The sequence below is a fragment of the Dipodomys spectabilis genome, unplaced genomic scaffold (genome assembly GCF_019054845.1).
Source record: "Dipodomys spectabilis isolate Male_0828 unplaced genomic scaffold, ASM1905484v1 ptg000783l, whole genome shotgun sequence".
Lineage (NCBI taxonomy): Eukaryota > Metazoa > Chordata > Mammalia > Rodentia > Heteromyidae > Dipodomys > Dipodomys spectabilis.
Window position 1 is genome coordinate 23,918,742 of NW_024871460.1, and position 101,416 is coordinate 24,020,157.

The following is a 101,416-nucleotide window of genomic DNA, read 5'->3' on the forward strand; positions in this document are numbered from 1 at the left end:
CATCCTAACAGTAAAATTAAAATAGCTTTTTAAATCTTACTAGTAATTTAATAGTTCACCGTTTAACATTTGTAGGGCCAGAAAAACCTGCTTATAAGACTCACGGGCACAGAGTAAGTATATCCACTTTGAGACTGTGTGATCTATGTTATTAGTTTGTGAAGGGAGGCTAGGGACTCAGATGGCAGGCTTTAAAAACATCTTCATACTAACTCCTTTCTATTTCTTCCTTCCTTCCTTTCTTTTTGTTGGGCGTGGGGCTTGAACTCTGGGCCTGGGCACTCAGATCAAGGCGAGTGAGTGCTCTACCACTTGAGCCACGGTGCCACTTCTGTGTTTTCTGGTGGTTAACTGAAGAGTCTGATGGACATTCCTGCCCGGTCTGCCTTTGAACCACGATCCTCAGATCTCAGCCTCCTGAATAACTAGGATCAAAGGAGTGAGCCACCAGCATTCAGCTCTATTTCTTTCTTTGCTCTTTTTGTTGTTATTTTTGGAGATGGTAGAGACTGAACCAAGGGATTTGGGCATGCTAGGCATATGCTCACGGAACTGTACTCCCAGCTCTCCATTAATTTCAAATAGGTAGATGGATAGGATAGATTGTAAAGAATGATATAATAGTATTTTCAAATGATTTCAGACAGAATACGAAAATACATAAACTGGGCACTGGTGGCTCACACCTATAATCATAGCTATTCTGGAGGCTGAGATCTAAGGATCAAGGTTCAAAGCCAGCCCAGGCAGCAAATTCTGTGACACTTGTGTCTTCAATTAAGCACCAGAAAAACAGAAATGGAGCTGTGGTTCAAGTGATAGAACACTAGCCTTGAGCTAAAAAGTTTACACACAATGCCCAGGCCCTCCCTGAGTTCTAGCCCTAGGACTAACACACACACACACACACACACACACACACACACACACACACACACACACACACACACACACGAGTTCTAGCCCTAGGACCAACACACACACACGAGTTCTAGCCCTAGGACCAACACACACACACGTTAACTGCCAGTCTAGTGTACGTAACACCTAAGTCTTAAAACTTGGGCTGTGAATGTAGATCAATGGTAGAACACCTGTCCAGCACTGAAACAAAAATCTTAGTGCTCTTTATGTTATGTGTTAAGATAGCTTAGATCAACCCTACTAGTTATTTAATATAGAGAACAAACAGTAATCTTGCATCTGTAGCCATGTTTTAAGATTACATGTTCCTTAAGGGTTTTTTTTTGTACAATTGTGCAAATTGTACAAGTGCCATTCCAAAATGTGCTTTGTTGTGATATAAGTAAAAACATAAGAGTTGTCTTCTAAAATAAGCAGAGAAGCAGAGAATTTTCCTTACATAGTATTTCTATGAAATGCAGATTTAAAACATGTTTCCTAGAACATTTTACTTTTGGAATTCATCTGTGAAGATGCTATTGGTGCAATGCTTTGTGATCAGTAAAATTTGAAATGAAAATATTTTCCTTTTAAGATGATGAGAACGAAAATAGGTATTTGCAAAACAGTTGGCAAAATACTGATGTCCAATTGATGTTAGTTCCCTCCCAGAAAAGCTTTCTTAAATTCACTCTTAAGTTTAAAGCATATTATATATTAGCATACAGTCTACTTAGCTATATGTGGACTATATGACATGTTTCTACTAAAAGTTGGCTTCTCAGCTGGGTGTGGTGGTGCATACCTGTAATGCCAGCACTCAGGCTAGAAAGAGGGTCACCAGTTTGAGGCCAGTATGAGCTACATAGCATGACATATTCTCTCTCTCCCTTTCTCTCTCTCTCCCCCTCTCTTTCCCTCTTCCCCCCAATCTCTCTGACACACACACACACACACACACACACACACACACACACACACACAGACTGGTTTTTCCTCTGCACTGATACCATTGTCACAAAATATAGATTTGTCGGTCAGTCATGAGATACTAAGCTCCCATCCAACAATAAACAAATGAGCATTGCAAATGAATTGCTAAGTAACATCTAAGTTTCATAATATACTTTGTTCTTTAACACTTTGTTCTTTTCTGTTTCAGAGTAGAAACCCAAAGTGAAATGGGGCAGCACCTTCACTGCTATGTTACAGCTCTTGCTGCTCATGCAACTTTTCTAGAACAACCCAAGAGCTTTCGCCCTTCCCAGTGGATAAAAGAACATAGTGAAAGACAGTCTCTAAACAGAAATAGCCTTCGTCGCCAAAATCTTACCAGGGATTGCTACTCTCGGCAAGTCAAGCACAATGGCTGGGTGGTTCATCAGCCCTGCCCACGTCAGTACAATTACTAAGGATTTCAAGTTTTGCTAGTTGGTTTCATTTCGTTTGTGCATATATTTGTGACTGTATGTGTATGTACAATGAAAATGCTGTCTTTTAACAGCCAGTTGATGACCAATCACATAGTTTGTCAGTGTGTTATACACTATCTTAAAAATCAGATTTCTACACTGTGTATCACATAATGCCTTGCTCCTAACATTTACTTCTTTGTAGATTTTTTGCAGAATATTTTTGGAAACATATCAGTACAGTTGCAGTGTTTGGGGATGTCTTTAACTCTATTAAGGTGTACATGAGTTAATCAGAATATTCAAGACATATCTTCCCCAAGTACAAGACTAGGCATCTTTCAGTTTCACTTTATTTTGTATTACTTAATCAATCTTTTGAGTAAGCAAAAATTTATTCTCAGGGTCAGCCATACACTTTATTGACCAGTACTTGATAATCTTTTCTGTATATAACGAGTACATTTTTACACACTAACATGAGCATTAACAGGTGATAGTTGCCATTGGATATAATGGAATTATGGCTGGACTTGCCTTTGAAATAAAACTTGATATATTTTTGTATGTATAATTTTTTTCCAGATTAGTCTTAACAGTTCATTGTGTAATTCAGGTACATTTTATAGTGAATAGTGCATTCAGTAAATCTGAGGTGACTCTGTGATGTGGTACTACAGGTGTATGGTTAAAAGCACTTGTCTCATGCCAAGGGAAGAAATTAGACCTGTGAAATTACATTGGGAAAAAAATCTATGTAAGTAACATAGAAAAAAAATCTATGTAAGTAACATGTAAGTAAAATCTATGTAAGTCCAGCATTTTCTGGATTCTTTCCTGCCAGCTCCACTTACTACCCATTTCATATCACCTGTAAATTCAGAAGTATTTATCCAGGCACTTTGGAGTGTCTTTATATTTGTCCACCCAGAAGAAAAGAGATAAAAACAGTGAAAAATACTCTGTCTTGCCAAGGGGATAAGTAAGGGTGGGAGGGGGGATTTCTGGTTATATCTATTCATTGTACCTAAGTGAAGTAACAGATTGGTTTTCTTGAGTTTTCATTTTGTTTTAATTTCAGGCAAAATCTTTTAACCACTTTGGCCCCTGTTTCCTCCAGAACAGGGGTGTAATTACATTCACCTCCCTCCCATTTGTGAGGATTGTATACTGATTGGAAATGGCTAACCAGAACTGAACCTTGCATCATCTTCCAAAGGCCTTTCTACTGAATCTAGTTGGGGAGGAGGGGGTGGGGCAGCTTTTGTGCCCCAATTGTTCTTCAGTGTTGGTGCTAATGAGGCCAGGGTGCAGGGTTCAACTCTCATGTAGGCCAGTTAATTAGACACAGAGGGAAATCTATGCTCTTACCTCTCTAGCCACTCACTTCATTTTTTGGCAGTTGTGATGGGTTTGCTGAGCCATCCCTACTCAGTATCCTTGGAAACTAACCACATTTACAGTTCAGAGTACATTCTACTGACAGAACAGTAGCCATGCCTGCATAATCATACACTTTATGTCCTCATGTCCTCTATATTCCAAACTCAATGAGCACATGTCTATGAAAAAATGTTTTCAAGAAAAAAGTTAGCAGGTAGTTGTGTGAAGTATTATATTTTTCAGTACCTGCAGCAGCTTGATACAGGGAGCCCTGGCAGATTTTCAGGAATGAGCTGTGCTCTTTTCTGACTAGACTAGGGCATTTATAGAGTTGGAAGAGGTCAAGTGTGTAGTTAGATGGTGGTTGTTCTTCCACTGGCTATAATGAAGTGCCAGGATGTCCCTTTAGAACAAGTATCTAGATCCCTTTTCTTTCCTTATCCTCTGCTTCCATATAGACTTTCCCTTTTATTTATTTGTTTTCCTATTAGGGGCCAACTCTAAGGTTTTGTCAAAGTTATTGTTATTTGTGTTTACCAGAGTTGGGAGATAAGGTAGTTTTCATGAAGGTGTGTATGTTTTATACCATGCCTGTTCTAGGGCCATATGTTGGTAACTTGACAATAGACCAGTGAAATGTGGTTTAGATTAAGCCTCTGAGTACAGGGGGCCTCTTTCTTACATCACTTGCAAGTTGCTGGTAACCTTATAAGTTAGAGGTTCAGCCATGAGAATAGATTTGTATATAAAAGTATATAAAATGTTTTTTCTTTATGGGTTTTTTTAACTACTATTTTTCAGGCTTCTTGGTAGCTTAAACACATTTACATCTCTATCAGTTATTGACTTTTTGTTTGCATTACCTAGGCCTAGTTTTTTTTTATGCTTTGTTTCTAGAAAACAAAAAAATTCAATCATAGGGATTTTTTTTTTTCAGGAATGAGATTACCATACCACCTGTGTTGACACACTGTGGTGTCTGTGTCATTACTAAAGTTTCTGTTTAAAACTGGCACATATAAGAATTGAAGAAAATGGTTACATAATTCAGTTGAAGTTTTTGATCATTAGATATTTGTTAGGAATCTACTGTAAGACAATAATAACTAAAAAAATGCTGACCTGTTTCCTATTTCCTGGAAGATGGCCAAAATGCATTTTGTGAGTTGACTATTTTTATTATTTTAAGTATCAGTGGTTTACAATGTGCTTTGCAGTGCATATTACATAAAAATTCAACCAGTAAGAAATAAGCTCCCTTTGAAATTTAGTAGCACTCTTTTTTCCTAAAATGACATGGACTGTTACTTGGAAAAAGTCTAGAAAATATAGTGTGCATAAGCAGCACTTCATAAATGAGCTCCTAAGCTTTTGCAGTTCACCACATTGCTCAGAGTTTTAGATTTTTGTTAAACATTTTATAATGTATGACCCATGCTTATTACTTTTTCTTCCTCAGCTCATTGATCTTGTTCTGCACTGTAATCTGAAATTTAGCCATCCATTATTTATCATTTGTAGCAATGCATTTGTATGGCTGGAGGAGGGGGTTACAAAAGACCCAGAATAATTTGATTTTTGACTTTCTATGCAGGGAACTTTTTCTAAAACATAAATTTCCTGTGTATTTTTCCAGTTCCCATACAAACTGTTCCTGTTTACACACCCTTTCTGTTTTCAATTCTTTATTGCTAGCCAGAAGATAGTTTACTTAAAACTTGGGAGGGCCGTTCAGCAACGCCTATTGATTTTGCTTTTGAACTCTGTACAGTACACTGGTTTGTAATCTTTGTGTTAAAATATGAATTTCTTTACTATTTTTCTTCCTTCTTAAGTAAAAATATTGCCTTTATATACTCTTAAGAAAAAAAGGGCAAGGAAGGGTATGTATCTTCATTATCCTCTTTTTCTTTGAGTTGGAAACAATACAGAAAAATGAAGGACTCCAACTAGAAGACAAGACATTTAAATTTAATACATTAGTAGGAAAAGGTTCCAACCATTAGTTTTGCTTTTGAATTAGTTAAAAGACTGCTCCTTTTACTGGGAGATACTAGTATATGTTCATAATACTCCCCTGAAGTGAGCTTTTCTCTTCTAAGATCTATAAACATGTCTCACTCTTAAAGTTGGACTTATAGATGGTTTCACTGACATCAGCCATGCAGTGTATTATAAATAACATCCCTACCTACTTATTTTAATGCTTACGTTTATATAAATGCTTTACTTAGAGAAGTCTATATAATAAAATGGTTTTGGCCTTGCCATGTACCGATTTCACTTGAAATTTGCCACCAGTTTACTGGTTTAGGTGGAGGAAGGCACCAGAAAGCGTACAGATAAGAGTATCTTCTTTTTGCAACAGTATGCTTTATGTGGGAGAAGTTACTATTCTGAAGAAGGCAGCTTAAGTGGATAATGTTCTGTGTATCATTGAGAATTTTCTTTGTGACATTTAAAAATGTTTATAGTTGTCGCCCAGTTTTGCTTGTGTTTGCCTGAAGTTTTAGTATTTGTTTTGTAGGTGGACTTGTGTAAAAACCAAACCAGTATTTGGGATGGTTAGATGTTTGTATTTTCAGGCCTCAGTGTGTCAGTGGTTTTGTTTCCTTTCTGGTTGTGTTTTCTTCCAGAGGTTTTAACTTTAATCAATAATTGTGTTAAGAAGTGGCTTTATTTTTTTCCTTAAGTAAAATTGTGAACACATTTCCTTTTCAAGGGCAAGGTATATGTTATGGTAACAGAAGAGTATTGTAGATGTACTATGTGCCTTCTTAATGTGTTTCTGGACACAATTTTTTCATCAACTTGAAAACTCAAAAGGGACATTTGGTTAGGTTATATACTGTACATCAATCTATGCATAAATGGCAGCTTGTTTTCTTGAGCCACTGTCTATAATTTTTTTCTGTTTTTAGAAAAAATTTTATACTTATTGGTTTAGGTAAGTTTTATACAGAGTGAACAATACAGCACTTTGCCAAAAATAAGTGTAGCATTGCTTAAACATTGTGTATCAACACCAGTTCTTTGTTATGGGGTCAGTGGTACATTTGCACTGCCTGGAGTTACAAGTTTTTAATCCTGTCAGTAAATAAAATGTCCCTTAACTTCACATGTGTCCGATTCTTTTGTCTTTATAATCATTATTCTTGAAAATGGGTACAATTTATTTTAAAATACTTGCTGTTGGCTGGAATGTGACTTAGTGGTAGAGTGCTTACCTAGCATGCATGAAGCCCTGGGTTTGATTCCTCAGTACCATAAACAGAAAAAGCCAAAAGCAGTGGTGTGGCTCAAGTGGTAGAGTGCTAGTCTTCAGCAAAAGAAGCTCAAGGACAGTGCTCAGGCCCTCAATTCAAGCCCCAGGACTGGCAGGCAGGCACACACACACACTCGCTCACTCACTGTTTAGTTTTGCTAATGTGAAAGATATACTTAATAATGTACTTTAAATACTTCATTTTAAAAAGCCTGTAAAACAAGGCATGGCAGTCTACCTGTGGTCCCCAGTATTTGGGAACCTGAGTAAGGAAGATCTCCAGTTCAAGATCAGTCTGGTCTGGAGATACCTATCTCAACAGTAAATAAATAAAAAATTTTGTGTGAAATTAGTAAGGGTCTGGGGTTTGCCTTTCTTTCTCATATAAAATGAGTAACCATTTGAAAAAAAGGAACTTAAGGGCATTTCCCTGATCAGTATCATTACCCCATCCAATCTTTTTTTTGGTGGGGGGGACGGTATACTGGAGTTTAAATTTAGGACCTCACACTTGCTAGGCAGGTGCTCTGTTACTTTAGCCAAGCTATTTTAAATGAATACAGAATTTAACAGTTTCTAAGTCTTTTTAAAGGTAGCTTGGTGAGTTCTCAATGAATTTCCTGCCAGATAAATAAAGAAACAATCTTTTTTTTGTGTGGGTTATGGGGTTTGAACTCAGGACCTGGGCACTGTCCCTGAGCTTCTTTTGCTCAAGACTAACACTCTACCACTTGAGCCACAGCGCCACTTCCAGCTTTTTCTGTGTATGTGGTACTGAGGAATCAAACCTAGGGCTTCATGCATGCTAGGCAAGTACTCTACCACTAAGCCACATTCCTAGCTCTAAAGACACAATCTTATAACAATACTTTAGGACAATAAGGCCTTCCTCAATGCCAAAAATGGCTGCTATTGTGGAGATATGGTTTGAACTGACCAATGTAGGATATTTGAACAGGAAACCTAGAGAGTAACTCTGTGGCCTATCAAACAGGTTTTTTGTTTTTTTGGCCAGTCCTGGGGCTTGAACTCAGGGCCTGGGCACTGTCCTTGAGTTGTTGTCTACTATATGAGCCACAGCCCCATTTACAGCTTTTTACTGCTTAATGAAGGTAAGAATCTCACAACTTTCCTGCCTGGACTGGCATGGAACCTCAATCCTCAAATCTCAGCCTTCTGCATAACTAGAATTACAGGTGAGAGTTGCCAATACCCAGTACAGGGCAGATTTTTGCTATCTCTTGAGTCTGTAACCAGAAATAAAAAACACTGAGTCAGGTATAAGGAGGAGTCTTTCTTTCTTTCTTTTTTTGGGGGGGGTCCAGTCGTGGGGCCTGAACTCTGGGCCTGGGTGCTGTCCCTCAGCTCTTCAGCTCAAGGCTAGCACTCTACCACTTGAGTCCCAGCGCCACTTCCGGCTTTTTTTTTTTACTTATGTGGTGCTGAGGAATCGAACCCAGGGACTCGAGCATGTAAGGCAAGAGCTCTACCACTGAGCACCTTCCCAGCCCAAGAAGGAGTCTTTCTAATCTGCCTGCTCTGCTCACTTCCAACTTCAACTGATCTGAAGATAGGACTTGTTTCCACATTTGAACTGCCTAAGAACTGTTGGATAACACACCTGATGAGATTAAGACCTTAGGTATAGTAGATCTACAAGCCCAAGTGCCACTAGTTTTGACAGTCCCTGAGAGCAACTCTGAACAATTCCCCTTGTCTACTCTCTTAAGACACTTCACCCAGTATTATCAAACTTTGTTCATTGGGGGAGGGAGGGGGAGGCACCCAAGAGAAGAGGGAATGGGAGAGAATGATGTAAAGGATGCCTCTGATCAAGAATCACTGGAGACAAATGGACATAATTAAGTGGCAAACCTCCTCACATTTATATTTTTATATAGCTACAGATATATAACATATCATATAACCATTTGAAGCACACATTAATACTGAGAGATGGATATCTATTCAAATCATACGGGAGGGTCTTACTTAAAATGCCAACTCTAATTCAGTGGGCCTGGAGATCTGCAGAACTAATAAACTCCCATGCTGCTATAGACCACACTTTCATGCAGCAAACCCTAGTATGGTTGTTCTCAAACTTGAATGTGTATCATAGCTACCTAGAAGGCTTGGACCATCACTTGGCAGTTCCTAGTTCTGTATGTCCAGGATGACACTGAGAATGTTTACTTTTAACTAGTTCCCAAGTGATGCTGCTACTACTAGTCAAGGGAACATACTGAGATCATCGTCCTTAACTCACTCTGGCCTCACCTCTGCTTTGTATTTCACAAAGACAACTGAGGCTCACAGGTAAGAAGCCTACATTGTGGGTACCTGTGGCACTGGCTCTTTCCTTCATGCAGCAATCATCAAATTATTATCAAAGGACATAATTTACATTTGAAATTAAGAATAATATCAAGTGAAGAAGAGATACACTGTTTTGTGGCCATTCTGTCATAGTAGCATCCCAGCTTCTAGGGATTTATCCTCATGATTTATGTTAGTTTCAGGTGGTCATAAACTAGTCCTAGTTTCATTGTAAGCACGTGATTCAGACTTGACCAATCAGATTATGTGTTCCTCTTAGCCACAAGGCTAAGATAGGACTGTGTTCCAATCAAAGCTAATAACATGCATTGAGGTTCTCTAGAGCTGCTGGAAGAAAGGCTGAGACTCATTTCCACTTGATGTCAATAAGGAACACATGAACACAGTACTACAGCACTATTCCACAAACAGGGAGGTTGTCAGAAATAGAGCCAATGCACAAGAAAGAAAGGAGGGAAAAGAAATAAGACTTGCTCTAGTGACAAAATTTAATACCTTGAACAAGCTCTACCTAGGACTAATGGAGAATTTTTTCTTTTTCTTTTTTTTTTTTTTTTGCCTAAGCTTATTTGGGTTGGAGTTTCTATGACTTAAGATGAGGCTGTTCACATATCCCTTTGGTTTTCCATAGAGTAATGAAAGTTTTTCTTCTAGCCTTGCTAACAAGGATCAAGGGGGGGGGGGGGGGGAGAGACATACAGATCTTTCCTGCATGCCTTCTATTTTAATTTAGAAACTTTGTTGCAACTGGTTTTAGTTCTTATATAGACATCCTAATTTTTCACTGCAAAGTTTTAGCTGCTGTTGCCATCTTAGCTGGTTTACAATTCTAACGTATATAATGTATTAATTCAAATAATCTGAAACACCTGGAATCCCGAAACTCTAGATGGACACTGAGAATAACAGGGCTCACCTGAATGTGACAGGACAGTGCTGAAGCAGAATGCTGCCTGTGGGAAACAGGACAATACTGCTAGGTGCCACCAGGGGGTTCCAGTGAGGCCTGAGAAGAGGAAATTCCACTCCGTGAGGCTTACAGGAACCCAATGCTCCTATTGTGTTTCTTTTTTTTTTTGGTCCATCATGGGGCCTAAATTCTGGGCCTGGGCACTGTCCTTCAGCTCTTCAACTCAAGGCTAGCACTCTACCACTTGAGCCACAGAGCCACTTCAGCTTTTTCTGTTTATGTGGTGCTGAGGAATCAAACCCAGGGCCTCATGCATGCTAGGCAAGTACTCTACCACTGAGCCACCTTCCCAGCCCCACACTGTGTTTCCTTAACTGGAAAAACTTCAAAATGGTTTTAAATATAATACTCATCATGATAATAGTGACAGTAAGAGGAAAGTAAAAATACAGCTTAGGGAAAAAATCAATAGTATTGTGAAAATGTGTACACAGTTGATGGCTTGCCTCAAGATGTGCATATTTACCAGTGAACACATGTTTATTGTTTTATAATTAGAGGGCCTGCTTAGATGGAAACCCAAGCTAATGAACCATATGACATGGGGAAAAGTGCATTAAAAGGGTACCTGTTCTTGCTGGCATCAAGCATTGGGTCCCTGCTGGGGACAGGAGCTAATGCTCCTCTACTCTAGGAGCAGAGGAACTAGGGGTAATCCCTGCTTATGGTTTGTGGATATACCAACATAGCTGGCTTCCACTCTGTATATTTAAAGGTTTACAAAATGTCTTCCTTAGACCACTAGGACTTGGAATGTAGCTTAGTGGTAGAATGCTTGCCTGGCATGCATGAAGCCCTGGGCTTGATTCCTCAGTACCACATAAACAGGAAAAGCCAGAAGTAGGACTGGCTAAATAAATAAATAATAACCTGTTGGGGCCATGGTACCATTGATTAGAATTCTCATTTTTATCTCTGAAAGGATTCAAGAGAAAACAAGAATTACCTCCAGACATAGACAGAGTTGTTATTGGTTTTGTTTTTGTCTCTCCTGAAAGACAGTTGAATCAGTCAAAGCCAAATACACACTAGCATTAACACGTTTTGCATGTGTTAATGTGTACCAAAACTGCATGTGTACCAAAAAAAGGCAAGCAACATTCATAAAAGATCCAGTTAAGCATGTGCTATATGATTTCCTTCCTTTAGTAAACACTGGAGATCGATATTCCTTTTACAGATGAGGATTAAGCATTTGCCAAGCTTCTCACAAGTATTTTGTAATAGAAAGTAGACTATAAATCATTTGTCTATGTTGGTCTTTCAAGATTTTCACTTTATTCTTAAAAATCACAATATGTGCTGTGTAACAAGTCAAACACAGATGTGCTAGTGCTTCCTCCCCATCAAAACTCTACCCTGTTACTCCTTACAGCAGAGATGGTATCCTGCCACTTCTTTTTCAAATAATCATACAGAAGTAAAGCCTTCTTCTTTTCTTCCCAAAGTCATTCCATTAATATTACTTTGAAGCTTTATTATCTATGACTGAATTACAGGCAGCTTTTCAAATCTATTAGATAATCCTCTTTTTGTAACTGAAATATTCTTTGTTGCAGATGATCCATAATTTATTTATCATTTTGTTGAAATTCAACTTGTCTTTTTTTTTTTGCCAGTCCTGGGGCTTGAACTCAGGGCCTGGACTCTGTCCCTACGCCTCTCTGTGCTCTGGGCTAGCACTCTACCAGTTGAGCCACAGTGCTACCTCTGGCTTTTCCTGAGTTTAGTGGAGATAAGAGTCTCATAGACTTCCCTGCCTGGGCTAGCTTTGAACAGCAATACTTAGATCTCAGCTCCTGAATAGCTAGTATTACAGGCATGAGCCACCAGCATCTTGCTTTTTTTTTTTTTTTTTGGTATTACAAATAAAACAGTTGTAAACTCTTACACACATATCCTTCTAATCTGGATTTCCATAAAGTGATTACCATATAAGTGAACAAATAATGCTGAATGTAACTTTTATTTTCCATAGACAGCAGGCTACATTTCCAGAGGTATAGAATTCATTCATAGATGTGATATATGAGGATTCATTTTTTCTAACCCTCTTTCCTCCTGGCACAAAATAATCATCTCTTGTTAGTGGATTAGAGTGATGTGGTATTGTATTTCTAATCTTTTTTATTTTTGGGGGGGGGGGGGGTCTGGTCGTGGAGCCTGAACTCTGAGCCTGGGCGCTGTCCCTCAGCTCTTCAGCTCAAGGCTAACGCTCTACCACTTGAGCCACAGCACCACTTCCGGCTTTTTTCTTTTTGCTTATGTGGTGCTGAGGAATCGAACCCAAAGCCTCATGCATGCAAGGCAAGTGCTCTACCACTGAGCCACCTTCCCAGCCCTGTATTTCTAATCTTTAAGTTTATGCTCCTTCTAATTCCCACGTTTTCAATTAAATAGTGACATGAATAGCCAACACAACAGTAACAGTATCTCTCTTCTCTACAGGCCTGGTAAAGTCAGTGATACAGAAGGCAAGATTTGCCTGAAATTCCATGAAATGCAAACTCTCAGCTAGTAGTATGAAGTCTACAGCAGGAAACATTAAAGAAAGAAAAACTAAACCTGGTGGGTTTCCAACAGTTCAAGAGCAGGACCAAATTAAAAGAGAGAATATAAATGGAAAGCTAATTTTATTTGTTACTATTTTATTAACATTGCATTATTAAGACCTACTCTTACAGGGGAGGAAGAAAGGAATCCTGACTGGTTCCTCCTCCTCCACCATACACACAGACACACACACAGACACAGACACAGATACACAGACACAGACACAGACACACACACACACACACATGTAAACACACCCTGGCTAATAATTCTGCATGTTGAGTGAAACAAGGAAGTAAGAGTCACATATTGCGAGATTTTATATTAGATGTGTCATGATCCATGAACCTCAGTAAATCATGGGGAACAGCAGAAATATATGAGAAACCTAAGTGATGGCAGATCCCAGCAGTCCCCAGTGGAATTCCTACCCCTAGACTAAGCCTAGATAGGCATTGCTGAGAGCAGGACTAAGAAGAAAGGAGAACATTGAGAAAGGAAGAAACCAATCAAATGAGTGCCTAGAGGCTCATAGGATAGCTAAGAGTAGCTCTATTTCCAACAAAGAGGAGCCCATGGCAGGATGAAACAGGATGCCTGGAGGTCAGTGGCTAGTGAAGGAAGTGGAAAGGCCTAGGCCAAATGTGGAGCCCAGGTAAGAATCCTAGTCTGGGGGCTGGGAAGGTGGCTCAGTGGTAGAGCGCTTGCCTTGCATGCATGAGGCCCTGTGTTCGATTCCTCAGCACCACATAAGCAAAAAGAAAAAAGCCAGAAGTGGCGCTGTGGCTCAAGTGGTAGAGCGCTAGCCTTGAGCTGAAGAGCTGAGGGATAGTGCCCAGGCCCAGAGTTCAGGCCCCACGACCGGACCCCAAAAAAAAAAAGAATCCTAGTCTGAGATCTGCCTACAGAGATGCCATAGGAAAGTTCCTCCACAACAGAGAGGCCCTTAAACTGAGGATGGGGGACAATTATCTCCCCGCTCTCATCATAGGATTCTCTTACTGCCAGTTTAGAAAAATTCAATTCATCCAAAAATAAATGATGAGGATCAACAACAGAAGGGCAGCAGAAGTGTGGAGGGGAGGTGAGCTTGGAAAACATTTCATCATGGCTGTTCCAAGAGAGCAGCTGCCAGAGCCTGGAAGCCCCTGGGCTCCAGGAAGAGGTGCACTGTGGGCGTGAAGCCCACAGTGACTTCAGTGACTGGAGGGGAAGGAGACAGTGCGAAGATGAGCAGGGAGCACTGGGAGAAGGCCCTTGCCCGGCGCAGGCGTGGGTGAGGGCATGGGTGCAGACTCTCTGGCAACCATGAAAGACGATGGCGGCACTGAGGAGGAGAAACCTGGGCAGCCGGAGTGGGAGGAGACTGAAGAGGAGTTGTCCCAGGATGAGGCAGAGGGCTCTCAGCCTCCAGATATGGATCACATCACCCTATGCCGCACTGTCAGTAAGGTGCGACTGCAGGAGGTGGAGCGCATTTTCCAACGCACTCAATATCCTGAAATGTTAGCTAGGGAGGATCTGTCAATGCCCCCAAGTGCCACTGACACTGAGTGCCAGAAACCTGAAAACCAGTGATCTTCCTGGGCAGCCATCCTAAAACCTGCTTCAGGACTTCAACACTCTCTTCATATGTAGGCTTATTTGTTTTTTGTCTTTTTCATATTTGAGGAATATGTTTTGAGTGATGGTCTTTTTGCTGTGAGAAATAGTAAACCCCCAGCCTGCAGAAGTTTCTGTTACCAACAAGAACATGACTTAATAATGAAAAAATAAAAATAAAAACCAAATAGCCTCCATTTTCTTCTATAAAATGAAAAAATAAAAATAAAAAAACAAAAATAAATGATGAAATATAGTAACTCAATATTCAGCCAAAAGTGGCATAATAAAAATGTCTATAAAAGGCCAGAAAGGAAAAAAAAAACAGAAGACTGGAGTAGAAAATCATCCCTTAGAAAGAAAATTTAGCACAAAGACAATTTTAAGCCAGTAATTAACCATAAATCTTAGAAAAAATACTAACAAGGCAACAGCAGCTGTGCAGGAAGGTAACAAGGCAGAAATAAAAGAGCTGGCAGGAAGGGATGGTCACACAGTAGAAGATGACAGCAAGAAGCCACAATCAGGGGACTGGAGATTTAGAAAAGTTTTTAATACAAAATATTTACAGAATGAAATCAAATTACAAAAGAGTCATGGGAGAAGAGATACCATTGTAGAGGCTGCTTTGAAGGAACAGAAATTATGAACAGTGAAAAAGGCAATACAGAAATTTTAAAAAATCTTTGAGAGGAAGTGATAGCCAAAGGGGGCAAATGAAGTTACACCAGTACAATGTTAGAGTCTGTGAGGAAAAAATAAAACAATGGAACAAAAAATTCATGGCTCAATTTCCAGAAAGGTTTGAAAGTGGGACTGGAAGGAGCACTTAGTCCAGAAGACAGCCCTAGATTCAGGAAGTTACAGGGAAGGAAGACATGGAGATGAGATACTAAGGACTGCTGAGCTGGGAGCAGGTCAGAGGTACCTTAGTCTCAGGACCTGTCTCTGCTAACCCCAAAGGAGCTGCTTCTGAAATGTGGCACCATGACAGAGATAGGACAGGGCTTTGCTATAGCACCTCCTGATCCAGCCCAGCCTCAGCCACCTATAGAAACAGGGAGGAAGAATGAAGGGAGTAAATTAATAACTCAAGTGGAGGTGCTTGGGAGCTAACAAAACAGCAATCAGAAAATACAAAAAGGCACAGAGGTTTAATAGCCATCATGGAAGATGTATCTACCACTCAGCCTTATGGAATACTAACATTTTACCATAATTGCCTCAGATGATTTTGAGTAAAATATAACTTTACAGGTAAAGTCAAAGCCTATTATGAATCCCTGATTACCTGCTTGGGAGATTCCACTGCATTGGTATCAATGCCTATTTTTGCAAACATGCTTTTATGCTGTTACTCCATAAATGTCATTCCATAATTATTCAAATCTTATATAAATAGTATGAATGTTTCGATCTATAGTTTGCCTTTGTTTTCTGCCAATTATGTTTTTGAAATTTGCCTTGCTTGATATACATGCATCTAGTTCATCTTAACTATGGCATAGTATCTGGTGGTGTGAGTATACCACAATGTTTTTACTTATTCTTTTGTTGACAGACCTAATTTAGGAAGTTTTTAACAGAACTAAAATATCTATCTACTCTTATGACCTTGAAATCTCACTCACATATACATTCTGTATTCCTACAGAATTCTCATGGCACTTTTATTCATAATACTTAAGAACTATTAAAAAGAAACTGTGACACATCTATACACTGGAATACTATCCAGCAATAAAAAGAACAAAGTACTGATACATGCAACAGCATGGGTCAAACTCAAACACACTGTGCATATGTGACCCATGAAATATATGACACATATACATATATATATATATATACATACATACATATATATACATACATATGTGTATGGATCACATATATAGGTCATACACATGTTTGCCATGAACATTTCTAGTATGGGTAATACCAATCTATGGTGGGAAAAAAATCAGAGGAGCAGTTGCCTCTAAGATAGAAGTGAGGATTAACTGGGAAAGGAAATTTCCTATGGTGATGGGAATGTTCTGTAACTGAGAGGAAATTGAATTACCCAAGTCTATCAAGATTGATACTATACTATCTGTCAAGAGTGTATACTGCCATGCACCAGTGGCTCATGCCTATAATCCTAGCAACTCAGTAAGCTGAGATCTAAGGATTATAGTTCAAAGCCAGCGTAGGTAGGAAAGCATGTGAGACTCTCATCTCCAATAAATTACCAAAATAGCAGGATGTGGAGCTGTGGCTCAAATGGTGTGGTGCTATCCTTGAGCAAAAAAGCTCAAAGGCGGCACATAGGCCCCAAGTTCAAGCCCCAGGGGACACCCCCCCACACACACACACACAGATATACTGCCAGGAATGGTGAACTCATGACTATAATCCCAGCTACCTGGGAAGCAGAGATCTGGGCCATAAGTTAGCAAGACCCCCATATCATTCAATAAGCCAGGCATGGTGGTTCACTGTGATTATAGCTACAAAGGCAGTTATAAATAGGATGATCCTGGTCAAAAAAGGGAGACCAGACTTGAAAATTAACCAAAGCAAACAAATTGAGCCATGGCTTAAGTGATAGGGCACCTAGTTCAAACTCAAGTACCACAAACACATACAAAAAAGAATATATAGTTAAAATTTCTAAATCTTTTCCAGATTAGGATTCTGCTCAGTTGTAGAACACTTGCCTAGTGTACCCAAGCAAGCCAAAGCACTGGGAGAAAAATCACACTTTCACTAGAAGTAAATTTTGCCTCAAAAGAAAAACTAGCTGGGCACCAATAGCTCACACTATAATTCTAGCTACTCAGGAGGCTGAGATCTGAGGAATGTTGGAAGCAGAGTGCTAGCCTTGGGCAAAAGAGCTCAGGGACGGTGCCTAGGCCCCAAGTTCAAGCCTCATAGCAGAGTAGGGGGGAGGAGAGAGAGAGAGAGAGAGAGAGACAGAGACAGAGGCCATATTGAGAGAAGATGCTTCAAGAGGTTACTCAACACAGGAGGACTGCATGAGCAAACTTCTGGAAGACAGAAATTTCTGAGTTCAGTCTTCTGTGTTATTCAGGATCTTCAAAATTACTTCTCAGGGTATAAAAGATCCAAAAGAACTAGTGCTTTCTGAGCACTACTGTGTGACAGGCACAAGAAAGAGAAAGTCTCTATGTACATGATCAAATTTCTCCTTCAAAACAACCATTGGGAAAACCAATGCTCAGAGGAATCCAGTAATCTGAATTAGACTAGAACTAGTCCAATGGAAGTCATTACATTTAGTAGACCACACACTTGTCCACTTGTCAGGTACTTCTGATTCCACATTCACTTGGTTCTTTTCCACACAGAGCTGTTTTGAGATTGCTCTAATCTCTCTTTTAATACAGTGGGCTCCGCTCACATTAATAATCAAGGTTATGGTAAAACATATTTCGAGTAACAGGTGCCTTATTTACAATTAGTTTATGGTCTTTTACCACACAATACTCAAAGATTAATCCCACAAACGTAAATGAGACTCTAGTTTTTAGTGTGTGCATATATATGAATGACCTGGGGCTTGAACTCAAGATCTGAACATTTTTCCCCACCCCTAAAGCTAGAACTCTACCACTTGAGCCACAGCTCCATTTCAGGTAATTTTTTTTTTCTGTCGGTCGTGGGGCTTGAACTCTGGGCTTGGGTGCTGTCCCTGAGCTCTTCATTCAGCTCAAGGCTAGCACTCTATCACTTGAGCCACAGCACCACTTCCAGTTTTCTGTAAGTTAATTAGAGATGAAGAGTCTCATGGAAGTTCCTGCCTGGGCTGTTTTTGAACTGTGATCCTCAGATTTCAGCCTCCTGAGTAGCTAGGATTACAGCCACCTTCGCCCAGCTCCGCAGCTCCCTTTCTGAAGTTAATTGTGGATAATAGTTTCACAGACTTTCCTGCCCCAGCTGGCTTTGAACAAAAGTCATCAGATCTCAGCCTCCTGAGTAGTTAAGGGTTACAGGCCTGAACAACCAGTGCCCTTTAGTTTAGTTTTCAGTATATTTTAAAGATCAAGACAACACAACACACCTACCCCTTAGTGCACCCCATCTTCCCCATCAAAGATAGATCTCTAATCTTTACAAGGTGACAGTGTTCTGAGTGGCTGCAAAAGAGGCAGACTCCTACCTTACACGGAGCCATAACGAGGATAAATGTATGAAGACCCTGGGGGTAACAAGATATGTTTTCTTCAGATTACATGTCATCCTAAGCAAAGCTCTTACGAATAAATTAGGAAACAAATTCTTTGGCTGGTGTCATTAGACTGTCATAAGGATGGAAACAGCAAGTGTGAAAATGGACTTTGCTCGAAAATCAGAAAAGCACTGGTTCTTTCTAGGTTCTGGGTCCTTCAGGAGCGACACAGCACAAATGGCCTGGGAGTGAAGCCGGGTGGGTCTGGCGGGCCATCCGGGATGCAACTCGCCCTGGCCGGCGCAAGCGGCTCGAGTCCTGGCCCTTCCTTACGGGCTCTCCGGGGTCGGCTCAGAGTCGCAGCTCGGCCCGCCCCCGGCCCAGGCCATCCCAGGAAGCCAGGTCCGGGCTCCTCCGCCCCCGCCCCCCGCCACGGGGGCGGGAGCTTTGTTCTGGGAGCTAACTCCCGCCACAAAACCAGTCTGCGGAGTATCCCCCGCAAGCCCCACTTGAGTTGTGCGATGGCGCCCGTGGGCGCTGACGTTCGAGGAGTCAGCTAGGAGATCCCTAAACTTAAAACACGCGGTGCGGGCTGGCCGCTCGCCGTGCACGCTCGGAGGCGGGCGGCTCCCTCCCGCGCAGGCGGGTCGGGCGGGCTCCGCAGGGCGCGCCGGCGGCTCGCGCGGGCTCCGCAGGGCGCGCAGGCGGCGGGGCGGAGCCCCGCGAGCTCGGAATCCGCACGTGGCAGCGACAGCTTCCCCCGAGCAGCCGGGCCCTCCGAGGGCCCCGCTGCACCCGTGGGGATGGCGAATGCTGAGGAGTTTCACCCTCAGGACCCGTGCGTTGGCGGCTGCAGAGGGTCAAGGGAAGGGTGCGGCGAGGCGCGAAGGTTTCCCGCGCGGGGCCTGCGGGGTGGAGGCTATGGGGCAGGAGGAGGGAGGCGGGCCGGAGGAGTGACCCGTCCGCCGAGAGGATGACGCGGCCAGCGAAGCAGCGCAGGACAGAAGGACTAGGATGGGATTTACCTGGAATGGCGGGCTGAGGAAGGCGTCCCGAGTGAGGTCCCCCGCGGGACGACGGAACCGGCTCCGACCAGTCTCCGGCGCCAGCGGTTCCGAGCGGCCGTGCGCCCGGAACGCACGAGGTCCGCTGAGAGCCCAGGCTGTGTTTACATTCCGCGCCTACTCCACGTTGTGCAGCCGTCCTCGCCTGCCATTGGTCGGCTTGTCAGCCGAAACCTCGCTCCGCCCCCAGGGGGCGGGGCCGTGTGGTCCCCGCGTCTCTGGGGAAAGACTAGGGTTCCCCAAGGCCTTGGCGGGACAGCAGAGCGCACCCCGGGGTGGCCACTTCCAGGCCACTCTTTGTCCGTCTGAGTCACCTCCCGAGAGCCTGGCGCCGGGCTAAACCTCAATCTTGACACCCTCTCAGAGACTGGTGGGTTAGTGGGAGGAGACAGGAGCGAACTGGCGGGAGATGCGGGAGCCGAGCGGCGGGGAGCCGGCCCCTGAGGTGGAGCCTCCCCGCGACCGCGCGAGCGCGCAGGCGGGCCGGCGGGCGGAGCGGAGCGCAGAGGCGGCCTGGGCGCGCGGGCTCTGCAGCGCCGCGAGGCGCGCCGGCGCACACTGAGGGCAGGGCGCGGCGCGCGGGCGGGTAGGACGGGCGCGCGGGCGGGGGAGGGGAGCGCGCTGTCGGAGGTGTCAGTCTGTGGCGCATGCGTGCGGGGCGGTCCTGGCCCGGCCTATATATTGGGTTGGCGCCGGCGCCAGCTGAGCTGTACTGTACTGTAGCGGGTCTGGTGGTGAGTGGGAGCTGGGTTTTGGGGCGGGGGGCGATGCGAGAGCAAAGGGAGCCCCACTGGGCCATTCCATCCACCCCATGGGCGGGAGTCTTGGGAGACAGAGGGGGAAAAAAGGAGGGGGGAATGTGGAGAACTAGGTGATCGGGAGTAATGGGTCCCCGAGTTCCTTCCCGGGCAGGGAACCGGGAGGCGACGTGGGGGGAAGATGGGGGGGGTCTCCCCAAGTGAGAAGCCACGGAAAAGCTCCTCATCCGGGGGCTTCTCCTACTCGCACTTGGGGAGCTCTTTCGTGGGGGAAAGGATGGAGTCTCTCTCCCTTTACCGGGAGAAAAGTCCTCAGCAGCCCAGCGCCCTTTCTTGGACTCTTCTCCTTCCCTGGCCCCCAGCCCCGTCTGGAGTTGGGGGTCCCGCGCCCTGCAGCGGATGGCGGGCGGCGGCGCCCGGGGTGGCCGGGAAGGAGGGAAAGGAGCCTGGAGGACGTGACACCCGCCTGTTCCTCCGCCCCCTGCCTCCCCGCCACCGCCGCTCTCCAAATTGGCGCGGAACCGGCTTCTCCTCAGCCTTTCGCCTCCGCCACCCCCCGCTCAGCCGCTCGTTCGCGACCCGGGGTGGGAACGTGGGCGCGCTGCCCTCGTCCCCTCTGAGTCGACCGGGGAGGAAAGGTGGAAGACCAGAAAAACTCGTTTAGGGGAAACCTGCTTCTCTCGGTGGGTTCAGGGTACTCTGTACATTTCTGGAGAGCCTCGCTTCCCAGGTGTCCATTTATTTGAGGAAATGCTGGCATATGAGCAAATGAATTAATTACCATGAGATAACAGAGTGCAGAAGACATCTCAGGCCACCTTCTGAGGGGCTTTGGCTGTAACCTCTCTGAATCAGCTCTCATCTGCACTCGGAGAATATGGCTAACAAAATACTTAACTAGTCTTTTTCTTCTTTCCCATTCAGAGGCTTCAAACACCTAAAAGAAAAGAATGTCAAGACGCAGGTAACATTATTTGTCTTGTCTTGAAAAGATGTTTCAAAATTAAGTGCTGCTTTTGAAACCTGTGACTAACTAAACTTCCTTCTTAAAAATTCACCACAGTAGCCGTTTACAAGCTAAGCAGCAAGCCCAGCCCAGACAATCTGACTCCCCCCAAGAAGCCCAGATCTTCCAGGTCAAGAAGAGAAAAACAGCACAGGTGATTTAAAAAGAAATAGGGGGGAAGGAGAGGAGGGGGTTCCTTATTGGGACCTTAGTTTACCAAGTGGTCTTTTCTATTTTCCAGGATGTCAAAAAGAGAAAAGAGGAGCAGGTCACCAAGAAACATCAGTATGAGATTAGGGTAATGCAGATCAGGGCTGGGTGGGTTTGGGGAGAAACAATGAAGGAGAAAGTGAATAAGAGTTAGAATTGTGTCTAATGATCTGCAGTACATAGGTTACCCTGACATTCATACTTTTATTGCCCCAGAGGTCAGAAGGAAAGAGGGTTTCTTTTTTTTTTTTAAAGTGCATGAATCCTACTACAGCTGTAGGGTAAGTTTGCTACAGCAGCTAGTTCCTTTTGATAAATCCCTGCCTCTTAGAGCAGTCTGGTGTACCAGGGCCCGCCTAATCTGTCCAATATACTGCTCTTTGTTCCCTTTCAGACTATAGTAGTGGGTCCTAATAGCTGCTTTGGCATAAATAGGATGTGTGATCACTGACAGTTTGGCATCAAGCCCTTTGCTACCTTTTCTTCCTATGTGTTGTTCAGAAACCAAAATTATTAAAGTAAGGGTCCTGTAAGCATTGATTCCATTTTTAAAATTTGCCCTCAAACATTGGAAAAGCCTAACTTAAGAACGTCTTTCAAAAATGACCTTGTTAATATTTCTTAATATTTGCAATTTCTTTTTCCTTTAAAGTGATTAGTATTTTATATTACAAGTGCATTTTTGTTATTCTCCTTTAATTTTTGATATCGCATATTACCAAAATTGTATTTTGTTGTCTAAACATGTATGAAGATCAGTAATGAACTATATGAGCCTAGTGCCAATGGCTCATGCCTGTAATCCTAGCTACTCAGAAGGCTGAGATCTGAGGATTGCTGTTCAAAGCCAGCCTAAGCAGTAAAGTCTATGGAGACTCTTATTTCTAGCTAACCACAAAAACTTTCAAATGGAGCTGTGGTTCAAGTGGAAGATCACCAGACTTGAGCAAAAAAAGCTAAGGGACAACATTCAGGCTCTTGAGTTCAAGCCCGAGTAACAGCACACACAAACACAAAAGCTGTATGGCTCTTAAAATGAAATGTGAATGTAAAATTAGCTAGATTGTAAGCTTCTAAGAGGTTGTTTGGAAATACTAGCTTTCATTTATGAAAAACCTAGACAAAAGGTAAAGTTTCTTATTGTACCAATATATGTCTTTTTTTTTTTCAATCTCAGAATTGTTGGCCACCTGTATTATCTGGCGGAATCAGTCCTTGTATTATCATTGAAACACCTCATAAAGAAATAGAAACAAGTGACTTCTCCAGATTCACAAACTACAGATTTAAAAATCTTTTTATTAATCCTTCACCTTTGCCAGAATTAAGGTAAGAATAATTTCAGCAATTAATTGGTTTAATGATGAAAATGTTGGACAAGACAAAATAGTGCCATGTGTTATCTTTTACCTTAGTAATAAAAATAGAGAAACTTGCAAAAACTTGCTTCCTTTATCAAATCATTTTGAGAGTAGAGCTATTTGCAAGTAATATGGTTACCTGAAACCTTGATTCTATAATATTTTCATTTGTTTACTGAGTACTATAGCTTTAGTAAAACTCACTTCTTCAATAGCATTTAAATAATTTTTCTACAAAGACAACATGACAGTATTTTCTACTGATCTGTCAGCTCTATTCCTTACCAAGTTTACTACAACATATTTTTTTTTCTAGTCCATGGATATGATGGCCAGTGTTACAAGACAGGTAGTGTAGTAAATAGAGTTATATAAGAAAAATAGTGGAATCATCTATTTAAGTGCTTAAGCTCTACTCCCCTAAATTCTTTTTTTCTTTTTGCCAGTCCTGGGGTTTGAACTAGGGGTCTGGGCACTGTCCCTGAGCCTCTCTCTGGTCAACACTAGTGCTTTTATCACTTGAGACACAGCACCATTTCTGGCTTTTTCTGAATAGCTTATTGAAGAGTCTCATGGATTTTCTTGCCCGAGCTGGCTTTGATCCACAATCCTCAGATCTCAGCATCCTGAGTAGCTAGGATTACAGACATGAGCCACTGGCACCTAGCTCTCCCTTAATTCTTTTTTGTTGGTGGTGGTCTTGGGGCTTGAACTCTGGGCCTGGGTGCTGTCCCTCAGCTCTTCGGCTCAAGGCAAGCACTCTACCACTGGAGCCACAGTACCACTTCTTGTTTTCTGGTGGTTTATTGGAGATAAGAGTCTCACGGACCTTCCTGTCTGGGCTGGCTTTGAACCATGATCCTCAGATCTCAGCCTCCTGAGTAGCTAGGATTACAGGCGTGAGCCACCAGCACCCGGCTCCCCTAAATTCTTTTCCACTTTACTTATATTGATTCTGCTGTTGATGATCTGTTCATACTTATCTTCATTGAGATCATATGCTTTAAATATTAAAGTTTAATGTTGTCGATGACAAAACTTTTGTACAAATTATAAAAGAGAAGCCAGGAGCCAGTGGCTCTGATTGTAATCCTAGCTTCTCAGGCTGAGATCCAGAGGATGCAGGTTCAAAGCCAGCCTGGGCAGAAAAGGTTTGGAGATTCCATCTGTAAAATAACAAGAAGTAGCACTGTGGCTCAAAATGGTAGAGCGCTAGCCTTGAGCGGAACCAGGCCTGGACTTCAAGCTCCACAACTGATGAAAAAAAAATCAGTAACAAAAAAAAAACAAAAAAACCTGGGGCTTGGGAATGTGGCTTAGTGGTAGAGTGCTTACCTAGCATGCATGAAGCCCTGGGCTTGATTCCTCAGTACCACATAAACAGAAAAGGCCAGAAGTGGCTCTGTGGCTCAAGTGGTAGAGTGTAGTATAGCCTTGAGCAAAAGCAGCTAAAGAATAGTGCCCAGGTCCTGAGTTCAAGTCCCAGGACTGGCAAAAAACAAAGCAAAAGCTGGGCTAGAGTTGTGATTCAAGTGCTAGAACACCAGCCAAGCAAACAAACCAAGCATTTGTCAGACCCTGGTATTAACAACAACAACAAAAGGGAGATGTCAAAGCATTCTCAATTTACCAATATAAATGGTCATAGTCCCAAGATGTCCAAATCCATAAGGATTTGAAGATTCACAAGCCTCAGGCTTCTGTTTTCTCAAGGGAAAAAAAATGGCTTTTAAAAATTAAGATAGAGGGGCTGGGAAGGTGGCTCAGTGGTAGAGCACTTGCCTTGCATGCATGAGGCCCTGGGTTCAATTCCTCAGCACCACATAAGCAAAAAGAAAAAAACCGGAAGTGGCGCTGTGGCTCAAGTGATAGAGTGCTAACCTTGAGCTGAAGAGCTGAGGGACAGCGCCCAGGCCCAGAGTTCAGGCCCCACGACCAGACCTCCCCTCCCCCCCAAAAAAAAAATTAAGATAGAGCTCGCACCTGTAATCCTAGTTACTCAGGAGGCTGACAGCTTGAGGATCATTGTTCAAAACCAGTCCACACAAGAAAGTCTGTGAGACTCTTATCTCCATTAAGCATCAAAAAACCTGGAACTAGGGCTGTGGCTCAAAAGGCAGAATGCAAACCTTGAGCAATATACCTCAAGGACAGTGCCCAGGACCTGAGTTAAAGCCTCATGACTGTCAAAAAAATTTTTTTAAGAAATCTTTTTCTGATGGTAAGATATACTGTTTCCAAGTTTTAATTGAAAGTTGAATTTTAATATCTGAAGAGTTAAGCCAGGTGCTGGTGACTCACATTGCTACTGAGGCTGAGATATAAGAATGGTGGTACAAAGCCAGCCAGCATAGGAAAGTCTGTGAGACACTTATCTCCAATTAACCACCAGAAAACTGGAAGTAGAGCTGTGGCTCAAAGTGGTAGAGTGCTGTCCTTGAACAAAAGAGCTCAGGGATAGCACCTAGGACCTGAGTTCAAGCTGCAGCCGTACAACTGACAAAAAAAATATATACATATCTGAGAAAGTTATACTGTGTAAACAGCTAATGTACTGAGTAGACTACAGAAGTTAAATGACATTTTTCCCCTTTTTCTATAGCTGGGGATGTTCAAAGGAGGTTTGGCTAAACATGTTACAAAAGGAGAGCCGGTATGTTCATGACAAACATTTTGAAGTTTTACATTCTGACTTGGAACCACAGATGAGGTCAATTCTTCTAGACTGGCTTTTAGAGGTATGTTCCAGCAATAAAAATTTATTTTATATTATGGATAAACACTTAGATATTTTCAGCTTTTATGCTTCCCATGTACCCTCCGGGTATTTTGTCCATTACCAGCAAGTAACTGTCAGTACTTACTGACAGTACTCCAAAAAGTGGAATATGGTGATGATCTTAAGAGTAAAATCAAAAGTTAGAGGTGTAAGTAGCTCAATGGAAGTCTGTGTACACCTAACAAGCAAGAGTCCCTGGATTCAATTCCTATCACCAAAACAAAACAGTAAAATCCTTAGGACACAGTCTATATATATATACATATATATATATATATATATATTTTTTTTTTTTTTTTTTCCAAACTCAGTTCCTTTATGTGTGGCTATTGCTGTGTACTGGTCTTTGTTTTAGGTGATGAGGTTATTCAAAAAGAAAGGCATGTAAAGATGAATAGGTTTTGAATACTGCTGTACAAAGAAACTATGATTTGGGGCTTTCATATTTCCTCCTCTATTTTACCAAAATCAAATTATGAATCTAATTTCTATACTCTAAACCATAAGTTTGGATACTCACAGGTCTTAAGCCATCTAGGTTCTGTGTAGGTTCCTTGTATAATATATATTCATTCGTATTCCTTTTGGAAATACATTATACTAACTTAAGGGAATAACAGTAATCCTGAAATCCCTATAGATCTGTGTTAGCATTTTCCCTCAGGCACTGTTTCCTTTCTACGAGAAAGTTGTTGAAGACTACATAATATCCTAAAAATTATATAATTATATATTAGTAGTCATGAAGATGCTTTAGTTTTGCCATTTTTCATTCTTGGTCCTGGAGATTAAACACAAGAACAATATAATATAATGCTGACCTGCACGCCTAGTGATTGTCCTATCCAGTGTTTTCTGCTTTTCTCTAAATATGACTGTCTATGCAAAACCATACAAAATATAATAAATTTAAGTGTTAAAATCATACTTTGTCTTAATATTTTTTCAGCCTGGAAATGCAAAGATAAATGAATATTTGAAAATACTAGTTTATTACCTTAACAGCTTGAGAAAAATGCGAATATCAGTAGATGCAAAAGATGTCTTTCTGGAATTCAACATTCATTCATTTTAAAATATGTAGTGAGCTTGGAATAGATTTAATGTAGTTTGCTGGACACCAGTGGCTCATGCCTGTATTCCTAGTTACTTGGAAGGTTGAGATCTGAGGACTGCAGTTCGAAGCCAGCCCAGGGAGAAAAGTCCCCATGAGACTCATCTCCAATAAACTACTCAAAAAAAAAAAAAAGCCAGAAGTGCTGCTGTGGCCTAAGTGGTCTCTTGTGCACAAAGAAGTCCAAGGACAGCACCCAGGCCCTGAGTTCAAGCCCCAGGACTGGCAACAAGAAAATTTTTTTAAAGGATTTAACATAGTTTATTAGAAACTCATATTTCTGTCCTGTTTCCTCATCTTCAAAAAAGTGGATAATAGCACCAGTTTTGTGGAAAATTATTCTGAGAAGAGTTGTTTCCCTTCTTGGCTCTGGAGATCTTTCAGTGTAGAAAAAACATACATTACATACACTATTATTATTAATAGTGAAACATTAGGAGAATTCCCTGTAAAGTCAGAAATGAGAGACAAGATAAGATTTGTTGTCAATGTATTTTATAGTCTTAGCCAATGCAGTAAAATATGAAAAGTAACTGAAGTAAAAAGGTGAAAAAATTATAAAACAACAAGATGGCAATAGATCTATCGTTATAGTTTTTTTCCGCTGTCTCATACTCTGGCATACTAAAAGGCAAAGTTCGGCTTAAATGTTTTCTAATGTCTGGTATGTGAAAGGATTTTCAAATCTGGAGAAATTCTGAGGATAACATTTAAATACTTGGATTCTTCTTTAGGTATGTGAAGTATACACAGTTCATAGGGAAACATTTTATCTTGCACAAGATTTTTTTGATAGATTTATGTTGACACAAAAGGATATTAATAAGAATACACTTCAACTCATTGGAATTACCTCATTATTCATTGCTTCCAAACTTGAGGTAAGTTTTTAAATTTCATTTATAGACACATTCATCTGAAACTGGGTTTTTATAAATCAACATAGTAATCCTAGTGGAATTTATCATTTTGTAACTTCTTAGAAAAGGTAAATGATTCTGTCCCTTAGTACACTTTGAGAAAACTTAATGGTTTAGAGCCTGGTGCTGGTGGGTCATGCCTTTAATCCTTGCTACTCAGGAGATTCAGAGCTTGAAGCAAGCCTGGGCAGGGAAGTCCATAAGACTCTTATCTCCAGTTAACCACCAAAAGCCAGAGTGAAGCTGTGGCTCCAGTGGGATAATGCTAGCATTGAGCAAAAAAGCCCAGGGACAGCACCCCTGCCCTGAGTTCAAGCCCCAAAACTAGCACCAAAAAAAAAAAGAAAGAAAGAAAAGAAAATCTTTGGTTTATTTAAGTCTAGAATTGATATCTAGGTAAAATGTTCATTCTATGGTATATTCTGCCAAACAAAAGGTATCAATTGCTGGGCAGTAGTAGCTCATGTCTGTAACCCTACCTACTTAGGAGGCTGCAAAATCTCCAATTAACCTCCAGAAAATGAAGTAGCACTGTGGTAGAGTTATAGTAGAGCACTAGCCTTGAGCAAAAAGAGCTCAGGAATTAGCGCCTAGGCCCAGAGTTCAAACCCCATGACTGGCCAAAAAAAAAAAAAAAGCTAACAGTACTGTCTATTCACATAATTATAGCTCTTGGGTTCAAAAGAACAGTTTCTAAAAAAACAATCAAATGTAATAAGTGCTCTGTTGGGTTAGAATAATGGTCTGTCCAACTTAATGTCTATCTAATGGTGTCATCTGCCTAATGGCAACTCTTCTCTGGCCTAAGACTTTCCTTCCTGATAACCATCTTCTACTTTGCTTTAACAATACATTATGAATAGCAATAGTACTTTTTGCAGCTGGCATCATTTTGAGGGTGGGAGAAGGATTGTATTAATAGTCTGAAGTGTTTTTTTTCCTTCCAAATATGTTTTGAGATTTATCTTTAGCCTGTTATAATATGTGACAGTTCTCTCTTCTAATCCTTTGACCATTCTGGTTACTTTATGAACTTCCCAGACATAAGTCTCATCAGCCAAAATATACAAAGAATTTTTGTTGTTGTTGTGGTAGTTAGAATTTAAAGCTATGGTCTTGCCCATGCTTGGCAACACTCTACTCCTGAGACTCTTACTAGGCAATATTAAACCAAGTTTGTTTTCTAACTGAAAGAAATGGTTAAGATACTATATGTTTGTTAACAACTAAGATTCAAAATCAGTAATAGGAAAATGAGGCTCAGTAATACATACAGTTGCCAGTTTAGATACAAGGCATGAAAAATAACTTTTCTGCTACAGAAGTATTTTACTGGACTTTCTTATCTTGTGAAGCTATCTTTAAGACTCTGATACCTTTCTATGGTTTGTATCACAACTGTGCTTAATTTAAAAATTCCAATTTAAAGGAAATCTACGCTCCAAAACTCCAAGAGTTTGCTTATGTCACTGATGGTGCTTGCAGTGAAGATGATATCTTAAGGATGGAACTCACTATTTTGAAGGTAGTAATTGAGTACTTATTTCTACTTGCAACTTAGTAGTTACGTACTTAATAACAGTAGTTAGGATTGAACCTCAAATACTATATACATTACAGTCAAATCTAAGATTTTAATATATTAGCACCCAAAAGGAGATCAAAAGGATCGTGGTTTAAAAGGTAGCCCTGACACAATTAGCAAGACTCCTATCTCAACCAAGTTAGGTGTGGTGGTATGTACCATAGTCCCAGATATGAGGGAGACTATGTAAAGATGGTGGTCTGAGGTTGACTTGGGGGGAAAACCCAAGATTCTGAAAATAACCAAAGCAAAAAAGAACTGGCAATAGGCTCAAATGGCAGACTGCCTACTTAGCAAATGGAAGGCCTTAAGTTCAAACCCAGTACTACCAAGAAAAAGTTATGTTAGCTATGGCTGGGAGGGAAATTTATTTAACCCTCTAACCCCTATTCTATAATGTGATATATGTGTACGTTCATTAACAGGCATTTTAAATTTTTATTAACAGGCTTTAAAGTGGGAACTTTGTCCTGTAACAGTCATCTCCTGGTTAAATCTCTTTCTACAAATTGATGCTGTTAAAGATGCTCCTAAAGTTCTTCTACCTCAGTATTCTCAGGAAACATTCATTCAAATAGCCCAGGTATTGATACTGTTCTTGAATATATGCTGATGTTAATTCAAGATGTCTAGTGTATAGTTTCAAACTATACTACATAACAAAATGGTATGCTCACTACATGAAAACTTTTTTTGTGCCAGTACCAGGGCCTTAAATCAAAGCCTGGGCTCTACTTGAGCCACTGCTACACTTCTGGCTTTTTCATAGTTAATTGGAGATCAGTCTCTCAAACTTACTGTCTATGTTGGCATCTGTGATCCTCAGATCTGCCTCTTGAGTAGCAAGGATTACAGGTCTAAGCCATGGGCAGCCAGCATTGCTTTGGTTATTTTTAATGCATGGTCTCACTTTTTGTCCAGGTCAGTGTGGAGCACAAACCTATTTACACTTTTTTTGCCTAGGCTGGCCTGAAACCATGATTCCCCCAAACTCTTTGTCTCTTGTTTAGCTGGGGTCACAGGTATATAACATTTAGTGGTTGAGATGGGGTCTTGTAAGCTTCTTTCCTGGGCTGGCCTTGAACCACAATCTTCCTGATTTCTACTTCCAAAGAAGCCAGGATCACATATGTGAGCCACTGGCATTAAGCCAGAATTCTGTTTTACCTTGTGTCTCATTATTTGTATGCAAATATTAAAAAAAATTGGGGGGCAAGGGTGACACTTCTAGCTTTTTGGTGGTTAACTGGAGATGAGTTTCAGAGGCTTTCCTGCCCAGGGTGGCTCTGAACACAATTCTCAGATCTCAGCCTTCTGATAGGTGTGAGCCAGCAGCACCTGGCATGCCTTCTTGTTCCAGAATACAAGATTTCACTTACAACTTTCTTCTCCATTCTGAACCAGTCCCCACTGATCGAGTCCCAACTTCTAATTGGACTATAATCTATGGAATTTAAATATTAAGTTTTGTATCACTAGGAAGGTATCAACCCAAACTTTACAAATCTTAACCCTTTTGTACCATTTTACTGCTACTTGCTCAGTTGTTTAATACTACTTAACCAGTCTCACTTATGCAAAGACTGTTTCATTCTGGTTTGTGCTCCACTCTAGTCTAAAGTGTATTTCTTGAAATCTAGACTTCTTAGATTTAAAATCTTTTAGTTGTTTGAATAATCAGCCCATAAAGTAGTGTTCATCCTAAAGGCCCTTTATGACTTCATCTAGCCATCTCTAGCTGCCTCTGGATAAAGAATGAAGGAAAGCTAGGGCTTGTAGTGCTTATCCTCCTGAATTACTTATATTTTGCTTTTCCTTTCATTAGCTTTTAGATCTGTGTATTCTATCCATTGACTCATTAGAGTTCCAGTACAGTATATTGGCTGCTGCTGCCTTATGCCATTTTACCTCCATTGAAGTGGTTAAGAAAGCCTCAGGTAAGGCTTATCTGTTCACAACTTCTAATATGATTATACACTAAAGCTTGCCAAATATGAATTTAACAATTTTAGAGATTAGTGATCACCTTCCTTTCTGTTAGATATACTTTATAATCCTTAATGTATCATCATAAACAAATTAGGCCAAGTGGTATGTAAAATGCACCTGGAATGAAGCCACACAATTATAGTTCTGCTTTACAAGTTAAGATTCAATCATTTCCATTTTATTTGTTGAATATCAGTTAGTAAAGTTCTTTTGCCCTTTAAGATGGTCATGCATTACTTGAGAGTAAATCTGTTGTGATTGACTAAATGTATTGATTTTTATGTTTCTTAAAATTGGGGAGCAGAAGCCAAGTACATTAGGCATTATGTAAGAGAAGTTTCTGATGTATAACCTTTCTATTTCCCTAACTTAAAATCTAGGTTTGGAATGGGACAGCATCTCAGAATGTGTAGACTGGATGGTGCCTTTTGTCAGTGTGGTAAAAAGTACAAGTCCAGTGAAACTGAAGACTTTTAAGAAGATACCTATGGAAGACAGACATAATATCCAAACGCATACAAACTATTTGGCTCTGCTGGTATGTTTTTGTAGGGTTTTCTTGGTTTTGGCCTCGCTATCAAGTCCTGAGACAGTGAATGTACTATACAATAGTATACTATGATGAGAAAGGGAAAGGATGGGCACACTGATTTCAAAATGTGAATAAAATTGCTTTCATGTTAAATCAAGACTCAGGAGATCCAATGTCATAGAGGTTAAAATACACAACATACAATGTTCTAGGCGGTTCAAACTATTGAACCTTTAGAATATGGCTGTTATCCATAGTTGCAAAAACAGAGACCATTGCATTGGGCCTGACTAGTCAACTACCAAGTCTGGCTTGACTATTTTACTTCGTCCTTACATTATCTTAGCTACTAATTGCTGCATTATTTTTATACATATGTAGGAGGAAGCAAATTATGTAAACACCTTCAGAAAAGGAGGACAGTTGTCACCAGTGTGCAATGGAGGCATTATGACACCACCGAAGAGCACCGAAAAACCACCAGGAAAACACTAAAGTTGTTAAAGCAAACAAGTTGGAACTGACCAAGTACTGGGCAGAATTTCATACATCTGAACTAAAGAATTATAGGAAACTAGTGCTGTGATTGCCAATTTAAAAGTTATACCGCTGTTACTTTGATTTTAAAACGGGCACGAAAGAAATTTACTTTCTGAATTAGCTGTTAAAACAGCAGGACTTGTTTACAAAAGACTTCATTCACAAGGTTACTGAATTGAAGCCTGCCACAATTTATGCCATGTCAATTGTGGGTTTTTGTTTGGGAATCCAGTGTTACTACATTTATCTTGATAAACTAGGAATTTTATCATTGGAGTTTTGGACTAGACATCTGCTACCTTACAAGGGTAGGTAAGTAATACAATACTTTGAACCTCGCTTTTAAGATTCTCAGAATTCCTATCTTCTTGACTAGTGCAATCTGCTTACTGAAAATAAAATTTAAACTTGTTTACAAAGATTTATTTTGTAATAAGGTGACTAATTTATCAGAAGTGCTGTAACAAGCTATGATAAAACTTGAATTTACACAAATGGTGAGATTTAATCTGTTTGTAAGCTACTTTATTTACCTTGCAGTAACATTTTTTAATCAGTATGGCTTTGGATGAACCTGATGTTTAAACTGCTCTAAATAGGGGAAGAACCAAAGAAAATTTAAAAATGCTTTGGCTCCTACTGGGGCTTTGGCAGATAGGTTGCTTTATAATAATATTCTTTTGAGCATCATAATTTGGGTAAAAAACAAGTAATTTTTCAAACTATATGAGAATGTCACTTTATCACTCTTAAGACATCCCTAAGAATTTTTATTTGGCTATGGTTTTGTTTGCAAAACTGTTAAGATCCATTTTAAATTCCTGCATTATGAGACAAAACTAGTATCAAAAGTGATAAAAGTTTAACACTCAACCTAAAGTTATTTTTCTTAAGGCAGTAAAATATCCCACAGAAATTTATTTATTTAAACTTGCTGTATATACATTAGTTACTTATTCAGACATGTTCTAGATTAACCATTTTTAAAGGAATTTTAGCCACATAAACTAGAATTAGGAAAAATAGTATACTAGATTGCTAGTGTTATTAGACATGTGACTTGACTCTTTTGAAGAAATTGTAAATTTAAGCTATTGTTATGGTATGAAATCTTCTGTATAGTTTTTGTTTTTAAACTAGTATGTTTCAGTATTTTGTCTGAAAAAAAACCACCACTGTGTACATATGTATTATATAAACTTAATCTTTTAATACTGCTTCCACTGTTTAAAAAATAAAAGTTAAAAATTTTTAATGAAATGCTTAAAAGTAAAGTTTTGCCATTGCTTGGAGGAACTTCTTTTTCCTTCTCTGTGCTGCCAGCTGTAATACCTCTTCTGGGTTGCTTGCATTCAATTCTGTCTGGCCGATGGCTTTAATCTTATCAAAAGAGAAAAGTGATATTACTAGCGGTCTGGTCAAAATGTAAATCTTGTTAGTATGCATAATGTAAAGCTGCTTCAAGTTAAATGATAAAATGAATTTAACTGTGAACCTCAACAACATTAACTTCAACTGCTTTTAAGGAAAAGATTGAACCACAGTTTACCATACATCACCAATTAGATTTTATTACATTAAGTAAATTCATCTACATTTAAATGCCTAAAAATATAAATAAGAAAGCTCTCTGGTAATCTGTCAAGTTTTATCATTAAAGGTACAAAATAGTGTGAAAATCACAATTCTTATCACAGGATTTCACATTCTTAATGTGCAAAAGGAATGAGCTGCTCAGCACATGAACATGAGAACTGCTTGAGCTAGCATGGCTCAACTCTTCATGATTTAGAAATACTTAAGTTTTCTACTATGGAGTATTTAATGAGAACACAGTTTATGACCTTAAAATCTACTTTTAAAAAGCTACTGAACACAATATAGAGAGATTACTAAGCAGTAGCCAGAAAAACAAAGGAGATGGCTAACATTAGAGACTGGTTTAGTAGTTGTATATATGTAAGTGTAGGTCTTTTTCCTGCAAGATTCAGTGACAGACTTCCAGTAGAGGTAGAGGACAAAAAGAAACATACTGAAAAAGTAAGAATCAAAGAACAGTTTTGACAAGCATAGCTGGAGTTCCTAAACCTGGTTTATTATCAGACTACTTGAAATTCTTTAAAGCTGAATTACAGAGCTCTTTGAATCAGTAATGATGCGCATGCACAGACTGGCATTTGCTGTTCTCTAGGAGAGGAATAAAGAGAACATGGAAGAAAAATGGTCACAAACGCTGGTTACTCACACCAATAATCCTAGATATTTGGGAGGCTGACAACAAGAGGATAGAAGTTTCAGGCTAGCACACAGAAAAATATTTCAAAAGCCCCCTTTTCAACTTAACTGGGCATAGTGGTGCACATCTGTTATCCCAAACCAAATAAAAAAGTTGGGATTGGGAACACTGGTTTCAAGGTCTACAGGCAGAAAAAGCCCATTCTATTCCATTTCCACCAAAAAAAGCTGGACATTGTGGTATGTGTTTCTTGTTATCCCAGCAATTATAGGAAGCTAAGTTAAAAGTAGGCAGACAGCAATTCAAAAGCAAACATAGGTGTAAAAGGCAAGGCCCTTACCTAAAAATAACCACTAAGAAAAGGGCAGAGGCCTGGCTTAGTGGTAAAACAAGCCTAACAAGCATGAAGCCCTAAATTTAAACCTCAATACAAAAAAAAAACAAAACTTGTCACAAACCTGAATATCTCAATGATCAGTAGAAGCACAGGAGCCAGGAAGGTCAAACAGATTATTGGAAGAATGAGCTATAATGTAAGACACCTCATATTTTAGCTAACATAGCTGGGTATGGATGGCTGGTGCAGAGTAAAGATGACAATCAATGTGGCTGGCAAGAGGCAAATTTATGACTGATGCCAAATAGGGAAATAAGCCAGGAAATTAGATGAGAAAGTTAGGAAGTATAAGCTTCAAAGGAGAAAGAACATTTAAAACATTTAACAGGTAAAAATGCCTTGAAAGAGCAAGAGTTCAAAACTTTTCATTAATGTGGGGGGGGGGGGGGGTTGTAGGGCAAAAACAGGAAGAGGCAATAATGCTTGATAAGAAATATACTCATTACCTTGCTCATGTGACTGTAACCTCTCTGTATTTTCACAATAAAAAACACTAAAAATTTTTTTTTTCATTACTGCCTTCCACTTTCAGGTTAACTAGACATGGGAGAATGAGTGGTCTCCAATTAAAAGGGTTAACGTATGTATCAGTACTAGGGCTTGAACCAGGGCCTTAAGCTATCACTTGAACCATACTTAACATTCCTGGCTTTTTGCTGGTTAACTGGAGATGAGTCTCATGATCTTTTTCTGTCTGAGTGGGTTTCAAACTATAATCCTCAGATCTTAAGTCTCCCAAGTAACCACGATTATATGCACAAGCCACCAGTGCCCAGCTAAACCTTGTTTTATTTTTTAAGTGTTATTAATCTATTTAAATAATAGACATATAATATAGTCTAAATACAAAGCTTTAGAAGACAGTAGTAGTATATATTTCACTTAATATGAGTAAAAGCGAAGACAATATCTGATGATACTAACTTAAAACTGTTAGGCAACTCTGTACACTTTTTACAATAAAAAATGTATTTAAAAAAATCTGTTAGGCAAGGCAGGGAGCCAGTGACTCACACTTGTAATCCTAGCTACTCAGGAGGCTGAGAGCTGAGGATCACAGTTGAAAGACAGCCTGGGCAGGAAAGTCTGTACTTTTTTGTTTTGGTGGGGCCGGAACTCGGCCTGGGCACTGTCCCTCAGCTCTTCAGCTCAGGCTAGCACTCTACCACTTGAGCCACAGCGCCACTTCCGGCTTTTTTCTTTTTGCTTATGTGGTGCTGAGGAATCCAACCCAGGGCTTCATGCATGCAAGGCAAGCACTCTATCATTAAGCCACCTTCCCAGCCCTGTGAGATTCTTATTGCTAATAAACCACCAGAAAACCAGAAGTGGTGCTATGGCTCCCGTAGTAGAGCAATAGCCTTGAGCTGAAGAGCTCAGGGACAGTGCTCAGGGTTCAAGTCCCACAACCAACCAACCAACAAACAAAAAGGCAAAAGAAATAATGACAACATTTTAAATGTCTGGCATATACAGGCAAATAATACTGGATACCTATAATACACCAAGCGCCATTCCAGATAACTAAGCAAACCAAGTCTTTATTAAGGGAAAATGAAAGGAAGTAAGTATATATGAAATGTTGGTAAGTGTTACAGAGAAAAAGATTAAAATGGAAAATGAAGGAAGAATGGGGAGACACATTATCTAATAGAATGGTAAGAGAAGGCTAATCACTAACAGGACAACTGAGAATGTATCTGCAGGAATGTTCTTGAAAGAAAATTTTAAAGGTGCTTAGAGACTGAATGTTCCCAAAATGCTTTGAGGACAGCAGGGATATATTAGCGTGAAGTTAACTAGTTTGACTGAGGAGAATGACAAATTGGGCAAACGAGAGGTAGTCATATGTGGCTGACTTTGTATATGATGAGAATCTATTTGAAAATTCAGAGCAGAGAAATATTTATGAACACTTTAAAATCAAGCTGATATGGGATGGTTTATATTACAAAAATAAAAAGCTAGGGCTGGGAAGGTGGATCAGTGGTAGAATGCTTGCCTTGCATGCATGAAGCCCTGGGCTCGATTCCTCAGCACCACATAAGCAGAAAAAGCCAGAAGTGGCACTGTGTTTCAAGTGGTAGAGTGCTAGCCTTGAGCTGAAGAATGCAGGGACAGCACCCAGGCCAAGAGTTCAGGCCTCACAACTGACCAAAATAAATAAATAAAAATGAAAAACTAAAAGTATATTGATAACCACCAGGCACTAGTAGCTCCTACCTAAAATCCTAGCTACTCCAGAGTCAGAGATCTGAAGATCACTGTTTGAAGCCAAGCTAGTCAGAAAGGTCTGCAAGACTTCTCTTCAATTAACCAGCGAAAGGCCAGAAAGTAGAGATGTGGCTGAAGTGATAATGCAAAAAAGCCTTCAGCAAAAAAAGGCAAGAAAGAACAAAGGCCCTGAGGCTCAAACCCTGCTACTAGCACATAGTAGTGCATATGTGTGTGTGTGTGTGCACGCGCGCACGTGCACACACACACAAGGTGGGGGAGGAATTCTGGCAGCAACTAAGTACACAAAATCCTTTTTCCACTGACACAAATTTTAGAACTATTTTTTTTTTGGGGGGCGGGGGGGGGGGGGGGGAAGGGTCCGGTTGTGGGGCCTGAACTCTAGGCCTGGGTGCTGTCCCACAGCTCTTCAGCTCAAGGCTAGCACTCTACCACTTGAGCCACAGCACCACTTCCAGCTTTTTTTTCCTGCTTATGTGGTGCTGAGGAATCGAACTCAGGGCCTCATGCATGCAAGGCAAGTACTCTACCACTGAGCCACCTCCCCAGCCCCTACTGACACAAATTTTAGCAATCATTTAATATTCAGGAAACTACATCACTGAAGAAAAGGATAAGGTAACTTACAGCAATTTGTCTTTTGTCTGTTTCTCCTCTTTTATGATGAAGATCTAATGAATCAGTTAAGAATAATAAATCTAATAGCATTAAATATCATAATAGAATTCCACTGTTTGTTTTGACAAATGCGCCATTATAACAGCGCATGTGTGGATGGAAGGATACAAGTCAAGTATTCTAAGATGGTGACATCCCAAATGTAGTCATAGTAGGAATCCATAGCATCATGACTGAAAAATAGAAATCAGTTAGCTTCTTCTAAAGCAGAAACTTCTCAACCTCATTTTATTTTTTAAAAAGCTCTTACCTGTTTTGTTCCTGCAAAGATTTAAAGGCTGTTTTGTAGTCGATTTCTCTGAGGAACTGACATAGAATTGCCACCTACATAAACAAAAATTTGAAATTTGTTTCACGAAATAGTACTTTTGGTTTCAGAGAGTATTCTCATATGAAGAATATATTCTTTATTATTCCTTCCTGACAATCACATTGAAAGGATCAGGTTCAACCTATTTTAAGTCTGACCAATATTTTCTTCAGCAATAATATAAATCACAATGTTTTTTAGGGTTTTGTTCACCTGAATGGGAAGCTAGGGAAAAAAAAAACAGCTCAAAATTGAACTGACGGATACAAAACTGGCAAGTGTCATGATACTCTAAGACATACACATGAATGTCACAACTGTCAAGTATAGAAGCACATTTGGGCAAAACTGAGTCTGCCAGTCTGGCTAAATACAAAGCATCTACTTCAATCAGTCATGTTAGATAATGTTCACCTCTTTTAAAAAAAATGGAGGAGGGCTGGGAAGGTGGCTCAGTGGTAGAGCACTTGCCTTGCATGCATGAGGTCCTGGGTTCAATTCCTCAGCACCACATAAGCAAAAAGAAAAAAGCCAGAAGTGGCGCTGTGGCTCAAGTGGTAGAGTGCTAGCCTTAAGCTGAAGAGCTAAGGGACAGTGCCCAGGCCCAGAGTTCAGGCCCCACGACCAGACCCCCCTCACCCCAAAAAAATGGAGGAGCTGGGCTCTGATGCTCATGCCTATAATCCTAGCTACTCAGGAGGCTGAGATCTGAGGAAAGTCTGTAAGACTCTCTCTCCAATTAACGACCAGAAAACCAGAAGTGGAGCTGTGGCTCAAAGTGGTAGAACACTAGCCTTGAGTGAGAAAGCTCAGGGACAATGCCATGGTCCTGAGTTTAAGAGGGGGTTGGAGACATGACTCAGGTATAGTGCCTCCCTAGCATTCAAGGAGGATCTGAATTCAATCCGCAGCACAACAAAAAGATTTCACATTACAAACACATTAAAAATTCATTTTAAAATACACAAATCAGTGTTTAATTATAAAATTATACAACCACTAATATCTAGTTCTAAAATGTTTAGTATTCAGCTGACCCATACCCATTAGCAGTAGCTCTCCATTCCCTCTTCTCTCAAGGCTCTGATAACCATTAATCCACTTTCTATCTCGATATATTTGCCTGTTTGAAATTTCATATGAATAGAATCAAATATATGTGGACTTTTGTGTCTGTCTTAATTTGGCATAGTCTCTAAAGGTTTATCTATCTGTAATCCTTTTTTATGTTTGAATTGCATTTCACTGGATAAACCATACTTTAGCCATTCACCACTTGAGAGACAATGGAGTTTTGTTTTTGGTTTTTTTTTTGGGGGGGGGAGGGGAGTTGTAGGGCTTGAACTCAGGGCCTGGGGGCTGTTCCTGAGCTTTGTTCAAGGCTCTACCCTTTGAGCCAGAGCACCACTTCTGGTTTTCTGGTGGTTAATTGGAGAGTCTCATGGACCTTCCTGCCCCAGCAGGCCTTGAACCATGATCCTCAGATCTCAGCCTTCAGAGTAGCTAGGATTACAGGCATGAGCCGTCGGCACCCAGCCATAGTCCAATACTTTTTATATAAACTCTAACATAATACATGAAAATAAGTCAGTACTGTAGTATTACAAACTAACCTGTGTGTGGCAATTCAGCAAAGAACAGCACTTTATCATTCTTTTTATTACCTACAAAAACAAAATTATGGTTATTTACAAAAATAAATTAACACGGACTGTAAATGTACCACTCTGGTATAGGATATTAACAGTAGGCAGCTCCTGGGGTGAAGCAGAACAGAGAGCGTATAGGAACTCTATATTCTGTTTGATTGTGCTCTGAAACTAAGCGGGTGGGAATGTAAACTAACACAACCATTCTGGAAAGCAGTCTGGAGGTTCCTCAAAAAACTAAACATATGACCCAACCATATCACTCCTAAGCATCTACCCTGAGGAACAGGAACCAGAATACAACAAGGACACCTGCACTTCCATGTTCATTACTGCACTGTTCAAAATAGCCACGGTATGGAAACAACCCAGATGCCCAGCTACAGGTGAATGGATCCAAAAAATGTAGTACCTATATTCAATGGAACTTTGCCCAGCCATTAATTAGATAAAATAATGGCATTTGGGGGCTGGGAAGGTGGCTCAGTGGTAGAGTGCTAGCCTTAAGCTGAAGAGCTAAAGGACAGAGCCCAGGCCAAGAGTTCAGGCCCCACAACTGACCAAAAAATAAAAATAAAAAAGGCATTCACAGGGAATAGATGGAGCTAGAACAAATCATATTGAGTGAGATAAGCCAAGATGAGAAACACAAACAGCACAAGGTCTCCCTAACATGTAGATGCTGGATTCAAAACACCAAGATAAGATAAAGAAGATACCCATATACAGCGAAACCAAAAGAGGTCAGTCTTGAAAGAATAACACCCTATTGTAATACCCAGGTACCTCTTCATATGTGCTAAAATAATACACAGACTGAAAAGAATCCCAAAGACAGGAAACAAAGGACCTCTTCTTAATGTGTTATATCATTTTTAGATGACTCTATATTCTTTATCTCATATACGATAATATACACATCTGAGGGAAGCTGGGAAGAGGGCGTGGAATCAGAGGAAAGCAGGTGAAAAAATACAGCAGAGGGGCCTGTCATCTGCACTGGAAACTGATGAATTGAACTAATCAACTTGAGGCTGGTGATGGAAGGGAGCAACTAAGAGAAAAAGAGGAACAGCTGACACTAAGCAAAAGAAAGAAATGTACATATCACCCAATCTAGTAGAAATAGTTCTATTGTTAAAGTCTGTAGGGTTCATAAACTTTATAGATTAAGATAATGATGATTATTGTGAAGGTGAAAAGAAGTTTGTAACTTTAGCTAAGTATAACTATGCCACAGTACTGTGAAACTTATGTAATCACTTAATCTCAATAGAGAAATATTTGAGGGGGAAAAAAAGCCGGGCATTGGTGGCTCACTCCTGAAATCCTAGCAACTCATCAGGAGGCTGAGATCTGCAGATCCCAGGTAGGGAAGTCAGTCAGACTCTTATCTCCAACTAAAATTAGAAAACTGGAAGTAGAGCTATAACTCAAAGTAGTAGAGCCTTGAACACAAAAGCTCTGGGACAGTGCCCAGGCCCTGAGTTCAAGTACCCATGACCCCCCTAAAAAAAAAAAAAAAAAAGTAAGCCAGGTCACATCTGTAATCCTAGCTACTCAGAAGGCTGAGATCTGATGACCCTGTGGTTCAAAGCCAGTCAAGGCATTGAAGTCTGTCAGATTCTTATGTACAATTACCAAAAAGCCTCAAATGGAGCTGTGGCTCAAGAGTGCTAACTAGCATTGAGCAAATTTTAAAAGCTCAAGGAAAACACTCAGGCTCTGAGTGCAAGCTCCAGAACATACACCAAAACAAAACAAACTGAACTTAGCCAGCACCACTGAACTCAGGCCTGTAAATCAGGCTGAGATCTGGAAGATCATGGTTCGAGATCAACTAGGATTAAAAAAAAAAAAATCATGGGGGAGGGGGAGATGGGAGGGCAGGGAGGGGAAACAAAGGAGGAGGCAACAATGCTTGATAAGAAATGTACTCATGGGCTGGGAAGTTGGCTCAGTGGTAGAGCGCTTGCCTTGCATACATGAGGTCCTGGGTTCAATTCCTCAGCACCACATAAGCAAAAAGAAAAAAGCCGGAAGTAGCGCTGTGGCTCAAGTGGTAGAGCACTAGCCTTGAGCTGAAGAGCTGAGGGCCAGCGTCCAGGCCCCCCCCCCCCCCCAAAAAAAGAAATGTACTCATTTCCTTGCTCATGTAATTGTAACCCCTCTGCACGGTATTTTCACAATAAAAAAAAACTCACTAATAAACAAAAAAATCACTGCAGTCCATCTCTTAAAAGCAGGACTAGATGTGCTGCTCAAATGGGAAAGTGCTAACTTAGGCAAGCAGAAGGACCTGAGTTCAAACTGTGCCAGTACATTAGATTCTTATCTGCAATTAACCACCAAAAATCGGAAATGGATGTGTAGCTCAAGTGGTAGAGCACCAGCTTTGACTGAAAAGGCCAAGTGAGAGCTTGAGGCCCTGAGTTCAAGCCCCTGTACTGACACAAACAAGGGAGGAAAATGCTAACATTTATTCAAAGTTTATTTACTGTAAGTATTGAAAATATTCATTTAAGTTACACTAGTGGCCTCAGAGAAAATAGAATGCATATTAAGAGAAAACGAAGCTAAGTGCTAGTGGCTCATGCCTGTAATTCTAGCTATGTAAGAGGCTGAGATTTGAGGATCGCAGTTCAAAGCCAGCCTGGGCAGAAAAGTCTGTGTGAAATTCTTATCTCCAATTAACCACTGAAAAACCAGAAGTAGAACTGTGGCTCACAGGAGTAAAACACCAGTTCTGAGCAAAAGAGCTCAAGGACTTGAGTTCAAGTCCCACAACCAGAAAAAAAACTGAGAAAATGAACAAAAACTGATATCAAAGGTGGAAATGGAGAATAGATCAACAGGCACAAATTTGTTAGTAGGGAAAATGTGTCCAGAGACTTAGTATTCAACATAACATAGTTAATAATACTGTAATAATACTAGGTAGCTCAGTGGTAGAGCAGTTGCCTAGTATGGGTAAGTCTAGGTTTGATACACAGAATCATAAAATGGTAATACTACACTATATACTAAAAATTTGCTATTAGAATTTAGGTGTTTATCCCACACACATAAAAAGGTAACTATGGAAGGTAATGAAACTAGTTTGTAGTAATCATTTGTCTATGCATATCAAAATACACACAATAAGGAAAAAAATTAGGAATTCAGGAGATAGAAACAATGGAGAAAAAAAGTTGAGTTGATATCCGTTGCCAGCAAGATTATCGGTTGCCAGCAGGATCAAGAGCGTTAAATTCGATGTTCAAGATTTTGGCTTGGATAATTCAAATGGATTAAAATATTTACTATTTTGGAGATTTTTAGGAAAGCCAGGTCAATTTGTTATGAGGGGAGTATAGAAAAGACACAAGTCAGTTATGGACAGGTTGGGTTTGAGGTGGTTTGGGAAAATCAAAGTGAATTTGTGAATCATTTGTGAATATGGGTATTAAAAATATGGATAGCAACTTGATCTAGACCAATGATCACATGTCAACTAACGGCTAAGTTCAGTCAAAAAGCTGCTAAGGAAGAAAAGCACGTAAAAAGTAAGCAAGAAGAAAGTAAATCTAGGGGGAAGAGTTAGGGAGGTAGAGTAGGAAAGGATAGAGGGGAAAAACAAAGGAGGGAGTGACAATGCTCGATAGGAAATGCACTCATTACCTTACTCATGTAACTGTAACCCCTCTATACAGTATCTTTACAAAAAAAAAAAAAGCAAGCAAATCTACAAAGACTCACCTGATCTGTATAAACATCAGGGGGTACAGCCTTATTAAAGAAATCGGAACACACAGCTCCTGCCTGGAGATAATAGTGAAGTGCTGCTGAATACTGGTTTGTTGCTAAAGCAGGAAAAGAAAAGAATTCCTTGTCATAAATAAGAAGTGGAAGAAATAGCATCTTTTGTAAGAATTAGGTATAACTACAGAAATTAGCAAAAGCTCATGTAAACCATAGATAAAGAATAAAACTTTATATAGATTCAGGATATTACTAAGAAAAAAAAGTCTTTAAAAAAAGTTTGGTCTCATAAAACTTGTAGCCAAAAATTTAAGTTGTATTTCTCACTAAATTTAGTTGTAAAGTACAAATCTATGAGCTCAAACTCCAGTACCACCAGAAAAAAAGAAAATGATAATAGAACAAAAAAATAGTACAGAATTTTACTGTATGGAAATATTTATTTCCCGTGTCTAAATTTTGAATCTGTATATCAGAGTCTGCATATAAAGTTCAAAATCTGTCAGATATTAAGGTCTTGATGATAACATCTTTTGTGGATGGGGAAAAAAACTAAAAATTAAAAAATAATTGCTTCAACAAAATTTGGAGAGAAAAACGATAAAAGTAGTAGTACAGAAAAGACAGGCTCTATTTAAGCTAAATAACAGATACATGGACATTCACTATACTCTTCTTACAACCCTTAAATGTTGTACTCTTAAAAAAAAAAAATCAGGGGCTGGAAGGTAGCTTAGTGGTAGAGTGCCTTGCATGCATGAGGCCCTGGGTTCCAATCCTCAGCATCACACATACCCAGAAAAAGGTTGGAAGTGGCACTATGGCTCAAGTGGTAGAGCGCTAGCCTTGAGCTAAAGAGCTGAGGGACAGTGCCCAAGCCTAGAGTTAAGTCCCATGAACAACCCTCCCCATTCCCCCCCAAAAATCAACTCATGCTGGGTGCCAGTGGCTTATACCTGTAATCCCAGCTACTCAGGGGCTGAGATCTGAGGATCATGGTTCAAAGCCAGCCTAAGCAGAAAAGTCCATAAGACTCTTATCTCCAATTAACCGCTCAAAAACTGGAAGTGAAGCTCTAGTTCAAGTGGTAGAGTGCTAGGCTTAAGCACAAAAAAAAGCTCAGGAACAGTGCCCAGGCCTGTATTCTGGCTCAAGGACCAGCAAGTACATACGCCAACTCCTAAAACACTGATCCTGAAATGACACAGTAAGAAACTGTCTGTCCAGTAAAAAGATATTGTAGAACTGTCATATAAGTATGAAAATTCTGCTACATGTAATTGATATGTATTTTAGGGGTCATGGGCAGAAGGATGGTGAGGGAATGGAATTCCATTTCCAAGGATACAAATTATAGCCAAGAACATCCAGAGAAATGTTGAAATTTTACAAATAAAACTTCTTACAAATAAGCAACTTCTTGGATAATCCTTAAGGATGTTTAAGTAACTTCTTGGATTAAAAAAAAAAATCCAGGGTCTGGGAAGGTGGCTCAGTGGTAGAGCGCTTGCGTGGCATGCATGAGACCCTGGGTTCAATTCCTCAGCACCACATAAGCAAAAACAAAAAAAGCTGGAAGTGGCGCTGTGGCTCAAGTGGTAGAGGGCTAGCCTTGAGCTGAAGAGCTGAGGGACAAAGTTCAGGCCCCACGGACCCAAAAAAAAAAAAATCCAGCCAGGCACCAGGGGCCCACGCCTGTAATCTCGCTACTCAGGAGTCTGAGATCTGAGGGTTGTGGTTTGAAGCCAGCTGGCACAGCAAAGTCCATTAGACTCTTATCTCTAATAAACTACACAGAAAAAGCGGGAAGTGCCGGCCGGGCTCCGGTGGCTCATGCCTATAATCCTAGCTACTAGGGAGGCTGAGATCTGAGGATCACAGTTCAAAGCCAGCCCGGGGCAGGAAAGTCTGTGAGACTCTTATCCTTAATAAACCACTAGAAAACCAGAAGTGGCCCTGTGGTTCAAGGGGCAGAGTGCTCCCCTTGAGCTGAAGAGCACAGGGACAGTGCCCAAGCCCAGAGTTCAAGCCCCACGACGGACCAAAAAAAAAAAAGCTGGGGGCTGGGAAGGTGGTTCAGTGGTAGAGTGCTTGCCTTGCATGCCTGAGGCCCTGGGTTCGATTCCTCAGCACCACAAAAGAAAAAAAAAAGCTGGAAGTGGCGCAGTGGCTCAAGTGCCCAGGCCCAGAGTTCAGGCCCCACGACCGGACCCCCCCCCCCCAAAAAAAAAAAAAGCTGGAAGTAGCACTGTGGCTCAAGTGGTCAAATGCTAGCCTTAGTGCAAAGAGGCTCAGGGACAGTACCCAGGTCCTGAGTTCAAGACCCAGGACCAATAGAAAAAAAGAAAAAAGAACTAATCAATACTTACAAAAAAATAGTCAATATAAAAAATAAGTTGTCAATATAAAATTAAAAGCATCTAAAGCAAAGGATCTATACTTAAAAATGCCTAACTATGTTGGGTACCAGTGACACACCTATAACACTACCTATTCAAAAAGAAAAATTGGAAGATCATGGTTCAAGACAAGCCTAGACAGAAAGTTCAGAAGATCTCTTTCTCAACTGATAGCTGGACATAGTAGCATAAACCTGTCATCGTAGCTACAAGAGAAGCTAAGATTGGGCAGATCAAGGTTCCAGATAAAGCCTGGGGCAGAAAAATCCCTGCAACTATCTCAAGAGAATAAAGCAAAAATGGTTGTTCTACAATCCCAGCCAAGCTTTAAAAAAGGCTTAAAAAAAGGTAGATTACAATGCAGTTAATATGCCAGGGAGGAAGAGAGACCTATTAAAACATAATCAGTGCTTACAGGGGATGAAGAAATAGCTCTGTGGCACAGTATCTGCCTACTACCAAGTGAAAGGCCCATTATTGCTCACACACACACAAAAGAAACAATTCAGTTTTATTCACTCTTTACCAAGAAAAAAAATCAGTAATTCTTAAAAACAAGTGAGTAATATATTGACTTTTCTTTTTAAGAGCTTTTAACAAAATATGACGATCAATATCTCACTTACCAAAATAAATGTCTGCTTGAATAATTAACCAGGAATGGTTGTTTGGATTTATACTAAGTGCATATCGAACTAGCTCCTTCACCGTGATTGCTACAGCTTCAAAGTCTACAGACTGGAGGCTAAAGGGAAGATATTCAATATTAATTTTTACTTTAAAAGCTAACTTCACATCTATAGGTGTATATATATATATATAAAAAAACTCCGGGGGCTGGGAAGGTGGCTCAGTGGTAGAGCACATGCCTTGCATGCATGAGGCCCTGGGTTCGATTCCTCAGCACCACATAAGCAAAAAGAAAAAAGCCGGAAGTGGTGCTATGGCTCAAGTGGTAGAGTGCTAGCCTTGAGCTGAAGAGCTGAGGGACAGCGCCCAGGCCCAGAGTTCAGGCCCCATGACCGGACCCAAAAAAAAAAAAAAAAACTCCATATGTCAGTGGGCATAAATATAATAAAAGTCTTTACTATTAGCATAACTTACAATCAATAAAAGAGAGACCCACCATTTCCTCAAATACTTTTTAAGTAATGTTACCTAAAACCCATCAAACACTAACAATATTACTGTGTGACCTTAAAATCTACCTAAAGTTTCTTCCAAAGATAAATAACCCTTGGATTAGATGTTCAGTACCCCAAACATAGTCAGGGGTTAGATGTGGCGAATATATTACTTAGTGTTTATCACAGCAACAGAGTCAAGAAAAGGGCAAGGAGCAGAGCCAGCTGCTCTGAGCCTGAGCAACATAGAACTCTGAAGGCAGGGAACCAGAATATAGAACTATAGGATAAAAACTGTAGAACTGGGTCTGGGAAGGTGGCTCAGTGGTAGAGCGCTTGCCTTGCATGCATGAGGCCCTGGGTTCCATTCCTCAGCACCACATAGGCAGAAAAAGCTGAAGTGGTACTGTGGCTTGAGTGGTAAAGCACTAGCCTCGAGCTGAAGAGCTGAGGGACAGTGCCCAGACCCAGAGTTGACTGGCAAAATAAATAAATAAATAAATAAAAGGGGATGTTTTACCTGTAATTCTTTTTTGTTGTTTTCAGAGTTTTGCTGTGTACCCTAGACAGGCCTTAAACTTGCCCAGCTGAACCTGAAGCTGCAATCTTCCTGATCACAGCCCCCCAAGAGCCAGGATTACGTGCCTGCACCACCTACCACGCCTGGCTTATTTTTAGGAAGACAATTAAAATAACAGAGAAACAGAGTTGTTAAGCTTCAGGAGCACATGTACTAAAATTGGAATGATACAGAAGATTAGCATGACCCCTGTGCAAGGATGATATGCAAATTCGTGAAGCGTTTCATATTTTTTATACAACTTCGGGGAAAACTGGGGGAGATGGGGGGAGGAGTGGGAGAAAAAGGGAAGGGATAACAAGTTTTCAAGAAATGTACTTTTTTTTTTTTTGGGTCAGTCATGGGGCTTGAACTTTGGGCCTGGGCATTGTCCCTCTGCAATTTAGGTCAAGGCGAGAGCTCTACCATATGAGCCACAGGGCCACTTCTGGTTTTCTGGTGGTTTATTGGAGATAAGAGTCTCACAGACTTAACTTGACTAAGCTGGCTTTGAACCACGATCCTCAGATCTCAGCCTCATGAGTACCTAGCTAGGATTACAGGCATGAGCCACTAGAGCCCAGCTTGTACTTATTACATTACTTATGTAACTGTAACCTCCTCTGTACATCACTTTGAGGATAAAAAAATGAAATTTAAAAAAAAAAAAGCCATACAATTACTTACTTGGGAATGGAAGATGGCCAAATAGAAATGTGTTCAGCTGTGATATCATTCACAATGTCTTCCTTTAAAAAAGAAAAAGAAAAAAGGCTATTTTTCAACTGTGAGATTTACAAAGAAAGTTTTTTCAAACATTTCATAAATGAGATTATAAAATACTGACCCGGACATTGTGAAGTTTCACAAAGAGTGACAAAATAATAGTCAAAACCAATGGTTCCTATGAGAAAGAAAACAGACTGCTTTAGTGTGTATGGGCATTACATGACTCAAATAATAGCATGCTGCCAAAGAAGCACAAAGACCAGAGTTCAAACCTCATACGACTTCACCAAATAGATACACACATATATATGTATATATATATAATTTATTATTTACTTACATATTTTTTTATCCTGACAATGTCAAAGACACCATGTATTTTCTTAAAAGAAAAAAACCCACAGAGCGCCAGTGGCTCACACCTATAATCCTAGCTACTCAGGAGGCTGAGATGTGAGGATCACGGCTCAAAGCCAGCCTAGAAAAGGAAAGTCTGTGAGACTCTTATCTCTAATTAACCACTAGAAAATGGGAAGTGGCCCTGTGTCTCAAGCAGTAGAGCACTTACCTTGAGCTGAAGAGCTCAGAACAGTTCCCAGGCCCAGAGTTCAAGCCCCACAACCGACAACAAAAAACAAACAAAAACACCCTTCTGAAACCTTAGTATCTTTTTTGGTTTAAATTAAGTCAGGTAACAATGGCTTACACCTATAATTCTAGTTACTTAAGGCATGAGATCTGAAGATCAAGGTTCAAAGCCAGCACAAACAGGAAAGTCCATGAGACAATTATTCCAATTAACTGACCATAAAACACAAAAGCAGAGCTGTGGCTCAAGGGTAGATTGCTATCCTTGACCAAAAGAAAATTAAAAGCTCAGAGATAGCATCTAGGCCCTGAGATCAAATGCCAGAACTGGCACAAAATAATTATAAATACATTTTAATTTTAAACTTTAATTATAAATACGGCGTATATACATGCACATCGCAGGAAAGCTGGGAGGAGGGCACAGAATCAGAGGAAAGCAGGTGAAAGAATACAGCAGTGGGGCCTATCAGCTGCACTGGACATTGATGAAAGTGAACTAAGCAACTAAGTCAAGGGTGGTGATGGGAGGGAGGGATGAGAGAGAAAGAGGAACAACTGACACTGAACGAAAGGAAAGAAATGTACATATCACCTGATTTAGTACAAATAATACTATTGTTAAAGTTTGTAGAATTCATAAACTTTGTAGATTAAGAGAATATTATTGTGAAGATGAAAAGGAGTTTGTGATTTTAGCTAAGTATAATGATGCCACAGTACTGTGAAATTTATGTAATCACTTAATCTCAATAAAGAAATATTTGGAGAAAAAAAACTTAAAAAAAAAACCCCACAGCACACAATTTGCACTAAAATGACCATTTAGCTGTATACCTTATGGTACTACCTCCAGGCTCAACTCAGCGTAGCACCTTTTTTTGAAGAAAAAGGCAGTGCTAGGCATCAAAGGTAGGGCAGCATGGCTAGTAAATACTCCACTAGCTACCGCCCCACCCCACCCCCAGCCCCAGCCATCCTCATAAGATTTTTATCACTTTAAACTAGTATTTCTAGCTACCTCCAAAAGAGGTCATCTTTTCTTCCTTAAGATTTAAAGGATGAAACCTAGGCTATGACCATTGTATTAAAATGACATTAATCCTATCATTCAGAAAATAGAGATAGATTTTACACATTCAGTATTCTGGAGACATCTTTACAATTTCAAAAATACCTGTTATGCTACCAGACCCTAGTGGCTCACGTCTGTAATCCTAGATACTCAAGAGGCTAAGATCAGAGGATCATGGTTCAAAGCCAGCCCAGGTAGGAAGGTCTGTAAGACCCTTATCTCCAATTAACCACTAGAAAAAGTGGAGTTGTGGCTCAATGTGGTAGAGCATTAGCCCTGAGTGAAAGAGCTCAGAGACAGTGCCCAGACCTTGAGTTCAAGCCCCATGAGCAACAAAAAAAGTATTGTTCTATTGATTAAAACATGATGATAAATGTAAAATAAAAATTTGCATTTATATTTTTTCATTTTCTGTAAGGTAAATTATATGTATGCCTATCAAAGGGTGATATGTGTGTGGGCAAGCAGTACTAAAATTTCAACTCAGGGACTAGGCAGGAGCTTTACCAGGTGAGTCATGTCTCCAGTTGTTATTGCTTTGTTAATGGGGTCACATCTTTATGCCTGGGACAGATGGACCATAATTCTCCTATTTATACTTCCTGCATAGCTAGGGTGACAAGCACTTACCACCATGTCTAGCATTTATCAGTTGAGATCAATCTCAAAAACTTCACCTAGGCTAGTCTTGATCCTTCCAATTCTGTCTCTGAAATAGCTAGAATTACAGGTGTGGGTCACTTTGCCTCAAATAACAAGTCACTTAAGAATCTAACTAGCCCTTGAAATACTCAATATTTTAAAGTCATTCTACAAAATGCAGAATAGTATTTAGACCAATAAGACTTACCCGTAATTTTTTGATAAAAGAAAGCAGTTCACTCCTACAAAAATAAAATTTTATATATATTCAAAATCACATATTGAAAAGAGAATAATAAAAATTATAGAGGAAGATTTACTAACTCTAGTTTGCACATATGAATTAGTTATTATGACTGTTATAATAAACCAGGGAAACATTTCCTCCGTTTTAATCATATGAGAATTCCTCATACTATCCAACCATTCTGATTTCATGTTGATTATTGATAGAAGAAATTTCCGAAAGTGTCCATGAAGGATCACTGTAGAAGTCTTAGAATTATATATCTTTCATGATATACAGAATAACTGTAGATGTTCTTAAAACAGTTACAAGTGCATTATGAAAGCTCAAAAACTGTGATTGATAAAAATAAATCAATACATACCGATACATTATGCCTAACGTAGATTCTCTCTGCTTTATTAAACTAACTCTGCCATCATTTCCTCTTTTGTGCTGATTAGACACACTACAGATTTGAACAACAACTTCCCAAAGATCTTTAGCTGTCCGTCTACTTTCTTTAGGGCCTGGAAGTTCTTTGCATGTGGCTGCCAAAAGGTGTCCAAGCTACAATACAAAAATCAAAAAACACACAAAAAGTAATTTATTAATTTATATGATACTCCTATTCTTACAGCACACTGGAGACAGGTAACTTGCTAAACAAAAGAAGCTGTTTGTTATGTATTCAATACAAGCTCCACCCCAGCGTGGAGCTTGAACTCTGGGCCTGGGCGCTGTCCCTCAGCTCTTCAGCTCAAGGCTAGCGCTCTACCACTGGAGCCACAGCACCACTTTCAGCTTTTTCTGTTTATGTGGTGCTGAGGAATTGAACCCAAGGCCTCATGCATGCAAAGCCAGCACTCTACCACTGAGCCATCTTCCCAGACCCAAGCCCTGAAGAATTTTAAGGGTCATTGCCTACTGACAGATCTGAATCTGCTCGAGGAAAAGTGTACTTCAGTTCTGTCAAATAAACATTATTGCTTGTGAATACTTATAATTAAAAAAAAAATAATAAGAATGTAGCTAGGTGTGGTACTGCATGCCTGTAATTACAGCACTTGGGAAGTTGAGACCAGATCATGATAAATTGGAGACCATCCTGGACTACCCAGGAAGACCCTGTCTAAGAACACCAAATAACATGTACAAAAGTATATACATACACATGCACACACACATGCATACATGCGTGCACGCACAAGCACGCGAGTGCGCGCACGCGCGCGCACACACACACACACACACACACAAAAGTAAAAATGTCAAGTTGAAAACTGGTAGATCTGTTCAAAGCAAGCCTGGGAAGAAAAGTCCACAATCTCTATCTCCAAACTAATCAGCAAAAAGCAGGGTTGGCAAAGCATCAGCTGTAAGCAAGCAAGCCATGAGATCCTGAGTTCAAACCCTAGCAGCACTAACCACCTCCCCCAACCAAAGCGGGGGAAAAATATTGAAGTTATACCTCCAACAGTAGAGCTCCTACTTGGCAAGTACAAAATAACTTTTTTAAAAAGTTATTTGGTATAAACAGTATAATCTCACTTTTAAAAAATAATGTGTAAGCTAGGTACCAGTGGCTCACATCTGTAATCCTAGCTACTCAGGAGGCTGAGATCTGAGGATTACGGTTTAAAGCTAGCCTGGGCAGCAAAGTCTGGGAGAGTCATCTCCAATGAACCATCAGAAAACCATAAATGGAGCTGTGGCTCAAGGGGTAGAGCACTTGCTTTGAGCTGAAAAGCTCAGGGACAGTGCCCAGGCCCAGAGTTCAAGCCCCACAACTGACCGAAAAGTGTAAGCTGGGTACCATTGGCTTACACCTATAATTCTAACTACTCAGGAGGCTTTAATCTGCCCAGGCAGGAAAGGCTATGAGATCCTTATCCCTAATAAACCACTCCCCCCAAAAAAACATAAAGTCAAAATAAAGTCAAAAGTTGTGGCTTAAGTAACAGAGTGTTCATCTTGATTTAAAAAAAAAAAAGCTGAGCACCAGTGGCTCACGCCTGTAAGCCTAGCTACTCAGGTGGTTGAGATCTGAGGATCATGGTTCAAATCCAGCCCAGGCAAGAAAATCCGTGAGACTCATCTCCAATTAACCACCAGAAAACTGGAAGTGGCGCTGTGGCTCAAGTGGTAGAGCACTAGCCTTGAGCTGAAGAGCTGAGGGACAGTGCCCAGGCCCAGAGTTCAAGCCCCAGAATGGCAGCAATTAAAAAAAAAAAAAAAAAAAAAGAAGTGGCACTGCGGCTCAAGTGGTAGAGCGCTCACCTTGAGCTCTTGAAGAGTGCAGGGACAGCGACCAAGCCCAGAGTTCAAGCCCCACGACCGACCAAAAAAAAAAAAATCATCAACAACAACAACAAAAGTAGCAAAAGACATAGAACACAATGTAAACTGGGATGAATCAAACAATGTGTAGATACATACACACAGCCTTCAGTCATGTTTGAAATAAAGAGAGCTAGGAAACTGAAGTTGACAGAACAAGGAAACAAGATTCACAGCAACTTTCTGCTGCAAGGAATCAAACTGAGGGCCTCTACCACTAACCTGAACGCTCAGCAATTTTTTCTTTAAGGAAAATAAATCGGAGCAAGTGAAGATAAAGGTAACAAGTAAAGATGGAGCTATTAAGCATTAAAAAAATGGAGAAATACAGATACATTTTATAAATATGAAATAAGCATACATATATATACACATACATACAGACATATTCTAGAAAGTGATGTACTCACTTAGAAAGAAAAGAAACCTTCTAAGAAATCACACAGACAAGCAAACATGGGGGAAAACATCCCAGCTAAAGGAACATGAAAAAGAGCACATGTGAACCCTAAAGAGTAAGGGAATATCATCGGAGCTCTGTGATGCTGCAGCAGAGCTGGCATGACCCAGTGCGGGGAGAGACCGTTAAACATACCTTGGACGTCAAACTAAAAACATGGATTGTCAATCTATTCTACCAATACTATCATACTCATCACTCTCACTCCTCACTTTCCTTCAGTTTTGAACTTTGAATTCAGCACCTCAACTCACTCTGCCTGCTTGCTCATGGCTGGCATACTACTTGAGCTACACCTCCAGCCCAACCTTTCACTGGTCATTTTAGTGATTGAGTTTCAAGAATTAATTTGCCTAGGCTGGCTTTAAAATCATGACCTTTCTGCCTCAGCACAGGCATGTACCACTATGCCTGGTCCAGTTATATGCATGTTTTCTTATTTATTGAAATACAGGTATATAGTCACAAAAAGGAAAGGGAAAGCATGTGTTCAGAATACTCTTGAAGGGGCTGGGAAGGTGGCTCAGTGGTAGAGCGCTTGCCTTGCATGCCTGAGGCCCTGGGTTCGATTCCTCAGCACCACATAAGCAAAAAAAAAAGAAAAAAGCTGGAAGTGGTGCTGTGGTTCAAGTGGTAGAATGCTAGCCTTGAGCTGAAGAGCTGAGGGACAGCGCCCAGGCCCAGAGTTCAGAGTTCAGGCCCCACGACCAGACACCAAAACAAAACAGAATACTCTTGAAATAATATAAAACTATTTAGTCTGCCCTTTGGATCAGAATGTAAAGTTTGGTAGCATAATAGAAAGTTCACAACACTTACAGGTATTTGGATTATGAAAGTGCAGTTAAGAGCCAGGCACCCATAGCTCATGCTATAATGCTAGCTACGTTTTTCTTCTGGACTTTCCCAAAATAATGTTTAAATAAGTTCCATTCCATATTAAATTCAAAGTTTGCTCCAAACTACATTATTTACTCTTTCTTCCTTTTTAGTTCTGCTGCTCCATCATCATCGTTTGTTATTGTTGATGTTGTTGTAGTACCCAGGCCCTCAGAGCAAGTTCTCTACCACTGGAGCTACTACTTTCAAAGTACAAACTTTGGAGTCAATTACAGAAGGCGGCACACAAAGCTCAAGCCATTATGTGATTGGATGTCTCAGGGACTATCCTTCAACAGGGTCACCACACATCCCTCCTCTTTTTAGGACAGATCAGGGACTGCAACAAGCAGTGAGATAACCTAGTCCAAAGTTGGGCAACCTAGAACAGTTTCCACTGTGTTCTTACACATCACAAGGCCTCCAGTGTATAGTACACAAACATGTTCCTATCTGTCCTGGTACAAAGCTCTGCAAAATTAACTGCTAGGAGAAACAAATAGAGGAGCTCCTCTACTGTGTCAATACTGAATGGCACACTACAATTCTGAGTGTAAATGACAACAACCTTAGAACAAAATAAGTTCACTACTGCCTAAGAAGAGATTTGTTGGGCATAAATACTCTAGATGTTAGTACTTTATATTCCAAAAAGTTTGCTAGAGAAAATACCTGTGTTTACTCCTGTAATATCTGGATGCTATGGCGCATACCTGTCATGCCAGGTATGCGATCAGAAGGATCAGGATTCCAGGCCAGCCCAGGCAAAAAGTCTGCAAGGCCTTACCTTAACAAATAAAAAGCTTGGCAGTGTAGCAAATGCTGATCATCTCAGCTACAGCAGAAAATATAAACAGGACAACTGAGGTCAAGGCTACCATGGGTAAAAAAGCAAGATCCTCAAAGATAAGCAGTATACAAAGGCTGGAGGAGTGACTACCAAACATAAATCCCTGAGTTCAAACCCCTGTACAGAGAGAGACACACAGACAGACAGGAAAGGGAGATTAAAAGTTGAATATTGTATAACAAATTTTATGAACTGTAAATAAAAAAAAAATCAATAATTCTTTATAAAGGGTTAAGAGCAAATGAGCTGAGTTTTTAAAAGGACACACATGATATATGGAAAAAGAAACTAACACACACACACACACACACACACACACACACACACACACACACACACACACACACACACACACACACACACACACACACACACACACACACACACACACACACACACACACACACACAGTTTTTTGTGTGTGTTTTTGGTTGGTTGTGGGGCTTAAACTCTAGGCCTGGACGCTGTCCCTGAGCTCTTCAGCTCAAGGCTAGCACTCTACCATGTGAGCCACAGTGCCACTTCCGGCCTTTTCTGTTTATGTGGATTGAGGAATCAAGCCCAGGGCCTCATGCATGCAAGGCAAGCACTCTACTGCTGAGCCACTTTCCTAGTCCCAACAATACAATTTTAATTACAAGCGTTCCCAAGATTTTTAAAAAATCAACAACTGCCAGGCACTTGTTGCTCATACCTATAAATCCTAGCTCAGGAGGTTGAGAGCTCAGGATCACAGCTCAAAGCCAGCCCAGGTAGGAAAGTCTGTAAGACTCTTTACCTCCAATTAACCAGCAAAAAGCCTGAAGTCAAACTGTGGCTCAGAACAAAAAAAGAAGAAAAAAATAAAAATACAACAATCATAGATCTTTACTTTTGATGTTTTCTCTTTCCTTTCTTTCCTGCTTTGTGTGTGTGTGTGCCAGTACTGGGGCTTGAACTCAGGGTCTTGCGCTCTAGCCACATTGCTTTTTCACTCAAGACTTGAGCCACATCTTCACTTCCAGCTTTTTGCTGGTTAACTGAAGATTAAGTCTCATAGACTTATCTATCTGGGCTGGCTTTGAACCTCAACCCTATGATCTCAGTCTCCTAAGAATGAGGATTACAGGTATGAGCTACCAGCATCTGGCAGTTTTGATGTTTTGTGTACTCAGAAGTATTCTAGGTTGCAGAAAACAGGTGATAGAAACTATAGAAACTATATAGATTTACCAACTCACCAAATGAATTTTCACGAAGTGACATAATTACATATTACTTCATTAACAAACATGTTATCAATTCCAACATACCAAGCTTAGAGAGGTAAATACATTCTAAAAGAAGAGTAAAGTCTTCCAATGAAAAATGAACTGGTTTTCATCAGTTCGAGAGTTTGATTTTAGCATTCAACATTAGTTAACCTCTTGCTACCTGATGAGTATACCGATATGTTAATACTTCATGATTTATATGACATTGGAAAACAGTACTAATAAACCTAAGTTAAATGCCTCTATCATCAAAAACTTGTTTTTATTAAATGCTGGAGATCAGTTAGGAAACTGCTCTAACATTAATATCCTCAGCTAAAAACTACGCTGACAAGCACTTGCTGGATCTTATCTTACTTCATAGCAGACCAACAATTACAAAGTAATATAATAATAGTACAATAATACCACTCTAATAATCACTTTATTCAGATTACCTTTACATATGGGTTACTCTGAAGCAAAAATGCAGGAACTTGCAGTGTGAGATACTCATTTTCTCTCCAGTTTAACATAAAAGCAACACACTCCTCAGCTACAACTTGACGAAGAGGAATATCTAAATTAAAAGGAAACAGCTGGAATTACCATCATAACATTAAGAATAAAATGAACATCTACTCAGGTTTCATTTTAGTAAAAAAAGAAATCTACAGCTAAAAATCAGAATATGACTATTTTATTTATTTCCCTAAAAATTTTAACATTTCCTAATGATAGATAGCTATAACCTCCACTATTTTCTTTTTTCTTTTTCTTTTTTTTTTGGTTGTTGGCTTGAACTACTAGGCCTGGGCGCTGTCCCTCAGCTCTTCAGCTTAAGGCAAGTGCTCTACCACTTGAGCCACAGGACCACTTCCAGTTTTCTGAGTGGTTTATTGGCGATCAGAGTCTCACGGCCTTTTCTGCCCTGGCTGGCTTTGAACCGTGATCCTCAGATCTCAGCCTCCTGGGTAGCCTAGGATTACAGGCCACCAACACCCAGCAGCCTCCACTATTTTCATTAAAATTATTAATGTTCTAATGTGGAAGTCTAAGGGTTCAGAAATGTCTTTATATTTGAAATGAGCTAACAATAATCAAACAAAATGGTATGTTATAAACTTGCAGCACATTCACAACAACAACAAAAAAGGTAACTACATAAAATTGCAAAAAAAAAATCTGTTAATATTTTATCCTTTCTAATAGTGTTCTAGTTCAAACATATCACTTGTAAGTCTTTTACTCATTTAAAAAATTTACTATAAATAAAATATAAAAAATAAAAATAAAACAATTTACTATAAGAGAATTAAATTTTAAAGTTTTTCCTGCTCGTCTAAAATATTATTTCCTTTGAAATAAATAGACCTTCTATACTGTGAATTCTTACAGGTCAAAATATATAGGAAAAAGAAACCAGAGAATGCATTGTGGTAAGACTACCCAGAGCTTGACCTATACCATTTTCCTACAATACTTGTAACTCAGTCTTTCAGTATTTATTGGACAATATTTTTAAAAAGGATTAGTGACAGTAAAACAAAATAAAGTACATATTTGTACTTGTGCATGTTACTGTGTTCTACACAATACATCAAAGGAATACTCTGACTCCAAGGTGCTGCTTACTTCCCCACAGGAGACTAGGCTCTCCCCAGTAGGGATGCTTAAAGTAGAATCTAGGAGTAGGGTTCAGATATAGCCTGAGAGGCAGTAATTTCAAGATAATTTCACCTGAAACATTAGCAATGGCTATTAATTCCAAGTAAGGCCCAATTCAAATTGTAGTACAGCCAAAAAAGTTAAAATTAAAAAGTGCATTAAGGTAGAGTAGTCCTAATATTCAATTTACCTGAAAATGACAAATCTAACAAGGACATGTATCTGAATAGAAAACTATCTCACTTAGATACAAAGGTATTCAGAGTTGAGGGATAGCTGGATGCCAGTAGTTGATGGCTGTAATCCTAGCAACCTGGGAGGCAGAGACCTGGATAATCATTGTTCAAATTCAGCTGGGGAAGACTAAAGACTTCATCTCCAATGAGTCAACAAAATGCCAGACTGGAGGCTCAAGTACCAGTCATGAACAAAAGAACTGGAGCAAGAGCATGAAGCCTGGAGTTTAAAACCTGGTATGGGAAAAAAAAAAAATTAGGAGTCTCTCCTAATTCATCTATTGCAACTAAAGGGTTCAATTCTGAGCCAGGTGCTGGTGGCTCACATCTGTAACCCTAGCTACTCAGGAGACTGAGATCTGAGGATCATTGTTCAAGAAAGTCTGTGAGACTCTTAATCTCCAATTAATCACCAGAAACCCAGAAATGGAGCTGTGGCTCAAAGTGGTAGAGCACTAGTGGCTCAAAGTGGTAGAGCACTAGCCTTAAGATAAGTAGCTCAGGGACAGCATCCAGGCCCTGAGTTCAAGCACAACCACCAGACGGAAGCAAAAAAGGGGGGATTCAATCTGTTGTCTGTCTGTTAAGATCACTCCATAGTCATGGTAACAAAGCTAAATCAACACCCAGAGAATTCTTATCTTTCTATGTTCTATAGAGAGCAAAGCATACGTCTATCAAACTTGTGCAAATTTACCCATGCACCAGGAATAGGAAACCTTTTTTTTTTCTTTCCTTCTTGGCAATACTAGAGTTTGAACTAAGAGCTTACACTTAACACAATGTAACTGGTACTCTACACTTGAGCCATGCTTCTAGCTTCTCAGAAGCTGTCTTCTGTCTTAAAAAAAAGATACTTTCCTCTCATCCATCTTGACACTAAGACTAATGTATTAAAACACAGAAGTATTCTACCTATAGCGCTAAAATAGCAATTTAGGATTTTATGTTTTTGTTGGAAACTAGACTATAGTAACTAAGTCCTAACAATCAGTCAGCAATGTTACTGTTTGGGCTATTTATAAAACCTTTCTCTACAACTCAATGCTATATACAAATATATATACACTATATACAAATATTCGTATACACACACACGTGTGTGCATATATAAATATATACACATATATATGTCTTAATTCTTATATATTCCAAACCTATGAAACTAAAAAATATCAAAAAATATTCATATATGATTTAGATGACAGTTTATAAGATACAGATATTTTCTCTTTTTGGTAGTACTGAGTTTTAAACTTAAAGCCTCATAAATGGTAAGCAGGACCTCTACCACATAAGCTAGTCTGACAAGCCTTTCTGCTGACTTTTCATTCAAACCCAAGGCGCTCTACCACTTGAGCTACAGCGCCACTTCCGGTTTTCTAGTGGTTTATTGGAGATGAGAGGCTCATGGACTTTCCTGCCTGGGCTGGCTTTGAACCAGAATCCTCAGATCTCAGCCTCCTGAGTAGCTAGGATTACAGGCGTGACGCCCAGCATAGTCCTGGGTCTTAAACTCAGAGCCTGGGCACTGTTCATGATCTCCTTTTGCTCAAGGCTAGCGCTCTACCACTTGAGCCACAGTGCCACTTCAGCTTTTTCTGTTGACGTGGTACTGAGGAATGGAACCCAGGGCTTCACTCACACTAGGTAAACACTACCATTAAGCCACTTGGCTTTTTCACTCAAGGATGACCCTCTACCACTTGTACCACAGCGCTATTTCCACTTTTTTTTCTGGTTATTGGAGGTAAGTATGTCTTTTAGATTTATCTTTCTCAATTAGCTCTGAACAGTTATCCTCAGATTTCAGTCGCCTGAGTAGCAAAGATCACAGGCATGACCTGCTGGCTCCATTTTATCAATGATTTACCAAAAAATAAATAATAAATAAATAAAGTAAAACTTTTTTTTTTTTGGTCCGGTCGTGAGGCCTGAACTCTGGGCCTGGGCGCTGTCCCTCAGCTCTTCAGCTCAAGGCTAGTGCTCTACCACTTGAGACACAGCGCCACTTCCGGCTTTTTTTTTTGCTTAGGTGGTGCTGAGGGCCTCAGGCATGCAAGGCAAGTGCTCTAACCACTGAGCCACCTTCCTAGCCCCTGTTGTTATCTTTCTCCCCACCATCACTTGAATTTCTGCATGTAAGTTGTGAAACAGTTTTACCTGGAAGCCTCATTTCCACATATCCTCGTACTCTACTAACGAGATCAGAAGGAGGTCTCTCTCCTGACTGTCCTGTTCCAGCTTCATGTGTATGAATATCCAAAAGCAACATCTCATTCAGCATAACCTGACGAAGTTTTGGTGAGAACTCTGTTACCAACTCCAAACAAGCAGCAAACAGTTGTTTAGCATGGGAAAAGTCCTAAGCAAGAAATAACAGAACAGTGTGCATTAACTTTCCTTTGGAATCAAAGTATGTGTTTTCCCAAGTAGAGAGCAAAGAGATTAAATACTTACCACTCCTTACCTCAGAGAATAAGGTTAGATTGTCTTTTTTTTGGGTCCGGTCATGGGGCCTGAACTCTGGGCTTGGGTGCTGTCCCTCAGCTCTTCAGCTCAAGGCTAGTGCTCTACCACTTGAGCCACAGCGCCACTTCCGGCTTTTTTCTTTTTGCTTATGTGGTACTGAGGAGTTGAACCCAGGGCTTCAGCCATGCAAGGCAAACACTCTACCACTGAGCCACCTTCCCAGCCCTAGATTGTCTTTTTATTGCTTAGTCCTAAGAGGACTTAGTACTTTTGTAAGAAAGAAAAAAAAAATACAGCCAGGACCCCAGAGCTTACCCCTGTAATCCTAGCTACTCAGGAAGCTCAGACCTGAGGATCATGGTTAAAAGCCAGCCTGAGCAAGAAAATTTATGAGACTCTTATGTCTGTCTAATAAACTACAAAAAAAGCTAGAAGTGGACCTGTGATTCAAGTAGTAGAGTGCGAACCTTAAGCAAAAGAAGCTCAGGAACAGTGCCAAGGCTTTGAATTCAAGCCCTAGGACCACCACAAAAATTAATAAGAAGTAACAGGTAATGAAAACCAGCCACCAGTGGCTCATGCACAGGCAGGGGCGCACATATGCAAAACCTACCTTATCTACATTCTGGATTATTTCTGTGTGAGTCAGCTGGGAGACTCAAGAGTCTACAAACACCAATCTCTTCAACGAAGCTCACAGAAGTCTTTACTCTCTGGATCTTGATTCCTCATCTACTTTTTCAACTGCCTCACTTCATATAACCCACTAATTATAACTATTTCCTTTACAACCTTTATTTTCTTTATGGTGTCAACCTCTTTGGATTCACTCTCTATCTCTCTCCTTCATTAATCCTTTCTCACCTTTTTTTTTCCTGATTTAGTGGCGTTGTGGCTCATGTGGTAAAGCGCTAGCCTTGAGCTGAAAAGCTGAGGGACAGCACCAGGGCCAGAGTTCAGGCCCCACGACCCACAAAAACAAAAACAAACAAACAAACAAACAAAACAGAAAAAAAAACAAAGCCAGCCTAGGCAGAAAACTCATCAGACTCTTATCTCCAATAAACCACTAGAAAACCAAAAGTGGTGCTGTGGCTCTAGCAGAGAGCGCTTGCCTTGAGCTGACGAACGCAGTGAAAGCACCCAGGCCCAGAATTCAAGACCCACAACCAACAAAAAAAAAGAAAAAGAAAACAAAAACAAAACTGGAAGTGGAGCTGTGGCCTTAGGCTGAGGGACAGCATCCAGGCCCAGAGTTCAAGCCCCATGACCAACCCCAAAATAAGGATACAAGATTGTTCTTAACCAGTGCTGCATTCAACTTTCACTCACCTTAACAACACTGCAGTGTAAACCTTTCGCCATGAGAATATACACCAAATCTCTTGTTAAATTGTCCTTAATTCCCAGAATAACACCACTATATACAGAGGGTATTTCCCACTAGAAAAAATATAAATATATTAACACACACAGAGAAAGGAAAATCTAGGCAAGTCTTTCAATAATCATCAATCACAAAAAAGAAAATCAAACTGAGTACTGGTGGCTCACATGTGTAATCCTAGCTACTCAGGAGGCTGAGATCTAAGGATCATGGTTCAAAGGCAGCAGGTCAAAAACTCCGTGAGACTCTTACCTCCAATTAATGCCCTAAAAAACAGAAATGGTGCTGTGGCTCAAAATGGTAGACTGCTAGCCCTGAATTCAAGCTCCATGACCAACAAAACAAAAACAGAAAAGAAGCCAGATTTTCCAAAAAGAACAGAAAATGCTAATCAAAATGAAACTTTTCACTTTACTATAAAGAGCAGTGATAATTAAATGAATGGACTCTTGTGAAGGATGATGATACATTGGAAAAAAATACACAAGGGGGGGGGGGAGCATAGCTCAATGGCGACCCCCTGAACTAGCATGTGGCCAGGCACTGTATTCAGAGAATCAAGAGAAGTGGCAATAAGAAAAATAAACTTAAAAGCTAGGAGCTTTATATAACTCATGTGATCCTACTAACAATACAATGAAGTAGGTACTGTTATCTTTATTTTACAAGTAAGAAAACTGAGATACATAGAAGCAACTTAAGATTATGAAATTAATAAGTATGAAGATGGGATCCAAACTAATTCAGAATCTTTTAAACATTACACCATATGCCTCTCACTATTAATCTACTCATTTTTCCCTTAAAAAATAAACACTAAGAGCCAGATACTGGTGGCTTATGTTTATAATCCTAGCTACTCGGGAGGGTTAGATCTGAGCAATCAAGAAAGTCCATGAAACTATTTTTTATTTCTATTTTTTGTGCCAGTACTGGAGTTTGAACTCAGGGCCTGGGCACTGTCTCAAAGCTTTTTTGCAAAAGGCTAGCAATCTATCACTTGAGCGACATACAGCTCTACTTGCAGCTTTTCTGATATTTAATTGGAGATAAGGGTCTCATAGACTTTCTTCTCTGGGCTGACTTCAAACCACAATCCTCAAATCTCAGCCTCCTGAGTAGCTAGGATTATAGGCATGAGCCACCAATGCCTGGATCCATGAGACTCCTATCTCCAATTAGCTACTAAAAAAGCCAGAAGTGGAGCCGTGGCTCAAGTGGTAGAGTACTATCCTTAAGCAGACAAGGCCCAGGGCCTGAGTTCATGACCCAGAGCATAAATAAGTAAATAAGTAACTACATAAATAAGTAAATAAATACACTAATAAATAGCGTCAACACAAAGGGAATCTAAACTAAAATTCAACATCATTTTTCATTTCACTGCATTTGGATATTTAAGCCCTACAGAATCCGAATGAATTTTCACTTTTTCACTACAGTTTTAGAAAGCAAGGAAGGCCATGCCATGTTGGCCTCAAATTCATAATCTTCCTATTTCAACTTCCCAAGTGCTGGAATTATAGGCATGTCCAGCTTAAACTAGGGCTGGGAAGTTGGCTCAGTGGTAGAGTGCTTGCCTCACATGCATGAGGTCCTGGATTCCTCAGCACCACATAAGCAGAAAAAAGCCGGAAGTGGCACTGTGGCTCAAGTGGTAGACCGCTAGCCTTGAGCTTAAGAGCTGAGGGACAGCGCCCAGGCTGAGAGTTCACTCCCATGACCGACAAAACAACAACAACAAAATGTTATTTACTGCTAGGCACTAGTGGTACAATCAACAAAGTCCATGAGACTCTTATCTCTTATTAAGCAACAAAAAGCTGGAATTGGAATTGTGGCTCAAGTGGTACAGCTAGCCTTGAGCAAAAATGCTCAGAGATAGTGTCTAATCCCTTTGTTCATTCAATCCCCAGGACTGGCAAAAAAAAAAAAAAAAAAGAGGGGGTTAGGGGGGGAGAAAAGTAAAGAGAAATGGTGCTTATTAAAAGCTATTTTCATCTGCACTTTCCACCCAGAGAACATTTATGTGTGTGTATGGATGTATCTGAGCTGACACTCAGGGTATCTCAATCACTCAGAATGCTGTCTCACAGACAGTGCTCTACTACCAGAGCCATAGCTCTAGCCACAGGAAACTTGTAACTTCAGCAATAGGTCACTCACTTAGGTGGGAGGTGTGGTTTTTTTTTTTTTTAATTCTGAACAAAAATGTTCTATAAGTAACGTTTTAGCTGGTACATGGACTGCATCTGTCATCCCAGCTACAAAGGACACCAAATTGGGAGCATAATAATTCCAGGCCAGCACTGGAAAAAAAATTGTTTTAGAGTTCACAAGACCCTATCTCAATAGAAAAAAAAAAAAAGATCTTGTGGAACCAGCCTGTAGTCACACCTATAGTGGGAAACAGAAATAGAACTCTCAGTTTCAAAATCAACCAGAGCAAGGTTTGAGAGTATATAGTTCAAGTCATAGATAAGAGGTCCTGAATTCAAACATCACTAACAGAACAAAATGTTTAATAAATTGGTTCCAAGATGTAAGCCATAAATTACAAGACAATGCTAAAAAGGAAAAACATGAGCTAGAAATGTAGCTCAGTGATGTTATTTGCTAGCATAAACAAGATCTTTTCTTTTGAGTCCGGTCGTGGGGTCTGAACTCTGGGCCTGGGCACTGTCCCTCAGCTCTTCAGCTCAAGGCTAGTGCTCTACCACTTGAGCCACAGCGCCACTTCCGGCTTTTTTTTCCTGCATATGTGATGCTGAGGAATTGAACCCAGGGCCTCAGGCATGCAAGGCAAGTGCTCTACCACTGAGCCACCGATCTTGAGTTTGATCCCCAGCATCACCAAAAGAAAATTGATTCAGTACTAAGTATTAAAGATTGTATACAGAATATATATTTAGTTTTATAGCGATGCCGGTGGCTCATGCCTGTAACCCTAGCTACTCAGGAGGCTGAGATCAATTAACTACCCTGTGTACCCCCCTCAGGGAGAGTGTACAGTGTGTAGGCCGAATCCAAGCCCCAGAACCAGTATAAACAAATGAATGAATTTAGACACTCTGAAAACAAATTTAATACAACTCATTTTGAGCTGTTACTTTTTTCTAAACATTTTTTCTTTTTTTGTCGGTCATGGGGCTTGAACTCTGCCTCTCAGCTCTTCAAGGCGAGTGCTCCACCACTTCAGCCACAGCACCACTTCCGGATTTGAGTGGTTTATTGGAGATAAAGAGTCTCACAGACTTTTCCTGCCAGGGCTGGCATTAAACCGTGATCCTCAGATCTCAGCCTCCTGAGTAGTAGTTAGGATTACAGGCGTGATCCACCAGTACCCAGCAACGTTTTCTATTTTTTTACTTCAATGTATGTTAAAAGTACAATCATGGTCATGCAAAAGTCTTAAAATTGTTAACAAAAAGGGGTCCTTATTCTCAAAAGGTTCCAAAACTGGCTCTTAAATTAGATTATACTAAAAAACCAAAGTAATTTGCACTTACTTTTTTTGTTTTTTTTTGCCAGTCCTGGGGGCTTGAACTCAGGGCCTGGGCACTTTCCCTGAGATTCTTTTGCTCAAGGCTAACACTCTACCACTTGAGCCATGGCACCACTTCCAGCTTTTTCTGTTTATGTGGTACTGAGGAAACAAACCTAGGGCTTCATGCATGCTCAGCAAGCACTCTACCACTAAGCCACATTCCCAGCCCTGTACTTATTTGTAACAGGGGCTTCCTTACCTTATTAGATACTGTCCAAAATTGGCGCTCTGAAGTCATACCGTGTAATTCAATTAAAATCTGTCGAATCCTCCAGGGATCCACGGACAATATAAGCTGATGTTCCAGTTGACCAATGTTAACACTAGCTGAGGCTAAGGAAGAGTTCTATTTCAGAAATGATTTAATTCAAACATATGTGCAATATTATAAATATGAGAATGACAATTCAGAGAATAGGAGATGACTTAAGTATTATGTTGAAAGGTTAGCTCTTACTTGAGAACTAAGTCAATCAGTATAAGGCTAAGTTATAGCTGGGCACCAGTGGCTCATGCCTATAATCCTAGCTACTCAGGAGACTGAGATCTGAGGATCACGGTTCAAAGCTAGCTCGGGCAGTAAAGTCCTGGGGCTTCTTATCTCCAATAAACACTAGAAAACTGGAAGTGGCATTGTGGCTCAAGCAGTAGAGTACTCTCCTTGAGCTGAAATGCTGAAGGACAGTGCCCAGGCCCAGAGTTCAAGCCCCACAGACCAACCAAAAAAAAAAAAAAAAAAGGCTAAGATATGTAACTTTATGGCAGGGGCTGGGAAGGCGGCTCAGTGGTAGAGTACTTGCCTTGCATGCCTGAGGCCCTGGGTTCAATACCTCAGCACTATATAAGCAAAAAGAAAAAAAGTCGGAAGTGGCGCTGTGGCTCAAGGGGTAGAGTGCTAGCCTTGAGCTGAAGAGCTGAGGGACAGTGCCCAGGCCCAGAGTTCAGGCCCCATGACCAGACCCCCTCCTCCCCCACCAAAAAAACTTTATGGCATACAGAAAACCTATCACAGTTTGAAGTATATCTATACATAGTAAGCAAACACATTAAAAGCTAGACAAAAATATAAACAAAATTAAAGAACTTCATGGATATTTGTGGGCTTTATGGGAGGAATAAAGTAATCAGATTACTATTTTGAATATACTGTGTTAAAGAAAGGATGCATAATATGTAAAATTTTAGTGACAAACATTAAAGATACATGTTTTATGAAAAGGGGAAGAGAAAGAAAGCATTCTCTTCCCATACATGATTGATAAAATCATTCCCCAATGATTGTTAAAATAACTAATTTTAGCTAACAAATAGTCTTAAATAATGTATTTCTGGTGTTTGTAATAGTTTTCTTTCCTTAGTAAATGAATACACAAACAGTTTAAATATAGTGAAACACAAAGTAGTTCAGCTTTTACTTCTGTTAAGCCGATTTCTCTACCTTTACAGTTTTTAAGCTTATGATTCTTATTAATAAACCAACTTGAATAAAGGGGCAAAGGGTCAATACTTTAGCTGGTAGTCTAGTGAGCTAACCTGGGATATCATAAAATGAAGTTACAGGTTTAATGCACAGATTTACTCTAGGGGCTCTCTTCCTCATTTGGTCAACCAGTAATTTTCGTTCTTCATCTTTCAACAATGTAATAAAAAGCTCATGTGAAGAAATCATAAACACATACTGCAGATCTTCTAATCCCAGACACACATTCCTAGATTAGTAAGAGATATAAAACAAAGAATATAATTTAGTTGAGAAAAACAATCATATCACCAATTTTAATAAGCCATTTCAATAAGCCATCATTTCATAAATTATATAACAATATTTTAAATTTTTTCACATTTTCCACTTAAAAGAGAATGTTATGTATTTAATTTTTTTTGCTTGGTTGTGGGACATGAACTCAGGGGCTAGGCGCTGTCCCTGAGCATTTTTGTTCAAGGCCACAACTTCACTTTTGGTTTTTTGGTAGTTAAATGGAAATCAGAGACTCAGACTTTCCCACCTAGGATGGCTTGAAAAGTGATCCTCCGATCTCAGACTTCTGAGTAGCTGCGATTACAGGCATGAGCCACTGGTGCCCAGCACATATTTAAATTTTTATCCATGTTTAAAATTATAGTATCAATGTTACAAAACTAAAGAAAAGTATCTATATAGCTTTAAGGTTTCAAATGACTACATAAATTTGAACTGGTTTTACAAGCATAAACTACTACATAGTTAAAAACTTTTCAGCCAGGCATAGTGGCTTGTGCCTATAATCCTAATAACAGGATACAGGCTTTATCAGGATTGAGTTTGAGGCCACCTGTGATAGATTATCGAACACTTTCTCAAAACAAAAATACTTTTTTCTCACACAACTTAAGTTTAAAAAGAAAAGAAAGGTACTTACTTCAGAAAGGCAGCCATGTTTCCTTTCAAAGACTCTGAAGCTTTTTCTAAATGTATTGATCTTGAGCATACCTAGAAATTTGAACGTGGCTATTTTTTAAAATGTAGAGAACAGTTTTAAAATGTTTAAACGTAAAAACAATGAGGCCAGGCACCAATGGTTCATGTCTGTACTCCTAGCTACTCAACAATTTGAAGCTGGGCGCCAATGGTTCAGCCTGTAATTCTAGCTACACAGGAGGCTGACATCTGAGGATCACAGTTCAAAAGCCAGCCCACGCAGGAAACTCTGTGAGAGTCTTATCTCCAATAAACCACTTGAAAACCGGAGGTGGTGTTATGGCTCAAGCGGTAGAGCTCTCGCCTTGAGCTAAAGAGCGCAGGGACAGCGCCCAGGCCCAGAGTTCAAGCCCCACCACCGACCCAAAAAAAAAAAAAAAAAGAATTTGAGAGCTGGGAAGTTGGCTCAGTGGTAGAGTGCTTGCCTCCCATTCATGAGGCCCTGGGTTCGATTCCTCAGCACCACATAAGCAGAAAAAAGCCAGAAGTGGTGCTGTGGCTCATTTGGTAGAGTGCTAGCCATGAGCTGAAGAGCTGAGGGACAGCGCCTAGGCCCAGAGTTCAGCCCCCACAACCAGTACTATAAAAAAAAAAGAATTTGAGATCTGAGGATAGCTAGTTGAAGTCAGCCCAGAGAGAAAAGTCACTGAGAATCTTATCTCTAACCATGAAAAAAAAGCCAGAAGTGAAGCTATGCTTCAAATGATAAGAGTGCCAGTACACAAATACATAAATAATTGCAGAAACACTGTTTGGCACACTATAGTGTTTTCTGAGAATTTTTTTTTTTTTTTTTGGGTCCGGTCGTGGGGCCTGAACTCTGGGCCTGCGTGCTGTCCCTCAGCTCTTCAGCTCAAGGCTAGCGCTCTACCACTTGAGCCACAGCGCCACTTCTGGCTTTCTTCTTTTTGCTTATGTGGTGCTGAGGAATCCAACCCAGGGCCTCAGGCTTGCAAGGCAAGTGCTCTACCACTGAGCCACCTTCCCAGCCCCTCTGAGAACTTATAAATGGCCAAATTTTGTGAAGTAAGAAACATTTTTTAGGAATCAGTAGTCCCTGTCAAAAGTTAAAAAAAAAAAAAAAAAGAGCCAGTACTAATTAATAGGTATTGAATGGTACTGCCTGTATTAGGGCAAGGAAATTTAGAGCCTTTCCCTCTTTCTAGACTTTTCTTGCTCATGGCTGGTCCTAGTAGAGGACCAACCTCTTACTGGTTTGTTGGAGATAAAGAGTCTTTCAAATATATTTGCCCAGGTTGGTTCCAAATCTCGATTCTCAGATCTAGCCTCCTAAGTAGCAAGGATTGTAGATAGGCATTAGCACTGGCTCCCAACCAAATATTGAGTTTATTTTCCATTTTGACCCAACATTTATTGTCCTTTTGCAATATGTCATTTTTTTTTTATTTAGAAACTGCTTGTGAGGGCTGGGAAGGTGGCTCAGTGGTAGAGCACTTGCCTTGCATGCCTGAGGCCCTGGGTTCGATTCCTTAGCACCATATAAGCAAAAAGGAAAAAAAGTGGGAAGTGGGGCTGTAACTCAAGTGGGGGCTGAGGGACAGCGCCCAGGCCCAGAGTTCAGGCCCCATGACCAGACCCAAAAAAAAAAAAAAGAAACTGCTTGTGATTAGTTTTCCAACAGTAACTCAAAATCATGTAAAATAAAATCAACCTACTCTCTATATAAACACCCAGATGGGCTTATATTATTCTAAATGTATATACTAAATTAGAATTTCTCAGACATATGCTGAAAATTTCTTCCTATATGTACAGGATTTCTTTCCATATATGAACTACAAGATATCAAAATCAAAATAGAGCATCATTAGTGTGAAAGTCTCTGAAAAAGCTGCCAAAATTTTTCTATGCACACAAATGTTTTTCATAGCATCATTCTAAGAGCCAAAAACTGATCGATTTTAAAAAATGTGATATTAGCCATTCAATGCAATTTTACTGTCATAAAGAGAAACAAAGCTGGGCACTGGTGACTCACACCTGTAATCCTAGCTATTCAGGAGGCTGAGATATGAGGGTCACTGTTAGAAGCTAGCAGGCAGACAAGTACTGCTGAGAGTCTATCTCCCATCTCCCTTCAATCACTTATAAACAGGAAGTGAAGCACTAGCCTTGAGCAAAAAAGAGATCAAGCAGAGCACCTAGGCCCTAAATTTAAGCCCCATGACTGACAAAAGAAAAAGAGAGAGAAGTATTCATACATGTTGCAACACAAATTTTAAGAAAATTATGTCAATTTAAAGAAGCCAGTTATAAAAGACCATCTAGGGCTGGGAATGTGGCTTAGTGGTAGAATGCTTGCCTTGCATGAATGAAGCCCTGGGTACATATATAAAAACTGAAAAGGCTGTAAGTGGCGCTGTGGCTCAAGTGGTAGAGTGCTAGTCTTGAACAAAAGCAGCTCAGGGACAGTGCTTAGGCCCTGAATTCAAGTGCCAACACTGGCAAAAATAAAAAAATAAAAGATCAACTATCACAAGATTAAATTTACATACAATATCCAGAACAGGAAAATCTAGATAGTAGTTGGTCAACATTAGGAGTACTTATGGAAAATAAATAGAGACTAATCATTGTTAAGTAGTTTTATTTTGGGTGAAAAAGAGGGGATGATTCCACAAATCGAGAAAGCAACTAAAAAATAAATTATACACTTTAAAAAGGTTAATTATGGGCTGGGAAGGTGGTTCGGTGGTAGAATGCTTGCCTGGCATACATGAAGCCCTGGGTTCCATTCCTTAGCACCACATAAGCAGAAAAAGCCAGAAGTGGTGCTGTGGCTCAAGTGGTAGAGTGCTAGCCTTGAGCTGAGAGGGACAGTGCCTAGGCCCAGAGTTCAAGCCCATGACTGACAAATAAATAAATAAAAATAATTCTTAAAAAAAAAGGTTAATTGTATGGTTTGTGAGTTATACATGATTAAGCTATTTAAGGCGAGGGGGAGGGAGGGGAAGAGGGGGAAGGTAGGTATACCAGTGGCTCACACCTGTAATCCTTGCTATTCAGGAGGCTGAGATTTGAGGATCATGGTTCAAAGCCAGTCCGGACAAGAAAGTCCATAAGATTCTTTTTTTTTTTTTCCTGGTCATGGGACCTGAACTCTGGGCATGGGCACTGTCCCTCAGCTCTTCAGCTCAAGGCTAGCACTCTACTATTTGAGCCACAGTGCCGCTTCTGGCCTTTTCTGCTTATGTAGTACTGAGGAATAGAACCCAGGGCCTCATGCATGCAAGGCAAGCACTCTACCACTGAGCCACCTTCCTAGCCCCTCCATAACATTCTTATCTCCAATTAGCCACCAGAAAACTAGAAGTGAAGCTGTGGCTCAAATGGCAGAACTTTATCCTTGAGCAAAAAAGCTCAGGTACAGTGTTGGTTAATGGAATCTGCCATAATCCTAGCTAAATAATAAATAAAAAGAATGTAAGACAAAACAGAAGAGCACAGCCTATTATTAGTGTGATGCCCACAGAAAAATGGAAGTGAGATGAAGGCAGAAAAGATCACAATAGATTTGGTCACTGGTGAACATAAATCAAAACTACAGATCGAAAGGGAAAACAGCTTACCTCAAGAAGAAAATCAATCTTTTCTTTGTTTGGTCTAAGAAATAATTGGTTAAATTGAACACTAATTGTTCTACCTTCCAACATATCACGGACAGTGTTGCAAGCACAGACTTTAAAACAGATTTCATCTAGAGCTTCATTTCTATAAAAGACAAAAACAGATCCAAGAATGTTATTCTTGTCTTTTGTTTTTGAGGGGTTAAGATTTTATGGTTTTTAAGCATACCAGTAAATAGATACCAACTCAAGAGAAAAAAATAAGAACCAATTTTAAATTTATAAGGGTTGAGGTAAGTTACAAATTAGGCAACAGAATGGAATTTTTCTCCAAAAAACTTTTCTTTCCAAGCATTTTGAAAACAGACTAGGACAACCAACTTAAAATGTATCCAGTGACTACATAAATTTCCTTACATGAACAAAATGAAAGTAATGTCAAAGATTTTTAGGTAATTAGCATATGCATTTCATAAAGCACTTGCTCTTTTATTCAAACATCAAAATGTAGTTTTCAAATTACTTACCCTTGTTGAGCTCTCTGAAAGAGTTCTCTTAGTACTGACTGCCGGAACTGGACAGGTAAACTGAAGGTTAAATTATCATCAATGAAGATCTGTATTACCTCCTAGAATACATATTACAAGTTGCAACCAGTTAAAAATCACTGAAAATGATTGGAAAATCCAAGCTAAAGAAAACCAAAAAAACATCTTTTCAAAGTAGCCAGGCACTGGTGGCTCATGTCTGTAATTCTAGTAACCAAGAGACTGAGATCTGAGTGTCAACGTTAAAAGCCAGCCTAGGTAAAATAGTCCATGAGACTCCTTGCTTTTTTTTTTTTTTTTGGATCGGTCGTGGGGCTTGGGTGCTGTCCTTGTGCTCTTCAGCTCAAGGCGAGCGCTCTACCGCTGGAGCCACAGCGCCACTTCCGGTTTTCTAGTGGTTTTATTGGAGATAAGAGTCTCATGGACTTTCCTGCCCAGGCTGGCTTTGAACTGCGATCCTCAGATCTCAGCCTCCTGAGTACCTAGGATTACAGGCGTGAGCCACCCGGCGCCTGGCTCCTTGCTTTAAAAAAACAAAAAAAAAAAAACAAAATAAAACCAAAACCTAAAAATAGCCTGTAATCCTAGCTACTGAGGAGGCTAAGATCTGAGGATAATAGCTCAAAGCTAGCCTGGACAGGGAAGTCTATGAGACTCTTACCTCCAATAAATTACTCAGAAAAAGACGGAAGTGGTGCTGTGACTAAAGTGGTAGGGCACTAGCCTTGAACACAGAGAGGCTCAGGGACAGTGCCCAGGCCCTGAGTTCAAACCCCAGAACCAGCAAAAAAAGAAAGAAAAGAAAAAGAAAAGGAAAAGGAAAAGAAGGAAGGAAGGAAGGGAGAAAGAGAAAGAAAGAAGGAAAGAAAAAAAGAAAAGATCTAAAAAGAGGGTTTACAGTTATATGTCAGTCAAAGAGTACATTTCCTTTTGGACAGTGTTACCCCTTCCCTCACTCTCTCCCAATTTTTCCCTCCTATTCACCCACCAGTTGTTTGCCTTGCATGCATGAGGCCCTGGGTTTGATTCCTCAGTACCACATAAGCAAAAAAAGCAGGAAGTGGCACTGTGGCTCAAGTGGTAGAGTGCTAGCCTTGAGCTGAAGAGCTGAGCGACAACACCCAGGCCCAGAGTTCAGGTCCCATGACCGGACCCAAAAAAAAAAAAAAAAAAGTAACGTAAGATGGACAAACTATGTTCACTCAAAAAAATAATAATATCAAGGCTAGCACTCTACCACTTGAGCAAAGTCTCATGGGCTTTACTTCTCCAGCTGGATTTGAACCACAATCCCCAGATCTCAGCCTCCTAAGTAGTTAGGATTACAGGCCTCAACCACCAGAGTGTGGCAATCCTTCAAAAGTTTGTTAGCGAGACCTAGTATATAGGAAGGGGAAACTAGTAACTGAAGTAGAACAGACTGGCTGAACACATGGCAAGAAACTTTTAAAATCTCTATCAGCATCTTGCTCAATAGTGAGCATCTAGCACAAAGAAAGGAAAGAAAAACAACTTTCCTCTAGCAGAGACAACTCCCTCACATTTGCTATGCCACAGTTAATTGTCAACCACTAAGAATTTAGGATTTTAAGATAGCTACTGTGTGGACTAATTTTTTTTAAGCTTATAATTACAATGCCGATTTCTCTTGAAACTGTACTCATGTTTTTACTTTATAGTAACACCTTGGTGTAAACACAAAACAAAACCAAGTAAACTCAGGAAAAAAAACAACACCAATAATAAGGGAAATCTGTATAATTAAGCAGAATTTCTCACTAATTTTTTTGATAAAGTTCTACTGAAACAGAATATCATTATCTTTTAAGCAATCTGAAAGTACATGACTTGCCTCAAATCACAGAATAGGTAAATATATGAGAATTTAAAGTCAGTTTGGCTTCTAAAATTTTTCAACTATACCACTGCAACCCCATGATACATCTTACCTGATAGTTGCCAGATCTCAAACAAATATGAACTTGACTATATGGAGTCAACTGTTGAGAGGTGCTATCAGAAGAAGGTACAAGAACATCACATGCTTGACAATAGCCAGCTAACCGCTTCTCATCTATGGTACAATGAAGAGATAATGAACCTATCTGCAAAGTAAGAGTTATACACCATTATCCATTAATGAAATAGAAACAATAGGCTACCCACTTAGTGTATTTTAACAGAAAAAGAAAATGATAATAAAAAATTCAAAACTGGAGGAACTATAAAAAATGAAAAGGTTAAATGTTTAGAGAAAACTGTTGTTCAGAGGTAAGATTCTTAAGATTGTAAACAAGAGTATCTAACAGAAAATGAACATGACCCACAAAATCTAAACTATATAGTCTGTCTGATCATTTCCAAAAAAGGTTTGCCACCCCAAAACTATATACTGATCATTTCCAAAGACTTACACCAACCCCTAATTCAGAGTTTTAAGACCAACATAAACAAATGAACATCATTCTAAGTATGACAATAACCAAGAACTAGCCTACACATTTCAAAAAAACATGAATTAGAGATCTGAAGTAGAACAAAACTTCCGCATCATCCTTACTCAGTAAAAATATAAATGTTACCATGAAATCAAGATTTTTGTTTTTTGGGTTTTTTTGTTGTTGGTTTTTTTTGTTTTGTTTTGTTTTTAAAAAGGTCATTTAGCTGGGTGCTAGTGGCTCACACCTGTAATCCTAGCTACTGACAAGGCTAAGCCCTGAGAATCATGATTCAAAGCCAGCCGGGGCAGGAAAAGGCTGTGAGACTCTTATCTCCAATAAACCACCAGAAAACCCAAAGTGGCATTGTGGCTCAAGTGGTAGAGTTCTAGCCTTGAGCTGAAGAGATGAGGGACAGTGCCCAGGCTCAGAGTTCAAGTCCCACAACAGACAAAAAAAAAAGTCATTAAAAAAATTAGTTTTAAGCTGGGTGCTAGTAGCTCACACCTATAATCCTAGCTACTCAAGAGGCTGAGATCTGAGGATCTAGGTTCAAAGCCAGTCAGGGCAGAAAAGACTGAGACTCTTATTTCCAATAAGCACCAAAAAATGTGAAACTATACCTGTGACTTGGGAGGTAGATGCTATCCTTGAACAAAAATGCTCAGAGACAGTGCACAAGACCTGAGGTTCATACACCAGGACCAGCAACAACAACAACAACAAATAGCTTTAGCCAGGCACTGATAGTTACACCTATAAATCTTATTCAGGTGGCTGAGTTATTAAGGATGCTGGCTGGAAGCCAGCCCAGGGAGACAAATCCCTAAGACTTATCTCTAACCAGCAGAAAACTGGAAATGGCTGGGTGCTGGTGGCTCACACTTTTAATCCTAGCTATTCAGGAGGTTAAGACATGGAGAATCAGCATTCTACCCAAGCCAGGTGTTAGTGGCTAACAACTATTATCCCAGTTACTCAGGAGGCTGATATCTGAGGATTGTAGTTTCAAGCCAGCCTAGGCAGTAAAGTCTTTGAGACTCATCTCCAATCAACCACCAAAAAAGCCAGAAGAAGAACATAACTCAAGTGGCAGAGTAAAAGCTTTGAGCAAAAAGCTCAGGAACAGGGCTCAGGCCTGGAGTTTAAGTTCCAGGCAGAACTGGTACTCCTTACCCTATTATCCACCCCCCCCCCCAAAAAAAAATTCCATTCCAGCTAAGTCAGAAAAGTCTATGAGATGTCACCTTTTAAAATAAGAGACAGGGCCAGGTACCAGTGGCTCACACTTGTATTCCTAGCTACTCAGAAGACTGAGATCTGAGGTTCTCAGTTAAAAGCCAAACTGGTCAGGAAAGTCCATGAGACTCATCTCCAATTAACCATCAAAAAGGCAGAAACAGAGCTTTAGTTCAAATGGTAAAGCATTAGCCTTGCTCACAAGCAAGCACCTCAGGGACAGCACCCAGGCCCGGAGTTCAAGCCCCAGGACTGACACAATAATAAAAATGTAAACAAATAAATGCAAAAAGTTCTCAATAACCCCATCTTCAACTAGTAATAGGTGAGTTTAGTCCAGGCTGGGGGGTTATGTGACATCCTAGCTTCATAGTTAGCATAAACAGGACCATACATGGTCCAGAACAGCCTGGGCATAAGCACAAGACTCTATTACAAATAAATAAGTAAGTAAGTAAATAAATAAATAACCAGGGCTGGGAATATGGCTTAGTGGCAGAGTGCTTGCCTGGCAGGCATGAAGCCCTAGGTTCAATTCCTCAGCACCACATAAACAGAAAAAGCCAGAAATGACGCTGTGGCTCAAGCAGTAGAACACTAGCTTTGAGCACAGAGAAGGCTCAGGGACAGTACCCAGGCCCTGAGTTCAAGCCTCAGAAATGGCCAAAAAAAAAAAAAAAAAAAAAAGCTGAAAGTAGAGTTATGGCTCAAGTAGTTGAGTGCTGGTCTTGAAAGGTAAGGGAAACTGTAATGTATTCACCCCCACCCCCCCCCCCCCCGTCCCCCAACATCACCTTTACAATGAAATTTAAAAAAAAAAAAAAAAGGAGCCAGGTGCCAGTGGCTCACCCCTGTAATCCTAGCTACTCAGGAGGCTGAGCTCTAAGTCAGCCCAGGCAGAAAGTTTATGAGACTCTTATCTCCAATTAACCACCAGAAAACTATGGCTCAAAGTGGTAGAACAATAGCCTTAAGCAAAAGAGCTCAGGGACAGTGCCCAGGCCCTGAGTTCAAGCCCCATAACCAACATACCGCCACCCCCTTCCCCCGCAAATAATCAATTTTCAGTACTTTGTTTTAGCTTTAGGTTTTTGGTGCTAGGAATTGAACCCAGGGCCTTATACACGCTACTTTTTTTTTTTTTAAATCAAGGAGCTTCCCCCTTAACCCCGGGTTTTTTTTGTTCTTTTTGTTTTTTCAGTCATGGTGCCTGAACTCTGGGCCTGGGCGTTATCCCTCAGCTCTTCAGCTCAAGGCTAGTGCTCTACCATTTGAGCCACAGTGCCACATATCTGGCTTTTTCTGCTTATGTGGTGCTAAGGAATCGAACCCAGGGCCTCATGCATGCAAAGCAAGCACTCTACCACTGAACCACCTTCCCAGCCCCCACATTGGTTTTGATCTTCAGAAAAATTAAAGCCAAAAACAAAACAACAACAACAAAAAAAAAACCTCACGTTTTAGGGGACCAAATATTATATACCTATGTGGTTATTTACCTCTGCAATTAGTTCTTTGGTTCTAAAAAATTTTTCTCTGGCATTTTCATAGACAGCTGAATTTGTGGAGCCTTGCTGAAAGTATGCTGCACCCAAATCATAACACACCTGTAATGGTAATAATAACTTATTTAATCACTTTTTATGAGCTGACAAAAACTTAGAATTATTTCTATAAAAAGAAAACATAAGGGAAAATAAAGTGAAAAAAACAACAACATTTCACTAAGCAATGCAATAGAAACGACTATAATTTAAGAAAAACAAAAACTGGCTTTGGTGAGATTTCATGTAACCACAGAATTATTGAGAAAGCCAAAGAATTAGGTGAGGAAAACAAAAGAGGCAAAAGGAGCACTGACAAGAAACAAAACTGGCCCAGGGAAAGTGCCACTGCAGTCAGTGTCAACACTCTGCCAACAGCTTATGTTGACTGAGGCCACCAGCACTAGTCACTACAAGCAGCAGCTTCATTGTACAAGTGCTGCCCCAAGAAACTGTATTTAAACGTTCACTACTGCTGCAACCCTCCACAACAGATATTGTACCACTTGGACTTACAGGCTTCTGATTCTGTTGAAAGTCTATCTGTCTGTGGCGTACTGCCCTCAAATTGTATAAGGCTGGAGAATGCCAGCTCTGGAGCTTTCAATTTCTTTTGTGAGAAGCAGGTTCAACTTCCCTCCAAGTTTCAACAGGTAGGAAATTCTTCTAACATAGAAATACAGATTCTGGGAGCCCCCATCAAAGTAGGAGGGGAACAAATTTCTAGTATAACAAAACTTTTAAATTAATACCTACAAAACTATAGTATTTTCTGGTTGCCTTCATTGGTTGTAAGATTTGAATATTTTTCCAAGAATGTTTTCTTAGATTAATGCCCAGATTCACTGAATGTAAACCTCAAAGATGACTGAGATTACTCAAGTTGGCCATTTGGAGATTACTAAAGTACAGAACATAACAAAAAAAGTACAAAATGAATTAGGAGAGGAGTCTATAGAGATCTGGATTCAAACCAAGATTCAAGGTGGTTTGAATCCACGTCTCTATGGACTCCTCATTCGAACCTATGTTTGAAACTAGATCCCTAGACTTCCTACATAGTCTTATCTTTTCTCCGCATGGCCGAAACATCAGTTGTGGGTTGTTTGTCTTGGTGTAGGAGACAGTCTATCACTGAGGTACCTACACTCTCAGTCTTCTTGAACTGATTAGATAAAGTACTTCCAATTATTCCCCCAAGAAGAGAACAAAGTAGAAACTTCTTGGCCTGAGATCTCTAAATCTGGCCTATTTTATCTCCAAACTTCTCTATTTTCTTATTCCAGTCCTGGGGCTTGAACACAGGACCTGGGCACTGTACCTGAGCTTCTTTTGTTCAAGGCTAGCACTCTACCACTTGAGTTGCAGTGCCACTTGCAGCTTTTTCCGTGTATGTGGTACTGAGAAATTGAACCCAGGGCTTCATGCATGGAAAGCAAGCACTCTACCACTAAGCCACATTCCCAGTCCTTGTCCTCTATTTTATGGGTCCGGTCGTGGGCCTGAACTCTGGGACTGGGCACTGTCCCTCAGCTCTTCAGCTCAAGGCTAGCACTCCACCACTTGAGCCACAGCGCCACTTTCGGCTTTTTTTTCTTTTGCTTATGTGGTGCTGAAGAATTGAACCCAGGACCTCATGCATGCAAGGCAAGCGCTCTACCACTGAGCCACGTTCCCAGCCCCCTTGTCCTCTATTTTAATCCTACCAGTCTTCTCCACTTCCCATTCACATATACTAAAAATGAGCTTCATTGCACACACATTATTTCCACTTACACCAAACCAGCCTTAGCCAACAGATACTTACATTCAAAACTCCTAATCTGGGGCTGGGAAGGTGGCATGCCCTGCATGCATGAGACCCTGGGTTTGATTCCTCAGCAGCACATAAGCAGAAAAAGCCGCAAGTGGTGTTATGGCTCAAGTCGTAGAGTGCTAGCCTTGAGCTGAAGAGCTGAGGGACAGCGCCCAGGCACCACGACCAGCAAAAACAAAAACAACAACAACAAAATTCCTAATCTAGTATACCACTTAAAGAACCACTCTACTGCTAAACTTTCTGGATACAGCCCTATCCTATTCAGCAAACCAAGGTTAATTCTCGTCAGCACATACAACAGTGCTTTGCACTATTTATTCTTTTTTTTTTTTTTTTTGGGGGGGGTCGGGTCGTGGGGCCTGAACTCTGGGCCTGGGTGCTGTCCCTCAGCTCTTCCGCTCAGGGCTAGCGCTCTACCACTTGAGCCACAGCGCCACTTCCAGCTTTTTTTTTTTTGCTTTATCTGGTGCTGAGGAATCGAACCCAGGGCCTCAGGCATGCAAGGCAGGCGCTCTACCACTGAGCCATCTTCTCAGCCCCTGCTTTGCACTATTTAGCCCACATTGTTTGGCAGATTTTCATTCTAGAAAGCTTCTTTGCATCAGTACTGAAGGCATACTAAAGGAACAATAAATATGTACAACACACATATTACAGTTAAATATAATTCCTCTTTCCAGACAAAGGGAGAGAACAAACATATCAAAAAGTTCTTCTCTTGCAGTAAATAACTAGTCAATAAAAGAGTTAACATTCTATAGTCAAGAGGTAGTCAAGGTGGATGGGAGTGTGGCTTAGTGGTAGAGTGCTCGCCTTGCATGCATGAAGCCCTGGGTTCGATTCCTCAGTACCACATAAACAGAAAAAGCTGGAAGTGGCACTGTGGCTCAAGTGGTAGAGTGCTAGCCTTGAACAAAAGAAGTTCAGGACAGTGTCCAGGCTGAGTTCAAACCCTAGAACTGGCAAAAAAAAAAGGGGGGGGGGGGGGAGGGGGAAGAGTAGTCAAACATCAAAAAACAAAAGTATGACAATGACGCTCACTGCCCTAAAAAACAGAAATACTGGGGCTGGGAAGGTGGCTCAGTGGTAGAGCGCATGCCTTGCATGCCAAGAGGCCCTGGGTTCGATTCCTCAGCACCACATAAGCAAAAAGAAAAAAGCCGGAAGTGGCGCTGTGGCTCAAGTGGTAGAGCGCTCGCCTTGAGCTGAAGAGCTGAGGGACAGCGCCCAGGCCCAGAGTTCAGGCCCCATGACCGGACCCAAAAAAAAAAAAAAAAAGAGCAGAAATACTTGATTTTATGGGAAAAGACTGAAATATCTTTCTTTTAGTCTTAAGTAATGCGAAGAATATACTTAAATGTTATCATGCCAAGAAATGAATATAAGCAATAATTTGCCTCTTAAAAAAATAGGAATTGTAACTCAGTTGTATAATTAAGAATATCTGCTGCTGCTGGGCGCTGGTGGCTCACGCCTGTAATCCTAGCTACTCAGGAGGCTGAGATCTGAGGATCTCGGTTCAAAGCCACCCCGGTCAGGAGAGACCGTGAGACTCCTATCTCCAATAAACCACCAGAAAACCGGAAGTGGCGCTGTAGCTCAAGTGGTAGAGCACTCGCCTTGAGCTGAAGAGCTGAGGGACAGCGCCCAGACCCAGAGTTCAAGCCCCACGGCAGACAAAAAAAAAAAAAAGAATATCTGCTGCTGGGTGCTGGTGGCTCACACCTATAATCTTAGCTCCTCAAAAGGCTTGGAGCTGGGGATTATGGTTTGTTGCGGTTTTTTTAATGTTTATTTATTTATTTTGGTCGCGGAGCTTGAACTCTGGGCCTGAGCCCCATCCCTCAGCTATTCAGCTCAAGGCTAGTGCTCTACCACTTGAACCACAGCACCACTTCCAGCTTTCTCTGTTTCTGTGGTGCTGAGGAATCGAACCCAGGGCCTCATGCATGCAAGGCAAGCACTCCACCACTGAGCCATCTTCCCAACCCAAGGATCATGGTTTGAAGCCAGCTCACAGATTTAAAGTCCCTAAGACTCTTATCTCCAATTATCCACTAAAAAAGCTGAAAGTGGAGCTGTGGCTCTTGTGGTAAGCATGCTAGTCTTGAGTAAAAACTTCAGGGACAATACCAAGGCCCTAAGCTCAAACCTCAGAACTAGCGGATATACTCGCACCCCCTTCCCCCCAAAATGCTTGCCTAGGACATCTAGATGTCTTTTAAGTTTTGTCAACTATCATATTGTGAAAGCTAGAAGTGTTGCATTAATTTCCTTTAAGCGGATTCTGAAAGACTACAAGATATTATAGTAGCTATATGCAAGCTTCATCAAAACTTACCTAGTATCAACACCTCATTAGTCTTGGCTCCAGAGCCAACTAAGTTCAAAAATTATATTCTGGGGGCTGGGAAGGTGGCTCAGTGGTAGAGCGCTTGCCTTGCATGCCTGAGGCCCTGGGTTCGATTCCTCAGCACCACATAAGCAAACAGAAAAAAGCCAGAAGTGGCGCTGTGGCTCAAGTGGTAGAGCGCTAGCCTTGAGCTGAAGAGCTGAGGGACAGCGCCCAGGCCAGTTTTGAGGGGATTGTTTTTGGTCTAATTAGGTTTACAATTATATGAATAAACTGCAAATGAGCTATAAATTTACTTACATTTAATATTTAAATCCTTGTCTCCTAAATAGAACTGGGAAGCTATTTCAAAGGCAATTAAATCAAGGTGGGCACTGGTGGCTAGTGCCTTTAATCCTAGCTACTCAGGAGGCTGAGACCTGAAGATCAAGGTTAAAAGCCAGGCCAAGGCAGAAAGTCCATGAGACACTTATCTCCAACTAACCCTCAAATACTGGAAGGGGACCTATGGCTCAAGTGGTATAGTGCCAACAGAGATAAGGGATAGCGCTCAGGTCCTGAGTTCAATGACCAGAATTGGCCTGTGCGCGCGCGCGCGTGCACGCGCACACACACACACAAAACTAGGTCACATGAAGTTTTCCTTGCACTGTCTTTACAATAAAACCTGAAGAGAAGTTTTATAAAAATTATACACTAGAATTGCAAAGTATTTGAGTTAGAATCATATCCAAAAGCAGAAATAAATGCTAATTCAAAAATAATAGGATAATCATGAAAGACTTTCAGAAAACTTTTCCACGAATTTGCCATACAGAAATACATACCTGGCACTGCATTTCCTCAGTTTTGATTTTCAATCCAGCAGTAGAGCTCTCAGTTTCTCCATTTACCATGCCTGGTTCCATAGACAATAAATCTAGAGTTCTCATCGTGTGAACATAAAGATCCTTGTTTAATTTTAGAGCTGCCTCTAGTACCAAAATAGAATCAGCAGCTTGTTCTTTTAGCTGTAAAAATTCAGTAAACAAAATACAAGTATAGTAACTGATTATACTAATCCAAAAATTACATACAGTATTTTCAGTACCTTAGTGTAATGAGCTAGTTATTTTTAAAAAGTCTACCGAGTGCCGGGAGCCAGTGGCTCACCCCTGTAATACTAGCTACTTAGATGTGAGGATCACAGTTCGAAGCCAGCCAAGGCAGAAAAGTCCCTGTGAGACTCATCTCCGAAACTCAAAAACCGGAAATGCTGTTGTGGCTCAAGTGGTAGAGTGCTACATGGAGCACAAAGAGGCTCAAACATTGCCCAAGCCCTGAGTTCAAGCCCCACAACCAAAACAAAACAAAACAAAAACATCAAACAGAGCAAAAGTAAATATATCTTTTAAGTTTTAAAAGTAGAGTAAGTTGGGGCTGGGAATGTGCCTTAGTGGTAGAATGCTTACCTATCATGCATGAAGCCCTGGGTTTGATTCCTCAGTACCACATAAACAGGAAAAGCCGGAAGTGGCGCTGTGGCTCAAGCGGAAGTGGCGCTGTGGCTCAAGTGGTAGAGTGCTAGCATTGAGCAGAGAAAGGCTCAGGGACAGTACCCAGGCCCTGAGTTCAAGCCCCAGGGTTGGCAAAAATAAACAAGAGTAAGTTCTACCAGGCACGAGTATAGCTGGAACACTAGCTATACTCAGGAGGCTGAGATCTGAGTATCACAGTTCCAAGCTAGCCCAGGCAGAAAAGTCTATGAGACTTACCTCTAACCAGCTAAAAGCCAGAAATAGAGGACAAAAAACAAAAACAAAAATCTAAGTTCCTACTGCAAAATTAGAAAACAGTAAATGTAGGAAAAATTGCTTTTTCAAAAACAGAATAATGAAAAATAATTTAAGGTAGGTGCTGGTGGCTCACGCCTGTAATCCTAGCAATTCAGCAGGCTGAGATCTGAGGATCGCGGTTCAAAGCCAGCCTGGGCAGGAACGTCTGTGAGACTCTTATCTCTGATAAACCACCAGAAAACCAGAAGTGGAGCTGTGGTTCAAGTGGTAGAGCGCTAGCCTTGAGCTCAACAGCTGAGGGACAGTGCCCAGGCCCAGAGTTCAAGCCCCACGACCAGGGAAAAAAAAGAAAAGAAAAGAAAAAGAATTTAAGAGATCACTCACTATGTAGCTCAAGCTGGCCTCAAACTTGAGACATTCCTATTTTAGCCTACTGAGAGGATTACAAATGTGTAAGATCACACTTTCTGAGGGTTAATTGGAGACTCTTTATTTCCAATTGTCAAAACACCAGATCTGTGACTGTGGCTCAAGTGGTAGAGTGCTATCCTTGAGCAAAAAAACTCAAGGAAGCCAGGTCCTGGTGGCTCACACCTGTAATCCTAGTTATTCAGGAGGCTGAGATCTGAGGATGTTGGTTCAAGCCAGCCCAGGCAGGAAAGGAAAGGCTTATCTTTTTTTTTTTTTTTTTTTTTTTTTTTTTGGGGGGGGGGGGGTCTGGTTGTGGGTCCTGAACTCTGGGCCTGGGCGCTGTCCCTCAGCTCTTCAGCTCAAAGCTAGCGCTCTACCACTTGAGCCACAGCGCCACTTCCGGCTTTTTTCTTCTTGCTTATGTGGTGCTGAGGAATCGAACCCAGGGCCTCAGGCATGCAAGGCAAGCACTCTACCACTGAGCCACCTTCCCAGCCCCAGGAAAGGCTTATCTCTTATCTCTAATTAGTCACTTTAAGAAAAAAAGCTTAAGTAGAGTTGGACTGCTTACACCCTAGGACAAGCACAGTAAGAAAAAAGGAAAACTATGAGAAAACAAGGGAAGAGATTGACACTGCTCAAAAAGAAATGTACTCAGTACCTGACTTAACTATAACCCCTCTGTACAACACCTTTACAGTAACAATAAAATTTTTAAAAAGAAAGAAAAAAGATGATGATGAGCTGAGCATCGGTACCTCACACCTTTAATCCTAACTATTCAGAAGGCTGAGATCTAAGGATTGTGGTTCAAAGCCAGCCCAGGAAGGAAATCAACAAAAAGCCAGAAGTAGAGGTTTTGAGCAAAAAAAAAGCTAAGGGAAAGCCCTCAGTCTCTGAATTTAAAAAAAAAAAAACACAACTGGGCTGGGAAGGTGGCTCAGTGGTAGAGCGCTTGCCTTGCATGCCTGAGGCCCTGGGTTCGATTCCTCAGCACCATGTAAGCAAAAAGAAAAAAGCCGGAAGTGGCACTGTGGCTCTAGTGATAGAGTGCTAGCCTTGAGCTGAAGAGCTGAGGGACAGCACCCAGGCCCAGAGTTCAGGCCCCACGACTGGACCCGACCCCCCACCCAAAAAAAAAAAAAAAAAACACACAACCATTAGCTGTATGAGTTTCACTGAGACATTCCCACACATGTATACAATATATATCCTGACCAACTTCACTTCCTCTATCACTCTTCCGCATACATAGCTATTTCTGAGATAGCTTCTGTTGTATATCTAAGTCAGTCTGAGCTGTGATCCTTCTGTTTGCGCTACTCCATGAGGCTACAGATGATAGGCACAAATCCAGTCATTGTGCTTCCACTGCAACACAGAGGTTGATTATTACAGAAGTTTTAGGAAGTCCAAAAGAATATTCAAGTCTTAGCTATGTTAAATTTCATGAAATACTGGTAATAAAGCAATCTATCATTATAGTTGAAAACTTGTAAAATTTGAATATGGCATTAGCTCTAGTCTAAAACTAAAACTGAGGAAGTCAGAGCACTGGGAGCTCACACCTATAATCCTGGCTATTCAGATGCTGAGATGAAGAAAAAGGGGGTTGCAGGCCAATCCTCAGGCAGAAAGGTCTTGTGCCCCAACTCAACTGAAAAAAAGAGAAGACAGGAAAGAGAAAAGAAGGGAGAAAAGGAGGGAAGGATGGAGGAGAAAGAGGAAAAGGAGGAAAAGAGAGGGAAGGGGGGGGAGGAGAAGTTGGGTGTGATGGCATAGACCTGTCATCACAGCTACTGGGGAAGTATACACAGGAAGATCAAGGTTCCAGCTGGCCTGGGCAAAAGAACAAGACTTTTATCTCTTTATCTCAAAAATAATCAGAGCAAAACAAGTAGAAATGTGGCTAAAGTATAAAGCCCTAAGTTGAAGTCCCAGTACTACTCCCACCAAAAAAAAACAAAAACAAAAAACAAAAAAAAACTGACAATGCACCAAGACCTTGATAACTCTCACATACCTTGTAAGATGAGAAGGTGCATTGATACATGTTAAAAATGTGTCCCTGAAATGTCAATACTTACCACTTTTAAAATGTTTTCCGTTAGTTCTTTTTCTTGTTGCATCTGATTCATACTATAAGAGAAATGATTAAGATTATTGAAATGCTGTCCTCAAAAAAAAATTCTAAATTTAGAGCATAAAAGTGAGTTATTGTTTTTTGTTGTTGTGGTTTTTGTGTGCTGGTCCTGGGCTTTGAACAGAGGGCCTAGGCAATGTCCCTGAGCTTCTTGGGCTCAAGGCTAGTGCTCTACTACTTGAGCCATAGTGCCACTTCCTGCCTTTTCTAAAGTAGTTTATTGAAGGTAAGAGTCTCACAGACTTTCCTGACTGGCTTGGCTTCAGTATGCAACCCTCAGATCTCAGCCTCCTGAATAGCTAGGATTACAGGCCTGAGCCACTGGTATCTGGCTATTGTTTTTATTAGCATATATTAGTCATAAGTGGGGATTTCACTGTGACATTTCCACGCTTGTGTGAGAGTATTATATTGTGATGCTCATTAATTTATGGTAGTTTCTCATTTGCACTGCATTGAAAAAAAATCCTTAGTATAATATATTACTCAGAAGGCTGAGATTTAGGGCTGGGAAGATGGCTCAGTGGTAGAGTGCTTGCCTTGCATGCATGAGGCCCTGGGTTCGATTCCTCAGCACCACACAAGCAGGAAGAAAAAAGCTGGAAGTGGAGCTTTGGCTCAAGTGGTAGAGCGCTAGCCTTGAGCTGAAGAGCTGAGGGACAGCGGCCAGGCCCAGAGTTCAGGCCCACGACCGAACCCAAAAAAAAAAAAAATAAAACAAACAAAACAAAAAAGAATGCTGAGATTTGAGGATCATGGTTCAAGGCCAGAAGGGGAAAAAAGTCTGTGAGACTCTTATCTCCAGTTAACCACCATAAAAATGCTGTGGCTCAAAGTGGTAGAGTACTAACTAGCCTTGAGCAAAAAAGCTCAGAAACAGCACCCAGTCCCTGAGTTCAAGCCCCAGAACAGACAAAATTAAAAACTTGCAAAATTTAAAATTCTGATGAAATATCAAATAAAGGTCATTATCAGCCAACTTACACACTTAACTGAGGGGGTCCAGGTTTTGCTTGTTTGACAGGAAAACTACTTTGAACAATTGTCCTAATTGCCCTGAATAAAAGATAGGGAAAAAAATTAATATAACTATCACTTCAATTATTTTTTCAAGTACTACTCAGAAGTATTAGAAAGGATCTGAAGCTTTGACACGTAACCATTATGTCAGCCACATTCTCAGAGGCATGCTTTTCACAAATTTTATCCACTGACAGTGTCAGTGTCCCACAATCCTCTGAAAGATGCCTGAGACAAAAGTGGACCCGTACAAGTATACTCTTAAAAGCCAAGAACAGTGCCATTAAGTAAGAGTTACCCAACATAATTCTGAGTTTATGAAACAATTTACCATCGGTTGTAGAGAAGTATAGCCATGGCAGTGGTTGGAGGTAAAGTAGCAAGATCCATGTCTACATGCTTTGTCCCAGGAGGAACTTTACTGATGCACAGCAACTCATTTAGTAGCATGTTCAATACTGGAACAGATAAACTTAATAAAAGATAACATGTTTGCATGTTAGCTAAGAACAAAAACTTCAAAAGATTATAAAAAAAATTTAAACACAAAAGCAGGTAATATACTGGGCTGGGCATGGTGGCACCAGCTTATAATGCCAGCACTTTGGGAAGCTGAGAAGACAAGGCTAGCCTAGGCTATAAAGACCCTATCCTAAATAAAAAAAAGAAAAAGAAAAAACTATATAAATTCTATTAGCAACTATTAGCAACTGATAACTAATCTTTTTTTTTTTTTTTTTTGGTCCGGTTGTGGGGCCTGAACTCTGGGCCTGGGCGCTGTCCCTCAGCTCTTCAGCTCAAGGCTAGCACTCTACCACTTGAGCCACAGGGCCACTTCCGGCTTTTTTTTCTTTTTTTGCTTATGTGGTGCTGAGGAATCGAACCCAGGGCCTCAGGCATGCAAGGCAAACGCTCTACCACTGAGCCACCTTCCCAGCCCTGATAACTAATCTTATTTCTAACTTCTACTCTTCTGAAATTTTAAATATTTCATATTGTATCTCCTTCCCCCCCCCCAAAAAAAGCATAACTGTGTTTAAAATATGAGGACTGGGTTGTGGCTTAGCAGTAGAATACTTGCCTAGAATGAGTGAAGCCTTGGGTTTAACCCAGCCCTGCAAAAAATAACAAAAGCATAGGAAGAAAAAAAGTTAAAAGTTACTGTTCTAGCCAGGTACTGGTGGCTCACACCTGTAATCCTAGCTACTCAGGAGGCTGAGATCTCAGGATTGTGGTTCAAAGCCAGGCAGGAAAATTTTTAAGACTCTTATCTCCAAATAATCACCAGAAAACTGGAAGTGGCACTGTGGTTTAAGTGTTAGAATGCTAGCCTTGAGCTGAAGAGCTCAGAGACAGTGCCCAGGCCCAGAGTTTAAGCCCCATGACTACACCCTCACCCCCCCCAACTCCCCAGCCCCCCCCCAAAAAAAGTTGATGTTTTTCCAAATTACTTCCATTTTCAAAATTTTTATGTATTTTCTATAAAGCATTTTTTAATTGTGGGAAAAAGGAAATTAAAGCTAATCATTTTCTAACCATAGCCCTGAAGTTTTTGTTTTAAAGCAAAGAAGCACTAATTTGAATCAGTTTTTGTTGTTTTTGTTGTTGTTGCTTTTGGTCAGTCATGAGGCTTGAACTCTGGGCCTGGGCCCTGTCCCTCAGCTCTTCAGCTCAAGGTTAGCGCTCTACCACTTGAGCTACAGCGCCACTTTCGGTTTTCTGTGGTCTTTTTGGAGATAAGATTTTCACAAACTTTCCTGCCCAGGCTGGCTTTGAACCGTGATCCTCAGATCTCAGATGACAGGTGTGAGCCACCAGCACTGGCTTTTGAATCAGTTTTTTAATAGGTTGGGAGATACTAACATTAACTGATATATTCAACAACAAAGCATAATATCATACAACACTATTAGTATTTATTTTGTTCAGATATGTAAGTCCATTGAAACATTTTTAAATAATTTAGGTGTGGATTTTCTCTAGTTTCTATATCTAAAATAATAGTAAGTTCGTTTATTACTGCTAACATAAAGTCCATATCTTAAAGCATACTTAAATTCATCTAACTTTCAAAGGACTGGTTTGCTTTTTAAGACTAGGTTGGGCTGGGAATGTGGCTTAGTGATAAACAGTGCTTGCCTCCAATACATGAAGCCTTGGATTCAATTCCTCAGTACCACATACTCAGAAAAAGCCAGGACGTGGCGCTGTGGCTCAAGGGGTAGAGTGCTAGCCTTGAGCAAAAGAAGCTCAAGGGCAGTGCCAAGGCCCTGAGTTCAAGCCCCAAGACTAGCGCAAAAAAAAAAAGTCCCTATGTTGCCCAGTCTATCCTCTTAACTCCTGATCTTCCTGCCTCAGCCTCCTAAGCATTGGTGCTATAGGCATAACTAGTTTTAAATCCCGTTAGACTGTTTGGAAAATAGAGGCATATTTTGCTAAGAACGTACAGAAAAATTCTCATCCTAAGGTCCAATGTCATAAAAACATACAAAATAAACCAAGATATCTAAACAGTATTCCAAATGAAATTTCACTTAAATCTTTATACCTTTTCTCTAATATATCTAGGTCCCACTTCAAATGTGCAGCAACCTTAAGAGCAAGAAGCTTTAAAATTCGATTTCTCTTGTTATCAGGTGGCGGTTGAACTTGGTTTTGTTCATTAACTGAAGGTTTGGAAGCCTGTTCCAAAAACTGAACTATAAGTTGAACTGGCGCAGGATCTAGGAGTTAAAAAAAAAAAAAAAAGATATTCTTAAGTTTTAATTTACAAAATGTATTAAAAGTCAGAAAAACTATGCTCCAGAGTCAAAATGATCTGGAAGGGTAGAAAAGAGCAAGGAATAGTTAGTGCAGGCCAGGCGCCTATGTCTCACGCCTGTAATCCTAGATTACTCTGAAGGTTGAGATCTGAGGATCAAGGTTCCAAGCAAGCCGGGATAGGAAAATCAATGAGACTCTTATCTCCCATTAACCCCCAGAAAAAACAAAACTGGAGCTAGGGCTCAAAGTGGTAGACCACTTAGCCTAGAGCCAAAAAGCTCAGGGACAGTGAGTGTCCAGGTCCTGAATTTTAAGCCCCAGGGCAGACTCAAAAAAAAAAAAAAATAGTGCAGAACAAAGCACCTCCAGGGAAGAACAACAGTTACAGATTCCCAGTTCCGCAGGGATCACGGCCAATTAGTTGAAAGAGTATTATTTCACACTTAATTAGGGGACCTCCACTGAATTGCCTCTCTGCACCTGTTTCCTCCAAAGGAAAACAGAGCAATACCACCTACCTCACACATTTTGAAGACTTAATTAAGCGAGGTAAACGACGTGAACTATTAAGCAGTGACTGGCACTCTGTAATCAACTCAACGAATGTGTCCGCGGAATGAACCAAAGGACGAGTCTCAGGTGATAAAACTGACCCCCTTAACGACTCCTCGCATCCTCGTCTCCAGGCCCGTCAATAGGCTGAACAAGGTACACTTGAACTCGAACTTGGCAAAAAAGTGCCGGGATGCAGTTTACCTTTCCCAGCCTTTACCTCTGTGCAGAGTTGCTGGTTCTGTGGTAATTCCTGCCCTCCCCGGCCGCACGCGGTCAAGTGGGATGGTAGGCGATCGTGAAGCCTCGCTACCCAAACACCACGAGGCAGTGGCACCGCAGTTTCTACTTTCAAAGATTTGCACACATAGCCCAATTTCACATAAGAAACGACGGCGGCGGCGGCGAGCCGAGGGTCAGCACCATCTTCTGTACGGAGAAGGCTCCGTTCAGGCCCCCAGATCCGAGCCTCTCCCAGACCCGATCTCCGGGGCTGAAGCCCCGGCGGGAAACAACCCCGACGGGGACGCTTACGTCTTTGTCTGGGGCTTTCCTCCCGCCCGCCGCCGAGGCGTCCCGGCCGGGCGCGGGTCGAGTCAGGGCCTCGCTCCCGCCGCGTTCTCCAGGCCGCGACAGGACCAGGGCTCGAGCCCAGCGGGCCGGGAGCGCCGCGGGCCGAGCGCGCCCCAGCCCCGGCCCGGGCTCCGCCCCGCCGCGGCCGAGCGCCACCTCACCTGGGCACGGTTTGCGCAGATGCTTCTCCAGCAGCGACTCCTCCAGCAGGAACTCGAACCAGCAGGTCTGCGGCGGGGTGCAGGGCCGGCTGGAGGTGGCCGCCTCCCGGTCCGCCGCCTCCGCGCTCATCCTGCCCCCGCCGCCGCTGCCCCCAGAGGCGTTGCCCGACTCCAACCTGACGTTCGGATGCGGACCCCGGGCCTGCGGTCGGAAGAACCCGCCGAGCGGGTAGCGGCGTTCAGAACGTCCGCACAACTCACACTACCCAAGATGGCGGCGCCACCAGCCGGGAGAAGGAGTCACCTCCCTGCGCCCCCGGACCAATCGTTGTTCGTATTGGAAAGAGGGGGCGGGACTAATCGCCAAACCACACCTCCTGCGGTTGCTAAGGGAGACGGCGGGGTTTGAAGCCGGCAACATCGATGTTTTCTTGAAAGAGAGGTTGACTCTGGTGATATTTCCGAGATTTCCTTCCACCTATCTCCTGTCCACAGGAGTCCCCTTACTGTCTGCTACCTGGACGACAGACTCCTACAGTGATTTCCAACCTTTCGGCTACTTCTCAGGATTCACTAATACTCTCTGTATGTTTGTATGTGCATGCATGTGCCTGTGCTGGGGCTTGGCCTCAAGGGCCTGGCATTCGCCTTCCATTCTCTGGCTCCTGGCTGTTTTAACTACTTGAGTCATGCTGCCTGCTTTTTGCTTGCTATTTTTGGAAATCGTTTCTCAGATTTCTCTGATTGGGCTGGCATCTAAAATTGATCCCTCGGATCTCAGCCCCCTGATTAGCTAGGATTACAGGTGCAAGCCACCAGGGCTTTTTGTTTTTGTTTTGGGAATAAGCTTTTACAATGCTGACCAGGCTGTTCTCTAATTCGTGGAGTGATGTGATCCTTTCTGCCTCAGTCTTCCAAGAAGTTGTCAGTGTGCAACACTATGATGCCCAGCAAGTACAAGGAAAGTTTCACAAATGAGATGGTAATCAAGTGTGTGTGTGTGTGTGTGTGTGTGTGTGTGTGTGTGTGTACGTGTGTGTGCGCACGTTGGTCTTGGGGCTTGAACTCAGGTCCTGGGCACTGTCCCTAAGCTTTTGTGCTTAAGGCTAATGCTCCACCGCTTGAACACAGCTCCACTTCCGGATTTGGGGGGATTAATTGAAGACAAGAGTCTCACGGATTTTTCTGCCTGAGCTGGCGTAAGCCAATCATGCACCCAGCTCCTAGCAAACATTTTTATGACAACGATTGTGCATTTGTAGAACACTTTGCAAAGTTCATACGCTGTATATGTTTGCCAATTATTCAGGTTGTTTCTGTTTATGCTAATAGCAAACAGCAGTACCTAATTATATCCTCCTTCTTCATGATAGTTTAAAACATTTTCTCATATCTTCCTAGCTTTCTCATTATTCTAGTAGGTTATGAATTCTTCCCCTCTAAAATCTGGGCCTATCCCTGTGACCCCTATTAAAGTGTAGGAAATTAGAAGACCTACAATAGCGATGGGGGGGGGCACTCTAATGTATTACTAATTTTTTTTTTTGGTCGGTCATGGGGCTTGAACTCTGGGCCTGGGCACTGTCCCTCAGCTCTTCAGCTCAAGGCTAGCATCTACTACATGAGCCACAGCGCTACTTCCAGTTTTCTGAGGGGTTTATTGGAGATAAGAGTCTCACAGACTTAACTGCCCAGGCTGGCTTTGAACCATGATCCTCAGAGCTCAGCCTCCTGAGTAGCTAGGATTACAGATATGAACCACCAGAGCCCAGCAAGATGATTATTTCCTTTTCTTTTCTTTTCTTTTTTTTGGTCGGTCGTGGGGCTTGAACTCTGGGCCTGGGCGCTGTCCCTCAGCTCTTCAGCTCAAGGCGAGCGCTCTACCATTTGAGCTACAGCGCCACTTCCGGTTTTCTGGTGGTTTATTGGAGATAGGAGTCTCACGGTCTTTCTTGCCCGGGCTGGCTTTGAACCGCGATCCTCAGATCTCAGCCTCCTGAGTAGCTAGGATTACAGGCGTGAGCCACCAGCGTCCGGCTAAGATGATTATTTTCATAAAGGCCACACAAAAACAAATTGATTCATTCCATTGCTTTGAGGTTTTTTTTTTTTTTTTTTTTGTCAGTCCTGGGCTTGAACTCTGGGCCTGGGCGCTGTCCCTCAGCTCTTAAGCTTATGGCTAGCGCTCTACTACTTGAGCCACAGTGCCACTTCCACCTTTTTCTGCTTATGTGGTGCTGAGGAATTGAACCTAGGGCCTCATGCACGCAAGGCAAGCACTCTACCACTTTACCACTGAGCCAATTTCCCAGCCCTGCTTTGAGATTTCTTTTTAAAACAAATATAATTGTTATGAATGAAAAATTTAAAAACCTCACTGAGTAAAATATTTTGGAGATGGAGGAAATCTATACTGACTGATTGCACTGCCACCTTGTGGCACTTTGGTATAACGTCCACATCTAGCACTATGCAACCAAGGTAACATCACTTCTTCACGGTACTTTTCCATTTGGATTAAAGAATGTGACAGGAGGCTGGTAGTTGAAACCAAGTTTTCCTTGTTCAAATTATTCTGTAATATCTAATTGAATCACATCTTTTTAGACTTATGAAAATAATGAGTTCTATAGCTAATATTACTTATAAGTTTCTCTAAAGCCTTCCCTGCTTATGTTTTCATAAGATATAATTATATCACTATTCTCACTTAGTAGTTACCTGGTGAACTGTTTACTTTGGTGATAACACTGATGGTATGGAGATGGGGGGGAGATGTGTAGTAAGCAGGGCAGTGGTTACACCAGCTACCTAGTACCTTTAGCAAGCACCCAATATTTGTCAAACAATAAATCATTTTATTTAGTATGTAGACCTGCATTTCACATGACTGCAAATGCTTGCCTATGGAGCTGGAGCTAAAGGTTTTCACTTTCCTTTATCTGTTCCCAACATACTTATGATATCTAGAATGGCCACAATCTGGATTTTATAACAAGCAATGAACTTAAAATCCTTGTAATGAAGTGTCCATTACTAATTTTCTATCTTTTTACTCATGTACAGTGCCTGAACAAATAACTCAATGTAAAAGGAAATACAGTAGGCATATGTTGATGGTTATGTAAAAGTTAAAAACTAGCCTGGGCAGATAAATCTGACTCTTATCTGCAATTAAGCAACAAAAAAGCCAGCAATGGAGCAGTGGCTAAAGTGGTACAGTGCCAGCAGGGAGCAAAAGCTAAACAAGAGCATGAGGTCCAAAATTCAAGCCCCATGAGGGGACAGGGAGAGACAGAATTAGGTAAAAGAATCTATTACATGATTTTATTCATATAAAATATCCCAAAATAGGCAGATGTATTGTAGTTAGATTAGTAATGGTAACCTAAACTTTGGTGGTTGGGTTTGACAAACAACATGGGCTTCTTTAGGGGATGACAAAAATGTCTTAAATTGTAGTGATACCTTGTTTGATTTATCTGTCTTTGAGAGAATAAGACGGGGCACAGAAATAGAGGGACAAAGGATGAACAAATGCAGCAACGGTACTCATTAGACACTATGTTTAAAATGAACTATATAACTTGTGGTGGGGAGATGGGAAGTAAAAACTAGGAGAGCTAGAAAAGAGATAACTTGTTTGTTTTTGGTCAGTTGTGGGGCTTGAACTCTGGGCTTGGGCGCTATCCCTCAGCGCTTCAGCTCAAGGCTAGCACTCTACCGTTTGAGCCACAATACCACTTCCGGTTTTCTAGTGGTTTTTATTGGAGATAGGAGTCTCATGGACTTTCCTGCCCAGGCTGGCTTTGAACCATAATCCTCAGATCTCAGCTTCCTGAGTAGCTAGAATTACTGGTATGAGCCAACAACGCCCGGCTGATGACATTATTTAAAAAGAAATATAAAGTATTCATTACCTGACTTATATAATTTTAACTCCTCTGTGTATCACTTTTATAATAATAATAAAAAAAGAAAATGAACTATACAACTTGTGAATAGTTATGGTAGGGAAACACTTGGGAGACAGCAAGAGAAAGGCTGACACTGTCCAAAAAAAAATTACTCTTTACCTGATTTATGTAAATGTAGCCCCTCCGTATACCACTTTATGATAATAAAACAAGAATTGTGCTGACAATTATGCAATTACATTACTAAAACTACTGAACTGTACACTTCAAGCAGATGAGTTGCATGGTACAGGAACTGTATTTCAAGATGTACAAGTCGTTATATGGAAAAATGAACTTTACAACTTTGGCATGGGGGGGGAGGATGGGAAGGGATGGGAAGGGAGGCTACAATGCTTGATAAGAAATGTACTCATTATCTTGCCCATGTAATTGTAACCCCTCTGTACAGTATTTTCACAATGAAATTTTGAATTCTTCTCTATTTTCAAGGTAGTGAGTTGGTAGGTAGTTACTTATCTTCCAAAGGTGACTGGTTTGTATGGTTTGTTTTACAGTTTTTTGAGACAAGGTCTCATTCTGTACTCTGGGATGGCCTTGAACCTGGTTCTCCTGCCTCAGTATCCCAAGGGCTGAAATTATACAATGAGTTACCAGGTCCAGTAAGAATTTCATTCTAGAATGTTACAAAATCTGAAATGAGTTACTTTGTAACCCAACTTTTTTTTGGTTGGTCTTGGGGCTTCGTGGAGCTTGAACTCTGGGCCTGGTTTATTGGAGATGAGAGTCTCACAGACTTTCCTGCACGGGCTGGCTTTGAAACATGGTCCTCAGATCTCAGCTCCTGAGTAGCTAGGATTACAGGTGTGAGCCACTGGCGCCCAGCTTTAAACCCAACTCTTTAAAAAGATTTACTAAAATTAAAGTTTGGGGTTTTCTGTGCCGGTATAGTGGCTTGTACTCAGGGCCTCATATGCTTGCCTAGCTTTTCACTCAAGGCTGGTGCTCTTTTTATTTGAGCCACACATCCACATCAGGCTTTCTGCTACTTATTTATTTATTTAATTTGTCGGCCCTGGGGCCTGAACTCTGGGTCTGGGCGCTGTCCCTCGGCTCTTTAGCTCAAGGCTAGCACTCTACCACTTGAGACACAGTGCCACTTCCGGCTTTTTCTGCTTATGTGGTGCTGAGGAATCGAACCCAGGTCCTCATGCATGCGAGGCAAGTGCTCTACCACTGAGCCACCTTCCCAGCCCTGCTATTTATTTTTAAGTAAGTGTCTTATGAACTTGGACTTTTCTGCAGAGGAAGGCTTCAAACTGAGACCTTCAGATCTCAGTCTCCCGAGTAGTTAGGATTTACAGGCATGAGCCACCAGGGCCCAACCTAAATTTCCTATATTTTGGCAAAAATGTAACATTAAAAGAGGAGCATATTGGGGCTGGGAAGGTGGCTCAGTGATAAAGCGCTTGCCTTGCATGCCTGAGGCCCTGGGTTTGATTCCTCAGCACCACATAAGCAAAAAGAAAAAAGCCAGAAGTGGTGCTGTGGCTCAAGTGGTAGAGCGCTAGCCTTGAGCTGAAGAGCTGAGGGACAGTGCCCAGGCCCAGAGTTCAGGCCCCACGACCAGACCCCCCCCCCAAAAAAAAAAGAGGAGCATATTTAATCAAAACATTTAAATTGATTCAGAGGTTAAAATAAAGGCAATTGTATTAATCTGTTAAAAGCTATTAACAAAAAGCTGCTAAAATGTGAAAAGGCAGTTTGAGCTATTTCACTATAAATTTGATATGTATTTCTTTTTTTTGGGGTCCGGTTGTGGGGCCTGAACTCTGGGCCTGGGTGCTGTCCCTCAGCTCTTCAGCTCAAGGCCAGTGCTCTACCACTTGAGCCACAACACCACTTCCAGCTTTTTTTTCTGCTTATGTGGTGCTGAGGAATCAAACCCAGGGCCTCAAGCATGCAAGGCAAGTGCTCTACCACTGAGCCACCTTCCCAGGCCGATATGTATATTTCTTTGTGATATCACTAGTCCACTAAATATACTCAGTAGTCACAAGTTAAATGAATTTCTCATAAAACTACACATAGGATTATGCATATTGACAATAAGATGTTGCACATTCTAGAGATTTTAAACAGTGGTTATTATGCAAGGAGAACTTTATACTAAACTCAACAAATCTTGTTTCAGTGTCCTTTTTTATCATGGAAACAAATAAATATAATATTCAGAAATTTTACTTGACAGAAAATAATTTGAGTCATATGTATTCCTTTGCAATTTTCACATCTAATTTTATTTAAGGTATTAACTATACACACAGTAATTTCAATGAGAAATTATTTGATTTTACTTCAACTTTCAGGGATGATTTTAATACATACTGAGATCTAAAATAATTACAAATAGCAACGAGACTATACATTTTTAAAACTGGACAAATGGAAAATACATTGAAATGTAAATCAGAAAGTAGTTATTATCTGTTTTATTAAAAGATTCTTAAATACAGAGAATAATCTGCAACATATCCTTTAAATATGCATGCATGAAAAATAAATTTGACAAAGATCAGCCTATCCACAACCTCACCAGTTGAAGAGGCACTACTTTTATCCACACAAAACATAAAAAATGTTTCAATAGTTCAAAAATAGAAGAGGCTGAAAAAACTGATTTCTCTGAAATAAAGAAACTTAAGAAAGCTATTTAAGAAAATTTAATAATCTTGTTATTTAGTGCTGGTATCAGGGCTTGAACTCAAGGCCTTGTACTTTTGCTTGGCTTTTTCTGCTCACAGCTGGTGCTCTACTATTTGAGCTATGCCTATAGTCCAGTATTTTGCTAGTTAATTGGAGATAAGAATCTCAAGGATTTTTGTGGCTAGTCTGCCTTCAAATCATGATTCCCAGATCTCAGCTTTCTTAATATCTAGGATTACAGACACAAGTCACTGGTGTGGCTAAGAATCTATTTTAAGCATTTTGGCCACAAATTATAACTCACTTTTGGCTCCTATCTCTGCTAATCTTTGAATCAATGTGGACTATATGGAATGGCCATTCACGATTTGGGTTAAATGTCCTGAAAAGAAGAAAAATCTATATGTACAGAAAGTAGTTAGAAAAAAAATGAGTGAAGTACAACACATACTCCTTAGGTTGTAAAACTATACCAGTCTAACAAAAAGCACCAAGATACTGACAGATATCAAGTCAATATTACATAACTTATTAAGTATGCTTCATTTGTTGACTATTTGGCATTTGGGAAGCTAAATTAGTTTAGGAAGCTAAAAAAGATTTGTTACTGAATTGAAATTAGTAGTGACAATAGCATAGGGAGACTTTTTTATTTTGACAGTATTGTGTTGTTGAGGATCAAACCTAGGGCTTCAGATATACTAGGGAAGTACTCTACCACTGAGCTATACTGCCAGTTCCACTCCTTTGATAAACATGGAAAGATTTAACATTTCATTAGGGAAAAGAAAATGTATATTTTTGGGAAAACAGAAACTAAAGAATACAGAAATAAAGAATGTAAGGCACTTATTTCAGTGGATTTGCCTATTAAGGGCAAAGTATGTTTTATCGTTGTTTTGGGTTTTTTCCTTTTGGAGAAAGTCCTTCCACCCAAGATCCATAAACTTCGTTCCTTTAATAGATCTTTGTTGTTAAACTTAACACCTGTTAAGTTACCAAATATAATAGGTACTTGCAGATTCTTAATCATTTGTTACTCTAAAAATAAGGAAATACATGCTTTTAACTCAAAATTGTCTAGTACTTTTAACTATAGTAACACAGAAGCAAATAAGCCCTATCTCTCATATCCAAGATCATCACTTCCAGAATAAAGCTTACTTTTCCCTTTCACTGATGAATAAAAAAATAGTTATCTTAAAAATTCAGTTAAAAAATTTACAAAACTATTTAAGAAAAAGCTGACAAAAGTAGAAGCAGCTTAGTAATATGGTGAACAAAAAACAAAACACACCAAATCACCAAAAGTAACACATGTGATCTTAATATAGCAATAAAAATTCAATTGTTTCATATTACATAAGAAAGAGGATGGTCTACTTCTCTTTCTGAATATGCAAGCTGAGTTTTATTTAAATTGCATTGTTTTGCATGCTCTTATCACAAGTACTACCATGTGACTATTCTCTGTGTACTCAGGTAGCTATGGTCATAGTTTCATAAAACTCAATGCTAAGTACTGGGGGCTTACTACTAAGATGTACAGAGTCGATCTGGAAAACACTATAATTCTCTTTAATTAGACAATTATATAAAAGAGCAAAATGAGAACCAATGAAACAAATGTATCAGTTGTATGACACTGCTATCAAACAATTAAGCTCTAAATAACCATTTAAAAATATATACATAGAAAACTGGGAGAGAACAAGGGAAGTAGTGACATTGGAAAAAAAGAAATATGCTCTTCACCTGACTTAAATAACTGTAACCCCTCTGTACATCACCTTTATAACTACAATAAAAATATTTTTAAAAATACATAGAGGTTATAAGAGTTAGTTTTATAATAATGAAATTGTTAGACGTATCCTAGAGTTACTCTAAGAAATCATGTACTTAAAAAAATTTTTTGTGTGCCAGTCTTGGGACTTGAACTCAGGGCATAAGCACTGTGCCTGAGGGTTTTTGCTCAAGGCTACAGCTTGAGCCACAGCTCCACTCTGGCATTTTGGTGGTTAATCAGAGATAAGAGTCTCATAGACTTTCCTGTCCTGGCTGGCAACAAAGCTGGATTCTAGGACGTCAACCTCCTGAGTATAGGTGTGAGCCATCAGCACATGGCAGAAATTTTTTTAATTAAAAAAATAAAGACAGTATTAATATGAGTTCTGAAGGTGATTTTTTTTATAATACTCTAATAACAAGTGAAAAGCGTAAAAACCTGTTCACTGAACAGTGTATAAAACTAAAATGTATCTTATGAAAATGATCTATAGATTACACCTACTGTGAATCTCTTTAAAAGGTCAAATTAATTATTTTTCTTTTAATAAATGGTTATGAATATGAAAATACTTAAAAGAACATAGCATTTGTACTATGAATTTGCATTGAAAATGTAACTGTTGCTTTGCTCTAACAATGACACAGTATCAGTTTCACAAATAATGTAATCTGCATTTTAAAACAAACATATCTGTATGTAGATATAGGCTTTTTTTTGTTAGTTTTTTTTTTCCAGGGCTGAGGACCGAACTCAGGGCCTTGCACGCGCCGGGCGGATGCCCTTCCGCTGGGCTAAACCCACAGCCCCTGCAGATATATGTTTAACAGTATCTGCATATACTTCCAGAAACAGATCCTCTTTGTAGTGTACTGATTCTGACAAGGTTTTTTATTTAATACTACCATAGAAAATGGGAATATACTGTATACCCTATACTTTTTTTTGGGGGGGGTCCGGTCGTGGGGCCTGAACTCTGGGCCTGGGCGCTGTCCCTCAGCTCTTCAGCTCAAGGGTAGCACTCTACCACTTGAGCCACAGCACCACTTCTGGCTTTTTTTCTTTTTGCATATGTGGTGCTGAGGAATCGAACCCAGGGCCTCAGGCATGCAAGGCAAGCGCTCTACCACTGAGCTAACTTCCCAGCCCCACCCTACACTTTTTTATATTTTTAAATCTGAACGTTCTTTTATTATTTTTTTTTTGGGGGGTCCGGTCATGGGGCTTGAACTCTGGGCCTTGGCACTGTCCCTCAGTTCTTCAGCTCAAGGCTAGCACTCTACCACTTGAGCTACAGCGCCACTTCCGGCTTTGTTTTTGCTTATGTGGTGCTGAGGAATCGAACCCAGGGCCTCAGGCATGCAAGGCAAGACCTCTACCACTGAGCCACCTTCCCAGCCCCTCAACGTTCTTTTAAATGACCATTTGAAAATACATACGTAGAGGTAACAAGAATTACTGTTTTATAATGAGGAAATTGTAATAAAGTTAATGGGTACAA

At 40.7% G+C, this 101,416-nt stretch overlaps 3 protein-coding genes and 1 non-coding gene across 8 annotated transcripts in view; 3 read left to right on the forward strand and 1 right to left on the reverse strand.

Moving 5' to 3' along the window:
- Positions 1-2,882, forward strand: part of Tp53inp1 (tumor protein p53 inducible nuclear protein 1) — a 15,261-nt gene extending 12,379 nt beyond the window's left edge. For 3 of the 4 annotated variants that reach the window (XM_042673159.1, XM_042673161.1, XM_042673160.1), the window contains one exon: positions 2,066-2,882. In XM_042673159.1, the coding sequence (XP_042529093.1) occupies positions 2,066-2,315 (250 nt within the window). In that variant the 3' untranslated portion in view covers positions 2,316-2,882. Of the gene's footprint in view, positions 1-75; positions 114-2,065 lie in introns of all 4 variants that reach the window. The other variant, XM_042673162.1, reaches the window with a different exon arrangement.
- A 17,481-nt stretch (positions 2,883-20,363) lies between these two features.
- On the forward strand, positions 20,364-32,419 carry Ccne2 (cyclin E2). Of its 2 annotated transcripts, XM_042672954.1 has the most exons (12): positions 20,365-20,400; positions 21,349-21,388; positions 21,488-21,584; positions 21,672-21,728; positions 22,818-22,969; positions 25,604-25,739; positions 27,629-27,775; positions 29,244-29,339; positions 29,848-29,982; positions 31,225-31,336; positions 31,769-31,926; positions 32,302-32,419. In XM_042672954.1, exons 2-12 carry the CDS (start codon positions 21,375-21,377, stop codon positions 32,413-32,415), a joined length of 1,218 nt encoding a protein of 405 aa, XP_042528888.1. In that variant the 5' UTR covers positions 20,365-20,400; positions 21,349-21,374; the 3' UTR covers positions 32,416-32,419. The 2 variants fall into 2 exon arrangements, with proteins under 2 accessions (XP_042528889.1, XP_042528888.1); XM_042672955.1 differs by lacking the exon at positions 21,672-21,728 and having other exon boundaries at positions 20,364-20,400.
- An 825-nt stretch (positions 32,420-33,244) lies between these two features.
- Ints8 (integrator complex subunit 8) lies at positions 33,245-91,773 on the reverse strand. The gene is made up of 27 exons (XM_042672953.1): positions 91,504-91,773; positions 90,003-90,177; positions 87,786-87,926; positions 87,419-87,490; positions 86,379-86,430; positions 82,933-83,115; positions 77,889-77,996; positions 74,662-74,817; positions 72,692-72,792; positions 72,168-72,309; positions 68,519-68,589; positions 67,653-67,828; positions 66,319-66,452; positions 62,518-62,628; positions 60,877-61,078; positions 57,268-57,389; positions 51,434-51,618; positions 51,031-51,064; positions 48,636-48,692; positions 48,476-48,537; positions 46,732-46,850; positions 43,704-43,807; positions 39,930-39,980; positions 38,257-38,330; positions 38,115-38,179; positions 37,956-37,999; positions 33,245-33,840 (listed from the first exon to the last, which is right to left on the reverse strand). Exons 1-27 carry the CDS (start codon positions 91,631-91,633, stop codon positions 33,724-33,726), a joined length of 2,988 nt encoding a protein of 995 aa, XP_042528887.1. The 5' UTR covers positions 91,634-91,773; the 3' UTR covers positions 33,245-33,723.
- Positions 47,938-48,043, forward strand: LOC122102493. Its single transcript, XR_006146506.1, has one exon. It is a non-coding gene; the product is annotated as a U6 spliceosomal RNA (small nuclear RNA).
- Positions 91,774-101,416: the final 9,643 nt, after the last annotated feature.

Coding starts and splice junctions, on each gene's coding strand:
- Ccne2 (XM_042672954.1), top strand. Junction 25,740..27,628: donor TTCTAGACTGGCTTTTAGAG/GTATGTTCCAGC, acceptor ATTCTTCTTTAG/GTATGTGAAGTATACACAGT. Junction 31,337..31,768: donor AGTGGTTAAGAAAGCCTCAG/GTAAGGCTTATC, acceptor CTTAAAATCTAG/GTTTGGAATGGGACAGCATC.
- Ints8 (XM_042672953.1), bottom strand. CDS start 91,633: ATGAGCGCGGAGGCGGCGGACCGGGAGGCGGCCACCTCCAGCCGGCCC. Junction 87,927..90,002: donor CTAGATATATTAGAGAAAAG/GTATAAAGATTT, acceptor TCTTTTATTAAG/TTTATCTGTTCCAGTATTGA. Junction 33,841..37,955: donor CAGACAAAAGACAAATTGCT/GTAAGTTACCTT, acceptor TCTTTTGATAAG/ATTAAAGCCATCGGCCAGAC.